Genomic DNA, 144179 nt, shown 5'->3' on the forward strand with positions numbered 1-144179 from the left:
TTTAGGAGAAACATACGCATTAAAAACTATATGACCCCGAATCTCCGATAACGGTGAAATAAAAATAAACACTTGGATTTAATTTTATAATTTGATGTTTCAAGGTTAGCCCTATTAAAGTATGTACATGTGATGATGGTGTTAAGTAATGCAGCATATTTGAAAACTGCTTTGCGTGGTAGGAAGCAACGGTTTCTCTATTCATCATGTTATGTTTCGTTATCTATTTAGTATTTAATTAATCAATATCCAGAAAAGAATAAAGTGAGGAAAGAATTGATTCTGTGTGTTAATGTATTCGAACATGCTTTCGCATAGGTCACATGCGCGAATATAATAAACTGTAAGCCAGCTATCATTTTCTATCTCAAGCTGTTATTAGGAGTATCTATATTTGGACACATGAAGAGAGGAGAAATGTAAAGAACAGAAGATACCATATTTATATATTTTATTAATCGTGTTGACAGACTATCTATTACCATGGTCGGATCATCATGGAGGCTCTTCTCAATACTTCGTATTTATTCCCCCAGCGATACCAGGTAAGGTAGTCGTCACTGATCCCGGCGGAGTTAGCATACTGTCCATTCAGGTTGGACAAATAACAATGAGTATACCACCACGCTGCTTTAAGATGCGTCGCGCAATTTGCTTTAAATGTGTCGTTGTCTTGATCTTTTGTTGTAAATTTCATTCCAGTGTGTTGGCTGAAGCTGTCTCCTAATATAAAACATAGTTATAGATACAATATTGTCTTCTGTAAATATAAAGCATAGTAATAAATACAATATTGTCTTCAGTAAATATAAAGCATAGTAATAAATGCAATGTTGCCTTCAGTAATTCAATATTGTGTTATGGAAAGATCCAGGATGAAAAGGTATTTCTGTAGTAATAACTGTCAAAAAGAAAATAGGCATAAAAAATAAGAAGAAAAAACCCCACAACCCCCCAAAATAAAGAAAAAATAAACAAAAGAAGACAATAAAAAAACTCGTCATTGCTCTCTAGATCTTATTTTGAACAGCCATTTTGAGGTCGTCTTTATACATGAATTTAGAAGCTTTCTGGCTTATAACTGGGAAACGACACTGCATAGTTATATGAAAGATTTTAAAGAATTAAATCGAACTTTATGATGAAGTCAGGTTAAGCAATTAAGAACCCTCACAATTCAGATAGTCTTAAACCCGTTGTATAGATACAAATTTATACGACCAATGAATCTGCAGTCAAGCAACTCATCAATTAGAATTATTTGTACTATCAACAGTTTGGTAAATCTAGTTATACAGATGTAAAATTACAGTATAGATAGATGACTCAAAAGATGAATAACATGAATACAAATACTGAGTATAATCGGTATTTTACTTCTTGGCCTTACAATATAAAAAATCACATCCTAACCTGCCGTGCCCCTGTATCCAGACACAGTCAGTCTGTATTTGCTGCTTTCGTCACCAACAGAGAACTTGGAGTATTTAGCGTACGCCTTCTGTCCGTTAAATTTCTGAAGATCCACACGGAGGACGTGGTTCCCTGATTTGGTCAGCAAATGTAGAACGCCATTTCCTTTTAAGGATAATATGTTGTAATTATAACTGATCAGTTCAGATGACTGTTTTTCTTACATTCCTCAATATAGATATTTGAAGCACTCCCAATGTATTCCTATCAGAAAACACTCCAAAATAAAATGTCCTTTGCCAACAGAACTGAAATGTGACCAACAATGAATTCCTCAACACTTCGCAAAAAGTAAACTGGGGTGTGCCCCTTAGCGGGGTGAACCAAACGGTCAGAAGGAAAATAAAACAATATATCTCATGTTTATGCTGCGAAAAGTGTGGACCCGCTGCCATGAATTTACAACTAATTCAATAAATTCTTTAAAAGAATGAATAATCCGGATAATTACGAGATTCAAACAATATCACAAATAGCAAAGTTTTATAAGCCTAAAAGTTACAAAAGCCATTCTGAGATTCCATTGAGGTTTACCCTAAACACAGACTCCTGGGCATACCAGAGGCGGGATCTGGTATCTGGGAAAATTAAGCATCCCTGTCGACCGGTCTCACCCACCATTAGCCTTATGACACGATCTGGCAAACGGAGCAAACCACATCCAAAATCAGTGGGCCAAGAAATTCCATATTCCACATCTCTTTGTGGGTAGCAATAATAAGAATAATAAAATTGGAAATGGATTTTCTCTGATTTCGAGGTCGTACTTGTAATATGAAAAACTGGGAAACCCAGGCGTTGCTGCTGTAGTAGGCAGGTCTCTCACTAAGTGTAACTGCTCAATGCATATCCATGTAAATCAGTGCATAACATTGACATTTCATTATCAGTACCTTTATCTTCAACCATCCGACGTAAAAAACACTGCACCTTCGGACAAATACCTACCTATCCAATAATTGTGATTGGCATTACCAAATCCAGTTTTGTAGGCTTTCCAGTCCCTGTAAAAGTCTTTCGACCCATCTAGTCTTTTCTGAATAAGCTAAATAGAGAGTGTTAAGTCAAAAATATAATTATTTTAAAACCTTGATATAATGTTACTATCTTCACATCATCATTCCCCAAACCTCAAACACGTAAGAAATGTAATTTCTATCTTTCGTGAAATGGTGAAGATAACGAACAGTGATCAATTTCATAAATCATTAAAATTAAATTAAAATTTGAGGAAACACGGACCCCTCGATATACTAGAGGTAGGATCTGGTATTTTAAAGGAGTAGACATCCCCTATCAACCGGTCAAACCTGCCTTTAGTGCTATATCTTTATCAGGTATTGGTAAACAGAGTAGTCAGTAGTGAAAATCAGTGTGTAAAGAACGGTCTAACAATTGGTTGTAATGACAAACTAGGTCGTTACAATGGAATTTGAAAAAAATATTGACTTTAAACGGGACTGTTTAAACCCCTGTAACTTCAACTTGTGTCTCGGTAGCCTGCCTCGATTTAAAAACTGAACATACGCAGAACAAGCTCTTGTTTATCAATTTATTTGAAATACAAATACATCATATGTAGATGAGAATGGGATAATCTACATAGATATGGCAAGTTGGAGAATCCGAAGTCATCATGTTTGTCATAAACTTTAGTTGTTAATTTGCTGTTAATACCTATTTTTAATAAAATATCTAAGTACAAACAGATGTGAAAGATTCTAAGGTGTCTTTTATTTCGAGTTTAATGGAATATATTGAATCAAAATATGAATGAAAATTATTTTTGTTAATACACAAAACGTTTTCGATATATCTTAATGTCAAGTTGAGGACAACAAGAAATTTCTTTTCATGTAGAAGCTTTTTAATAAATTCGGAATGTAAAATGAGGTCATGTACACAATACAGCTAAGGTGGCCAATGGAAATATGTAACTGAAAAACATCAATAGTTAGAACATATGGAACATTTCGGAACTTAACTGATGTTGAATGACAATATGATGAACTAAACCATATATTCAGGATGATGCTATTTTATATTTAGACTGATCATGTGATTTGATGAAATGCCGTTTTAGCAAACATACTTCCAATATTGAGATGATCAATACATGTCGAAATTGCAAGAGCATATTAATTTTGAAATTCAAACCTGACGTCAGGAATGTTTTGAAACTTCTGTAGTATATTAAAAAAAACGCTGCGAAGTTCTAACGATTTTGGTTTATAATTGTTAAAATCACATTGCATTCCATGTTGAATTTTTTACCGGTCATCTGCATTTTTAATTTGAAATAAATAATAGATTTATAAGATTTATGGACAGGAGATGCTTACTCCTTTTAGGCACCTAATCCCACCTCTGGTGTGTCCAGGGATCCGTGCTTACCCAATTATCTATTTTGTATTGCTTATAGGAGTTATGAGATAGATCACTGTTCGATATCTTCACCTTTCGTCCAGGTCTGCAGCACTTTTCAAATAGCTTGATATTTATTTGGTTCACGTTAGAAAACCCATTATGATGCATTGAGTGTATGATCATGTATGCATTGTTGAAGGTTTGAGTGTACGATCCAAGCCATCTGCCCCTTTATCTATAATTATATTAAAGCATGAATGCCTTCCTACGGGATGAATAGAAAATATTTTAGTGAATTTATAAGATAGGTATTGTTCTCAAATTAATAGTCAAATAGGTATCTGCAAACATTTTCCCATTCAATTGTGAAATATATTTTTCATCAAGAAATATAGTTGATCTGCCACTTACTGCAAACGAAATGCGTCATAATATCACGGTAAAGTCATGGTAAAAAGTGCATCGCGATCATTTTGATCAAGATGTCAGATTACATTAAAGACAAAAAGTTTATTGCTAAGTTTTTGTGTGTTACTATAGTTCCTTGTATTTTAGAAAAAAAATAATTATTTTATTTCATAATATTTTGCAGGATTGCAAGTTTTGTTGTTTTTGAGTGATGTCGCAAAATATATTGTTGTATAGATTATGGTACGCCTCCTTACTGGAACTTTAACTATGTTGCGCAATAAACGAACATCATTCGTGCCCATGGGCAACATCCTGTTGGAAGAATGACATTATAGAGCTTTCACTTTGTTGTATCATTAAAACTACTTTCATTTTCTCATACATTTTAAATCTGTTTGTCAGAAATTATTCGCTATACAATAACGTAAATGTAAGCATCAACACAGATAATATCAATAGCGTATTATCTCTCAAGTCAAGGAAATTAATAAAAATATAACGGATACGTTTGAATTTCTGGAAGTACTCACAGTCCAGCCGCCTCCTTCTGTTGTCATATCACAATACACGTGCTTCTTTGTTTTAAGATCAGGATAAATTACATACACTCCATCTTGTCTCTTTCTCTTTGGGTTCTTCTTCAATATGGTTGCACAGTCTCTCACTTAAAAAGAACAACTCAAATAATACAATAACAGCATTAATCAATTACTTAGAGTACATAGATATGAATATTTCGATATACTGGAATGATTCTATAAGCACAACCTTCTAGTTTATTTTCATCAATGTGTAATTTCTATGATTCTATAATGTAAAACTAATTCGGTACCAATTTTGATGCACCAGATCGGCATTTCGACAAATAATGTATCTTTAGTGATGCTCAACCGAAATGTTTGAAATCCGAAATAATTATGAAGTTTTAGAGCTACATGTATTTTAGGGGAAAACAATGTGCCAAAAAAGTGGAGTCAAATTCGTTTAACGATAAGAGCTATGCGTGAGGGAGATAATCCTTAATTTTGAAATAAATTTCTAAATTTTATAACAGCAATTAAATATACATCCGTATTTTCAAACTAGTAACGAAGAACGTAGATACTGGGCTGTAGAGACCCTCGGGGACTAACATTTCACCAGCAGAGGCCTCGACCCACGGGTTATAATGTAAAACTTATACGGTATCAATTTTTATAACGAAACATTAAACAAGTGAGCGATTCATAATAAATGTTTAGCGTTAAAGAACTTTACTACATATATATACAAATATACGATAAAATTCTCATTAAATATTATATATATTAAATATTTCGTATGTACATGTATTTGAACCTGAGATTTTCACGTGTATTAACAATAATAGGTATTATAAAAATATATGATAGGGATCGACATTGTTTATGTATCTATAGATCATCTTGTTCACAATGATTAAATGATATAATTGACTTTTATGAGATTGATCACTGTTCGTTATCTTCACCTTGCATAATTGACTTTGTGATAATACATCATATCCTTAGTTAACTTACTTGTATATGATTTGAAAGCGCTCCATCAAGACAATATAATTGAGCCCTTTTATTGCGATCTGAATGCTATACTACTTATTAGTGTCTTCTTTGTGGAGTCATCCCACCCAGAACTATCAATGTACTTATAGAATTCAAATATATCGGAGTTTGAGTGATTGTTTCATTTTGATTGATTACTTATTGTTTTACGTCCCTCTGGAAAATATTTCACTTATATGGAGACGTCACCACTGCCGGTGAAGGGCTACCAAATTTAGGCCTATGCTCGGCGCTTATCGCTATTGAGCAGGGTGGGATCTTTATCGTGCCACACCTGATGTTACATGGGATCTCGGTTTTTGTGGTCTCATCCGAAGGACCGCCGTGTTAAGTCGCATCTTACGACAATCAAGGGGATATTGAGGACCTATACTAACCCGGATCCCCACGGGACTGTTACATTTAAAAAGTTCAATGTCTTGGTAATTTTTGTCTTTAAGTATGGCATACATAACCTAAAAACTGTGAACGAACTGTAGATTTTCTTCAGTCATTTCTGGAGCAGTGAACATGAACTATGATATGCCATATTTTCAAAAAACAAACAAGTCATTTATTGATATCAATAAATCTTTCAGGTCTAGATATTGAAAGAAATCTGTATTATATTAAAGGGGTATCAGTTGTGAAATTTATGGTAACGATTCTCCGTAGATAGCTCATTAGCATAGAAATATGTATCAATGACTTATAATTCCAATGTTATTTATTACAATTGTTTTATTTGGACAAAAATAGAGATATATGAGAATTTACCACTCAATAAATCCAAATACACTATGTATACATACACGCCTGAAAAAAAAATCAAAAATCAACAATCTAGTTTTAAGTCTGCATTTCACAATGCTATAGGCGTTCTAACAATCTAGTTTACAAATATAACCTATCATTGGGTCAGATGCTGTCTGGCGTATGTCATACCGATTGTTAGACAGTTCTTGGCACACTGGTTTTGACTAGGGGTTAATACATTTACCAATCGTAACTACTCGGCTATTTCCGTAACCACAAATGAACGGCGTATGCGGATCGACGCCATAAGAGTATGTTGCCATGTGTACACAAATATAACTATGACGTCCCAGTCGTACGTTACAATACGAAACACGAGCTTTCAAATGCATGTAAGATATGATACATATCTATATAATTCTACCACTATAAACTACGAATTTCCACTTAAATGTTTATGTATTATAGTGAATAAGACGTTAAAGATACCTAAACTGGATTTGTGGTGAAATCTAAATAACACATTATACAGGGATTCGGTTTTGGCCTTTTAACGTCATCCACGAGCGCGCTTCCGTCGAATAATTGCATCGATTTGATGCAATTATTGCGCTGATTCACGTCCGAGTCTTCTTACCATTTACGGAAAAGGACGAGCGCGTGATCCAATTGCTACGTTTACCCGATCAAGATAGAGGGCTCATGGTGGGTGCAACCGGTCGACAGGGGATGCTTACTCTTCCTAGGCTCTTAATCCCACCTATATCCAGGTGTCCGTGTTTGCTCAACTTTCTTTGTATTGCGTGTAGGAGTTTTCAGATCCATCACTGTTCGTTATCTTCACCTTTCATAGCGCGGGGAATGTTTTGGACTTGCTGAGACAGGGAACGAATTGGAATTATTGGAATCAAGCATTCTTTTTAAAAGAATTTATCGATGTGTAAACTTGGGGCATTTTATTCAAAAACTTAACATAGAAATGTTTTGCACTTTTATTCAGTTTGGGAGTAAAAGGGCCAGAGTTTACACATCGAAAAAGTTTTCAAAAAGAATGTTTAATCTTATAATAAAAATTCATTATGTACAAAATGAAGAGAAGTATAATGAAAATACATTGTATGTTAGATAACCACTTTTAGTATAAAGAAATATGTAAGGAATAATTATTGTTTGGCAAGAAAATAACTATTCACAACCAAATTAACATATTCATGTGCTTGTTTTGTGGTAAAATGTGTTTAAAATCATTAAACACTGGTACTTCTACTGAAATATATGATTGGACAATTTTCATTGAATAAAATATTTGATGACAAAATGACAACTAAGAGAAGTCACAAAGACTTGGTCACCAAAGACCACGAATATATTTTCAACTAGGAACTTTAGCATGTTTCTTATTTCAACTTCAAAGTACTTGAGCTTGGGATCAGAGTGGTGTTGCACAAAGTAATTGTTTGATGACTGATCACTAGATATGAATATTTGCCCCTTTAAGTAAAGTCACTAAGCAATATTTTCACTTACACATTGGGTATTTGTCTTTAAGGATTCCAGTCACTTTGTAAGTGGAAACAAGATTAACGTTGAAGGAAACAGGATGATCTTTCTGAATGCGGGATTCCGAGAGTTTCCATTTCCAGGATGTGTTTTCCAGCTGTTGTCGCAGCTTGTTTGTAATATTTCAAAAATAGAAATATAATTTATATCATGATTTTATTTTACGAATTAATGTACAAAGATTGATACCTTTTTGGATTTTACTTAACCTTTTAGATAGATGACTGTTTAAAAAATGTTATTTATGCTATAATTTTGATGAAGACATTGTAATTTACAAGAGCTAGGATGAGAAACAACATACTCTGAATTGTCGGATGGCTCTTGTCCGTCATTGATCTATCGGGCAGGATAGCAAATACACACATCAGGATGATAGACTTCATAGTGCTGAAGGTGATTTGTTACTAGAAAACAATTCAATAAATTTATAATACCTTACCAATGCAATCTTTTAATTAGTTTGAAAGCCGACACGTTTCACATGAAATCTGAAACTGTGACATGTGTGTCCCCAAATTCACATGTATATTAAACGTTATTCTGAGGGAAACTCTTTCTTATTGTGGTTTTTGAAAGATGCGGGTAAATTGGATTCAAAGTGATCTAAAACCTGTGATAAGGTACATAATTACTTTCGGTTTTCTACTTTGTCTCCTTTGCTTGTTGTGCTTGCTTTAATATTCAGTTTAGGTGTATCACAGAACATAACTTCAAATTGTTAGTTTGGGGCGATTATTTTGAAACGACAGTGTCCTACTTAGTGCAAAATAATGCATTGCTATTCATATATATTTGAATTTGTAATGGATTCCAGTTTGTACTACTTCTAATGATTTAAAACATGTATTTTCATTTAATTCTCTTTCTTCGCATTCATTTACTTTTTTCCTGATCCATATGTGCAACATAATTTGATGAACTACTTAAAATTAATGTTACAGTTTTAAGATATAGTGTATTGGATCAACGAATTCAATTGTTGTTTATAAATCAATACAAGTGAAACATACGCAGCAGTGAAGAATCTTGTTTAAACCATGATTTTTATTAACGAGTGTTTCAATGTAACTTACAAACATACTTCGAAAGGAAGAATTCTGAAAAAAATATAGTTCAAAAAGTCTTTTGAATTCATAAGATTCCAACTATTTTGTAAAAAAGTTACATTACAAATTTTGAGTATATCAGTATGTGTGACGTTGGTATTCCAAATACATTATATTCACTGTTGACAAGGAATGATAACCAACTTTAATTTTGAATAATACACGTTACTGTCTCATTGAGGTAATATACACCGATACAATCTCAACATTTCTCCCTTTTCCTATTTTGCTGACACACAGGTCAATATCCCTCCTGGTAGTGAAGCACAGAACACGAAATACATTTATAGATGACTTTCTAGTAAAACTGCATTGTCGACTAAATATATTAAAATTGAAAGTTTTCAATTTAGAAATACCGCTGTACATGTATATATTCTTCATTTTTTTTATCCACATAAATTTTCTTTGGTATGATATTCCTCCTTAATTGCAACATAAATCGAACCAATATAAAATATGTTTACTTTATCCACCTTTGTCCACTTCATTCTTATTCGTTTACTATATCTTTATTCCGCTTTTTGCGAAAAATCAATTCAGAAACTATTTAATGATCAATGGTGTTGCATTACACTACGTGAGTGAACCAGAAAGTTACATTAAAATCAACGCTCAGTGAAATGTTTTCAGTACGAAAGATTATGGTGTAGAAATAATTAATTTTGAAGTATTTAATTCAACAGCATGTTGAAATTCCTATTTACCCGGCTATATTGTATATAGGAAATCTGTACGTCTTGAAATCTAGAATGTACCCCGAACTGTTCCAATTGTTTGAAAATCGATAAGTCAAAGCGCATCTTGTTCACTGATATTAACCATTAACCACTGATATTAACCATGAAATCCGTTTAATGATCAATATGAACAGTGAAATCTACTTAATGACTACGTACATATCTTGGTTATAAGATATACGCTGATAACGCCGCAGTGCGTCTCCCTTGTTGTGTTTAGTCAATGAGAAATATCCCATTACCACGTGGGTGTACCCATTCATGCAATGTTGACAGCCTGTGATGTGAAGGCGGGATTTATGTGTTATCTACATATCAAATTCACTTTAATGAAGCGTATCTCGACACTCTTTACTGTTTTCGAAAGCAATAATCTAAATCACATTTTATTTACTAATGCTAGTGAATGGGGGGTATAGTTTGGTTGTGAATTATATATCTCTCGTTCCCATGACTGATATATATAGCGGTATTCTGGGTGTAAGATAAACACTGATTATACTGCGGTGTTCCTCTCCTTTGCTTTATCATTTGTGCAGTGTTGACAGCCTGTATTGTGAAGGCGGGTTTACTGTGATACCAACATGTATTATGTATCCAGAATGTACCATTGATACTCATAAAAGATCACATTTTATTTACTGATGATAGTGTATGGGGGTATAGTTTGGTTGTGAATTATATCTCTCTCGTTCCCATGGCTGAAATATATAGCGGTCTTCTGGGTTTAAGATATGCACTGATAATAATGCGGTTTTCCTCTTTGTTCTGTTTTGTCATTTTTGCAGTAACAGCCTGTATTGTGAAGGCGGGTTTACTGTGATACCAACATATATTATATATCCAGTATGTACTAATGGTGCTCATAAAAGACCTGATGTAAATGAAGACTAGTCTTTTTACTTACACAAGTACACTTTCGGCTAAGTGACAGCCATTAAAATAACGCGACTGATCACTGTTGGTTATTTCTTATTTTCCATGTATCTTTAACATCGCAAAGGATATTATATCTAGTTTAATACTTTATGTGTTCAAATATATCATGTTTGTTACTTAACCTTATCCAGCTAGTATTCATTTACATGTCGATTTGAGTGGGTTTGAAATAATCTACACTTTGTTTGCAGAGATTTTGATACAAATGATTAATCAGCATTTTTCTACTATTTCTATATAACCTAATGTATTGTCAAAATTTACAGCCCTTGAAAAGTATATCAGTTTTGTAGTTTTTGAAGAAAAGTGAAGATAGCGAATAGTGATCAATATGTGAGTTCGTATCAGGAGTGCAAAACTCATAGTTGGACTAAAGCGGACCCCTGGATACTCCTGGGGCTGGATCAAGTTCCTAGGAAGAACAACCATCCCATGTTGACTGGTCACATTGGCCGTGACCCCATGTCTCATTTAGGTTAAGGGAATAATTCGTGGTAACTATTAGTACATATAAAACGCCCTCATACACCAGACATCATTCAGAGTAATGATTGATTTATAGTTTGGAGTTTTACGCCCTTTGGATAATATACCACGCATTTAAAGCCGTTTCAATCTGAGGAGAGGGCATAAATTAACGAGAAGTTGCAAAATAAAGACTTTGAATGGGATTGTTTTAATAACTTTAACATCAACGCATTTCTAAGAAGCCTGTCGCAATCGAAAAACAGAGCATACACACACCAAGCCTATTGAATCAATTGGTGGACATTAACACCACATGTAATTGATAATCGAATATTGCTAGATAAGGATGAGGATTTGACGATGTAGAAGCTGAAATCCTCTTTTTTCATGAAGTTAAGTTGTCGCTTTATCCTTCAATCTATCCTCAATAAAGTGTTCAAATATGAAGCAGATGTGAAATACTGTAAGGGTAGTTTTGTTCGGATTCAAATGAATACAATAGAGGAGATTTAAAACCAATTTAATATTCTAAGTTTACTGATTTTATTGTCATTTTTATCAAACCGAACTCCGATTCGTAACCAAGCGACCGTTACGATAACCCGAACTTTTGTATGAAAATTAAAATTCTTTTTTTAGTAACTCAACTATTTTTCTACACCCCCCCTCCCCTTTAATGTTTTATCTGATATTTTGAGACAATGCATTACAATGTCTGTGCAATTTTGGGAACTGGTAATATCATGGGATTTTTTTTTCATTCTAAAGAGCAAGGTGCATTAAGCAACTTCAAATGTCCAATCATTTTTCAAATTCTAAAACATATTTTAATTTAAGGTCATACCGTTATGTTTCATTAGAAAATCATAGAATCATTGAATTATGCATATTATCATACCCCAGGATGAGAATTTTCTGCAAAGCGTAATGTCATTGGTTTAGACAGTCACGTGCCAGGGATGATAACACTTCGTATCTCCCTCTCAAACATCATGTTTCCCCATCATATTTCATCCCTTTGGCAGCCTCGTGCATTTTCCATAAATTTGACGGCAAGGTAGACGTAGTTTATTATGACGTCACATTAAGTCGGAGTCATTGTGCTTTCATTTAGTTCGTAAGGCACAGCATATGCAGGTCACACATCTGGACACACTAAATCGCCTGATTTTGGTTGATACAAAAACAAGCAAGTAATTCAGCATTCAAGGAAAATTGAAATACAAAAACTCGTTATCTTATCATTGTATTTCGTTGTTTGTACCTTCTAATACGTTTCCATTGCGTTGAACATTACTGTTAGGACGATCTCGGCTAGATATGATGTATAGATGAGCGGACTCAAATTTCAAATCCGATCATATTGCCTTGCTTTGTTTCGGTATAATAAACAATTTATTGCATTAATGTTCAGGAGATATGAAGATTTATTCACCCAAGAAGAATCATATTCCCCCCGAGCTTGTCCTCGGGAAATGTGATTTTTCTTGTGTGAATAAATCTTCATATCTCTCTCACTATCATGTAATAAATGTATAGTGTCCATATATCTCATACTGATTGTTTTCAAGAGTTGTTCCTCTTTGATTATTACTTATTTTCTGAAAATAGCGATTTCCGTCACATATCTAATGGGATTTACAAGTGACCGCATCAAAACATCTGGACAAAAATTAAACAGAGAAATGAGAGTAAAAATGAAATATTTCTTTTAAATGTCTTTCCGTTGGTTTTGTGCGGCCATAGCGAAAATCTAAGAAAAGGTGTTTTTTAAGCCCCAAATAGTACCGCTTTCGGTTTTTCATTTTAGGCGATGTTAACAGCAGAAAATGTAAACAAAACTATCGCAAAGCTGACTGAAAGTTAAGGAATGTAAAGATGCTTACTCCTCCAAGACACCTGATCCCATCTATTGTGTGTCCGGGGATCTGTGTTTGACCAACTATATATTTTGTATCGGGGATAACAATTATGAGATTGATCACTGTTCGTTATCTTCACCTTTTGTGTAAGGTAACAGAAAACATCATCTTAATCAACTGAAAGTATCTTTCGTTTACATGTGAGGTGAATATGTAAATCATATTAGTGATATGTCTTTTAAGTTCTAGATTATCATGTAGTTATTAATATTTAAAGAATGTTTCCTATAACGGACATTTTAGCAACACTCTTAGTATTATTCACGGGATTATTAGACCCTTATGTACATGTATGTACAGTGCTGTACGTACACTCACGTGTGTAAATCTACGAACAGTACTTTTAGTGCAGTACACAATGTGTGTGCACACGTAAGCAAACATAAGGTAAAAAACATGTAGATAAGCAAAGCCATTTTACTAATTTAGCTCAGGTAATTACAGATTTGTTCGTAGATTATCTGTACAGTTGAAGAGATATATCTTTTAGAATGACTTTGCCCTTTTAAAACGTTGTAGATATATTTCGTGCCCATATAGAGGTAGAAAGAAATATAATGCATTCAGACTAAATATACGCAGTTTAGATAGAAAATTAAACTGGCAGAAAAGAGAAAGTAATGACTTTTGTCAAACTCGGCACATAATATGAATTTCCTGAACATCTGAATGAATTGTTGTGAAAAGTGTTTTCTAATATTTTTACACCATACTTTCTATCAATAGCAATGCAGTTTGCAATTTAAGTTTTATTACAATTTTTTTATTGACATATTTTGATTTGTAACGGGAAGGACGTGCTGCGATGAGTGGTGTCTTTTAAATCGTATTTATTTCATATTCTAAAATTATGTTTTTATATCAGAATTGTATAACTTTAGGTTCATTGTTGTGTGTTTTAATTCCATAAAAAATAAGAGTTGGGATAATTAAGATTTGTTGATTTTCTGAAGAATGTCAATTGTAATAATGACTTAATCATATATCTATGGAACATGCACACCAATATCACATTTGTTAAAGCAGGTTTATCAGGTGTAAGCTGTATTTTATACTATAGCGTTAATCATGCCGGGTTAACAATTTATGAAACTACTAGTATATCTAACATTGGAAACTATATACGGTGTAAATATATCGATTAAATACAACATACAATTTATCAAATTGATGAACATGCGATAGGAAGGGAACTATCATGGTAAGGCGTTTATGACCATCTGTTTGTCTGTGTTTTTTATTTTATTTGTTTTCGTGCCCGACTTGTAATGTGAGCTTTATTGCTAAATCATCTAAATTGGTCAGGTGATGCATGTTAGTTTGAATGTGTGTTGCATTTTAAAGTTCGATCACTATCATCAAGATGATATAGGCAAATATGGCAAAACCTATCCAACTCATAGGTGGACAATTTTTCGCCTAGAATTATTAAACTTGGTCAAGTAATGCATCCGAGATAGACGTTGTGTCACATCTTGCATTAATACCACTGTGGAACTTATTTTGCTTATAAAATATATGCACGTATAGTTCATTTTATTTCCCCATATTAACAATGGTTTAGTTTAACAAAGTCAAAGAACAATTATGCATCAAATTATTCTTTTTGCAATTGTAGTATGTGACATCAAAGAGAAACATGCTGCAAGAGAGATTGGAATTGGAGGCATTACATATAGAAAAATCAGCTGATGGAAGACATTGGATGTGGAAAACTGTAAAATAGATTTCTCGAAGCTTTTTGTGGATGCATTCCACAATTTGACAGTAGGCAAACACCAAATGAAACTTGCCAATAGCATCTCAGTGAAGATAGCGACTACAGCATCATATTAAATTCAACGATTCCTGGTGTCCTGCTTGTTCGGATCCAAAGTCGCCACATCTCTTCCAAGCAGTAAACATACTGTGGATCTAGTACTCCAGTGGAAGCGTGATAGGCTGATGTTGTTAGTGTCTGGCAGGTGTAAGAGTTATTGGGGGATATGTACATGTGGCCTCAGTACTATGGTATTTTAGAAATAGAATCAACTACGGGTACATGTTCATGACTAAGCAAACTATTTTCAAGATATTGCGGTGATTCCAGAACTTATAGATGATTCAGAAAGTGAGGACAGTGGCATAGAATATTACTATGTACATGGTTGGTGCTAGGTGATAGGTATTTTTGTTACAGAAGTTTTAATAGTGCTTTGACCACCACAAGTTGTCTAAAGTTTCATGTTCATCACTCAATATCTACATATATATTACTTGTGCAATATATTATTAGATTTTTCTGATATCCATTTTAAAACATGTACTACCAGTCATTTAAGGATCTTAATATCACAATTTTAAAATGTCATGTAATAAGTGTCATATACTACAGTCTGTGGTTCTGAGACAACTGTTTCACCTCTGAAGTGAGTCCTAAGTACTGCGGGTTTGCTGTGAGTGACTGTTTCATATCAGTTACTGTTATTCAATAAAAAGTATGGGTACGGTGTTTACATTGTTCATAAGTGAAATACTGCATTATTATTTTCACGATGTCTACAATTATGTTAAAGTTATAAAAAAAATATATCCAGAAATATGGGGGTAGGGGGGTCTGGTGGTGGTGGTGGGGGGGGGGGGTCAGAATTCCTTAAACTCCCCTAAATTAAGAAGTGAAGCCTGTTAAGTAACATTTTGCTTTTCCAATGATTGTGTGAAACGATAAGTAAAATATGACAATATTATTTTTCTGGTGTAAGATAAAATATTAAAGTTAGAGAAATATTTGCAGTCATATGTGGAGACGAGTGGTGAAAATTTTTGATTTTCCCCTAAACAGAAACGTTAGAGCTGTTTGTCTTGTAAAAGATTGATGGGTGATAAGTGATATATGGCATTAATATTGTTTATAGTGGTTGGAAGAGTGTAAAAGTAAAAAAAATATTATCAAAAATATGTAAGGTTTTGTTAAGATTTTTTATTTTCCCCAATAATACAAAATTCAGATATGTCAGGCAACAATGTATGTTTATCACTTCAACCATTATGAAGTGATATGTAAAATATGGGGGGTGTTTTTCATGGTGTCAGGAATTGTGTAAAAGTTATGGAATATTTCCTAAAATTTATGATATTTTGTTCAAAATCCTTGCTTTCCCCCAAAACTTAAAAAAAAGTATGAACTGTTTTGTAACTGTATTTGTTAATTTAATGATAAGTTACAATGATGTGTAAATAATACCATCATTATTTTTCTTATTCAACATATTATATCAAGGAAACAAAATGTTCCAGAAATATGTTATTTTTAGTGTAAAAACCAGTCGTTTTCCTCCGAAATGAGTAACTGTATTGGTCATATTTTTTCCATTGTAACCTTGTCTAATGAATTCTAATTTTTGAATTGTTTGTTTGGTCATTTCTTGTTTGATATAAAAGTTATTCGTTGTTTCCAGATATATATGATTATTTTCCTGTAAACACCAGTCGTTTTCCCCCAAAATGAGGGATTTTAACATGTTATTGGTCATATTTTTGAAAGAAATCTTGTATGATGAATTTTAAAATATGAAATTGTTTGCTTTGTCATTTCTTGTTGATGTAAAAGTTATTTATTGTTTGCAGAATTCTGTGATATTTTGTATAAAAATCAGTCGTTTTCCCCCTAAAGCAGGAATTTTAACATGTTTATTGGTCATAATGTTTTTGAATTTTATCTTGAAATTCTAAAATATGGAATCGTTTGTTTCGTTATTTTTTGTTTGATATAAAAGCTATTCATTGTTTGCAGAAATTTGTGATTTTTTTCCCATTAATATGCCCCAAAATTCAGTACATGCATGAATATCAATCTAAGGATGGCTGAAATTCCAATTAATCAGAATAACAGTAAAATAGAACGCTTTGATGTTAGGCAACTTTCTGTCCTTAATGTCCCTTGTTCTTTCTATTCAATGGTTAATGGAGTATTTGAAGTGCAAACTTCATTTCTTGTTGTCAGACAATGGAGGTTTTTCAAATCTATTTTAATTCGGACATGGTGGTATATTTCATGTAATAATTAACTTTGAGTTTCCCGAAGTTGAAAAAATTCTGCAGCGCTAAATAAATGAACAGAAAGAACGGGGTTTATTTATTGTACATGCTTCCCCCAAGAAGTTATCCAACGTTATCATATACTTGTAGCACACCCGTTGTGCGACTGTGGTAGCACATGTCGTAAATTGCTGGAGAGGGTCAACAAGAGTACATATCAGATATATATAGGTTCAGGCAACAATATAGACCCATGGATAGGATACGCAAATGGGTAATCATACATTAAGTCATATGTATGTTCACTGTTTGAAAAGTGGGGTTATTATGAAGAAAAAGAATAATATAGGGGGTAGAATTTCATCTAAGTAGTTTATCCCCGAGTGTTCTCATTTATAACAAACAGATAGATCATTATGTGAGCCTTTATCCCTCCCCAAACGATATCGCATTAACCTCCCAGTAGATAATGCTAGTATAAGGTTATGTGGATTGTTGGTATACACAGAGACGACCATCAGAGCTACCAACATGAAACAAGATTTCTTCCATAAAGAAAGAATACTAATGATCTCTGTAACAATAGACATAATTTCATGCGGGATCACCATAGCCGTGAATGGTTTCTTTCAGATTGTTTTCAGGACAGAACTCTGTAAAACATACAATATTAACATGCATTCCAATAACGTCTAGGAATACGATTTAGTGATAGATTTGCACAAGCTTATCTGGAAATTCGTTGAATTAAACCGCGTGTCCATAAAATGCAAAATAATCTACCAAAAACGATAAAATCACTCGGATCGCATTAAGACGCAACGATCTAAATATCAAGATGTCTTGAAAACATAAAACAAAATCAAAGGAAAGTTTTAGAATATTTTAGCGTCTTTTATCTGTCGTGACTGAAACTTGAACGTATGACTTCCCGTTCACTGCGTCTAAATGACCCCCCCCCCCTCCAGAACAGTGTGACCATCAAGAAAATCATGTTTGAAGCAGTTTTATATTTGCAGAATATACATGCTATTTTACACCCACTGGAATATACATGTATGGCAATATGATTCGCACTTCCATAGTTTGCAAAATGTAGGGAAAAGTATTGATAGTTTTTTTTAAACCATGTATTAAGCATTTACCTTTCCTATATATGTACTCATCATAGTATCCATTCTTCTTTTTTGCACTTCATCAAAAGGACACTTTTCCTAGACATATTACAGAAATTTACTGTCGTGTGAAATTCCAAGGAAATCTGAGATGCACCTCATCGTTTGTGATGCATTCTAATAAAAATGTTACTTGAAATGAAAATAACAACACAATTTGACATGACACAAGATATGAATTCAGAAGTCTGAATATAATCAGTAAACATAATGTTTTCAGTTCCTCTTAATAAAGAATTAGTATGTTCCCGGGGGGTTCCAGTGTTGCTCGCTCCCACTCAATCTCTCGGTCAAACCAACTTCCATAACAAATGTCTACGTAAAATTTAAAGCAGGGAATTATCATTTCTTCTGATATTTGTTTTTGTGATAATTCCATAAAAAGCACACAGGTGTTATTAGGTTACAAAACTCCATACTGTTAATGTATGGGGACTACTATCAACTTATCTTCTGACGTAAATCGACGATTGTAACGTCATATCTGTTTACAACTAATAAGTGACAAAATCACTTCGTCTGCTATAGAAAATGAAAACGAGTGTCGGCCTCTAGATTAGAAGTACATATAATTTGAAAACTCTGTGATCAATGAAAGGCAAATATAACGAACAGTGATTAATCTCATAACTTCGAATAGATTATCAACTAAAAGTTCTTTAGATTTTTTAAGAATGCACATTTGCTTAAAACTACTTCTGGCATATGTAGTCTCACGGTAAGTTTGAAGTTTCTACTTCACAGCTGTTACTTTTTTCGTGAGGAGCACAAATAGGGGCTTGATAGAGCACTTACTGGGTCCAACAATGTGTCCTTGTTTGTAAGGGTTTTTATGTAGTTTAGGAATCCGGTATAGCTACAGTAACTCATATTCATTCGACTCATTGACTAGGATATTAAATGTGTCTAAAGCTGAAGCATGTTTTTGAAGGATCTTTTGAAAGGGCAGTTGGAATATAAGTACGATTACCAAAAGTAGAATTAATACCAAGTTCGTTTAAAATACAGTTGTAATTATGAGCCTTACAAACAAAGACAATGTTGTTACAAGCTTTGTCAGCTGGAAGCAAATGGTATTCCTCATATAACCTATTCAATTCTTTTATCACTTCTGGTTTACTAAACACATATTTATAGATGGTACGTACGTTTGTTTTAATATATCTAATGCGGGGTTTTAATATTCCTCTTATACGTTTAACCCATTCTGAAGATGTATCAAGTTCTTATTTTCATATTTAGCTCATCGTCGGGCATAATCTTTGACAGTATTCATAATAGAGATGAAGTTATGTCGCCAATTAAAAGATGGATGTTCTCTGTAACATGAAGATAGGAAGAACACACAAAATACAGGATACTTCGTTTACAAAGTTTATTAATCGTGTTGACAGACTGCATATCTTGCTATGGTCGGATCATCATGGATGTTCTTCTCAATGCTTCGTTTGTTTTCGTCCAGTAAGACCAGTTCATGTGGTTATTACTAACCACGGCGGTGTTGGCATACTGTCCATTGAGGTTGGTACGATAACAACTGTTAAACCAGAACGCTCCTTTATAAAACGTAGCACAGTTTCCGTTATATTTGTCATTATCTTGATCTTTTGTGGTATACTTCATCCCATTGTGGTAACTTAAACCGTCTCCTAATATAAAACAATGTAAAAATGTAATGGTGCGTTCTAGAAACACCCAGTTTAAATAAGCAGTTCTAGTAAAATTTTAATATAGAAGAAACCAATCGTTATGTCATTGCGCTCTTGACCTTGGTTTAAAGTGATCTTTTTGTAATAATCTTTATACATGTATTTAGAAATAGAAGTATCCTAAGGTAGAGTACACAGCAGCGCTATTCCAAAGATTTTAAATCTCAGGTCATGATAAAGTAAAGTTAAACGATTAAAACCTTCACATTTCAAATAGTTTAAAATGCTTTGCATAGATACGACTTCATGGCATTCATATTAAGCTGGTTATGATGACGATATTATTAACGGTACATAATACATGAAGAATATTAATGAATTAATCAACCAATTAATTAACAATCAGCGATTCAATCAACCAATGACTCAAACTTGTTTGTACTATCAATAGTTTGGTCACTTTAAATGTATATACATGTGAAAGGAAGCTATAGATAAACGAATCCAAAGATAAATAATCTGAATAAAAGTAATAGGTAGCATCGGTATTTCATTTTTTAGCCTTAGGGATAAGGACAATGGTATCCTAACCTGCAGTGCCTCTGTATCCAGACACAGTCAATCTGTATTTGCTGTGTTCGTCACCAACAGAAAACTTGGAGTATTTAGCATACGCCTTCTGACCGTTATATCTCTGTAGGTCCACACGAAGAACGTGGTTGCCTGATTTGGTCAGCAAATGTAGAACATCATTTCCTTTAAAGGATAACAGATAAAAAATATAACTGATCAGTTCAGATGACTGCTTTTCTTACATTACTCAATATGGATGTTTCAAGCACTCACAATGTATTCCAATCAGACAACGCTAAAAAATAACACTATATCATCATATTATTTCATTTTCCTTATAAGGATGTACCCTCGTGGCAATTTTACCGCGAGTGAGTCTCCATACTTTTTAAGGTCGCAAATATGAGGATGCGCGTGTTTTATTTCGTATCCACAAAATAGAACATTATTATCTGTTTTGTTTGTATGTAATGTTAATAAACTTACACAAATTAATTAAAAATGACATTGTTTAAAATTTTTTTTTCTCATTTTACGACATTCATGATGACGTTTCGATTGTAAGTAAACTAGAGGTCGAAGACGCACACTGTACGAGGTCGCATTTAGTCTATTCTAAAACAGTCCAGAAACATACATGGGCGATTCGTTAGAAGTAAGTCGGCAGTTATAGATCAGTCTGCATCCGATATTCTCACAAGTGAGTGGCAGACAAAGAAAATTACAGACAAGCAGGCACAACCACGCACATGGTGACACAGTACGTGTACTGTACACAGAGTTCTGACACGAGAGGGGAGAATGGAAGAGTGTTAGCTATGTAGTACCCGAACCAGAGTTACTGATGTAGAGTTGAATTAATTTTGTAAGTTTTTAAATGTACAAGACAGTTATTAATGAAAATAAAATCTACAAACTAATAAATATTATATAGATTTGTACCTAAATTGATCTGCGATCTTCCCTATCCCGACTAGTCGGTCATGAGCGAATCTCGCTCTTAACGTTCAATGTATCATTATTGAAGCATCATTTTGATTAAAAAATGTAATCTATATCATTGTTTAAAAAAAAGCCAACGTATACAGCGAATTTAATTCATTAAAAAAAAATTAAAGGGAAAAGGGGGTTTCTCCCATCTAGAGAACTATGGTGCGCCGTTCGTGTACAAATTAGTTCAAACAAAAGATAATTTTGTTGACTATATACATACATGTATAGATATATTTCTACTGGGCTACTAAATCGACAATTTGTTTCTGATCAGTTCTGGAAAGTTAAATTATTTTATCAAAATTTTATTTTGATTATTCCTTCTAAGTGTAATTGTCAAAAAGTTTTAATAATGTTAAAATTTGTTTGTAGAGTATTGAAAATGCACATTTAAAAATAATCCTCATTAGAATTTCAGCATATATTTCATAATACAGTCATTTATGCACAAATTCATATGTAACATTTTGCATAAATAAGTCTTTTAGAGTGACACTTTGTTGAGCAAGGCATTAAAACATAATCCCTAGCTAGACAAAAATTAGAGTTAGTTGAAGTTGGTGTATTAGCAGTCTGGTGGTAAACCTAATAATATCTTCTGTTCTATTGTTAAGAATTTACAGTATTGATAGAAATTGAGTTCCAATGTTAGCGTTTTATCTACATCCATTTGGTAACAACAGTGAGAGGGATGAGTCGTGCTATCATCATATGAGGAACCATACCAGGAAGTGTATATTTCTTCCTCATGGCCACATGGAAGTTGACTGTTAAAACTGGTTTCTGGATAATAACTCAAGTACTTTGCATTCCATTCAAACCAAATTTGGACATTTGGGTACATACAAAGAAGGAACTACACCCATCAATTTGAAGGTCAGAAGGTCAAATATCAAGGTCACAGTGCATGGAAATTAGAAAATGCTGATGCGGTGGCATATGTTTTACACATTCTTTAGTTATAAATGAATTAGTATTGTATATATATGCTTATATCATTTATGTTTTCTGATTATTTATCATATAATGAAATAAATATATAGAATTTGATTTATAAATATGAAGTGAAAAATACACATTTTACACAAATCGTATATTGTTTTTGTTAATATAATGTATGTCAGTGTAAGAAGAGAGGTGGGGACACGACATGGTTCAAATTTTTGTTCCATTGTACACTACCCCACATATTTTTTTTTATTTAAATCAAGCAAATATATAATTCAAATCTACATTAATAATTCCAGAAAAAGCTTGATACAGATATTCTCCCTAGGTTGAATTTTTCTATGAAATAGGTCTTCAAATGTGTCTGATATTTTATCCAATTCAGTTAATTGATACTTGCTTTTTTGTAGAATTGGTGATATATTTTATGTAAAAGTTATTGAAATACAAACCATGCTTAATGTTCATAAAATAAAAGAAAGTCAAGATTATTCTATCCTTAACATTTGTTTTATAGTGTGTTTCTTGTGAAAATTGGTGATTTTCATGACAAATTAAGTTTCAGCAACTTTGAGGGGTGTAATTCTTTAAAGTCCACACTAACATACTCTTTTTTGTATTTAAAATGTCTTTCGGATAAAGATGTATCAGTTAAAATCGTTTATCAAAAAAAGTTTGATACTTCTGAAAAAATTCAAAGCAGGAGAGAACACCCTTAATGGATATAAATAAAATCAACATGATTCATATAATAATTCTAATAATATCAGAAACGATACTATATGAAAGAGGAGCAACAATAAACCCTTCCACACTTTTGCAAAAACTAAATTTAGTTGTGTCCCTTCGCAGGTTCAAGCAAATCTCAAACGAAATAAAACAATAGATATATATTTAATGCAATCAAATATATGGGCATGCTGCAAGAGAATGTACGGCTGTTTCAAAAGAATGACTTTAATGGTAAGAATTGTACCACCTTAGGGTTATCCCTATAAACATTCGAAGAATTTCTTATATGACAAAGTTACAATCCTAAAAGTTATTGTGATAATACAGTGAGGATTCCCTAAAGGAAGGCCAAAGGAAGCACATTAAACTGTGGATGCAATTAAATGTAATATGAAATTCCATATGTTCGTAGTGCAAAACATGCTAGCAATACCAAGAATGATAGAATGGGGAAAATGGAATATTTCTTATTTAGAAATTATTATTATAATGTGTAGAATTACAAAACTTAAAATTAATGCTGTTATAACAGGAATTTCTTCCATTGAGAAAAACACACCTTGCATATCCGTGCATTGCGCATATAATAACTTTTTACTATATGTACCTGTACATTTATCTTCAGCATTCCGACGTAGAGGAATTCTGAAGCTTCCGGCAGACACTCACCTATCCAATAATTGTGATTGGCGTTACCAAATCCAGTTTTGTAGGCTTTCCAGTCTCTGTAAAAATCGGTAGATCCATCTATTCGTTTGTGAATAACCTAAACAGAGAACGTTAAGTCAAAAGTACATTGTTTTTTTAAAACCTTGTTATATTGTGTACCATATTTTCTTCATCTTTTCCGAGATTTCAAACACCTAAGACATATAATGTCTATTTTTGATAGAATGGCATTGCACACCTTTCTCTATGTTAAAATAATTACAACTACTTTAAATTCCTCATGCATCTTAAATCTGAAAATCAGAAAACCATTGATAATGCAATTAATGACAAAAGCGTTAAACAATTACGCCGATGATATAAATAGAGCATTATCTCGATCCCAACCCCCAAAAAGTTGATATAAGTAATGGATCCAGTTGATTTTTTGGAAGTACCCACCGTCCAGCCGCCTCCTTCTGTTGTCATGTCACAGTACACGTGCTTCTTTATTTTAAGATCCGGATAAATGACATACACTCCGTCCAGATGCTTTTTGTTTGGATTATTCTTCAATATAGTTGCACAGTCTCTCACTTAAAAATCAAATCAATTTAAAAACTAACAGCATCAATCAAACATATTGGAAAACCAACAAATACCGCCATTAATGTACATAACTATTAACATTTCGACATTCTGGAATAATTCTACTGTACTGTAACTTAATGCATCTACATTCCCATGAAATTGGACTAATAATTAAACAAGTAAATACGTCTATATGTACGAGTTACATCACGGAATGTTATTGTATAGGTGTATACTTATATTTATTTGAAGCTGAAATTCCAATCTAATTAAAACCAGATCCTAGAATACGCTCACAATCACTACAATATGATCTTGCATAACCCCATAGAAGGTCAATTCCGCATGACCTTTGGCTTGGAATATTCATGAGAACTATCAGCCAATCAGATTGTGCCATACCGACAATGATGACTATTTAGGCGGTTCCTGGCAATTCGTAAACAAGTTACTGCAATCTTTCTACTATAAAAGTGATTTCAAACATTTCGGTTGAGCATCACTGAAGAGACATTATTTGTCGAAATGCGCATCTGGTGCATTAAAATTGGTACCGTATAAGTTTTACATTATGACCCCTGGGTCGAGGCCTCTGCTGGTGGACTGTTAGTCCCCGAGGGTCTCTACAGCCCAGTAGCTAAGTACTTCGTTACTAGCTTGAAAATACGGATGTATATTTAATTGCTGTTATAAAATTTAGAAATTTATTTCAAAATTAAGGATTATCTCCCTCATGCATAGCTCTTATCCTTGGACGAATTTGGCTCCACTGGTTTGGCACGCTGTTTTTGGCTATATTTAGATCTAAAACTTCATAGTTATTTCAGATTTTAAACATTTCGGTTGAGCATCACTGAAGAGACATTATTTGTCGAAATGCGCATCTGGTGCATCAAAATTGGTACCGTATAAGTTTTACATAACGAGTTTTAAACTTTCGCAATAATGCCTAATCTATTTCACTCATACAAACAACAAAGGGTACGAGACAAAATACACCCAAATTATATTTATTGTGAATTCAGATTTATGTATGAATAGGGATGGGTACGATTTGAAGAGTTTTCAAGACGGTTTACTTAAATAACGCGAGGAATATAACGCCAGTCGACGTAAACGGTGCAATATGACGTTGCATCTAGCTGTGATGTGTTTTCTTTCAAACCAAACAATCGCAGCCATTTTCCTTGAATTTTGAACACCGGCGATTTTATAGGCGACGCGATGATTGGCTAACATAACGTTCACATAAACATGGCCCTAACCAGGTTATGTCAGATCTTAAGCAGAGTATACAGCGCGAATTTAAGAAGTCTGATTTGAATTAGATTGCCTGAAATTATCTCGTCAGTTAACAATAATAGTCACAATAAACATAATTTGTGATAGGAATCGACATTGTATGAAATGCGAAGATAACGAACGGTGATCAATCTCACAACTCCCACAAGGAGTACAAAATATAGAGTTGGGCATACCAAAGGTGGAATCAGGTGCCTAGGAGGAGTAAGCATCCCCTGCCGACCGGTCATACTCGCCATAAGCATATCTCTGAATCCGGTGAACAGATTAATCCGTAGTGAAAATCAGTGTGCCACGAACACCTTAACAATTGGTATGAAACACGTCAAACGATATTTGACCCGATGATAGGTTGTATGGGCAAACGATATCATTATAACGACCTGCGAAATGCTGACTTTAAATGAGACTGTTGAAACTTCTGTACCATCATTTTTGGTCAGTAGCCTGCATCGATTTAAAAGTTGACGATAAAGAAGCTGGAATCATCACGTTTGTTATAAAGTTGAGTTGTTAGTTTGTCGTTAATATCCACTTTCAATAAAGTATCTCAGTACGAAGCAGATGTGGAAGACTCCTTGGTGTATTTTATCTGGATTTCACAGCGATATATCGAATCGACATATTGATGAAAATTATTATTCTTAATACATAAAACGTAGTCGATACACATGTATTTAAAAGTCGAGTTGAAGGCCAAAGTCATATTTTTTTTCTCTCATGTCGAATCTTTTAAATAAACTCTACTTCATAAGAATATAAAACAAGTCAGCTAACAAAAAAAGCATACTTCGTACCCATGTGAATTCCAACATATTGTTAGAATATCTGATCAACAAAGACTACGACGATATTGTCAGTGAGGAACGCAATCATATTTTATTTCATCTTCAGAGTACTTGTGCATGGAACCAGAGTATCAAAATTTCATAATCACAATTATTCAATCATGTAATGATTTTTGTGATAAAACATAATATCGTGAGTGGATGTTTATGATTCGAGAGTGCTCAATAAAGAAGATTTAATTGTTTTGATATAAATGAGGAAAGGTGAGGATAACGAACAGTGATCAATGTCAACTCCTTTGAGGAATACAAAATAGATAATAGGGCAAACATGGACCCCTGAACACCAATGCTTAGTTATGCCCTACATCCCAGCATATACTATCAATTTACTAATTCACTATATGTTTTGCCTTAAAATGGATCAATTATAACATGACAAATATGACCAAATATAGATTCCCCATTCCTTGTATCCAAAACTTATCGTCATAAATAAATAAGTCATCTTTAGATATATCTATGGAGTAGTGAACAAGAAATATCGGAAGAAATTTTCGGTACATTTAGAGAACGTAGTAAAAACATCGCACTTACTCATTGGGTATTTGTCCTTAATGATTCCAGTCACTTTGTAGGTGGAAAGAAGATTTACATTGAAGGAAACAGGGTTATCTTTCTGAATGCGGGATTCCGCTAGTTTCCATGTCCAGGGTGTGTTTTCCAGCTGCTGTTTCAGCTTTTCTGTAATATTTTAATAATACAAATATATTTTATATCATGATTGAATACTACGAATTAATGAAGACTGTGATTCATGAGAGCTAAGATGATCAACAACATACTCTGAATTATCGGATGGGTCTTGTCCGTCGTTGTTCTATCCGGCAGGATAACAAATACACACAGGAGGATGAGAGACTTCATAGTGCTGAAGGTCATTTCCTACGAGAAAACAATTCAAAATACTTATAATACCTCACCAATGCAATATTCTACTTAGTTTGAAATCTGAGACTTGTCATAGGAAATCTGAGACTTTATCGTGTCTGTCCCTGTCAAAACAACATATATATATATTAGACGTTATTCTGAATGGAAGCTAGTTGTTGTGATTTTTGAAAGATGCAAAATGGATACAAATTGATGTAAACCTGTGTCAAAGGTACATAGTTTCACTTCCCTTTATAATTTATATCCTTTGTCTAATGTGCTTGTTTTGCTATTCAGTAAACGCGTATCACAGGACTCGACTTAAAATTGGTTACAATGTAGCGATTATTTCTCAAACGTCTGTGTTCTTCCTAATATAGAACATTATATTACGATTCAGGTTTGTATTACTGCTAATCATTTTTTTTACAAATTAAATACATGTGTTTTCATTTATTCATGTTTTTACGGCTTCATTGACTTTCTTCCTAATCCATATGCGCAAAATAATTTGATGAACCGTTCAAAATTAAATTTACAGTATTAAGATGTAAAACTTATACGGTACCAATTTTGATGAATCGGATGCGCCTTTCGACAAATTATGTCTCTTCAGTGATGCTCAACCGAAATGCTTGAAATCCGAAATAACAATGAAGTTTTAGAGCTATTATAGGCAAACACAGTGTGCCAAAAAGTGGAGTCAAATTCGTTTAAGGATAAGACCTATACGCGAGGGAGATAATCCTTAATTTTGAAATGAATTTCTAAATTCTATAACAGCAATTATATATACATCCGTATTTTCAAGCTAGTAACGAAGTACTTAGCTACTGGGCTGTAGAGACTCTCGGGGACTAACAGTCCACCAGCAGAGGCCTCGACCCAGGGCTCATAATGTAAAACTTATACGGTACCAATTTCGATGAACCAGATGCGCATTCCGACACATTATGTCTCTTCAGTGATGCTCAACAGAAATGATTGAAATCCAAAATAACAATGACGTTTTAGAGCTATTATAGGCAAAAACAGTGTGCCGAAAAGTGGAGTCAAATTCGATTAAGGATGATAGCTATACGTGAGGTAGATAATCCTTAATTTTGAAATAAATTTCTAAATTTTATAACAGGAATTAAATATGCATCCGTATTTGATGTTTTGCATAAACGAATTCAATTGTTGTTTGCAAATCAATACAAGTGAATCTTGTTTAAGCCGTGATTTTCAGTAATGAGTTTTTCAATGTAACTTACAAAAAAACTTTGAAAGTAAGACCTCTACAGAATGTAGTTAAAAATAGTTTCTACTTTTCAAAATTCAGCTATTTTTGACAAAAAATTGCACTATTACAAACTTCAAGTATATCAGTATACGTGACCTTGGTACTCCAAACGCATCATATTTACTGCTGACAGTGGATGGTAACCAACTTTAATTTTGAATAATATACCGTCATGTCTCATATATGTTGAATACACCAATAAAATCTCAACATTTCTCCCCTTTACTATGTTGCTTGTTCACAGGTCAATATGTCTTTCTAGTAGTGAAACACACAATACAAAATACATTGACAGAGCACTGTTACGAAAACTGCATGTTTGACTAAATGAATAAAATTTGAGAGATTTCAATTTCAAAATATAGTTGTATACATCCTTCATTTTTCATCCACATTAAATCTCTCTAGTGTAATATTCCTCCTTAATTGCAACATAACCGGAACTAATATAAGATATGCTTTCTTTCTCCACCTTCGTCTACTTCTTATTCATTTACTATATTTTTATTTATCTGTTTGCTGCGTAAGATCAGTTCAGAAATTATCTAATGATCAATGATATCACTGTGAGTTACGGTCGTGAACGGTGAAGCTATGTTTGAATTAACACCCAGTGAAATGTATTCAGCACTAACGATTATTGTATAAAAGTAATGAGTTTCAAAATATTTTCTTCTACAAGTACGTTGAAAATCCTGTTTATCTAGCATATCGTATATGGGGAATTTGCAATTCTTTAAATATAGAATACACCAGGGAATGTTCCAATTGTTACACAGTCGCTAATTTAGAACACATTATGTTGATAGGAACCACATACAATACTTAATGACCTAGTAAATATCTTGATTATCAGATAAACCCTGATAACACCGAAACACGTCTCCCTTGTTCTGTTTTGTCAATGAGAAATATCCCATTACCAGGTGGTTGTACCCATTCATGCAGTGTTGACAGCTTGTATTGTGAGGGCGGGATTACTGTGATATCTACATATTCTATCAAAACATGTGTTACTCTTTTCGAAATCAATAATTTAAAACGCGTTATATTTACTGATGATTGTGAATGGGAACTATAGTTTGGTCGTAGAAACTCTCTCATGGCTGAAATAGACTAATGGTATTCTTGATATAAGATAAAAACTTATATCGATTATACAGCGGCGTTGCGTTCTGTCATTTGTGCAGTGTTGACAACTTGTACTGTGGCGTCACAATTACTTTGATACCTACATGTGTTATGTATTCAGTATGTACTATTTATAGGTTTACACTTACGTAAACATTAAGTACAGTCTCATTATTATGGTAGACATTAGAAACATGCTACGAATTATGAGATCGATCAGTGATCGTTATCGTCATATTTGCTTCCATCGTAGACATACACGTGTAGCACAGAATGCTGTTATTGTAACATTGAATTGGTTTTTTTTATTTATTTTGAATGTTATACGTTAGTTAACATTCCCTTCAAGTACCTTAATATCATTGTGTTACAAATGTTTCTAGAAGTGCCCCTCAATTCTTAGCCAATCAGAAAGCAGTAACAAGGTGAGTTGAAGCTTTTGACATTTCTTTGAAAATAAGGAGAATTTGTTTAACAACCTCCACAACCCCTTCTCTGCATTTTTCGAAGGTTTATTTCATGATGTGCATGCTAAATTGAGATATACATGTAGTATTAACTTATTGCATGTATCCTTTTGCGCTGCCTTGCCTTTTTCTCGCGCCATCTGTTTTATATTATTAGTGTTTTGGTGTATAATGGTTTGAATCAATTTGTGTAATTTGCATGCTTATTTGTTCATATGCTAACCTAGTCATTAGTAAAAGTTTGTTTGTATTAAGTTCTCCTAGCCAATCAAGTTTTTATATTTGGTCTATTACGCCATTGATTTGAACTTGGTTTACTACGCCATTTTTTGATTATTATAATAAATAACATGTTCACTTAAAATGTTGTGTTATTTCAGTAGATACTACAATGATTTTCCGATGACAAAGATGAGCTAAGGAATGCCAGAGTTTTCGCACATAAATTAGTTTTTCTATTTAAAAATTGCGGAATACTTTATGTGTTCAAATATAGCGCGCTTTTTCTTTAGCCTTATACAGTTAATATTTATTTATATGTTAATTTCAAGATATCTACATTTAAAGGACATATGATGTTTCAATACAACACGATTAATCCGTATGTTTCTAATATTTTTAAATACCAGTAATCTAATATATGGTCAAAAGTGTTTGGGCCTAAATGGAGCCTTTGGAGTGGAGCATAAAATTTTAGAGCGCAAAGATAACTGCATAAATTTATTTGATTGAATTTTTTTGAAATCAAATGAAATATTTTGGGACATAAGATATGGTTGGTGCGCTCAAAACAATCCTTTTATCGACACTCATCAATCCTAGAAACTTTAAATTGCATGATGCCGTGAAGGGCTTCTATCTAAATCCACAAGAACATAATGATATAAAGAATAACTTGCCGACTAACGAAAACATTTCTCTCTGAACTCAAAAAACTCAGTCTTAGTTTGTAATTAAGACAATGATCATCAACACAAATCAGAATGCAACAGTGCTTTGCAAAGAATACCTAAGACTATCGCGGCTGGTTGCTCGTGTATTTCTATTCATATTCGATACCAAAAAAAAAAAAAAATTAAATGAAAAGAAACATGTTTTTCTTACATGGTGGAAATACACATGTTTGACCAGTCGACAGGGGATGTTTACTCCTCCTAGACACCTTATCCCACCTCTGGTGTATCCAAGGGTCCCTGTTTCCCCAACTATCTATTGTGTATTTTTTATAGGAGTTATGATATTGATCACTGTTTGTTATCTTCACCTGTAATAGTTACGATTAGTCGATTTTATATTCAATGTTATAAGAATCTCGGATAGACGAACAACCTTCACCTATGGTTGTTGCTGTTGACATTACAGCCAGGCGAGGTTCCTCCTAGGATTGTAAACAGAGCCGAGTTTAAATATTTTGATTGCCATAACTCAGAATAGTTAAAATTTTCATATGATTACACATGTTGTATTTTCGTGATCACTATATTTAATAGATTAAATCAAGTGAAACCCATATTCAGTTAAGTGATTTTGTCTTTACTGAGTTTCTACAGACATACAGTATAAACAAATACGTCTTTAATATTCGAGATACTTTGTCAAAGTTGACCCCCCCCCCCAAAAAAAAAACCATCCGATTTCTCCATTGAAGTTGTTTGAATAAGGTGATGAAACCTACATTATAATATAACAGCATCTTTCAACTTTACAGATATTATTCTAGATAGACCGTAACAAGGAATTGGTCAGATACCATTTACAATAAAAAGGAAATGTGTGTCGATAAAACGAGATAAAACGTTTCCTCTCGATTCCTTTTCATTTCAGGAGAATAATTCGAAGTGAGAAATATATGCCAGGGTGATTTTTTTTATATTATGGACAATCGAAAAAGAAAAAAAAAAAAGGTATTAAAAAGATACAGCAATGTATGAAAAGTAAATATAACAAACAATGAGTGGTCAATCTCATTACTCTTACAATGCTGAGTAACTCAACATTCACGAAATAATTTGACACATACTCAAATGATTTTGGATTATAAAAACTTAGCTTACCATATACCTGATCATCTACCTTATCAGTGATTTATTTACTTGTAACATATTAGAAAATCTATGAAAAAAGCAATGGAATGAAGACTTTACCAAATTATATCATATTCTATTTGGAAATTTAAATTCGGTACTCTCGAAAATATCCGCTTTCAGAATTGAGTGTATATTGTTTGACGTCACTGTATAGATTTGTTTTTACTGATATGGAAATCTCACCATCACTGGTGAAGGGCTAAAAAAATCAGGTCTATTCTAGGCGCTTTCGACCTTTGAGCATGATGTGTTTTTTTTTTTTTTACATTTCACAACTGCTGTGACACGGGACCTCGGTTTTCTTTTGACGTCTTATCCGAAGGACCGGCTCATTTAGTCACCTCTTGCGACAAATGAGGACTATTCTAACATGGATCCTCACGGGAATCAGCTTTCAAAAATTGGATCCATTTTGTTCTTAGTGTATTATATTTAAAGTAGGGGTCTAGTAGCGTGACGTCATGTCCGGATCGAACTCTGGTATTGGTTCACGTACTATTATTATCAAACGTATTTTTACATTTACCTGGATGTTTTTTAATTTAGAAAATGAATACAATAACACTCAATTACTTATATTTGAGTAGAGTATGGCTCCAATCTTCTTTCCATTTTTTGTCATCTAATTCACACATAAAACCAGAGGTATATATTTGTTTAATTGATATACAGGGGTATTACATGTTAAAATTATCTGTAAATTAAAAAAAATTCATGATATGCGATAATGCACTTGTGGAATTAAATAAAACAATTCTGCACTTGTTATATATTTGTTATCTTGTTATATATTTGTTATCTTCTATTTTGTGAAAATCATCTTCAAAATGGCTATTTTGGCCAAAAAATGTAAATATAAATTGAAATACTGTGAAAATATTATGCTGAGAAAGGGCAGATTTTTTAAATGTATTTAAACAAGCATTCATATATGAACATAATATGTGAGTTTGAATGAAAAATCACAAGTCAAATTTTTAAAATATTCATATTAGTGGTGTTGCAGTGCCGTAATTTTGACTGCCGAGGGCCTGTATTGAGTTCAATTTTGTACCACCATTATTAAAAAACATGAAACTGTGTTAAAATTTCACTTTTAATTATTTAGTTAAACATATTTATTTCATATTTGAGGGAAAAAATTGCAGCATCATACCTCAAACAAAATTTTATGGACATATTCTAGAACTTCTTCAATGAATTCTGATATTGCCATTTGACAAATGGGGGTACACGTAATAAAAATACCATAATTTACTCATTATACTGACAACCCCCCATTTTTTTTGTTTTTATCATACCCTCAAATGAACAATCGAAGTATTTAAACTCAAATTTTTGAGAAATCACAAGTAGGTCCAGGACTAGGGACCTACCTTAATGATTATAAATTTGCCTATAGAAAACCAATTATCCTATCGACGACTCAGGTAAAATATGTTGCCTTACGTTACTTTAGTACTTCATAGAAATAACGTATATAGCGTTAGAAAAATACATTTGACGTTAAACTTACAATTTGCTTAAATCACCTGAAGTGTTTGCTGAATTTTAGCAGATATGTTCTATTTGAAGCTTAAGAAAATCCCTTACGTTACTTTAATACTTCATAGAAATAGCTTATATAGCGTAAGAAAATCACATTTGACGTTAAACGTACAATTTGCTTAGATCACCTGAAGTGTTTGCTGAATTTCAGCAGATATGTTCTATTTGAAGCTTAAGAAAATCCCACAAAATCAAATTTTGTGCTGTGTTGAAATTGTAACATTAAAATTTTCCAATTACAAGAAATACTCGGTCATGAAAGCAAAGTTTCAATATTCTTCGTAAACCATGGAGAATCAACTATGAAAATGAAGAATTTGACATTTGGAGATAAAATGAAAGCGTGATTGTCATTAATGGTAGTGCCGATACATATGAAAATTACGACCTGAAGTGGTCCAAAATTTAGAGAGACCAGATCTTTGAAATGTCAACAGAATTTAACTTCAACTTCATCTCTGCTATGCATTCTGTGGAATATTATGTCAGACAATGTACAAAATATGAATATGAAGAACTTGGCACCTTGTCAGACTGGATAAAAGTGGATAAAAGTACAAGAGGTATATTAACTTTCATTCATATGTCGATTCGATATATCCCTGTGAGCTCGAAATTAAAGACGCCACAGAGTTGTCCACTTCAGCTTCATAATTAGATATTTTATTGAAAGTAGACATTAACGGCAAACTGATAACTCAACTGTATGACAAACGGCCTAAAAAGCGGTATGAAACACGTCAGATAGCATTTGACCCAATGATTGGTTGTATTGACGAACTAGATTATTAAAACGATCATATAATTTGCAAAATACTGACTGTTGAAACCCTTGTACCTCAACTTGTTTGTCAGTAGCTTGCCTCGATTTAAAAACTGACTATACGCAGAACAAGCTCTTTCGTATCGAATCAGTTAAGAGATATAAACACCAAATGGAGGTGATAATGGAATATTGTTACTTAAATATGAGAAGTTGACGATGGAGAAGCTTAAATCATTCCGTTTGTCACACAGTTAATTGTCACTTTGCCGTTAATGTCTACTATCAATAAAATATCTAGGTATGAAGCAGAAATGGGCAACTCTGTTGTGTGTTTTATTTCGATCTCACAGGGATATATCCAATCGACATATGAATGAAACTTATTATTGTTACTAGATAAAACGTCGATATATCTAAATGTCGAACTGAAGGCCAGAACAAGAGATTTGTTTTTCACGTAGAAGTTTTTAAATAAAATCCTGCTTCATATGATTATATAAACAAGTCAGCTAACAAAGGAGGACAATTCGTGCCCATGGGAATTCCAACAGACTGTTGGAAGACCTGATGACCAAAGACCACAAAGATATTTTCAATGCGGAACTCTAGCATATCTTTTATTTCAACTTCAGGGTACTTGTGTGTGGAATCAGAGTGTTGTTTAACAAAGTAAGTTTTTGGATGACTGATCACTAGATATTAATTTTTCTTCTTTCCATATTTCTTGAAGAAGCAACTGTATATGATGTCAAAAAGTATATTATCTAATTTATCGGGAGGAATGGTCGTGTATAGTGTTGAATAGTCATAGGTTTTGATGTTATTGATATAATCTTTTAGAATCCAAATTTGATTAACATCACTTCTGTCAAATGTTGTCGCACAGTGTGAAGTTTCTCCTTCACAGCTGTTAATATTTTCGTGAGGAGCAAAGATAAGGGCTTGGTAGCGCACTTAAATATATTTTAGAACTGCATATTTTCCTGCTTTTGATTTTTTTTTCGGACAATCGAGAATAAGAAAAGAAAATACATGTACAAGACTCTGTGTACACATTCTTTATTTCATTTATTGACAGATATCTATTACCAAGGTCGGATCATCATGGATGCTCTTTTCAATGCCTCATACTTACTTCCCCAGTGATACCAGCTAAAGTACTTCGCATTGTTTACGGCAGAATTAGCATAATGTCCATTCAGGTTCGCATGACCACAGGAACGATACCACCAAGCTCCTATACGTATTGCTGCACAGTCTCCTTTATATACGTCGTTGTCCTGATCCTTTGTTGAAAACTTCATACCGCTGTGGTATGTCAAGCTATTCCCTAATGTAAAGCATAAGAAATGCAGCAATGTTACGTTCTGTATATATCAATAATGAATAGAAATATATCGTAATGATTTTCCAGATTTTGTTTGCTATTGCGCTATACACCTTATTTAGTGTTTAACAAACATCTCGTTTGAAATCGTCTTAATACATCGAATTAAAAGTATCCTGACTGATAACTGAAAAATGGCACTGCAACTGAATATTTTAAAGAACGAAATGAAAGTTCCTGATGACACAAAGTAAAACAATCAAGAACCCTCCTATCTCATATAATTCAAAGCATGGATCCAAATCTATGGCAGTTAATTTTAAGCTGGTTATGTTGACTGGTTCTCAATGGTAGACAATAAATAATAAAATCGATGAACTAATCGGCCAGTCAATCAATTTCATTGATACCATGTAGAGTTTGATCACGTTAGTTATATACAGGTGAAATATATTATGGATAATTGATTCAAAATGTATACAAGTATGGATAACATGGATATGTTACTGATGCATAGCAAAACAATAAAAACGTTATCCTAACCTGCGGTGCCACTGTATCCAGACACAGTCAGTCTGTATTTGCTACTTTCGTCACCAACGGAGAACTTGGAGTATTTAGCGTACGCCTTCTGACCATTAAATTTCTGAAGATCCACACGAAGAACGTGGTTGCCCGATTTGGTCAGCAAATGTAGAACGTCGTTTCCTTTTAAGAGAAATATCTTATCGTAATTGAAAACGTCTGGTGCCTGTGTTGCTTACGTTTTCCTTTATATGAAAGGCGAAGATAGCGAACAGCGATCAATCTCATAACTCCTATAAGCAATACAATATATATACATGTATATATATTTATATTACTTATAGGGGTTATGAAATTGATCACTGTTCGTTATCTTCACCTTTCATAAATCTTAAATCATCAATTATATATTCTTCTCAGATAACACTTCATCATATTTCTTTTAAAAAAGATCAAACGGATACATTTTCTACTATATAAAAAAACCTTGAAAATCAATGAATAATGTGTAGCAAATATTGCCAAGTTTTCCGGTTTTACGCATTACAAATACAACCCGTAAATAAGAATTTTGCATTATGTGAAATGTAAAAGTCGGCATATTTTTGTAGTGCAACAAAACTGGCAGCAATTACTAACAATAATAAAATGTAGAAATTGATCACCTTGTCATCAATCGTCACCTTTTCTTATCTAGAGGTTTTATTTGTAATGCGTAAAACCGGAAAACGCGGAACTATTTGTTGCTGTAGCATTTATGCCTTTATCTAAGTATAAATGCACGTTGATGTCCATGTTAGTCAGCAAATAGAATTAATCATAACTACCAGAAACAATGCCTGCAATCCCAACAAAAAAGTAAAACGAACTTTCCGGAACATGCTCACCTATCCAATAATTTTTATGTACATCACCAAATCCTGCTTTGTAGGTTATCCAGTCCCTGTAAAAGTTTGTCGATCCATCTACTCTTTTGTGAATAACCTAAACAGACAAGGTTTAATTTTACTAATGTTATGGGTCAGAATTACCCTTGATAATACAGCAGCAGAATTTACTAACAAAGACAATCAAACAATTTAGATTTATCTACAATTAATAATTGAAAAACAAATGTAACAATAAAAAAAACTACTAACTTACGGTAGTTGAACAATGAATATTAAAATCTGTGACGAATTGAATATACACACAACATAGTAAATTACAAAATCCTAGTTCCCAGTTATGAAAATAATCCAAAAATGTCTAGAGTGTTTCTAATCAGAGCTTGTTTTAATCAGAGCAAAACTATCTTTAAAATGCACAGTGTATTTATAATAACTATGAATTTTCTTGTATAATCTTAAAAGCCAATGATGCAAACATTACGTTATGTCTCTACTAAAAGCAACATCAGCCTGAGAACAATCTAGGTTACAGGTGTCAAATGAGTGCAAGTGGTACACAGCACTAAATATTCTCTTCACCATTTCTCAGATCTCAAGTCATTTCTACATTTTATGGATTCGCGATTACACCTTTCTTCCTGTTAAATTATTACAAGTTTTTCAAATCTTTCACATAGAGTTTTTCAGAGGATTATTGGTCATACAATAAAGGTTATTATTATTATTATTATACCACCGCAAGTTGTGGGGGATATACTGGAATCGGGTTGTCCGTCTGTCCTCCGTCCGTCCGTCTGTAAACGTAATGGTTTCCAGGCTCTAAAGCGTTATCTTTTCCAGCTACAGTCACCATATCATACATATGAACTACCCATTAGATGAAGATGTTCCCAATCGAATTTGGCGTCAAACGATTAAAGGTCAAGCACACTGGACATCGAAATAGCAATATGGTTTCCCGGCTCTAAAGCTTTATCCTTTCCACCTACAGTCACCATATTATATATATGGACTACCGATGGGACAGAGATATTTCCTTTCGATTTTGGGGAGGAAAAGTCAAGCGCACTCCTAGAGAAGAGACTACAAAACCCAAGGTTTTATCATGCCCTTTCTTTTTTACACTCAGGAAAGAGGTAATTTATACCTATTAACAACACCTTTTGGGAGATTGGGGTAAGTGGGAGTATTCTAAGTGAGTACTGCTCACAGTGCCTCTTATTATTATTATTTTGCAATAGTAATACATCAATAAACTTTTCGCGAGTACCAAGGTAGTACACTACGAGGAACTAAATCAATAGTGAGAGAAACGTTAACAACATACTTAGTGCAAAATTCACACAAGTAATTACTCTCTTTGTGGTATTTAGATCTGTTTAATGTATCATAACCCTTCTCTATTTTGCATCCCCGAATCAAGACAATCAGTATTTAACTTGATCTGTGCAATTTTGTATTGACTGGGTTTGATAATTAGTATCCACAAATAAAATTTACCTGTATTCAAAAGCCAGGTGAAAGTACACGGTGATTAGTGTTCAAGGATAATTATTTTTCTACACTTCGTCCATGTTTCAAGAGTGTTTTTTTCAAATCAATTTAAGTAAAGAACGTACTAATACCAGTACTATTACTAGTGGATATTAGTGAGAATTTGGTTTGGGGTATGATAGGTATAAGACTTCCATACATTTTTTTTTTTTTTTTTTTTTTTTAGATTTCTGATAATGATCCTCAAAGAGAGAACATGTGGGTGACTTGAGCGATAAACAGAAACATAAGATCGGACATGCTAAGACAGCAATATAAAACTGTCTCTTTACCTTTCAAATTTGTTTCATGTGACGAGTTCGATTTCTGGATGTGTCACTTTGTAACCGAAGCCCGAAAACAAGGTGGTGGGTAGATATTTTATACTATTTTAATCATATTAATGAAGAGTTAGTGATGGTGCATAGAAGGTAAGTCGCAGCGAGAGAGAGAGAAAGAGAGATAGAGAGAGCAAGAGAAAGAAAGAAAGAGAGAGAGAGAGGAAATATACTAAATATAATTCAAGTACGGATCAACGTGTCTGATCTCTTGTTTTTAATGGTCTCCCTAGCCACCCAAACGTTTACTATGTTTGTACGTTTCAATAATATTCAATGTTTTGTAATATTTCTGTTCACCAAATAAGTGGAAACACCCTGTTCAGAAAGCACGACGTCCTGTCCTTGATTAATTATTACCAATCATTGATTATTCTTGGTTTAATCATAAATACAATGACATGGTTACCCAACCAAAGCTTGGACTTGGAGTTTACCAAGTTATTTATATAGTCAATAATCTTTTGTTCGAGATGTGAAACATGTACTAACGGTGTTAAGCATTGACGTGGCTCATACATGTATAAATAGGTTGCTATCTCCCAAGCCAAAAATTATGAAATGAGTCCATTTATTTTCTTGGACGTACTCACCGTCCATCCGCCCCCTTCTGTTGTCATGTCACAGTACACGCGTTTCTTTGTTTTAAGATCAGGATAAATTACATATACTCCATCTTGCCTCTTCCTCTTTGGATTCTTCTTCAATATCGTTGCACAGTCTCTCACTTAAATAGAACAACTCAAATAATAGACTAACAGCATAAATCATTTACTTAAAATACATACATATGAACATTTTGAAATACTGGAATAGTTCTATAACTACTGCCTTCTAGTTCATATTCATCAATGTGTATGTCTATGGTTCTATAACTGGAAATTAAACAAGTAAGCGAGTCTTTATATCCATTTAGCGTTACAGAATTTTACTACATATATGTAGATGAACAAATATATGTATTTGAATCTGGAATTTTCACATTCGTTAAAAATGCTTGGCACTATAAAACATCTGATAGGGATCGACATTGATTATGCATCTGGATATTATTTTATTCATAATGATTAAATGATATAATCAACTTCGTTATCATACATCCCATTCTTAGCGAAGGTATGTGATTTGAGAGCGTCCCATAAAGACAATCTAATTGACCCCTGTATTGTGATTTGGATGATATAATAATTATTAGTGTCCTCTTTGTGACACCATCTCAGCCGTTATCAATGTACTTCTACAATTCAAATCTATCTGCGTTTGAGTGATTGTTACAATTAGAAAGTTCAATGTTTTGATATTTTTCGTCTTTAAGTAGATCAAACATAACCTGAAAACTGTGAACAAACTGCATATTTATTTCAGTCATTTCTGGAGTAGTGAACATTAACTATGCTATGTTATGTTTCAAAAAACAAGAAGTCAGTTATTGATATAAATAAATCTATCAACTCTAGATATCAAACGAAATGTTCGTTACATTAATTTCCCTAGATATCTCAATGACATAGAGATATGTATCAATGACTAATAATTTCAATGTTATTTATTAGAATTGTTTTAATTCGCCAAAAATAAATCTAAACGGGAATTGACACATCAATACATCCAAATACGTTATGTATACATACGTGTCTGAAAACAAATAACATTCAACAGTCACGTTTAAAGTCAATATTTCATAAATTCTATGGTCGTTATAACAATTTGGTTTACCAATACAACCTATCATTGGGTGAAATGCTGTATGATGCGTTTCATACCGATTGTTATGCATTATTGGCACACTGGTTTTGACTACAGATGACTCCATTTACCTGATCAATATACAGTGCTCAAATAACTTTTCGGATGGCACATTACTAGATAGGAATATTTGCGTTTCCATTTTTGTTGAAGAAGCAAGTGTCTATGATGTCAAAAATTCTAGTCTTTAATTGATCGTGAGGAATAGTTATGTAAAGTGTTGGAAAGTCATAGGTTTTGATGTTGTTGATTTGAGAACAATTTTGCGATTTCAATTTTACTAAAAGTTCTTTAGAATTTTTTAGAATCCACATTTCATTTACACTACTTCTCGCAAATGTAATCGCACAGTATGTTTAAAGTTTCCCCTTCACAGCTGTTAATATTATCGTGAGGAGCAAAGATAGGGACTTTGTAGAATATTTACTGGATCAAGCACTGTATCTTTGCTTGTAAAGGTCTTTATGAAGTTTACGAATCCAGTATAGATACGGTAACTCATATTCAATCGACCTATTGACTGGGATATTAAGTGTGTCTAAACTGTAGCATGGTTTTGAAGAAGTTCGTGTTTTGAAAGGGCAGTTGAAGTGTAAGTGCGATCACCAAAAGTAGAATTATTGCAAATTAAAGTTCGTTTAAGATACAGTTGTAATAATGAGCTTCACAAACAAAGACAATGTTGTTACCAGCTTTCTCAGCTGGAATCAAAACATATTCCTCATGTAACCTATCTAGTTCTTTTATCACTTCTGTTTTACGAAACACAGAAGCATAAATAGCTCACACTTTTCTTTTGATATGTCTAACAAAGTAAATGTTTTAATGACTGATCATTAGATATGAATACTTGCCCCTTTAAGAAACGTCACTAAGCGATGATTTCACTTACACATTGGGTATTTGTCTTTAATGATTCCTGTCACTTTGTAGGTGGAAACAAGATTAACGTTGAAGGAAACAGGGTGATCTTTCTGAATGCGGGATTCCGCGAGTTTCCATGTCCAGGGTGTGTTTTCCAGCTGTTGTTGCAGCTTTTCTGTATTATTTAAAAAATAAAACATACTTTATATTATGACTTTATTTTACGAATTAATGTATTAAGATTAATACATACTTTTTCGACTTTACTTAAACTTTAAATAGATGATTTGTTAAAACAATTGATTTATACTATCGTTATGCTATCATTTTATACTATCACTTTGATGAAGAAATGGTAATTTACAAGAGCTAGATAAACAACATACTCTGAACTGTTGGATGGCTCTTGTCCATCGTTGATCTATCCGGCAGGATAACAAATACACACAGTAGGATGATAGTCTTCATAGTGCTGAAAGTCATTTGCTACGAGAAAGTAATTCACATATTTATAATACCTCACCAATGCAATCTTGTAATTAGTTTGAAAGCTGACACTTTATGTAGGAAATCTGAGACTTTGTCGTGTGTGTCCCTGTCAAAACAACATATATATTTAACATGGTTCTTTCTTGTTGTGATTTTTGGAAGATGTAGGAAAAATTGATACAAAGTGATGTTAAACCAGTGTTAAAGGTACCTAATTGTTTTAGACTCCCTACTTTGTCTCCTTTGTTTATTGGGCTTGCATTGATATTCATTTAAGGTGTATCGCATAACTTGACTTGAAAAAAATGTTACTATGGAACGATTATTTTTTAAACGCCAATGTCCTGCCTAGTGGAAAAAAATATATCACCTTGCATCAAGATTCAGATATATTTGAATTTGTAATATCTTAGAAATTGTATTACTCCTAATCATATAAAAATAAAGACATGTATTTGTATTTATTATGTTTTTACGCATTCATTGACTTTCTTCCTAATCCATATGCGCATAATAATTTGATGAACCATTCAAAATTAAGTTTAAAGTTTTAGAATTTAATGTACTGCATAAACGAATATAATTGTTGTTTGAAGATCAATAGAAGTGAAATATACGCAGCAGAGAAGGGTCTTGTTTAAGCTGTGATAATAAGTAATGAGTATTTCAATGTAACTTACAAACTTACTTCGAAAGGAAGGATTTTAAAGAATCTAGTTCAACGAGTCTTTTGAATTCATTAGAATTCAGCTATTTTTGACAAAACATTGCGCTATAACAAACTTATATATCAGTATATGTGACGTTGGTATTCCAAACGCATTTTATTCACTGTTGACAAGGAATGATAACCAACTTTAATTTTAAATAATACACGTTACTGTCTCATTGATGTAATATACACCGATAAAATCTCAACATATCTCCCTCTTTCTATTTTGCTGACTCACAGGCCAACATTTCTCCTAGTAATGAAACACACAATACAAAATACATTTATAGATGACGTTCTAGTAATACTGCATTTTCGACTAAATAGATTGAATATGAAAGTTTTGAATTTCAAAATATCGTTGTATATATTCTTCATTCTTCATCCACATAAAATTTCCCTTGTTTTGTTTGGTCAAATATACCATTAACGCGTTGGTGTACCCATTCATGCAAATTGAATGTTAACAGCCTGTACTGTGAAGGCAGGAGTACTGTGATATCTACATATCATATTCACTTTAATGAAGCGTATCTCAACACGCTTTACTGTTTTTGAAATCAATAATTTAAATCACATTTTATTTACTGATGATATTGAAAGAGGGGTATAGTTTGGTTGTGAATTCTATATCTCTCGTTCTCATGGCTGAAATATATGGCGGTATTCTGAGTTTAAGATAAGCACTGATTATATGCGGTGTTCCTCTCCTGTTCTGTTTTGTCATTCGTGCAGTGTTGACAGCCTGTATTGTGAAGGCGGGTTTACTGTGATATAAACATGTATTATGTATCCAGTATGTACTATTGATGATTATAAAAGACTGAAGCAAATGGAGACGAGGATTCTACTTATTTGAGTACATCTTCGGCTTAGGTACAATCATTAAAATTATGCGATTGATCTCGGTCCGTTAGTTTTCATTTTTCATGTATCCTTAAGGTATTTCACGATATCACATCTTAATATTGAAAAACCTACATATTTCTATCAAAAGTTGCATGTATGTATCTCGATGATATGTATATTGACCAAATATCCGAAGAAAAATATGTTTAGCGACCTTTCTCAGAGTACAAACACTTCTAGAAATAGAACACCTCCAGGCATTCTTTTCATTTTTTTCAAAATTCACTTCCGTTTGTGAGATACGTCCGATTTCCCGGTTTTTGAAAGAAACTTTGTCCGGGGGTAAACTTGAAAACCACTAAAGATAATCGAATGAAACTTTCAGGGATGATAGATCTGTTTTCTCTATGGTGCACGCACGTAATATTTTTTGTCGTCGTCACTTTCGGTCGTCACCGGAAGTGATTAAATAAATCATCAATTTCAAACTTTTTCCTTTCAAATTGAAACCCATATCGGTTTACTAGGTCTCGTTCTAATTCTCAAAAAAATGTTGATCCCACCGAAAGTTGAATCTCCAACTTCCAGTTATATCAAAGAAAGACTATTCATTCTCTCATTTTTCAGTGCCATAAATCTCGGTCATGAAACTAGTTAATGAGTTGAATTTTACATATATTATAGTCACTATAAATGTCGAAAGTGATTTCAAATATTTTTATAAAATTCACTTCCGATCGGCAAATACGGCTTATTAGCTGTTTTCGTTGTCTAGCGTTTTTCTCAAAAACGGTAAAAGATAGAGTCATCAAATTTTAGAGTTAATAGATCTCACTTTGTAGGCGTGCAGTAGGGGGTTAAGAATGTCGGCCGTCACTTCCAGTCGTCACCGGAAGTGATTAAATGAATCATCAATTTCAAACTTTTTTCTTTCAAATTGAAACCTATATCGGTTTACTAGGTCTCGTTCTAATTCTCAAAAAATGTTGACCCAACCGGAAGTTGAATCTCCAACTTCCGGTTATATCAAAGAAAGACTATTCATTCTCTCATTTTTCAGTGCCATAAATCTCAGTCATGAAACAAGTTAATGATTGGAATTTTACATATGTTATGGACACTATAAATGTCTAGAGTACATTTAGATATTTTTGTAAAATTCACTTCCGGTCGTGAGATATGGGGTGGACATATTCAAACCTTGTTTTTTCAGTTTCTCAATAATGAATATAGATAGACGCTTGAAACTTTTAGAGTTGATCAACTAACATTAGTCCATTGTACACATACATTTAATTTTTTCTTCTGTCACTTCCGATCTATACCGGAAGTATTTGAAAAAATGTCGATTTTCCCATTTCTTCGAGTGATTTCTCAGAGATGGATGGATATATTTTCTTGAAATTTTCAGGAATAATGTCTTATGAAATGACCTTGCTATAATTATTTTTGTTTTTACAAAATTCACTTCCGGTCGGAAAATATGGTCGATTTTCTGTTTCTCAAAAGGAATTTTGTCCAGCATTTTTCTTGGAAAAGGTAAAATATAGGTTCATCAAATATTCAGGGATGATCAATCTCCGTATGTAGGCGTGCAGTAGGGGGTTGAACATGTCGACCGTCACTTCCTGTCGTCACCGGAAGTAATGGAAAGAATAGCAAATTTCAAACTTTTTCTTTTAAATTGAAACCTATAGTAGTTTATTAACTCTCTTTCAAAGTGTCAAAAGAATATTGACTCTGTCGGTAGTCAAAACGACTACTTCCGGTTTCTTGATAAAATACCTTTTTACTTTTCGTCTCTTTGTCCCCATAAATCTCGCTTATATTTGAAGTCTTTCATATGATTTTCACATGTCTTAATAAAAGTATCAACTTTTAAAGTTTTGATAATTTTGTTTTTCAAAATGGACTTCCGGTCGATAGTTACCTACTACTTTTTCTTTCTTTAGTCTACTTCTTTTTGTTGAGAACTCTTTCAGATAGAGACATGAAATTTTCAGGGAATATAGACAGTAAAGAGTCGCTGTCGTTTATAGGAAAACGCATCTGAATAGTACTTCCGGTCGTCACCGGAAGTTACGAGAAAGGAGTAAAAAATTCGATAATACATTTCTCATTCATTGTTAAGGCACCTTTTCTGATACATTTAAATGGTTTTCGTAGAACTAGAAAGCTCTTTACCGGAAGTGTTCTAACGGAAGACCTACTCATTGCTAGTAATGAGTGTCCAGTTATTATTATTATTATTCTTATTCTTTTTCTCCGGTACTTTTTTCTCCGGAAGTGTTCTCAGAAACTACAAAAGGGATCGATATGAAACTTTCCAGGATGATAGTATAGCGTTAGTAGATGTGCATAGTGATAGTCATTTTGTCTGCACGTGCATGCACGCGCGTTCACGTGCATTGCAATTTTGGTACAAAAAATGGAAAGTCAGAAAATTAAAGGGATCGATATGAAACCTAAATAGGATGGTAGTATATCATTTGTAGATATGAAAAATAATAGTTATTTTGTCTGCACGCGCACGCATGTGCGTGCACGTGCATTACAAAATTTGTACACTAAGTTTGGAATCAGTCTAACTTTTTTGTTGTTCATTGAAATGGCTTGATATTCATATCATAGGTAGATATTGAGACCCTTAACATGGTCAAAATTACCAATTTGCACGCGCATGCACGTGCGCTTCATTTTGATTGGATACTACTAAAACGTTTGTAACTATCTTATTTATGAAGCGAATGAGATGATATTCACAGCATACGTAGACAATTTGTGTATCGGCATATTGGTGTAACAAAAAAATGCCAACGTACACGCGCATGAGCGTGCAACGTTTTTCAACTTTCTTATATTTGGTGGAAACGTTATGAAATTCATACTGTGGGTATATGATACAAATGCCTGTTGAACGACATCAACAAAAATTGGGAATCGTACACGCGTGCGCGTGTATGCACGTGCAACGCTTTCTTTCATTTCTTGGTACTGAAATGACCATATTGAACGTACTACATGTAATTAAACGCTAAGATAAAATGATTTTTTTGCTATAGATTCACAAGGACATCACTTTTTAATTGGGGGAGGTTTGGGGAACATATGTAACGGTCCCCGTTACAATTAGAACTAGTTTTAAGTTGCATTAGACCAAAGACGGAGATAATGAGATACCGAGTTGACCAACATAACACAACAACAGACAGACAATTTACAGCCAGAGAAAATCCAACGGATCATTGGAGATTTTTGATCAGGTACTTACTGTACTTCTGAGACAAACACTAGTGCGATTCACATCCGATATTGCCCATAGATTCGGTATATCCGATAGTACTCTTTATATGTATTTATCCACCTAGATTTCTTTACTCGCAGATAAACTGAAATCTTAGAATTCATTTCCTGCACGCAACAATGCCATTATCTTTAAACCAAGGTATTTAAATGTTCAAGTTATACACACCTGCACAGAACTTTTCATACGGAGGTTCTCTAGTCTTGTGAATTAAATGTTGACATTTTCGAAGTATAAACATCATGAAACTGTGAACTTTCTTCTAGGTATTACACCATGAAGTATTTTTTCCTTTGTATCTGAAGGTTTGCCACGTCAGGTTTCTGACAGATAACTGACCATTGATTAAGGTATTGTATATCTGTTAGATGAAAATGACAGTGCTATGGTGGACAAAGATTTTACAATAAGAGATTTGTTGTAGAGGAAAAAAACGTTATTTGAACATTCTTGCATTTAGAGGTGCTTATTGACAATGTTCAACATATGAAGTTTTCAAAACACCAGAAATTACCTCATTAAGAAGTCATGCAGGGAGAAGTATTGGTTGAGTTGAAAACTTCCATATATAGGATAATTATATGCCAATAACTTTGCAACCATTAGTCACTAAAATTTTCCTGGTGATTGTTAGGTAAGGAATCTTGATGTGCCACTAATCAAAAACTAATTTCCATTGATGTACATCAGTGTATGTTTATAGGAATTGCTGTATTAATTTATCTGAGACTGATGGAAATGATCAATTATCATTCAAAATAATTTTAAACTCACAATTTAGATTGAACTTCTGTCAACATATGTTTTGCATCTTTTTGTAATTTGATAATCAAGAAAACAAAACGTTTATGGTGGAACGTTGTGTAAAACTTGGTTAGTTATAAGATGCGAGATTTGTGAAAGGGAAACTGATTCATATGCTTAATTTAAGTGATATCATAAGTATATGTGCAAGGTGAAGATAACGAACAGAGATCAATCTCATAACTCCTACAAGCAATACAAAATAGATAGTTGGGCAAACACGGATCCCTGGACACACCAGAGGTGGGATCAGGTGCCTAGGAGGAGTAAGCTATGTGATTTAAATAGCCAGAAATATCGTTGTTTGTCATTGTAAATAATACACATGCCAAATCATGCAATAACCAACATGCATAATCAATAATTTATTCAAGGTTTTGAAAGAAATTTACCTGATCAAGGTACAGGGCTCATCGTGGGTGTGACCGGTCGACAGGGGATGTTTACTCCTCCTAGGCACCTCAACCCACCTTTGATGTGTCCAGGGACCAATGTTGGCCCAACTCTCTATTTTGTAGCTTATAAGAATTATAAGATTGATCATTGTTCTTTATCTTCACCTTTCATCTATATGTAAAGTTTAAGTTCACAGGGAGAGTGTTTTTTGTTCTCATGTTATATGTTTGAATAAATTATGCTTTGCAAGAAAACAAATATCGGAGCAAAGGAACAAGGTTTGTGTCAATAGCAATTCCACGTACTGTTGGAAGTCTTCGTCTTCAAAGATTACATCATATATTTTCAATGAGCATTCCATAAATCGTTGCAATATAAGCTTTGCTATACATATTTGGAAAAAATAATCAATTATTTTTGGATTACTGATTACAAGCTTTGCATATTTACGAGTTAAATTTTTGTTGAAAAAATAACTGTCTTCTTTGGTTTAAAAAAGCCTGATCTGTAAGATATCATGAGAAATGGTTGTGAAATTGTTTTATGATTTATTTTCTGATTGTACTGAAGTTGCATGGGTTTTGTGTTATCAAAAATGTTGAATTTCTTTAAAGGCTTGGAAAATCAACATGTTATTTACACCATTATTCCAATTTATTTGTTGGTCTGGATTTTCTCCTTCATACATGTACCTGTTAACATTTTTGTGAGAAGGAAAGGGTGTGGAATAGAAAAACCTATAAAGGATCCTGAAATATATCTTTGCTTGTAAAAAAGACGATTACCTGAATGATCGCGATACCTGTAGATAAAAAGCTGCATTTTATGTCCTCGCTCTTATTCCATGTCTTTACATTTGCCTTTGTGCACAATCACACGTATTTGTATTAACACCCAATGCTATATAAATAGGTTAGGTTAGTCTTTTGTTGCGAAATGCATTCTACTCTTAGATGGATCAAACACGTCCTGCACTGCATCATTATTTATTTTGTCGTCAGTTATTTCCAAACATTCAATTCCCGCTTGTACACTTAAAATCACTTGCTATCAAATCTTTAGGCATTTCAGATTATTTAAACACCTTTTGCTCTATGACCCATTTATTTCTATATAAAAGAGTCGAAATGCTTAATGCTCTATTTAAAGACATTTAATTATTATGGAAAATGTTTAATATGCATATGTTATATTTCTTTCGTACAGAAGCCTTTCAAATTTCAAGCTGCTCGATTACTCATTACAATAACATTAACAAAACACAACATTTCCACATTGATACAGCTTATATTAGGACACTATTTTAACTTTGACTGAAAACAAGTCTTACCTGATTCTGGAAGGGCGATATTGATGCCATCATTTTTTCTTGTGGGTAATTTTTCAATACCTGTCAGTAGCCCTCGGGCATGAGTTAAAAGGGGAAAAAACCCGGGTAGACCCATTCCATCCAAACGTAACTTACCCATTGTGTGAAAACTGGAAGTTAATACTTCTTATGATAGTTCACGATGCTAGCTGTTTTGTTCAATGTACTTCACAGATATGTAATATCCCAGAAAACACCTCACATATATGTACAATTATCCCCGTTGATCTCAATCTGAAAAATGAAATATGCTTCGTGTCAGTGGACACGCGTTCTTACTTTTTACACTTTATCGTTTAAGTATTTTGCAAACATACCCGTTTCTATTTGCATACCCACTTGGTGCAAATGACAACCATAAATACTGAAAAATCTAATATGTATTTTAAAACCAATATGCATACTTTTACAGTATCTCAAATTAGAATTGAAAATATTTCAGTATAATGAATAATAATATATATTATTGTTTCGCAAAAATACTATAATAAAACATTTATACTCCTCAGTGTATACAGTGTATATGTAAATGTTTGTATTTGATATAGAGTATGTAAGTCTCGTCTGGTTTCACTTTGGTTTTGACTACTTCCGGTACAACAACGTCTGGAATATATACAGTTGTCAAAGCGAATCAGCGCTAATATGTAATTTGGTGTATTGTTTGGCGATCGGCAGCACACACGATACTGGGAAAATTTTGCCTGCAGTTTATTTAGGTTCCTAGTCGATGCTACAGTAAGGAAACGGTGGATGAATAGATGTTGGTAGGTAACATTATCATAATTCAACGAATAATCATGTCAGATCAACACACGTGTATATTAACTGACAGAATATACTGGACGTGTTGTATAGATATTTCAGAAGGGGTAGGCCTACAAAAGATTTTAACAGACGAACTGATAAAAATAGAATAATGGAAAAGAAATAGACAACTTCATAAAGGGGGGGGGTTCCAGTTTTTGTTTTTTTAATTATCTATTTCAACATTTAATAACATTTTTCACTACATAATTCCCTTCTGACAGAAAAGAGGAAGGATCACTAATTTATTGTATTAATATAGAAGAAAAATAACCTTGCTAGAAAAGGGGTAAGGGTTGACATCCTTAATACTACTTGCCTGTATATAGGCTCCTGCATGATCAAATTTTGTATTGTGTTTCAAGAGAACTCACATATATCTTTATTGCATAAATATGTAAAAGTGCCACATGGCCTTGATAAGAATGATTGTAAAACTCATATTCTGTGCTGATTTCAGAAACTACAACTGTGTTGTGTAGTAAGCCACTTTAAGTCAATAAAAACAGCAACTTATGGTATATTACTTTTTTTCATAGACACAAAGTTACGAAACCTGCTGCTTCAAACTGCTTCAAACGTACATTTAGAAACCTCAGTTGATGTTGATACTGCTACCAATATAACTTTACCAGACAACAATGAAGTGCATCTGCATGATCACGAGTATACAGCATAAAACCCTCAACATTTACAAAGGTACAGTGCACGATACAAGTATTGTCAATACCAGATACTAGTACATCAAACCAGGAAGTTACAACTGTTATTGTTAGGTTTAGTGTTAGGTGGTTTTTCTTTATTTTCTTCATTCAGTGTTATCTGAATTTATATGCACACCAAATACTATAATGGTATTGTTTTTGTTCTCACAGCTTTCCTTGAAGAATTGGATGTCGTAGACTTGCAGTGAGAAATATATTTGCTTAATTAAAGGAAAGCATCCATGACAATTGGTAAAATCATAATTAAAAGAACCCGGAAAGGTATGTTTTAGCAGTTCCTTAAGAAAAAAATAACAATGCGCAGATTTCACAATATTCAATTACCTAGTTTTTTTTTCAGGGGGGGGGGGGGGGTATAATGTTGATTTATACACCATTTTCCGTGGACATTTTTTATGTGTTCATGAAATTTTGTTTGAAGGGATCATGAGCACTGTTGGGGGTGTCCATTCAACTGAAACACCAAAGTCAGAGGAATTGAAGATTGCAATGGATACTACAGAAGTGACATAATATGACCAAATTGATATGAAAAGCCAGTCGTTCGCTTACAGTAATTACAAGAGTCGCCACAAAGAAGACTTTAATGTGTATTACACCTAATGCAGATCATTTCCAATCTGTATGCTGGATACAAATCTGATTCGGCAATTCTGAACCATTGTGGGATTTTAGAGAAATTGCAAGTTGGTGATATGTTCTTGGCGGACAAAGGATTTTGTATATTTGACAAACTTGCAAATGATGTGACACTTAATATCCCACTCTTTCTTACAAATAAATCCCACTTCTCAAAAGAGGATGCAGAGCTTTGCTGTAAAATTTCCAGATGCAGAATCCATGTTGGATGGAAAAATGAGAGAATGTTTTGTTTAAAAAAAATCCTTAGCCATATTCTATCATAGTATATATATTAATCTGACAAAATATTTCAGCTTTGTGTGGCCCATGTGATTTTGTAGGTTCCCCATTCGAAGGAGATTGCAGATAAACCCTACACACTTATTAGATTAATTGCATATTCTCATTTTGAAGGAAGGTATTTAAATTGGTAAATCTGCATTATTATACAAAAATGTAAAATCCATTGTTTTTAGTAAATGCATGTAATTTAATGATTTTTGTAAAGCTGGACACTGCGTCTATACATATTTTGGTTCATCCAAAATAAGAAACACTATCTGTCTGTAATGTTTATTCAACAGTATACATGTAATTACATAACTTTGATAGATGCACCACTGATATCATAATAAAGTATATGTACATGTGGTTTTGTGTGTTTGATTTAGACTGCAGAAATACTTTATCATGTTATTAATATAATTAAACTCTATCACGCTTAAAATGTTTGTTGACTATAATACATCTTTGTCAATGTGAACTATTTGAGCGTCTCTAGGAATCCACACTAGCAAATCACAGCATTGGATGCCTTTCAGGTGTTGTTATCCTTGAATCTGATGCCAATATTCATACTTTGATTTGAGGTGCAGCGAACCATCCCTTGCGTCATATTCTAAAATGGCAAATGTCATTACATGTATTGATAAAGTATACATGATTTACAAGTACTCTGATTAGTGGTGAAAGTATTATACTGCATGCATACTTATTTTGACATAAATGTACTGCAGTATTCAAAACGTGATGCAAGTAAAGTTTATAAAGAACATTATCAGTTCAATATCACAATGAAGCCTAGGTAGTATTTGTATTTCATTCATAAAATGTTACTTTAAAGTTATAATAAACTTGGATACATCCATAATGTGAATACATTTACGTCGGTTGACTACTATGGTAGAAAAATACAATATGGTTGAGTCATTGCTGTGACAAAACTGAATACAAAATATACAGGTGAAGGTGGACAAAACACCTATATGTACACAAAAAACATACAAGATGGGGTGTCATAGGCCACAAAATAATTAGGTCAACCCAAACCTAAAGGTGGTGGGGAGGGTGGTGGCATGATATTTGAATTCGCCAATGTTTACTATATCTAGCCAATCTAAAGCGCATGCGCTGGAAAAACCCCGACAAAATATAGAACCTGCGCATGAGCACTCTGCATGTTCTAAATAAAGAAGTGGCTATTAAAAGAACCTAGTCTAAAAATAACAAGCCAAACGACCTAAACAATTTATATACATAAATTGATTTTATGTCGGTTGACTACTATGGTAGAATTAGACAAAACACATATTGAGGAATAAGAAAGGTCATTTATTCAATAGATAAATGACAAAGTAAAAAGCCAAATAACGATGGTATATCCCAACTAAAAATTGGGACAGTACATAAAAAATAAGGTAAAATTTGACTAGCAGCAACCCCAATAAACAGTATAATGCAATGTGACTAAATGCATAGATAAGGTTTGACTAGTAGCGGAAAGTATCAAAAATAAACAACATATGCAAACCAGTATGTCCCTGAGTCATTGCTGTGATAAACCTAATCAAAGATCTACAGGTAAAAGGGGACAAACAAACATATGTACAGAAAAAAATACAATATGGTTGAGTCATTGCTGTGACAAAACTGAATACAAAATATACAGGTGAAGGTGAAGAAAACACCTATATGTACACACAAAACATACAAGATGCGGTGTCATAGGCCACCGCAACAAGACAGCATAATGAAAACAAAATAGACCCTAAAAACCTGGCTTGTTGCCAACCCATCACACAGCCACAGTACAAGGTGGGTAAAACATTAAAGACCAAGGATGAGGGCAGGTACATGTAATGAACTAAGACGTGATATACCAGGGGTACAAATTACCTAGAGCCCCTGTCTCTAGGAACAGAAGAATTAGCTAGATCCTCTGTCTCTAGGAACAGAAGGATTAGCTAGATCCTCTGTCTCTAGGAACAGAAGGATTAGCTAGAGCCCCTGTCTCTAGGTAACGGGTGTTTTACAGGCTGGAGCTCCTGCCTGAAGAGTCAGATATATCACTTGAGAACCAAGCACAGTGCATATAAGCCACAGGCTTTTAGCCCAAGGTAATGGAGGGGATACGAATATACTTTTTAAAGGCATCAGAGTTCCAACGGCTCATCTTTTGAATTTGAACTTCAGTGTAACCCGTGGCAGCTGCCGTTGTTGCTGCTCCTATTCTAAAGCTATGAGCCTGGTACCGTACCAGGTCTAACTTACAAAAAAGAAGGGCAGCACGAAGTTGAGTCGTAAAGTAATGCCGTAAAACAGGTGAATCATCCATAAAGGAGAAAAGAGGGGACCCTGGGGAAGAATGTTTTCTGATGAAGATATAGTCGAGCAGGGTTTTATAGGGACAAAGTAAGGAATTGGGACGATTTTGCTGTAAATGGATAGTAGTAGAAAACTTGGAATGTTTGAAATGAGGAAGGGTGATGTCAATAACGCCACGATTGTTAGCGTCAATTCCACTAGCTACGTTTCTGAAAAGGAGATAATGAGATTTTTTATTATGGGTTTTAGTAATTTCCCCTACTCTTAAAAAGGCACAGAAGACTAATACAACCATAGCATGAAGCATAGTTTTTGAAAAAATGGAATCAGTAGTAAAAGGCAAGGCCTGTATCAATTTACCGAGAATAACCGGGGTAATGGGAGGCCTTGGATCACAAGTTGGTTTGGCATTTTTGAAACCTTGGATCATTTTCTTGATTAAAAAATGTTGAGTTAAGTCTTCGCTGGCACTTAGCTTGAAAATAAAGCTGAGGGCGGATAAGGTTGTGAGAGTCGTGGATACAGCTAAATTCATCTGATAGCAATGAGCAATGAAACTAACGAGATGTGTTAAGAGAGGTGGAAAGAGAGGAGTATTGCGACCATAAACTTGCATTACGAAAGATTTATAAGACTGAAAAGCAGACTTATAGGCCGTTATAGTAGTTGGAGATAATGAATTAAACAGCAAAAACTCTGACGTCCTTGTCAGAGAGTTATCAGGGTGGGGTCCACAGCGGTACATTTATGGTCCATATATGGGAACCGTGCTTTGAACTTTTGAACCTGCAATCGAGAGAGTAAATCCTCAGCTATATTACTGATACCCTGGATATGTTGGGCCTTGAAGTAAATGTTATGCTTCAAGGAAATTACCATAAGTCTCCGCATAAGCTACATGAGAAAAGGATCTCGTGAGGATTTTTTGTTGATAACGTGTACTACCCCTATGTTGTCAGAATGTACAACTACTGTGCTGTTACTTAACTGGCTACCCCATAGGTCAAATGCATGACGATAGGTAGAAACTCCCGAACTGATATGTGGTAACTAATCCAATCCTTAGCGAAAGGACCATAAAACCATTTACAACCTAACACACAACCGAAACCTATGTTACTTGCATCTGTAAACAGGTGCAATGACGAAGATGTGTGTTGAACCCCAGAAGGGAACAAACCTTTGCCATTGAAATGTTTCAAGAAAACTGCCCATGCCTGCAAATCTGCGCGTGCTTCTTTATCAAGACGCCTATGATGACCAGGCTTCTGAAGACCCCGGGTAAGGTCAATCATTCGTCTAAGAAACGCCCGGCCCGGTGGAACAACTGCACAAGCACAATTCAATGAACCAATAAGATATTGTAACTGATGGAGAGTAGCAGTTCGTTTATTTTGGAAAATCTGGATTTCAGACTTTAAATGTTCTAACTTGTCAGATGGTAGTCTAACCTCAAACTTAATAGTATCCAACTCGAGGCCCAAAAACAGTTAAAGTTGTTGCTGGGTATACTGTTTTCTCAGACTTAATCGGGAGATTAAGGTCTCTAGCTAAAGAGTAGAAGGCCAAAAGTGAACTGTAGCATATTGAAGAGTTTGGGGGACCAATGAACAGGAAATCATCTAGAACATGCACACAAGTAGGTACCTGAAATTTGTTTTCTAGAATCCACTGCAAAGCTGAACTGAATTTCTCGAAAAGTTGACAAGTATAGCTTAAACCAAAAGGTAATGTCTTATCGTAGAAAAAGGAACCGGATATCCGAAAGCCTAGCAGCTCAAAGTCGCCAGGATGAATAGGTATTTGCTTGTAAGCATTTTCTAGGTCGGTCTTAGCCAAGAGAGCCCCCTCTCCCACCTGTTTAATAAGAAAAATAGCTGTATCAATAGACTGATAACTAACAGTAGTTATTTCTTTGGGTATATGGGAATTAATAGAGTCACCGTCCGGAAAAGACAAATGATGGATCAATCGGAACTCCCCAGGTGCTTTTTTGGGCACTAAACCAAGGGGGACACTTGTATATTGGGAAATGGGGGTGACATGAAAGGTTCTGCTATTCGTTTGGCTTCAAGTTCTTTTTGGATTTTGTCAAACAAAATATGTTCCTTCCCCTTGAGAGAGGATAGGTTATCAGATAATCGAAACTTGCCAATGTAGGGAATTTTAAAACCAAAAGAAAACCCATCAATGAGGAAATTAGAGAGGGCTTGGTCATACCCTGACAGATAATGCTGGAGGTAGTGAACATTAACGGGTGAAACAATACTGAGATCATAGTTTGTTAAAGGGGGCAATGCCTTGTTGGAGGCATTCGTGGGCTTGGCATCTGCCTTACTATTGGTTTTTGGTCTGGAGGGACATTGCCTGCGGTGGTGCTTGGCGGCGCAATATTGGCACACATGGGGGTGTGGGCAGGACGATCCTTTAGGACAGGATCGAGTGTTGTTTTAGGCAAAGCAATATTTGTGTTTTGCCTGGGGGGCACGAAAGGGCTGGGTTTTGGGTTTTAGCTTAAATTTCAAACCCTGCACTATTGCTTCTTGGAATAGTTCAAGATTCTTATGCTGCCAAGGACAGGACTCAGGGTCCTGTTGGCGCCATAATCTAAATCGCTCATCATAAGTAATGGCTGCCTTGTCTCCACTGGAGCGAGAAAGATTTTGGATGAATTGGGCATAGGCCATCAAATTTGGTACTTCTTGTGGGAATTTTTCAGAGTAGATAGCTACAAAAATGTGAAAACATTCCATCCATCTGGTCAAAGAATTAACTGTGGGTTTGTCAGCGGCTTTAATAAAGACTAACTGACCGTCTTTATCCACAGTGTGATAATTGGAATTACTATCAGAGTCTGCCTCAGCAGGTTGGAGAAGTGAGGCAAATTTGACGTATTCCCCACTGTGAATTTTAGTGCGAATTTTTTGGTCAATACCCAAAGTAAGGTGAATTGCTGTCTTAACTGAAGGGGCATTGGGGAGGGTACCTGAGAAAAGGCAATCATTGGTACCCAAGATCCCTTGCTGGATGTCTCCTGTAAGTTCTTGTAGAAGGGACGGAGCTGGTGGAGACTGCGAAAGGTTGGCACTTGGAGACCTGGCAGTCGATGAAGGAGTTTGTTGGAAATAATTTTCCATGCACTTTTTAAAAGTGTCCTCTATAGTCGGCATGACTTGTGCCATGCATGTCTGGAATATGACACTAACATCAGGCAAGGGGGAGCTTGGACCTGGTTGAGCGGTGACTTGTTCAGCTGCAGGAACAATGGTTGGATTGGACGCAGGTTTAGTTCGTCTTTGTTTTGGTCTGGAAGCCATCCTGCTCAAGAAAAGTACAACAGTATAACAAGAAAGCCAGTCTATACCATTTAGGGTACTTAGGCTAGTATGAGCCAGTCAAACCACTAAACGTAGCGCAACCGCTGGTTTGATTTAGTAGAACCAACCCATTGTACGTAGCACGAAGGCTGATATGGTAAGTAATGTAAATGAGTCAAACCACTAAACGTAGCACAAAGGCTGATGTGGTAAGCCTCTATACGTAGCACCAAGGCTGATTTGATTCAATGAACGAAACCACTACATATAGCCCAAAGGCTGATGAGGTAAGAAAAGTAAATAAGGTAAGCCACATACATAGCACAAAGGCTGGTGTGATGTACTAAGTCTGGCCACTATATGTGGCACAAGGTAAGTGAAGTCAAACCACTAACATAGCCCAAGACTGGATTGGAATGACTATTTAAAGCAGTATGTCATATATAGCACCACGGCTAATGTGGTTTAAAGGGGACTTACACCCCATTGTAAAAATAATAATTTATGTCTTACCTACTCCAGGCAAAATATAAAAGTAAATATCCCTGGAAATGCAACAGTGTAAAACGCCGGAACACCTACGTCAAACAGCTAGAAATAAAAATGCAGTAAACAGATCATCCGGCTGGGAAAAAGAAAAAATACATCACAAAAATATACAAATGAAAATATAGACAGGAAATAATAGTGCCCTGAAGCCCCTGTCTTCAAAGGGTACAAGTATTGGTATCAAGAAAAGCTAAAAGAATTCCCCTGATCTGTCTCAAAAACTTACATTGTCCCAGGGAGTTCAAATGAACCCCATCACAGAAAATGATATGTTCACTATTTGTAAAACCTCTCAGTTTCCAAAACCGGATATTGGCTATAGTCGCGTGATGTTTTAATAATGAATTGGCTTCGTTCACACGAGCGTTATATAAATGGGGAGGTATGTTTCTGGTTCTGTGGCGTTGAATAAAGCTCAACACAACAACAGTTGAAAGGTGAAAACGTCTACTGAGTTGTGTGAGAAAACAAATTAATCGCAACACAACACAGTCCACATCCTCAGTTGAGTCTAGGTCGTTGCCGCCCAAATTCACGATCACACGACGTGGTCTCCAGTTTCTCACAACGGAGTAGATAGATTGGATGTGATGCTCGTTCCCGATAGATCCGCCACTAATACCTTAGAATTGTAGCGCACCCAAACCTGCTATATTAATGGAATCGAAGTTTGTGGCATTTAAATACTGCTGAAACCGGCGAATATGTGAATCTCCGATGAGAAGCGACATTAGCAATAGTTAGCACACAGTACAAAGGGTTGTAGTCATCAAAACAGAAGCACGCTCACAAATTTCCATGCATGGCGTCTAGCTCCTCCGAGGTGACGCTTATTAAAATATAAAAAATACAGGTACCACAGCGATCAAATTACCTGATCATGAAGGTTCAACGGGAATAAAGAATAGATTCGTGCAGAAGAGTTGATGTCAAAAGTAATATTCCAAGGGAAAATAGCAGGAAAACAACCATGAGATCTGAATTCGCCAGTATTTACTAAATCTAGCCAATCTAAAGCACATGCGCTGGAAAACCCCCGAAAAAATATAGAACCTGCGCATGAGCAATCTGCATGTTCTAAATAAAGAAGTGGCTATTAAAAGAACCTAGTCTAAAAATAACAAGCCAAACGACCTAAACAATTTATATACATAAATTGATTATATGTACAGGTAATGAACATATATTAGGTACACATGCATGTAATTGTTTAATCTAAGGGGGGGGGGGGTCTCAACACTTGCACAGGCCTCTTTAATTGTCAATGTTCGAGCTAAAAATAGGCACTTAGCCTCAATTAAGAATTTCAGGGTTTGCTGACAATGGCCTGTTGCCCTGAGGAATGATGATGCAGTTAATTCCTCCATTGTTGTTGTAACCTTTGACTACGCCGACTTTGGATGTTTTATCCAACTACTGGTGTATTTGACATCAGTTTATTTGCCTTCTTATATCTGAAAATGTCCAATATATCTACATGTAATTTTTTTATCTTCACAGTTCGAACCCATTCATTACCTACTTTGGGTATATTATAATCATAACAAATATACATCCAAACATGTATTGACATTGTTTTTATCTTTAAATTATGTACCTGCCTTTGAAAACTTCCTGTCATATGAAGATCGACACTTTTAATGACCCAGTATGGACATACTAGCATCAGACATCCACATCGAGGATGGCTGCACAACACCTTTATCCTTAGATTCAAGGCATATCTTTAAAATATTTAAATATTAAACAATCTTAACCCTTCTGTGATGTAACTGATAGACATACCCACAGCTAATGCGCTTTGTGTATTGAATATACAACTATACACTGCAGGTACGTACATGTAGTATTGTTGTTACCCCCCCCCCCCCCTCGCCAGTACGTTCGTATACATACAAAGCAAGTTTTATGCATAATCCGTTATTATTTTCAAGTATGCATATATCTTCAATTGGAATGATTTAAGAATATAAAAACGTATCGTACATCTCTCTAGCTCATATATTACGCTTTTTAATACTAACCTGCACTTTATCTGCAAGACGTACCCTCATCGACGCTTGTACACTGGCGGTTATTACACGTAATTCGTCAAACACGAAGCGAAGAATCCTCGATGACTCCACTAATGCTTTAATTCCCATGTTTATCTCGTTAAAACCTCCACATGATCGATTGATAACGCTATATATATATGTATACAACACTTTAGACAGTGCAATCTGAGAAGTTGATGTACCCGGAAGTTAATAATCTCGCTAAATCTCGGCAATCACATGACGAGACTTACAGACCATATTGGTCTGCTACACACACACACACACACACACACACACACACACATTCACACAAACACAGACATACAAGCACATACACATAACCCCCACACACAGATACACAAACCGCCGCGGTGGTCGAGAGGTTAGTGAGTTCGCCCCGCATGCGGAAGGCCGGGGTTCGAATCCCAGTCGCGACAGACCTAAGTCGTTAAAAAACAGGTAGTGACAGTTCCATAGTCAAACGCTTGGTATCAGGTGTGAATGTCACGGGTCCTCGGAGATGACCTTAAAAACGGATGACCCGTGTCACAGTATGTGTGGCACGCTAAAGAACCCTCACTGTTCATTGGCCATAAGAGCCGAGCATAGGCCTAAAGTTGAAGCCCTTCACCGGTATTGGTGACGTCTCCATATGAGTGAAAAATTCTCGAACGAGACGTTAAGTAAGATACAATCGATCAAAGACACATAGACATACCCACAGACAGAGATACACACAAACACACACACGCACTCACACACAGGTGCACACGCACACACAGACATGCACAAACTCACACATGGATACAGTTAGTTGACGTAAATTTAAAAGAGGATCATAAAAGATATACATTGTATTTGACTAAGGCATTAAAATATGAAAACTATTTAATGAAAGTTTTCATTTTTTCTCCTCCATATGAGTGAAAAATTCTCGAGGAGAACATTAAACAATATACAACTAACCATCAAACCATTGTACTCATATCACAAAGCCGATGTTTATTTCGGGATGACATGTCTCTTCTACAGGATGACAAAAGGGATAGGTCGTCCCGAAAAGTTGACCATTTGACATTGATCGAAAAAAATGCATGCTGAGGATTCTAAATTTGACATATTGGCTGAATTTTTTTGACTGATTCACATGCGAGATCATGTTTTATGTCTGATCAATTTTGAAAGCAAGGCAGGCTACTGACAAACACATTGATTTTACAAAAATTAGAACATTCTTTTTTATAATCAGATTTCAAAACTGTTATGATTGTTATGATGATGAAAGATTAAGATAACGAACAGTGATCAATCTCATAACTCATATAAACAATCTAAATGAAGTGATTTACATATAAAAGTTACTACTTGGTCGAATGTCTTACTTGATATAAATTAAAAGCATAAGAGGAATATTAAACTACCGCATTAGACATATAAAAACCAAAAATACGTACCATCTACCTTTCTGTGTTTAGTAAATCAGAAGTGATAATTAATTAGATAGGTTAGATGAGGAATCTGTTTTGGTCTCAGCTGACAAAGCTTGTAACATCATTTTCTTTGTTTGTAAGGATCATTATTACAACTGTATTCTAAACGAACTTCCCAGTTACTCCACTTTTGTTAATCGTACTTATACTCCAACTACCATTTCAAAATAGGAAATTCTTCAAAACCATGCTTCAGTTTTAAGCACATTTTGGTATCCCAGTCGGTGGGTCGAATGAATATAAGTTACCGTACCTATACTGAATTCCTAAACTACAAAATGCCCTTACATACAAAGATACATCGCTGGGTCCAGTAAGTGCTCTACGAAGTCCCTATCTTTGCTCCTCACGAAAATATTAACAGTTGTGAAGGTGAAACTTCAAACTTACTGTGCGATTACATGTGTCAGAAGTAGTGTAAATCAGATGTGCATTAAAACATTCTAAAGAACTTTTAATAAACTTGAAATAGCAATACTTTTCTCAGATCAACAACGTCAAAACCTATGAATTTTTAACACTTTACTCGATAATTCCTCACGATAAATTTAAGATTAGACTTTTTGACATCATAGACAGTAGCTTCTTCAACAAAAATGGAAAGTGGAAATATTCATATCTAGTGATCAGTCATTCAAAAAAAATACTTTGTTACACACCACTCTGATTCCACGCACAAGTATTCTGAAGTTGAAATAGAAAATATGCTACAGTTCCTCAATGACAATATATTTGTGATCTTTGGTGATCATGTCTTCGAACAGTCTGTTAGAACTCCCATGGGCATGAATTGTACTACTTTCAGAAACTTCTACGTGAGAAGAAGATATCTCTTTTAGATATATCGACGACGTTTTATGTATTAACAATAATAACATTCATTCATATGTCGATTCGATATATCCCTTTGAACTTGAAATAAAATACACCAAATAATCGTCCATTTCCGCTTCATATTTAGATATTTTATGAATGGCAAGCTAACAACTCAACTTTCATACAAACGGGATGATTTCATATGAGAAGTTGACGATGGAGAAGCTGAAATCATCCCGTTTGTCAAACAGTTGAGTTGTTAGTTTGCCGTTAATGTCTACTTTCAATAAAATATCTAAGTATGAAGCAGAAGTGGACGACTCTGTGGTGTCCTTTATTTCGAGCTCACAGGGATACATCAAATTGACATATGAATGAAAGGTAGTATTGTTAATAGACAAAACATCATCGATATATCTAAATGTCGAATTGAAGGCCACAGCGAGAGATTTTTTCTTCCCACGTAGATGTTTTTTAATAAATTCTGCTTCATATGAATATAGAAACAGGTCAGCTAACACAGGAGCACAATTCGTGGTCATGGGAATTCCAACAGACTGTTGGAAGACCTGATCACCAAAGACCACTTAGCTATTGGGCTAGAAGAAGAATAGAAGATACTATATTTCCATAGTTTATTAATTGTGTTGATACTCTGTGTCTTTTACCATGGTCGGATCATCATGGAAGCTCTTTTCAATGCTTCGTTTCTATTCCCCTAGCGATACCAGTTAAGGTACTTGCTACTGACCACGGCGGAGTTAGCATACTTTGCATTCAGGTTGGAATGATAACAATTGTTATACCACCACGCTCCATTATATTGCGTCGCTCAATTTGCTTTATGTTTGTCGTTGTCTTGATCTTTTGTTGTATACTTCATTCCATTTTGGTAGCTGAAGCTGTCCCCTAAAATAAAGTATAGTGATGTATACAATGATGCCTTCAGTAAATATAAAACATGGGAATAAATACAATACTGCCTTCAGTAAATATAAAGCACATAATATATACAATGTTGCCTTCAGGAAATATAAAGGATAGTAACAACTGTAATGTTGTCTTCAGTAAATATAAATCATAGTAATAAATATAATGTTGTGTTATGGAAATATCCAGAATGAATAGCCATCTCTGTAATTTTAACTGTGAATAAGAAAAAGGAATGCAATTAATAAAAAAAAAAACAGCAACAAAAAACCTCATGACCCCCAAATTAAAAAAAAAAACCAAAACCCCCATCCCTTCGGCATCACTATCTTTAACTTATTTTGAACAGCGAGTTTGAATCGTCTTTATAGATGGATTTAGAAGTATCCTGACTTATGACACTGCTGTGTTATATGAAAGATTAAAAGAATTAAATCTAACTTCATGATGAAGTCATGTTAAACAAATAAGAACCGTCATATTTTAGATAATCCAAAACACTTTGCATAGATACACATTTATGGCATTCAAACTTTGCTGATTGCTGTAACGGGATTCTCGATGGTCCATAAAATACTAAAAGATTAATAAAATAACCAGTCATCCAATCAACCATTCGATCATTTGGAATTATTTGTGTTATCAACACTTTGGTAAATTTAGGTATAGGAGTTATGTATACATGTAAAGTGACAGATGACTCAAAAGATGAATAATATAGATATACACGATAAGTACCATCGCTATTTTACTTCTTAGCTTTACAAATCAGTAAAATGATATACCCTAACCTGCCGTGCCGCTGTATCCTGATACAATCAGTCTGTATTTGCTGCTTTCGTCACCAACAGAGAACTTGGAATATTTAGCGTACGCCTTCTGATTGTTAAATTTCTGAAGGTCCACGCGGAGGACATGGTTCCCTGACATGGTTCCCTGACTTGGTCAGCAAATGTAGAACGTCATTTCCTTTTAAGGATAATATGTTGTAATTATAACTGATCAGTTCAGATGACTGTTTTTCATACATTCCTCAATATAAATGTTTCAAGCACTCACAATGTATTCCTATCAGAAAACACTCCAAAATAACATTTCATTTTTATATTACTTTCATTTTCTTTTGCCAACATTTTTTTATAATATTCAAAACAGAACTTTATGAAATATGACCAACAAAAACACCTCCACACTATGCAAAAAGGAAACTTATTTGTGTCCCTTAACGGGGTGAACCAAAAGGTCAAAAACAAATTAAAACAAAACATCTCCTCTTTATGCTGCGAAATGTGTGGGTATGGTGCCATGAATTTACAACTGTTTCAAAAAATTCTTTAAAAGGATGAATAATCCGGATTTCATAAATAACAAAGTTTTATAGGCCTACAAGTTACAATAGCGATTTCGAGACTCCATTGATTCACCGTAAAAACGGACTCCTGGGAATCCTGAAGTGGGATCAATTGCCTAGGAGGATTAAGCATCCCTTGTCGATCGGTCACACTATTAGATCACCTTAGATCACGATCAGGCAAACGGAGCAACTTGCAGCCAAAGTCATTGCGTCAAACTATTCCATCTTCAATATTTCTTTGTAAGCAGCAATAATAAGAATGATAGAATGGGAGAATTGATCAGCATGGACTTTTTCTTATTTAGAGGTTGTACTTGTTATGTGAAAAAAACTTGAAAATCCAGGATTCTTTGCTGCTGGAGTGGGTAGATTTCTGACTAAGTGTAACGGCACAATGCATATCCAAGTATATCAGCGAATAGCATTATCATTTCATTACCAGTACCTTTGTCTTCAACACTCCAATGTAAAGAACACTACATCTTCCGACAAATACTCACCTATCCAATAATTGTGATTGGCATTACCAAATCCAGTTTTGTAAGCTCTCCAGTCCCTGTAAAAGTTTGTCGACCCGTCTAGTCTTTTGTGAATAACCTAAACAGAGAGCGTTAAGTTAAAATACATTAGATGATAAAACTTTGTTATTATATTACCAAATTCACACAATTTCCCAAATCTTAAACACCTAAGAAATGTTATTTCTATCTTTTATGACATGGTGAATATGATAACAAGTGCATCACGATCAATTTCATCAAGGCGACATATTACATTAACGACAAAAAAAAGTTCATTGTTAAGTTGTCAGTGTAGTACTATACATGGTTCCTTTTTAGAAACATTAATTATATTATTTCATGGTATTTTGCAGGATTGTTGTTGTTTTTGTGTGATGTCATAATATATATTCCTGTATAGATTAGGGCACGCCTCCTTACTTGAACCTTAACTGTGCTGCGTAATAAAGGAACATAATTCGTGCCCATGGGCAGCAGCCTGTTGGAAGAATGGCATTGTAGAGATTTCACTTTGTTAAATCATTAAAACTACATACATTTTAAATTTGTTTGTCACAAATTATTGGTTATACAATAACGTAAATGTAAACATCAGCACAAATGATATCAATAGCGCATTATCTCTCAAGCCAAGGAACTTAATAAAAAGTAATGGATACGCTTGATTGTTTGGAAGTACCCACCGTCCAGCCGCCTCCCTCTGTTGTCATGTCACAGTACACGTGCTTCTTTGTTTTAAGCTCCGGATAAATTACATACACTCCATCTTGCCTCTTTCTCTTTGGATTCTTCTTAAATATGGTTGCACAGCCTCTCACTTAAAAAGAACAACTCAAATGATAAACTAACAGCATTAATCATTTACTTAGAGTATAAAAATATGACCATTTCGATATACCGGGATAATTCTATAAACATAGCCTTCTAGTTTATCTTCATCAATGGGTAATTTCTATGGTTCTATAACTAAAAATTAAAATTATGGATTTGAACCTGAAATTTTCACTTGTGTTAACAATAATAGGTACTATAAAAATCTCTGATAGGGATCAACATTGATTCTGAATCTATATACTATTTTATTCACAATTATTAAATGATATAGTTGACTTTGTGATAATACATCATATTCTTAGTGAACATATGGGATTTGAGAGTGCTCCATTAAGACAATCTAGTTCACCCCTTTTATTGTGATTTGAATGATATAGTAATTATTAGTGACCTGTTTGTGGCGCCATCCCAGCCAGAACTATCAATGTACTTATACTATTCAAACCTATTAGAATTTGAGTTATTGTTTCATTTTGATTGATTGATTACACATTGTTTTATGTCCCTCTCGAGATGTTTTCAATCATATGTAGACGTCAACACTGCCGATGAAGGGTTGGAAAATAAGCATATCGTCATTGAGCAGGTTTTTTATCATGCCGCACCTGCTGTTACACGGGATCTCGGTTTCAGAAGGATCGCCCTATTGGGTCGCCTCTTATGACAATCAAGGTGGTATTGAGGACCTATACTAACCTGGATCCCCACGGGAATGTTACATTTAGAAAGTTCAATATTTTGCTATTTTTCGTCTTTAAGTAGATCAAACATAACCTGAAAACTGTGAACAAACTGTATATTTATTTCAGTCATTTCTGGAGGAGTGAACATGAACTATGTTATGCCTTATTTCCAAAACACAAACAAGTCAGTTATTGATATCAATAAATCTACCAGGTCTAGATATTGAAAGAAATTTTTATTATATTAAAGGGGTATCAGTTGTGAAAGTGATGGTAACAATTCTCCCTAGATATCTCATTAGCATAGAAATGTGTTATTTATTATTTATTACAATTGTTTTAATTGGACAAAAATAAAGCTAAATGAGAATTTACAACTTAATAAATCCAAATACTGAATGTATACATACGCGTCTGAATGCAAAGAAACATTCAACAGTTATATTTGAAGTCAGTATTTCATAATTATATGGTCGTTATAACAATGTAGTTTACAAATATCACCTAGCATTGGGTCAAATGCTGTCTGGCGTATGTCATACCGATTGTTAGACATTCCTTGGCACAGTGGTTTTGACTAAGGGTTACTACGTTTACCAATCGTAACTACTCGGCTATTTCTGTAACCACAAATGAACGGTGTATGTGGATCGATGTATGTTGCCATGTGTACACAAATTTAACTATGACGTAATAGTCGTAAGTTATAATACGAAACATGAGCTTTCAAATGCATCTAAGATAACATATATATCTAAGGTATTTTACCACTACGAATTTCCACTTACATGTTTATGTATTATAGTGAAGAAGACGGTAATGATACCAAGATTGGAATTGTGGTGAAATTTAAATAACACATGATACAGGAATTCGGTTTTGGTCTTTTAACCTCATCCACGGGCGCGCTTCCGTCGAAGAAATGCATCGATTTGATGGAATTCTTGCGCTGATCCACGTCCGATTCTTCTTACCATTTACGGAAAAGGACGAGTGCGTGATCCGATTGTTACCTTTACCTGATGAAGATATAGGGTTCATGGCTGGTGTGACCGGTCGACAGGGGATGCTTACTCTTCCTAGGCTCCTGATCCCACCTCTGGTATATATCCAGGGGTCCGTGTTTGTTCACCTCTCTTTTTTATTGTTTATAGGACTTTTCAGATTAATCACTGTTCGTTGTCTTCACCTTTCATAGTGCGGGGAAAATATTCAAAGTCTTGGAATTGCGGAAACAGGGAACGATTTGGAATTATAGGAATCAAGCATTCTTTTTAAAGAATCTATCGATGTGTAAACTCCGGGCATTTTATTCAAAACTTAACATGGAAGTGTTCTCCACTTTTATTCAGTTTGCGAGTAAAATGGCCAGAGTTTGCCCATCGACAAAGTTTTCAAAATGAATGTTTAGTCTTATAATAAACATTCATTATGTATAAAATGAAGAGAAACATAATGAAACTATTTTAGATAACCACTTTTAGTATAAAGAAATATATAAGGAATAATTATTGTGTGGCAAGAAAATAACTATTCACAACCAAATTCACATATTCATTTGCTTGTTTTGTGGTAAAAGGTGTTTAAAATCATTAGATACTGGTACTTCTACTGAAATATGATTGCGCCCATGACAAAAGGTCCTTATGGCTTATTTAAGAGAACAAAGAAATAACGTCACAAAGATTTGACGTTACGTAGGCCTAGAGCGCCATACGTAAAGATGCATATGTACACGCACATGATTCAAAACCACGTGTTAGATTTAATCATATTTATAAGATATGCACGCTTTAAACCAAACCAAAAAGACAATTTGGAAACAATAGGTTTGAATGAAATATTGATAGAATTTATGATATTTAATTTTAAGAATCTGAATGTTCTGCGACGGTTTCTTTCGGCAGCGGACCGGCAAAAATAAAACATGTAGGTAACAGCAGATATTGCAGCGCAATTCCATGAAGGTTCATCTAAGATTGTGTTTATTTCTTTGAACAATTAATCCTGAATGAGTCTGAGGTAAAAAACAATTCATAATTTTCAATACAAAAGTTGAATCCACTTTCTAAAAATTTATGATCCGCCTCGGCTGCGGCAATGTGTACACTGTCAAGTCGATGTTGAACAAACAATTTGTGGTACATCCCCAATTTATTAGGTTATACCCTATCATAATTCATTATTTGTTATACATAATTTACAGAGTAGTAAAAAGTCATGAAAAACTTGAATATTTTTGGGTTTAGAAGATTCTGTATGAAAAATTTGCGCGTCTGGTAATTCTATTTATAAATACAAGAGAGATAACTCTTTGACAATAACTTAGTTACTGAGGTACCCCAAAGGAAAATGAAAGGTGAAGATAACAATCATCGAACAGTGATAAATCTCATAAATCCCGTAAGCAATTAAATAGATAGGCCTAGATGGGCAAACACGGACCCCCGGACACTGAATTGATGTGTTAATTTAACCAAATATGAAAAGTTCACTTGCTAGTCACATGTCTATTAAACAATTATTAGCAGATGCAAATATATCACATTAGCCAGTGGCGGATTTAATGGGGGCGCAGCCGGCGCGCGCCCCCACTAAAATTTTCAAATTTAAGGTAAATAGTTTAGAAAAATGTAAACGATAAAAGAAGCAATAATATCTTCCACTTTCGGAGAAATAAATGACCAAATCTTTTGATTTATTAAATTACTTTTATTGGGAGAACTTCATTTTTTCTTTAAAAAAAAAACCCTAAAATTTGCGTCATTTTATTAATTTCGCCCGATCAAATAATGACAAAAAAATAATGAAAAGGACTACATATATGAGACATATTTCACGCCTCATAAAAACTGTAAAATCCAGGAGCTTCCGGGGGCTCGCCCCCTGAGTTCCCATCAAGGTCTTCGCCCTGGACCCATTAGGGGCCTCAAGACGGTCCCACACCCCCTGTCTAAAAAAAGTGAGCCCCCTTTAACCGCGATTCCTGGATCCGCCCCTGTTAGCAGATTTGAAGTCAGATTGTGCAATCTTTGTAACATATATTTAGGATTTATATCTCTTTCCGGTCTTATAAATTCATTTGAAGCCGACATTAAGGGTTTTCGGAAGACGAATAAGTTATTAACACATTTACAGTCATTGGTCTTTTGACGGTTTCTGACACATTTTAGGCCTATAATTTTCCAAGGGGGGGGGGGGCAGCTGGCGGGAATGTTCGGGAAAAAAGAAATTTAAAGAACGCAGAGGAATTTCGAATAATTATTGACAAGCAAGCAAAATTAAAAAAAAAATCAAATCATATTTTTTTTTTTTAAAAAACCCACCCAAATGCATGGGTATAAGAATTGAAACCTAAATAGTGTTATCATTCCCTAACTTCGAATGCAAAATATTTGGGATAAGTAAAAACAAAGAAAAGATTAACTTATCAAAAAATAGGACACCTTCCCCTCCCTACCTCCACCCTGGTTCTACGTGGCTAGTTTTTAGAGTATAATTCAGGAAGCATTGATTAAGATATCGAAAACAAATACTCACTGAAAATAGAGAAATTGATTTTTTGAAGAAAAAAAGACAACTACAAAAAAGAAAAATAATGATAAAACACAACCAAAAAAAAAAAAAAAATAGAAAGAAAATAAAATAAAAAAATGATTTTGATACTCGTTTAATATTTACCCCCTTTGAAGACTGTTGATAATACATTGACTATCAACGATATCGATAATAAAACATACTTTGGCAATATTTTTCTCATTTGTAAGACTGTTTTCGTGTGCTACTTGTTTGGTAGACTGTGCATGTCGGTCAAGTTTCATTAGGTGGGGTTTTGTTCTTTGTTTTTTTTTTTTGGGGGGGGTGTCCTAGTTGTTTTCTGCACCAAAGTGGTTTGTTAAAGAATGTTTAATTACCCGTGTGTGTCAGAGTGTTTAATTACTCATGTGCGTCAGAGTGTTTAATTACCCGTGTGTGTCAAGGTGTTTAATTACCCGTGTGTGTCATAGTGTTTAATTGCCCGTGTGTCAGAGTGTTTAATTGCCCGTGTGTGTCAGAGTGTTTAATTACTCATGTGCGTCAGAGTGTTTAATTACCCGTGTGTGTCAAGGTGTTTAATTACCCGTGTGTGTCATAGTGTTTAATTGCCCGTGTGTCAGAGTGTTTAATTGCCCGTGTGTGTCAGAGTGTTTAATTACATGTACCAGTATGCTTCAGGGTGTTTAATTATCTGTGGGTGTTTAATTATCTGACGTGTGTGTCAGAGTGTTTGATTACATGTACCAGTATGCGTCAGGATGCTTAATTATCTGTGGGTGTTTAATTATCTGACGTGTGTGTCAGAGTGTTTAATTACATGTACCAGTATGCGTCAGGATGTTTAATTATCTGTGTGTGTCAGAGTGTTTGATTACATGTACCAGTATGCGTCAGGATGTTTAATTATCTGTGTGTGTCAGAGTATTTAATTGCCCATGTGTCACTCGGGGTGTTTAATTGACCGTGTGTGTCAGAGGGTTTGTTTTTTAGAGTGTTTAATTGACCGTGTGTAAATAAAAGTGCTCACTAGAGAGTGCATCGGTGAGGTGTTCACTTCATAAGCTAAAATCCAAGAAGCTAGAGTGAATAAAGCGATATGTTTTACAAATGTTTTAAGTACCATTTAGTGAATTTCTTACAAAAATATCAGGATATTTAAAAGTGTTCAGTTGTAGGTGAGAAGTTATAATGTGTTCATTTGGTACATTTTACATGTTAATGTATGTTGTGTCTGCGTGTGTGTGTGTGTGTGTGTGTGAGAGAGAGAGAGAGAGAGAGAGAGAGATGTGCATGTTTTTTTCCACTTGACCCCTAAGGGTAGATGTCGTAAGTTTTCTCTCTGTTGCATGGCTTTCTGCATGCTGCACGATTTCCGTGGGTTTGGGCAAATGCGATTACTTTTAACTTTACTTTCGCAGTAAACGAGTGACGTAATTTACCCATCTTAAATGCAGTCATGTTTGAATTCCCCGTTTCACTACCATTTAATTTTTTCTTTACAGACAGAGCATTAATTGTTTACGGCACCAATTAAACTTTTGGCTTTGATTATCATCATTTTGATAATTACCGAGTGGGGTTGATACATGTATACTGCACCTTTGTACATCATTTTTCGCAGCTTCGGTAGTTTGTCAATTACAACACATTGAATGCCCATTCAATATTTTGAATTTATGTATATAACGTCGGCTATATGATTTGAAGTTTAAACGAAGAAAATATATAGTTTGTTAAATTTTTAATAGAAATGCTACAAAATCTCGTGCTTTACTGAAATCTACATTTCTCCCAGAAGATACTCAGTGAAGATTACCGCTATAAGGCATGATTGTCATTTCTTAAAATGTAGCTCCGCTGTATTGAGGACTTACATTATTTCCACATAGAATTCTAGTGAAATTAATCGCAAATAATAAAATCAAGATTGGTAAGAATTTTTGCCGCGTATTATACACACGAGCTGCGATTCTTCCTCAATTCTCAGACTCAAAAAGGGGGTGCGTATCAAATAGCAATGCGTATTTTATTCGGCAAAATACGGTATATTTCATGTTTTTGGTTTTTTTTTAAAAACTAAAACAGTGAAAAGCTAATTTTCCTTAAAGTCGTGAGTATCATATGAAAGTGGTGAAATTTATTTCCATTTAAACCCATTAAAAGTGCATATATATTTGAGCTTCTTTTTTTCACACAATACACACACAAACAATTAAGGAAATGAAATTAAGACTTAAAACACCTTGTTTATTTCAGATTAAATGTTGTTCTATGGAATGACGCCAAGAACGTCATGACGTTACGCTGATGCTATAGAATATATAAGTGCTTCAAACGCAGAAAAATACGTCTTAGAAGTGAAAGAGGGCTATAAAATTACATATTTTGAATCATCTACCTATTATCTATCAGAATCTGCTAAAAAGTGAAAATGGGTAAAAATTGCCATAAGGGCCCTTTTGTCATGGGCGCAATCATATATGATTGAACAATTTTCATTGAATAAAAAGTTTGATGAAAACATGACCACTAATGCCCCTTTAAGAGAAATCCCTAAGCGATATTTTCACTTACACATTGGGTACTTGTCTTTAATGATTCCAGTCACTTTGTAGGTGGAAACTAGATTAACGTTGAAGGAAACAGGGTGATCTTTCTGAATGCGGGATTCCGAGAGTTTCCATTTCCAGGGTGTGTTTTCCAGCTGTTGTCGCAGCTTGTCTGTAATATTTCAATGATAAAAATATAATTTATATCATGATTTTATTTTACGAATTAATGTATAAAGGTGATACTTTTTGGATTATACTTAACCTTTAGATAGATGATTTTTTTTTACAACATGTTATTTATATTATAATTTTGATGACGAAGAAGTAAATTACAAGAGCTAGGATGAGAAACAACGTACTCTGAATTGTCGGATGGCTCTTGTCCATCAATGATCTACCCAGCAGGTTTACAAATACACACAGCAGGATGATAGCCTTCATAGTACTGAAGGTGATTTGCTACGAAAAAGTAATTCAACATATTTATAATACCTCAACAATGTAATCTTTTAATTAGTTTGAAAACAGACACTTTTCACATGAAATATGAAACTGTGCCATGTGTGTCACCATATTCACATGTATATTAAGCGTTTTTCTGAGGGGAAACGCTTTCTTGTTGTGATTTTTTGAACGATGCAGGTAAATTTGATTCAAAGTCATCTAAAACCTGTGCTAAGGTACATACTTATTTTAGGCTTTCTACTTTGTCTCCTTGTCTTTTTGTGTTTGCTTTAATATTCAGTTAAGGTGTATCACAGAACTTAACTTAAAATTGTTACTTTGGGTTGATTATTTTTAAACGTCAGTGTCCTACTTAGTGTAAAACAATATAGAAAAAAAAATGAATAAATTTTATTATTATATATTACGATTCACATATATTTGAATTTGTAATGGCTTCAAGTTTGTACTGTCCCTTATGATTAAAAAAATTAATACATATATTTTCATTTATTTATCTTTCTACGCATTCATTTACTTTTTCCTGATCCATATGCGCAAAAAAAAAATCATGACCTTTTCAAAACTAATGTTACAGTTTTAAAATTAAAAAAATTGCATCAATGAATTCAATGGTTGTTTACAAATCAATACAAGTGAAATATACGCAGCAGTGAAGAATCCTGTTTAAACCGTGATTTTCAGTAATGAGTATTTCAATGTAACTTACAAACATGCTTCGAAAGGAAGAATTCTAAAGAATCTAGTTGAACACGTCTTTTGAATTCAAACAATTCAAATTATTTTGACAAAATGTTCCATTGCAAACTTTGAGTATATCAGTATATGTGACCTTGGTATTCCAAACTCATCATATTCACTGTTGACAAGGAATGATAACCAACTTTAATTAATAATTAAATAATACACGTTACTGTCTCATTGATGTAATATACACAGATAAAATCTCAACATTTCGCCCGTTTCCTATTTTGCTGACACAGGTCAATATTCCTCCTAGTAATGAAACACAAACACGAAATACATTCATAGATGACTTTTTAGTAAAACTGCATTGTCGACTGAATAGATTAAAATTGAAAGTTTTCAAGTTCGAAATATCGTTGTAAATGTATATATTCTTGATTTTTTATCCACATAACTTTTCTCTAGTATGCAAAGTGAAGATAACGAACAGTGATCAATCTCACAACTCCCACAAGCAATACAAAATAGATAGTTGGGCAAACACAGACCCCTGCACACCACCAGAGGTGGGATCAGGTGTCTAGGAGGAGTAAGCATCCCCTGTTGATCGGTCACACCCGCCGTGAGCCCCATAATATTCCTCCTTAATTGCAACATAGATCGAACTAATATAAAATATGTTTACTTTCTCCACCATCGTACACTTTATTTCTATTCATTTACTATATCTTTATTCCTCTTTTTGCGAAACATCAATTCAGAAATTATTTAATGATCAATGATGTTGCAGTAGACTACATGCGTGAAGAAGGAAGTTACATTTAAATCAACACCCAGTGAAACGTATTGAGCACGAAAGATTATGGTGTAGAACTAATGAATTTTGAAGTATTTAATTCAACAGCATGTTGAAATTCATATTTGCCCAGCAATATCGTATATGACAAATTTGCATGTCTTGAAATATAGATTGTACCACGAACTGTTCCGATTGTTTGAAAATCGATAATTCATAGTGCATCTCGTTCACTGACGAAAGTTAATATACAATGAAATCTACTTAATGAGTACGTAAATATCTTGGTTATAAAATATACACTGATAACGCCGCAGCACGTCTCCCTTGTTCTGTTTTGTCAATGAGAAATATCCCATTACCACGTGGGTGTACCCATTCATGCAATGTTGACAGCCTGTACTGTGAAGGCGGGATTACTGTGTTATCTACATATCATATTCACTTTAGTGAAGCGTATATCAACACTCTTTACTGTTTTCGAAAGCAATAATTTAAATCACATTTTATTTACTATATTTAGATCTAAAACTTCATAGTTATTTCGGATTTCAAACATTTCGGTTGAGCATCACCGAAGAGACATTATTTGTCGAAATGCGCATCTGGTGTATCAAAATTGGTACCGTATAAGTTTTACATTATGACCCCTGGGTCGAGGCCTCTGCTGGTGGACTGTTAGTCCCCGAGGGTCTCTACAACCCAGTAGCGAAGTACTTCGTTACTAGCTTGAATATACGGATGTATATTTAATTGTTGTTATAAAAGAACTAAGTTCGTTTGGTATCGTATTTGGCCCCCCGAATTATTCAAAAATGAAGTACATGTTGAATCAAACTTCTACATTGCAAAATACTGATGGAGATACACTTGTCTCAAAAATAAAACGAAACTTTGAAAATGTGTCACATTTCTACTACATTGACCTAGCCAAAATACGTACGGAACACCAATTTCCGGAAAATTTCATAAAATGTAACCACTTTTAAAGATATCTGAATAGGTCCGCATAATATCACCACTTTAAAATTTTCACACATAAAACATTTATGTGTAAGCATTTCACATACAAAAAATTACGATGGTGATAATGTGCGAACCATACTTATTTCTTATTTTACGTTCATATTTTTAGCGTTTTTACAGCATGGAAATACACGTCATGTTTATGGATGTTGTTATATATGTGTTGTTACATAAGTTTACCTATATTTTGATTACAAAAGAAAATACTCGTCTAACACCGCATTAAATGATAAAATTCCTAACATCAATCTAAAGGGGTAATGTCACGATATGATATGTACATGTCTTCCCTTGTGTTGTGTATTATATTAATCATGCCATCTTTCTTCCGTCCCTGTAACTAAGCGACATGTACACTGGTTTGGAATACTTTGATATCAATTAATTTTAATCAATGGAAATTGCATTATATGAAACATTTTGCCGAATACAAAATGCTACTATTTCTTATTAATCTATATAGCTAAATGCATGGAAGAGCACGAGGCCGATTTATACATGTATTTCGGTATATAGACGTCACTTCTCAAAAGTGACAGACGTCACTTAATTCTCAAAAGTGACGTCACAATGGGTTGATAGATCATTTAGTCAACTTACATACTACGTTACCTCAGCCGGTAGTGTAATGGAAACGACCAATATTAAGATATTAAGTAAACAAAGATAAAAAAAATTTTATTTAAAGTAGATATTTTCAATATAATTCTTATCTACCTTTTATTTAAAGGATATCAATAGCATTGAACATTACAGTGCATATGCCGTCGTGCGATACGACTATATATAGGCCTAAGCCTATATCTGCAGCATTTGTATTGTTATAATTTTCCAATTACTCCAGTATTCGTAACGTGTTACCCTTTCGTGAATGTAATTATATTAGTTATTTTATTATAGACATGTAGGCTTGTTTTTTCAAGGGGGAGCCGGAGAAGTTGACTTCACTTTGTCTAAAAATAATACTTGTAAAATTGAAACAAAAAGCCAACATGGTCTTCAAAATCCTAATTTGTGGGGGTGGGTGGGGTGGGGGTGGATTTGGGCTGACATACATCATATGTATTTTCATTAAATATAATATTGATTAAACTTTACGTTTTCCCTAACTTTTAGTTCTTCATTCTGGGGGGTAAGTGGGGTTGCTCCCTTCTATACATGAATTCAATTCATAATTTCTATTAGTACTACTTCGAAACTGCATTCTTACCATTCACTATTACTTTTTAAAAAGTGGCCTGGGGAAGTCACCAAATATATCTTTACTACAAAAATATATATTGTTAAGAAAGCAACCCCCCCCCCCTATTCTATATGCCTGTCATACATCGCTTTGTGTTATACACGGATAAATATTATAAAGTTATTTTCTGTCATATACGTACATTCGTGGCAAATTAATTTTGTATAAACGCACGATTACTAATGAAATATTTTTCAAACAGCACATTCAAGTAGGCAGCATAAATGTTTACGTTTTGTGAAACGGTTGATTCATCAGGACATGGATTTCAACATCGTCGGAAACCCACGGTGGAGAGAGGAACGAAGCATAATCAACCGTGGGTTTCCGACGATGGGATTTCAAGGTTTTATTTCATTCCCACAAGCATTCACTACTACCATAAAGGGGAGGGAGGGTGCAGGGTAAATCTAAATTTATGTTAGAATTATGGAAACACTACATTGTCAAAATAAAGTGGGGGCAAGTTCTGTTGCTAATTTCCCGTAATATTTTTTTGTGGAATCTAATGTGGCAATATACTGGGCACTGGGATATATGTTCTATGTCATGGTCCTTTTGAAAGATACATAATACCACTGGTTATTTTCATCATCAAAACGTGGCACAGTTGTTCAAGTAGTACGTAGAGCACGATTTTCACGCACATGTAGACCTTTACAGTCCGCCCATCCATCCACCGTTGACATGACATTTATATTGGCATGTGCAAAAGACATCGCATATCTAAATCATGCGCGGATCTAAAGTGGGTCACCGGAACACCATCCCTGGAATATGAAGTTATTACATCCGTGCGCTAAGTAATGAGGACAGAACCAGATCACAATATTAATATCATGAAATCATCTGTACAAAACTGGAACATTGTTTAATATCCTTCCATTTTTAATTTACATAATTACTGGTGATTAATTTTCTTTATAGTCATTTTTTATTATATATATACTGCTGTAAAATGGCTGAAATAATGTCAATACGATGTAAAACATTAAAACAATTTATACTCTACATGTAGGATTCAAAGCATAGATTATAATTTAAACCTTTCACTTAAGTTAATAACAACAAACTGCTGGATAATACAAACCTTTGACTGACGGTATTATATATGGTAGTGAATTGTCATAAAAGGATTTACTTTTGTACAATTTAAACTGTCACTACTTCATTCATCATCAGAAACTGACCGAACAGGACTAAATCAGGCATGTAGCAAGAAGGGGGGGGGGGCTGCCTTAAGGTACGATCCTCTCCCATGCGGACTTCGGACGCGGTATGAGACGATAATACTGATTTATAATTCAAACTGTTTCAATTGCGTAAATACCAATGCATTGAAAGATGTGTTGTATATAAAGAAGTATTTATGATATATTTTTTTTAAATAGATACACGTGCATATGCTAAAATCTTGAATCTTAAAACCCTGCAAGATTATTTTTAGTTATATTTTTTTCATTGTGATAGTGTTGAATACGTGTGCTGTACATTTTCAATCCCAATGTCATTTGTGGGTTTTTTTTAATTCCAAAACATTTTAATATTTCTTCTCACATTATTTTGAATGAATTTCATGTTCTTTTCACTGTATCCAATGTGGCATCGTTTAGTGTCTTCGCTGAGCTGAATACACCTTTAGTGTTCTTGGGGGGGGGGATTGAACATGGTGTGTATATACACATAAGTATAGTTTCATGTACCCAATCACCATACATACAACTGATATTCATTTAATTCATATTTAAACAATGCAATTTAATCCAAATGTAAAGACACAAACATGTGCTGAATGATAAAATTAATTGAATATGGGTTACTCTACCATTACTAAATACCGTTACACAAATCGTCATTCAAATCGTAGCACCCGTCACATTGAATCATTTACAATTCATGAAAACATTCGTAGTGATTCAATTAAACTTTTCAAATAATAATCACAGTACACTGATACGGCACGCTATGTAATAACGAGACGGTCCCGGAATCGGCCTAAAAAGGTACAGTCACCGCAATCGGTTGCAAAGCGTTGCACGAATGACGACGATATGTACCAAAAATTATTGTTACACTGTGCATACCTTCGCCATTTATGCCACTGTATGTAACATACCCTCTCGTTATTGCATACCGTGCAGTACCAGTGCACTTTTATTTTTGCCAAAATAATAAGACATCTAGCCTTCTTGTTCATGACGTCGCATAACGTAACGTCAAAATGGCACAACGTTATCGTAAACTATACTGTATTAACGTATGTATTATATGAAAATAAAGCTTCTTACGGACGTATGATAGTCATTTTATAAAAACATATACCTTATTAAAGAACTTTGAGGGATATCTTTTAATTTGAACACGGGGCCAAATTTGGCCCCAAACGTACCGTGTCCTTTAGAAATTCATTTCAAAATTAAGGATTATCTCCTTCATGCATAGCTCTTATCCTTGGACGAATTTGGTTTCACTTGTTTGGCACGCTATTGTTGGCTATATTTAGATCTAAAACTTCATAGTTATTTCGGATTTCAAACATTTCGGTTGAGGATCACTGAAGAGACATTATTTGTCGAAATGCGCATCTGGTGCATCTGAATTGGTACCGTATAAGTTTTACATTATGACCCCTGGGTCGAGGCCTCTGCTGGTGGACTGTTAGTCCCCGAGGGTTTCTACAACCCACTAGCTAAGTACTTCGTTACTAGCTTGAAAATACGGATATATATTTAATTGTTGTTATAAAATTTAGAAATTCATTTCAAAATTAAGGATTATCTCCCTCACGCATATCTCTTATCCTTGGACGAATTTGGCTCCACTTGTTTGGTACGTTATTTTTGGCTATATTTAGATCTAAAACTTCATAGTTATTTTGGATTTCAAACATTTCGGTTGAGCATCACTGAAGAGACATTATTTGTCGAAATGCGCATCTGGTGAATCAAAATTGGTACCGTATAAGTTTTACATTACTGATGATAGTGAATGGGGATATAATTTGGTTGTGAATTCAATATCTCTCGTTGTCATGGCTGAACTATAAAGCGGTATTCTGGGTTTAAGATAAGCACTGATTATACCGCGTTGTTCCTCTCCTTTGCTTTATCATTTGTGCAGTCTTGACAGCCTGTATTTTGAAGGCGAGTTTACTGTAATACGAACATGTATTATGTATCCAGAATGTAGCATTGGTGCTCATAGAAGATCTAAAGTAAATGAAGAGTATAGTATCTTACTTACACAAGTACACTTTCGGCTTATTGACAGCCATTAAAACCATGCTGCGAATTATGCGATTGATCACTCTTTGCTATTTTTTATTTTCCATGCACAGGATACTATATCTAGTTCAATACTTTATGTGTTCAGATATATCATGTTTGTTACTTAACCTTATCCTGTTAACATTCATTCACATGTCGATTTGAGTGGGTTTCAAATGATCTACACTTTGTTTGCAGGGTTTGATAAACACGAAGAATCAGGATGTTCCTACTATTTCTAGATAACCTAATATATTGTTAAAATTTACACCTCTTAAAAAGTATGGAAGGTGAAAATAACGAACAGTGATTTATCTCATAACTCTTATAAGCAATACAAAATAGAGAGTTGGGCAAACACGGATCCCTGGACACACCAGGGGTAGAATCAGGTGCCTAGGAGGAGTAAGCAGTTTTGTAGTTTTTGAAGGAAAGTGAAGATAGCTAATACTGATCAATCTAATATGTTAGTTCGTATCAAGAGAGCGAAACTCAAAGTCGGATTAAAACGGACTTCTGGACACTTCTGATGCTGGATCAGGTTCCTACAAAGAACATCCATCCTATTTTGACTGGTTACATTGGCCGTGATCCCATATCTCATAAGGTTAACGGAATAATTCGCAGTCAAAATTAGTACATAGAAAACAGTCTGACACACCAGCCATAATTCTGGGTAATGATTGATTGATAATTTGGAGTTTTAAGCCCTTTGGGGTAATGAAAGGAGAAAGGTGAAGATAACTAACAGTGATATTAATATTGCAGCCATTTTAATGCCGTTTCAGTCCGAGGAGAGGACATAAATGAGCGAGAATTTGGAAAATGAGGACTTTAAACGAGACCATTTTAACCCCTGTAACATCAAGTCATGTGTAAGAGGCCTGTCTTAATTCAAAAACATTTGATGGACATAAAAATCACACGTAATTGATAATCGAGTATTGCTACATAAAGATGAGAATTTGACAACGTAGAAGCTGAAATCTTGTTTCAAGAAGTTTAGTTGTCGTTTTGTCCTTCAATATATACTCAATAAAATATCCAAATATAAAGCAGATGTGGAATACTCTAAAACTATTTTTGTTCGGATTCTCATGAATATTAAACATTTAAAGCTAATTCAATATTTTAGGTTTACTGATTTGATTGCCATTTTTTAAACCGAACTACGATTAGTAAATAAGTGCCCTTACGATAACCAAATCTTTTGAATGAAAATTATAATTCTTGTTTAAAACTCATGAATGCTATCTACAATCCCCGCGTATAATGTATCATATGATATTTTAAGTAAATTCATTACATTTTTGTGGAATTTTGAAAACTGGTAATATTATGGGGATTTTTTAAACACTGATTTTCTATTAATTGATTTATTAGGTATTTGAGGTGCAAAAAGCCATTTCTTATTGTCAAACATTAAAGTTTTTCAAATTTCAGATACAGTGATATATCTATTTCATATAATGACTAACTTTGAGTTTCCCGCAGTTGAAAACAATTCTGTTTATACTTATATATTATATATGTTTTCCTCCATGAAGTTATCAAACGTTATCAGATACTTGTAGCACATCTGTTAGACAACCCCTTGCGACGACGGTAACACAGGGTTAACCAGAGTACATACTAAAGATAGATCATTGGAAAGCAAATCGATAACAGTCGAACAGGGGTTGATGTCACTTGAGTAAAATACGGCAGATACAATAATTGAGAAAAGTGGTCATATGACATTATTATTGGAGAATCCCTCAAGAATATAGCACAATATCTGCAGGGAGGGATTAAGGAATGATAATTCAATTGCAGGAAACATTAATAATATTTCAAAGATTATTTTGACAGTTTCTGATCACCCATCGCGACATGCGGTATTTTGGCTTTCGATAAATGATCATGAACACAATGTGGTAGAAAATTAAAAACAAAGAACACTGTGTGAAATTTATATTTATTACTACAACGAACTTACTCCTTTATTTCAATTCATTATTTTTCAATGTTAGAAAAAGCAACTCATACATACTAACAATTGAAATAATTCAGTGGTAAAGCGAAACGAAATCAGAAACTTGTCCTGAATTTGCATATTATGCCAATATTTGCTGGATATATCAATTTGTATTCTCAGTTTCGCGTTGCCTATCCTTTTCTTAAATACCTGATTAATCTCCTCATTCTTAGCGACAGTAAAGTGTGACTTCCAATCGACCATCACTCATAATAAGAAAACAAAACTAAAAGATATAGCAATGAACAAAACAGATACCTGTAACATGAAAGGTGAAGATAACGAACCGTGATCAATCTCATAACTCCTATAAACAATGCAAAATATACGATTGGGCAAACACGGACCCCTGGACACACCAGAGGTGGTATAAGGTGCCAAGAAGGAGTAAGCATCCCCTGTCGACCGGCAGACTGTTACGTTGTATGTTCTGTCGTTGATTGTTTGATAAAGCGAGTAAAATGTTATCAAATTAATCGCTCGTCGTTGTCTTCACTTTTTCATGAAATTTGAAAAAGCCACAGCTAGTCTATACTTGGATTTTTCAACACTTGAACATAGACTCAACTCTATGATTATAGATTTTGTGAATCACATGCTCTTTACACCACCACGGGTAATTAATGATATTCATTCCAAATCATCCCGTCGGTTCTTTAAGCTTATATTTACAAACAAGGGAATAGATACTGTCAACATAAGCAGCATTCTTCGTCGTAAAAGAGTTCAGTCGTGTATTCCAACTTTTTTCAAGTTCAAGTCAACACCCAGTGTTTCCTATAAGTATACTTCTACAACTGCATCCAAACTTTTTAATTATACACAAATTTTGGAGTGCCTAGATATAGACCATATTATACTTAATCCACCTACGTGTTCTTCATCTTCTTTCAATTAAAATCCAGCTAGGCATGCCATTACTGGTGATGTTGATATAGTTGAAAATGAGGACCTCAAATCACTTACCCTAAAAGATCTTAAATATAGAGAACCTCGGTCTTTCAATTTGCGACAGAACTGCATCTCTAATATGAATTTTGTCGAAGATTATGTCAGAAGATGGGCTAAATATGACAAACAAGAACTTGATACATTGTCAGAATGGATTTAAAGTATAAGAGGAATACTAATATTCTGCATTAGACATATTAAAACAAAAATACGTACCATCTATTATTCTGCGTTTAGTAAACGAGAAATGATAAAATAATTAGATAGGTTACATGAGGAATATGCTCTGGTTTCAGCTGACAAACTTGTGACGACATTGTCTTTGTTTATAAGGCTTATTATTACAACTGTATTTTAAACGAACCTGGCATTCATTCAAATTTTAGTAATCGTACTTATACTCCAACTGCCCTTTCAAAGGATGATATTCTTCAAAACCATGTTCCAGTTTTAGACACATTTAATACTCCAGTCAATAGGTCGAATGAATGTGAGTTTACTGGATTCCTAAACTAGGTCAAGCAGACCTGACCCAGATGAGACATTCACACAATTTAATGTAAGGTATGACTTATGCCTCACCATGTTGATTAAAATGTTGAAAATTTAAAAAAAAACATTGGATGTAATTTTTGATCGATGTTTCGATATCAACTTATTTATGACTATAATTAGGAATTCGCTATCTGTTGTGCAACAAAATGTCCAAAAAACGACTTTATTGCTCCAAATAAGTCACATTGGATTGACAGAGTCACATGAAATAGCGTTTCAACATCTGAAGAAAGCATTAACGTCCTCGCCGATTTTAAAAATTCCAGACATGTCTCAAGTTTTCATTCTTCAACTGACGCTTCAGACAGAGGCAATGGGGTGATCCTTGTACAGCAGGAAACGTACAAAAACAATCAATTGCGTATGTTTAAAAAATTATTCAACCATTGAAATTACAACTGTCTCAAAAACAACATAAGTTAGCGGTGTGATATGTTCTTTACCAAGATTGTATCATATTGATTTAATTATAATATAGTTGTTAAAAACATATACCAGAAGTGTTTTACAGTACCTGGGCATCAGTAAGTCATCATTTCATTTTTTTCACTATACATAATATTATAAAATATGATATTATTAACATGGAATAATTCTTGCTGAAGGGATGGACAACAATAGGTGTGTTTTATTTATCGTTTCATGGATTAATAACTTTTATGTGGATTTGTATGAAAATAACAATTCCTGTTTGAAATCTTCTATGTAACGAAATTTGAAATGTGCACTCCTGAGCATAGATATCGTGAGAAGAATTTGTGAAGTTTATTTTGATCACTTATGAATATAACATATAATAGAATATGCAACGCTCTCTTTGCAAACGGTAAATCCCATATAATTTATATTACATTAAAAAGAAATGATTTTAATTACTGTAGACGTACTTTTTTCTGCGTGGTATTAATTTACGCTATGAGCGTGGTAACACATTTTCCGCGGAAATTTGTCACAGCGTACTTTGTAATCATACAAAGCGTACTTTGTAATCATACAAAGAATCCGTGTAATTTTTTACCCGCGGATTAAACTGATATTGTGATTATGCGTAATTATGAACCCGTGGAAAAAAGTACGTTTACAGTATATGAAAGATGAAGATAACAAACAGCGATCATTCTTACAATTCATTACGAACTCACTGATAAATACATAGCTTGAGGAACTAAGACAATCTACATTTATGCTATGAAAGGTGTAGATAACAAACAGAGATCAATCTTGTAACTCCTACAAGCAATACAAAATAGATAGTTGAGCAAACGCTGACCCCTGAACACACCAGAGGTGGGATCAGGTGCCTAGGAATAGTATGCATCCCCTCTCGACCGGTGACACCCGCCATGAACCCTATATCCTGATCAGGCAAACGGAGTTACCCGCAGTCAAAATCAGTGCGCCAAGAACGGCCTAACAATCGGTGTGAAACACGTCAGACTGCATTTGACCCAATGATATGTTGTAATGACCAACTAGATCGTTAAAAAGACCATGGAATTTGCGAAATGCTGACCTCAATAGAGACTGTTGAAACCCCTGTACCATCAACTTGTTTGTGCGTAGCTTGCCTCGATTTAAAAACTGACTATACGCAGAACAAGCTCTTGCATATCGAATAATTTGAGAGATATAAACACCATATGCAGGTGGTAATGGAATGTTGCTACATAAATATAGGAAGTTGACGATGGAGAAGCCGAAATCATCCCGTTTGTCATATAGTTGAGTTGTCAATTTGCCGTTAATGTCTACTTTCAATAAAATATCTCAGTATGAAGCAGAAGTGGACGACTCTGTGGTTTCTTTTATTTCGAGCTCACAGAGATAAATCGAATTGAGATATGAATGAAAGTTAGTATTGTTAATAGACAAACCGTCGTCGATATATCTAATTGTGGAATTAAAGGTAACTACCCCTCGAAAGGTGAGGATAACAAACGGTAATCAGAAATAAAATATATAATGTTGTACCGACTGCTTGCAAAGAGTGGATTTCACAATGTATTTAATTTCATGTCTCTCCAAATAAAAATCGACTTTATGGCGCACGGCGGGTAAGACCGGTCGACAGGGGATGCTTACTCCTCCTAGACACCTGATCCCACCTCTGGTGTGTCCAGGGGTCCATATATGCCCAATTATCTACTTTGTATTGTTTATAGGAGTTATGTTATCTTCACCTATCATTGCAACGTCATAATTAGAAAGGAACAAAGAAAACGACAATTTTCCTGGAATATTTCTTCACTTGTTTCTACATTTTTAATTTGTTTTATATTAGTAAACCTCGAAATAAAAGACACCACAGAGTCGTCAACTTCTTCATACTTAGATATTCTATTGACCGTAAAGATTTACGCCAAACTAACAACTCAACTTTATGACAAACACGATGATTTCAGCTTCTCCATCGTCAACTTCCCCATATGTATGTATCAACATTCCATTATCACCTGCATATGGTGTTTATGTCTCTCACCTTATTCGATACGCAAGAGCTTGTTCTGCGTATGGTCAGTTTTTAAATCGAGACAAGCTACTGACAAACAAGTTGATGGTACAGGGTTGTCAATAGTCTCGATTGAGGTCAGCATTTTGCAAATTCTATGGTCATTATAACGATCAAGTTCGTCAATACAAACTATCATTGGTTCAAATATGTCTGACATGTTTCATACCAATTGTTAGGCCGTTCTTAGTACACTGATGTTGACTACGGATAACTCCGTTTACCAGATCAGTATATAGGGCTCACGGCAGGTGTGACCGGTCGATAGAGGATACGTATTCCTCATAGGCACCTGATCGCACCTCTGGTGTGCCCAGTGGTCCGTGTTTACCCAACTATCTATTAGGAGTTATGAGATTGATCACTGTTCGTTATATTCACCTTTCAGCAATTGGATACATCATCAAAAATAATTTTTCCTAACCGAGATACTAATGTCGGTCACTTTCAGCTTCATGTTTACCTCAAAAAATCTTCAATCAATAAACACCGCAATTTCGTTTGGTATCACAAATGTAAAGTAAAATAGTAAACTCGATATCTAGTTTGAATACTAAATTACGAGTTACCAATTTACATATGAACGGCATGAAAAGGCTACATCTACATGCAAAACACCATTCGGTGCCGAGAAGAAATTGCTTAAAAATCATCTACTCTGTCAACTAATTAGCAGTGGTAACATATAAAGACTGTGTCATAGTAAAGATTGTGAGGCACTGTGTTTACATTATTTATTTTTCTTTTTGACAGTTCACATTTGCTACCATGGTCGAATCATCATGGATGCTCTTTTCAATGATTCCTGATTATTTCCCCAATGATACCAATACATGTATTTGGCATTGACCACTGGAGAATTCGCATACATCCCATTCAGGTTTGAATGATTACATTGCTTATACCACCACGCTCCATGTCGTATGATTGCACATGTTTTGCCATATGTGTCGTTGTCCTGATCCTTTGTTGAATACTTCATTCCGTTGTGGTAGCTCAAACTGTCACCTAATATGAAATATATTAATAAATACAGCAATTAAATGTTCTGAAAATATTCAGAATGAATCCTTTCAGTAGTAACAATTTACCAGTAAAATTATATTCCCACTTCATTGCGCTCTATACTTTAATCTGTGAACAGCAATCCAAATTGAGATTCATAGTATGTAAGGATTTCGAAGTAACCTTGGTTTTCACAAGGAAATAACACTGAAGCGTAATTAGATTAATTTCAATGAATTGAATAGAAGTTTCTGAGAACGTAAAGTTAAGCGATATTTAAGAACCTTCAGATTTCAAATAGTGCAAATGGTTTTACGTGGATTCATATTAATAGAATATAAAATTAAGCAAGTTCCCCTGGGTCCATAAGATTTCGTGAAAACGGTGGTGATGAAGACATGGTTTGGGAAAAAAGCATTTTTACCAAAGGTAGGTAAGAAATAAATCACGCCAAATCTTTATCATCACTGTTCATAAAGATAAACGTTGGTGAGAATGATGTTAATGATAGAATTACATTCTCATGAACTTGTGATAAAAATAACAGTATAACAATTACAGGAGATTAATTGAAATTACAACTTACTTAGGTTTCTGTCATTTTTTTTTTTTTTTTGCAATTGCTGATCTTTTATTCACGGCTACTTGATTTTGCGATTCACCCGTGGTAAACTGGTTCTACACGAATAACTATTGCGACGATGAGGTTCTCGCAGATCTCGCGAATTTTTCTTCATCACTGGAAAATGCTCTTTAGATTTTGAATAAGCAATCTTATAATTTGAAACATAAATGAAAAAATATATGAACAGGATCGTTCAAAAATTGTCATCGACGTCGTTCTCCGTATCTAAAATTTAAATTTATACAATTTTCAGACCAAGATACGGGACCGGAAAATCTCATCATTTGCCCTCTAACTCTTCGATATTAGCATATTTTGAGAATTTTAGATTAACCCATCGACTATATGTGCTTGTGACTGGCACAATTGTTCATGGCTTTTAGACACAGTATTAGACGTTTATATAGATATGTATAATCACGAAAGAACGACAAATATTGTCTGATATATGTTTGCCCCTAACTCGGTGACAGTGAACTTGACTTCTAGGTTTTGAATCTCAAAGTCATTGATATTCCTTGGATGTTTCATTAATGTGTGACATAAAATAAGCTACAGAGGGTATCTCTTGGTGCTTCTCTACTTCGCAGGTGACATAGAAATGAATTTAAACACCTAGAAACAATGTTTGTGACAAAAATGGTCGCCCAGTTTCGGATTCTAAAACAAAATTAACCTTATTGTACGAATATATTCGTCAGGTAGGAGTCATATATAATTTCATTGATATTGAATCTTTTGCAATCCCTTCTATGAAAGAGCTTATTTTAATTAGGATGACTCTACAAACGTTACTATTTGTAATTGGTTGTCAATTCATTTCAATAAAAATCACAAATCTTAAGGAGAAGGGGAAATAAATGGCGATCATTCAAAACCCCAAAGAGGATATCTAGGGTTCACGGCGGGTCTGTGTTTGCCCAACTCTCTGTTTTGTTTTGTTTATAGGAGTTTTGAGATTGATCACTGTTCGTTATCTTCGCTTTTCAGCGAATCTTTCTAGAACGTTAAAGCTAACCTTAAATTGAGAACCCCACGGTGGCATTGTTAAAACCTAATACCAACCACGATGTTTTGTGATCATTTATTTCAAAAACGTTTATAGTATAAATATCTCATGCTTTGAGCGATGTATATTTTGCAATCCAGAAGATACACCCCCCAAACCGACCATATTTCATTTCAATCTTAACATGTCCCATTTGTCTTACTCGATACCCCACTTGACCTACTGTATACTAAATCGATTTTCTTCTTACGACTGTTCTAAGTGTATTCAAGGTAAACACGGACTCTGATATTGTTAATATAGTACTACACATCCTTCTGACTTTCTGAGCATTTATAACGCTCTTTTTCCAGAAACTATATTGTCACCTGTTTGACCGTAGTTTAGATAATGTTCTATCAATAATCAATATCAACCATCCAACTTCATAAGTAATAGATTAATGGTTAAAGGAGACCATAGGGACAATTTTCATAGCTGTAGGTGCAAATAGAACTGAACACGCGATGGGAATGCAAATAAAACCAACTAAACGCTATGCATCACCATAGAAATTTTACAAATGTTTAACTCATAGTAAACATATTCCCCCGATACCTTCATTTGATAAATATTGGTCGTTCCTGACGTGAGATGTGTACCCATAAATTGCAATAAAACCACTTCACATTCCTTATAAAGATCACAATATACGGATACTTTTTTCTATAGCTCGAAATCAACCGAATCTCCGTTATCACTGATTTAACGATAAATTGTTGACCCGAGTGCGTCTATTATGACGTAATTTTCAACGCTATATATGTTATAAAAATTTAAATTGATTAATTGGCTTAGCAAGTAATAAATTAAAGTTCTTTATATCGAAAGTATTTTGTCATTTTAGGTATATACACGTGAAAGTACGCTATGGATGGATGATGAGAAATGAATTCAAATATGTATAGGAAGGAGTATTTACTAATGCATAGCAGCACAATAAAAACTTTATCCTAACCTGCCGTGCCCTTGTATCCTGACACAGTTAGTTTGTACTTGCTGCTTTCGTCACCAACAGAGAACTTGGAGTATTTAGCATACGCCTTCTGACCGTTAAATTTCTGAAGGTCCACACGAAGGACGTGGTTCCCTGACTTTGTCAGTAAGTGTAGGGCGTCGTTTCCTTTTAACGATAATACGTTATAGTTATAATTGATCAGTTCAGATTACTGTGTTTATTACATTTACCATCATATAAATGTTTAAATCATTAATAATGTATTCCTTTCAGACATTACACAAAGATGCATTTCATCATTATATTGCTTTTAATTGATTTCAAACTGTCAATATTTTGTTATAATATCAAACACAGTATTCGGAAAACTTAAAAAGCAACTAATAATTTGATATGTAACATTCCACATATTTTAAAGTGCAGCAAATATGGCAACAATTTCTAACAATAAGGGATTGGAGAAAATGATCAGAATTATTCCTTTTTATTCAACTTATCAATCTTTTCCTTTTCCTGCATGAAACCAAGACCTTGACGCAACTTCAACATAATTTAACCGCACTTTGCTTGTCGATGTTAATCAGTGCATCGAATTATTCTTAAATATCAGAAAGAATACCTTCAAGTCCCGACATAAAGAATAATGAACTTTCCGGAACATGCTCACCTATCCAATAATTTTTATGTACATCACCAAATCCAGTTTTGTAGGTTTTCCAGTCCCTGTAAAAGTTTGTCGATCCATCTACTCTTTTGTGAATAACCTAAGCAGACAACGTTTAGTATTGCTAAATATTCTCTTCACCATTTCTCATATCACAAACTTGTACGAAATATCATTTCTATCTTTCATGGAATCGTGTGTCCACCATTCTCACTGTTCAATCATTACAACTTTTTTAAATCTCTCATGTACACCTTTTCGGAAGATTACTGGATTTACAATAGTAATGCATTGATAAACTTTTCTCGGGTACCAACGAAGTACACTACGAAAAACTAAATCAAGTTGCATTGGTTTGGTTTGATCATTAGTATCCACAAATATACTTTACTTGTACTCAGTACCAGGTGAAAATACATGGTTGTTAGTTTTCAGGCACAATTGTTTTTTCTGCACTTCATCCATGTTTCAAGAGTGTATTTTCAAATAAATTTAATTAAAGAAATTACTAATAACAGTACTAATATTAGTGGATATTAGTGAGCATTTGTTTTAGAGTATGATAGGTAAGACTTCCATACTTTTTTTCAGAGTTCTAAAAATGATCCTCAAAGAGAGAACATGCAGGTGACGCGAGCTACAATCAGAAACAGAAGATCGGACATGCTGATAAAGCAATATCAAACTGTCTCTATACCTTTCAAATTTGTTTCAAATTACGAGTTTGATTTTTAGGATGTGTCACTTTGTAACCGAAGCCCGAAAACAATCAGGTTAATACATATTTTATACTATTTCGAAGTCCAATAATTTTCTCCCTTCATTGAATTCACACCTGAATTGCACAATCACCCCCATTATGCTATTTTTACGGTCTGTTGGACGTTTCTGTAAGGTCTAGGACGGACTTCATGGAACCATTGCCGATAATCACACCTTATTAGCCCCAATATGTTGATCTGGTAGCTTTATTTAATTGCAGACTGGGTATTTGGAGGTGATAATGAAATTTACACTTATATGTTACGATGACATCATGATTAAACAAGCAGCTTGGGGACGATTACTGAAATTTTGTCGTAATCCACGCTTACACATGCCATTACAGATCAAAGTAAACACTGAACACATCAAACATCAAGAAATTAAGCAATTAAAGACCTTTTTTGATTATGAATATCAGCACCAAAATTCAAAATCTTCTGAATCAGTACAATTCATGTCTCATAAATAATCTTGCGGAGGACCCGGTATCCGATCCCGGGGGGTGGATTATCTGGCAGTGATGTAAAAAGTCCATACAATCGAAACCTATCCCCCATTATAACTGTGAACAGAATTCAAGTATGGATCAGCGTGTCTAATCTGTTGGTCTCCGAGGGCATCCATACATTTACTATGTTTTTGACTGTCATTAAATTTCAATGTTTTATATCAATTCTGTTCACTAAATTGGAAACACCATGTTCAGAGAGCATGACGCCCTGTCCTTGATTATTACCAATCGTTGATAATTCTTGGTTTAATCATAAATACGAAGACATGGTTATCCAAGCAAAACTTGGACTTTGAGTTTACCAAGTGATCTTTTTAGTCAATGATCTTTTGTTCGAGGTGTACAGCATGTACTAACGGTGTAAAACATTAACATCGCTCATATATGTATAAATATGGTGATATATCCGCAGCCCAAATTTATGAAATAAGTCCATTTATTTTCTTGGACGTACTCACCGTCCATCCACCCCCTTCTGTTGTCATGTCACAGAACACGCGTTTCTTTGTTTTAAGGTCCGGATAAATCGTATACACTCCGTCGTGCCACTTTTTATCTGGATATTTCTTCATTATGGTTGCACAGTCTTTCACTTAAAAGTAACACAACGAATTATTAGCAAAATATAAAAAAAACCACTTAAGATACATAAATATGAACATTTCGATATACTGAAATAATTCTATAAGTCCTGCGACCGTATTTATCTAAATCCATTATGGATATTATTACGACACTATGACTGACAAATTAGATATGTAAGCACTTCTATATATAAATATACATTTACGGTAGGGATCGACATTGGATTTGTGTCTAACGTTTGTCATCGCAATTATTCAATCATATGATAAACTGTGTGATAGACCTAACGTATGTGATTCTAAGCGTTCCGTAAAGGAAATCTAACTGACCCCTTTTATTGTGGTTTGAATGCTCTAATGTTTATTAAGTATGGTTCCACGTAAAAATCAGGCAAAATCGCATTTTCGTGATAAGTCCATGTTCACGAAATGAACCCAAACTTAGCATACTAACTCACCGTAATATGTTTGGCAAATATACAAAGTAGTTTTGATTTATTTCGCCTTGTTCCAAAATTATGGACAGATAATTATGAACATGGAGAATTCACGCTTAGTGCAAATCTATACAAAACACTACTTGTAATCCCTTTGAAATCTAAAAACAGCAAAGCAGGTATGAAAATATATCATTATATAACATTAAACAAATAAAAAAGGCATGCTCTGAAATAAATATTTTTTTTGAAAGTTTCAATATAACATTTTAAAACCTCTCTGAATGTTTCGATTTTAATGCAATATCGGTTATCGTTCTTGAATTTAACCTCGATGATCGCTAGGGGCGCTGCGTTGTCAACACGCTAAATGCGCGGAATATGGCGGATCCAAAACTGAATGCCGTGTAGGACAATATTCCGACAGAGTGTGATTTACTCTCAAGCCTTATCTAAAGGAAACGAATATATTTATCTTCGGAGAGAGTCAGAAATACATTGATGCATATGGCGTCACTGAAGATAGACCGTATGTGGAGCAGCCGACAACGAAGACCGAGCAACGTAATCAACATATCTTATATGACATGTCACCAAGTCGGCGCATTATGGTAATTTCAAATGGTGTGATTTACATATTTAATAAGTCAAAATTCGCAATATTTATTATTCATGGTATTACTAGCATAAAAATCATAACGAATGTTGTATTATACAATGTAGCATTGTATGAGACAACTGTGTACAGATGACACCTACTCCCTACGCTTTGATATGTTTTAGGCCTAGGCTAATCGACGGCATGTTTCATTTGTAATGGTCTGCAATAATAGCAGACATCTACGTATCCTCTACACAAACGCTTCCTCTCTCAGATAGAAATGTAGATTATGCCTAACTGAGGATCAGTAGGAGTAGGTATCATCTCAAAAGAGTGTGGTTTTATATACTACATGTAGATTTCTGTCGAATTTGCATATAAAAATGTAAGACATGATATGACTTTGTGAGATGCAATGTTTAGTATATAATGTAATCCTCAATTATACAAGTCTTAGATAGCGTAGTGGTTAGGTATCCAATTTAGCAGGTCGGAGGTACCGGGTTCAATTCTCAGTGTTGATGGAATATTTTTCTTCAATTTATTTTATATACACATTATTTTTTTTCCTTCAAGGTATTCTATATAAACACACACAATTTTTTAAATATTATTTCATATGCACAAAATCATTTGTTGTAGTGGTCACCATCCAGCTCATGACAAATCATAATTCGTATTTTAAAAATATATGCATACTATTAGACATATCAAAGAAAATATTTAGGGTCTGTAGATTTTTAAAAATTCCATTTTATTGTCAAACAATTCATAATGTTAATTATAAATCTTTTTCAATCAATAACACTAAGTTGAGTCTTCTTGACATTTTTATGAGATATCTATTATATTACTATTTAAAGTCTGCCTCAATTTGATATGGTCATGGGGACTGGTCAATGCATGGGTTCTTGAATGTATATTTCTAATAATAATATATAAATATAACAAAGATCAAGTCATTTAGTTAATGTATATTTCTTTAAAGTTTTCATACCAGCATCATGGAGTGTCATTACCATCACTACATGCATTGGAAACCTCTGTGGTAAATACATGTAGCACATATGTACCAATGAATCTACAGTGTAAATGTTTTATAAACCTTAAACTTGGTAGAGCAGTATTATATAAATAATCCTGATATACAAGCACTATATGACCCCTTCTGATAATGAGGTCAAAGTCAACCCTCCCCCCATTATAGGAAAATATTGGTTACTCAGAAACCAGACTCAAAACCTGATACAGCTGTTGCCCTGACTAGTATCTGAACCTACTTGTCACTGATTTAGAGTATTTGGAACACCTTCTCAATGCCATATACAAGTTTCTTTAAGCATTTCTTGTTTTCAAAAGTTTTATATGCTGTTTTAGTATTTTTATTCTTTCTAACTACATGTATAATTTAAATATCAATGTGTACTATGATTACTAGGCTCTGAGGTGTGTACTTTAATTGAAATTTTAATGATATAGAATGTTCAAACATTCTCAAAAACTAAAGAAATATATATTATATATTGAGGAGAGAAAAATAAGTAAATTCTTGTGTCCTGAAAATCAGTGTCTATCTTATTGTATTGTAGGTCTCTGCAAAACCCAAGGACATACTTAAAAGTGGTGACAGGAGGAAAATCAATCAAACCAAGTGAAAGTAAAAGACAATATTACAAAAGGAAAGCAAAGGAGTCCATCAATTCAATGTTGAACATCAAGACAGTCTAAAAAATTGAATCCAAACAAAATATCAAAACTTTATGAAGAAATAAACGACAAAGTGTCAAATAAACATGAAAGCATTCTTATATATGGTGTTTATTCAAATTATTTCAACTGAAATTCCTAATGTACCTAAATTCGAAAGGGAAACAACTTATGAAAAAATTAAACACCAATGGGTTGAACTGTGTAATGAAGTTGTGTTGACATGCAAAAATACATGTATAATGTGATGCATCATAGAATAGCTCAAATGGTCTATTTTAATATGCAATTTTTGGGGTCTTCACCCACCCCCTTCTGGATGGAGAAGGCACAGACATGAGTCACAACCCCTCCATTCCACCCTTATATTTTTTTCTGGATCTGCCTCTGCTTTGTAAATATGTTCATAACAAATATATTTCTGTGCTCATTTGTTCCTTTATCATGTTTATGCCTTGTTTGGGGTTACACTTTTAAAAAAGTATGATTTTGAAATAAACTTTTTAAGCTTCAAAGAACTCTTCCGTGTACATTTATCAGTATACAGTTTATAAAGGATCTAAACTTAAAAGTTGCAACTGTTAAAAAATCTTATAGATAATGGAATGTATTGATGAAATAATTAAGAATTCATTTTCAATTCACTTTACAGACACTAATATCTACATGTATTATGTAAAACACAGTTGTTTTGTCATCTGAAAGCAACCTGTAATCATACTTGGTAAAAGATAGTGCCATAGACATGATAAATGAGTCAACTTACATTTTTTTAAATTACATTATTGAATTTTAAAACAATCCCACCTCTACATTACATGTATTTTCACAAAATTATATAAAATCAATATAAACTGTCCAAATTTTACAATATTAATGACACAAATGTCTGCAGTTTCTGTTCTCATTTTCATTTTTTCCTGAACAACCATATATATTATACGACTGTATAAACGTACATTTCACTAAAAGTTTTTGTTCCACTCTTACGAAGGATTCATAAGGAAATCAAGTGCTAAAAAGTTTATTTTAAAATTTGAGCCATATCATGTTTCTAGAATTGTTAGCCAAAGGTTTTTAATGTCCAGATGCTTTGTAATAAATGTTTTAAATTTCATATTACATAGAGCAAAAAATGAATTCAAAATGATTTTTCAAATAAAAGATATTTTCAGTGAATCATTTAGGGTAAAACACAAAAGTTGATAAATTATATCTTTGTTTTATCATAAAGGATTATCTTGAACATGTTGAATGTATTTTCAGTTTTGTTTTTCTGAAGATATACGTTTTAAGAGAGCACGGACATTCATTCTCTTTATACTCGGGAATATAATGCCAATTTCTTGTCATTCGAGCAACCAACAACGTTCGTCGTTGACCAGCCTCAAAAGAGTTGTTGATAGGCGCATTTCAAAATGAAAAACAATTGCCAACCAAGCATTTTTTCTTTAATCTGTTAATTACCCACCCACTCCAAACTATCCAGCCAAAAATACTTGCAAGTTAAACTCGCCATTCCGTGCAAAATACCCTATAAAGGCCGGTCTAATAAGTTGTTTACAATAACCTGAGGAAATCTGAAAGAAATTGGTTAATAATAAACGGACTTTCGATCCCGACCCAAAATGCTATGCATCGTTTCTCGCATTTACATCTATAGACATATCATTATGGTATGTAGACACTTAAAGAAGATCATTTTAGATATTAATAAATATGATAATTACTAGAACATGACAGAAAAGTGTACTTGTTGAGTAGTTTGTAAGTAGAAGAAAACTTAAAAACATGAAAATATATTATTTTCCCGCCATTTTTCACAATCTTCATATATTTTTTTCCAAGTAGAGTAAAAACTTTCAAAAAAAATATTGATTAAAAATTATTCAATAGCATGTACTTTATCCGTCTAATTATAAAACTTTTTTGAAAGTGTTTGCTGTTTCGAGAAAAATGGTCTTAAAGTTGGAATGTTTTTCCGTTAGAAAATCCTTTCGTTAATTACAGCAACGGTTACCATGGTAACACATAACAAATACTCACTGTGACAACAGAAATTCGTAAACAGTAGCCTTCTTCTTCATTTTATATAAGCCATTTGAAAATGTATGATATTTTCATGTAACAAAACCTTTAAGAATATATAGCATTTTTATGAGTCAATTTTGGTCAAAACATGGGTATTCTATTTTTAGTAACATAGCTCTGTGAAAGTGCGTCATATGAAAAAAATATTATCACCGAATTATTTCCTATAAACAATGTTACTATATATATAAGTATCGGCTCGATCCCTGACGGTCGACTTATCACCCTCTGCCTGATTTTTACATGGAACCATACTTAATGTCATATTGGCGGTACCATCCCAGTGAAAGATGAAGATGACAAACAGTGATCGATCTCATAACAGTATAAACTATCAATTTACTAATTCAATTCAAACCCATCTGAGTTTGAGTAATTATTGAAATGAACGATATTTTCTTCATATATATTTCCTCTTTAAGTGGATTGAACAAAATCTGAAATTTATGAACGAAATATAAATTTCCAATTTCTTATTTCCAAACGTTATGGAAATCAACAGATAAGTCATCTCTAGATATATATATATATATATATATATATATATATATATATATACGATATGGGGCTCACGGCGGGTGTGACCGGTCAACAGGGGATGCTTACTCCTCCTAGGCACCTGATCCCACCTCTGATGTGTCCAGGGGTCCGTGTTTGGCCAACTATCTATTTTGTATTGCTTGTAGGAGTTATGAGATTGATCACTGTTCGTTATCTTCACCTTGCATCGAAATAAAGTTTAGCTATATGAAGTAAAGTTACTAAAAGATTTTTACACTTACTCTTTGGATATTTATCCTTAATGATTCCAGTCACTTTGTATGTGGAGACAAGATTAACATTGAAGGAAACAGGGTGATCTTTCTGAATGCGAGATTCCGCGAGTTTCCATGTCCAGGGTGTGTTTTCCAACTTTTGTTGCAGCTTTTCTGTAATATTTCAAAAATAGAAATATACTTCATACCATGTTCGAATTCTACGAATTAATGTGTAAAGATCAATGAAAAGGTTTCATGACTTTACTTATACTTTAGAAAGATGATTTTAAGAACGTTTAATTTATAATATTAATTTGATGTAAATATTATAATTCATAAGAGCTAGGATGATAAACAACATACTTTGAATTGTTGGATGGCTCTTGTCCGTCGTTGATCTATCCGGCAGGATAACAAATACACACAGCAGGATGATAGTCTTCATAGTGCTGATGGTCATTTGTTACGAGAAAACAATTCAACATATTTATAATACCTCTCCAATGCAATATTCTAATTAGTTTGAAAACTGACTCTTTTCATAGGAAACCTGATACTTTGTCGTGTGTGTCCCTGTCAAAACGAAATATATATAAAACGTTCTTCTGAGTGGACGCACTTTTTCTGACGATTTTGGATGATGTATACATAATGGATAGAAACTGATCAAAAACCCGTGCTAAAGGTTAAGCAATTTATAATTCCTATATTATCGTCTTTGTTTGCTTTGCTATTCAGATCAGGCATATTGCAAAATCTGACTGAAGAAAGATATAACTACGGAGTGACTATTTCGTTCCAAGGTCAGTGTCCTTCCTTGTGTTAAACAATACAATACGATTCATATAATACATTTGAATTATACGTGTAGCTTAAAACTTTATCTAAAAGAACTGTATTTATTCATTTAATTATACTTTCGCTCACTATTTACAATGTTTTCAAGTGACGAAATTAGATAATTTTGATGCATTGATGAAAAGGAAGGGTATGAAAAATAAGACCGTGTTCGAAAGGTAAAATACAAGGCATGTAATTGGGCCGTTGTTCAATAACTTTATGATATAGTTTGACAATACAACCTATCATTGGGTTAAATGCTGTCTGACGTGTTTCATACCGATTGTTATATCGTTCTTGGCACCCTGATTTTGATTAGGGATTGTTGAAAAGTCACACGTTTTAATGTTGTTGATTTGAGAAAAGTTTTGCGATTTCAAGTTTACTAAAAATTCTTTAGAATTATTCTTTAGAATTTGTTAGAATCCCCATTTGACGTACACCACTTCTGGCAGATGTAGTTGCACAGTAAGTTTCAAGTTTCTACTTCACAGCTGTCCTTAAAGAGCAAAGATAGGGGGTTTGATAAAGCACTTACTGCATCCAGCAATATACCTTTGTTTGTAAGGGTGTTTGTGTAATTTACGAATCCAGTATAAGTACGGTAACTCATAGTCATTCAACGCATTGATCAGTATATGAGATGTATCTAAAACTGAATTATGATTTCGAAGAATTTCATTTTCTGAAAGGGCAGTTGGAATAATATAAGTACGATTACCAACACTGGAATTAATGCCAAGTTCGTTTAAAATACAGTAGTGATAATGGACCTTAAAAACAAAGACAATGTTGGTACAAGCTTTGTGAGCTGGAACCAAAATGTATTGCTCATGTAACCTATTTGATTCTGGTTTACTAAACACAGAAGGATAGATGGTATGTGCTTTTGTGTTAATATCTCTAATGCGGAATTTTGATATTCCTCACACTTTTAATATTTTCTGACAATTTATCAAGTTCTCCTTTTTCATATTTAGCCCATTGTCTGGCATTTACCTGTATGCTTCAGTTCTTACGTTTATGAAAGAATAAACTTTTACAGATCACCATTAGTCAATTGAACTTCACCAGGGCCGCTACATGAACAGCATATTAAACGGACAAAATATACACAGTAAGCAGGTAACCCACAACTACTATTACGACATAGTTCTTAAAGTGTTTTAACGGATTCTCCATATGGCTGATGCATCTAATTCTCCTTCAAATTCATTGTATGTCCTCTAACTGGTCCTTCCACAATTTTTCTTCCATTTCTAATAACTTCAGCATTTTTTTTTTCGCCCTTGTTGATGTAAAACTTATACGCTACCAATTTTGATGCACCAGATGCGCATTTCTTTGGCATATTTTTTCTATAATTATTTTCAGTTGCTTCTGAATATTAAGAAAAAAAACATTGCCTCAACTTTTGTGTAATCTTTATCCCGATATTGCCTAGTCATAAAACGAAATGCTATCCTATCTGCTAGCCTATTTTCCTTAGAAATCCGGAATAGTTTTTCGAAAAAAATCCTTAGAACTAAAATATATTCAGGTTTGGCTAAAATGAATGGATTTATAGTTAAGGTAGTGATTGCAACGGGGTTTATTCGTGAAGTATCTAAATAGAGACTATTTTCGTTTCCGATTCCGGAATACATCACGGGCTTGAGCATCAGTAATGCCAGACGATGGAAACAGAGACTTGTCAGATATAACAAGACGCAAGGTAAAGTGAAAATGTGTTTAAAAAATGCAAGTAAAATAAAAATAAAAATGAAAACCCCTTACGTTTTAATCCTTTTTAAATAATAGTCATAGTTTAAGTATCCGTGATACATGTACTCCCACTCCCCTGTTAATTTTCAGTCTTATTAACGCAAATTTAATTCACAAACCACTATGCCTAAAAACTATAATATATGATGTCATAAATTTCATAACATGTATATAGCATTATATCACATAAATCTAATTAAAATACTGAATATATAATACCTAAGGGAAACTGTTAGACAAAGGAAACACAGGTTACGTAAACGCGTCATTTTGAGCAAATAATATTGATCATTCCTATCATATTTTTCTTAAGTACTCTTAACATAGATTTAAGACACTTTATTTTGCTACAGATATTTCTTTCGTCAAGTTTGAGATCGTCAGCTAAGAGGAAATCGAGGGAGTTTACTAAATATAACGTGGACGATAAGAGAAATCATAAAGTGTGTTTTTTTAAACGGCACTTGCTGTTAATATATTTTTCTCAATTAGTTCAGTTGATTCTTCTGATATGAAAATAAGAAAGTTTTGTTATTGATAATCGGTTGGTTTGGAAGGAAAAAAACCGTCGAAGGTAATACGACGTCACAATGCACAATTTACATCGGCTGGATTATATTCCCCTCGTTGTCAACATACATTTTACAGAGCATGGATATGCAAGTAATTTCAAACAGGAAGTAATAAATACATCTCCAAAGCAACAGTATTATCATTCTATGTGGAATCAATTCAATAATAGACAAAACGTTTTATAGTTTTAATAAATGTATGAGTTAAAATAAATACATTTAATATCATATTTATCGTATTATCACCTGCATTATTTATATAAGGAGAGGAAGATGTAACTACATGTATATAATGCTCATAGCGCCATAGTGAACCTTAAAATCAACATATCAAAATGGATACTTTCAGGAAAAATTCCTACTAGCATATATTAAAACATCTATAAAAATGAAAGGGAATTCATTGGTCACTTATTTACCAAGGGGTGAAAATATGTCTGCTTTGGTGAATGATTGTCCTCTAAAAATAGCGAAAATGCTCATAAGCAGCTGTGCTTCTACTTCATATGAAAGTAAATGGACATCTTAATACATATTATATATCAATTAAGGCTTCAACCTTATTTTGATATAAAATGTGTATCACTCACTTTTTGTATCAATTTTAAACGCCCTTTAAAAAACATGTACCTTTTATTACAGAAAGTCGACAAGCAGGGTTACTATGAAAACCGTAGCGTCACATTCCCCGTGAAAATCATACATGATACTTTCATAAGGAGTTACAGATATTGTCAACTACAAAATATGTAAAAAAAAAATAAGTATATATATATATATATATATATATATATATATAGATTCATTAATTTTCAATGACTCATGCAATCACTACCGTAAGTCTATTATTATTAGTTACCATCAAAAATCGATTTCTGTGATGAAGCAGCAATATCGTTTAATCTATTTACTTAGAAAAGCGCAACTTAAGAAAACATTTTGCGCGCTGAAACGGAAGTCGAATCCACGTCAGGATGCGATACGTCATCGGAAAATGACTCTGACCCTGGTGAATTCGCGAATGGAGAGACTCCGAACTGATTCCCGGTACACGTATAATAGATACGAACTTGAACGGACTGCACCAAGGACTGGATCTTGAAATTGCGGTAATGATGTTTAGATACATTAGTACTACCAATTGTTGTTTAACGTACTTCATTGTGTTTATATCATAATTTCATTATATTTGACACTATACACTATGGAAAAGATAAATATATCAGTAAATTTTAGAGGTATAAATATTGATGTTAACAGGAATAAATTATATTCATGGCTATTATAAACCAAAATAGATATTGTAGTTTTACAAGAAACACACTAAATCGTTCCATAACTACAGCGACTCAGTATTTAGTAAAGGTGTCTCAATTTTATTTAGAGAAAATCTTGATGTTGAAGTTTTGAATGTTAAACGGTCTTTAGGTGGTAGAAAAATTCTCTTAAATGTTGATATAAAGGGTCGTATATTTTCTATTCTTCTTATATATGCTCCCAATATGATATGTAAAAGATGTGATTTATTCAAGAATTTAAAATGTTTTATTTCAAACAATTGTTTAAACGACAACATAATTCTCTGTGGATATTTCAACTGTCAATTAAATGATAAACATGACAAAATTATAGATTCACTTTAGAAATATATTAAATAGTTTTGATTTAATTGGAAAAGAAATTATTCCGATATGTGTGGTCCAACATGATGTGATGCTGACAATAATCAAAAAAGTTGGATAGATTATGTTTTCATTAAGGGTAACTTTTGTCCCAAAATTAGCGGAATCATAATAAGAAAAATTCCAGGCACTCACTCCAAAGGATCTTGAATGGCTGATCATAGATTTTTAAAATTTCACTTTATAATTTCGAACGAAATTAAACGTTCCACACTTACAAGATGAAAAATATAACAAGAGGCCCAGGGGCCTTATAGGTCACCTGAGTATCATGTAACAACCTTCCAATGTTTGAATTAGGTTTGTGTTTAAATATAAGAATTTTACTTTTGGATGGAAGAAACATTGAATAGCTATGTGGTCATGAAGTACATGTGTCATTTTTATGTTCAATCAATAATCCTTTTTAAAAAACCTAGGTCTGAGACATCATAAAGAAAAGGGTTATTTACTCCTTAGATAAAACCAATATACATAATAATTTAATGTCTGTCAAGCAAAGGGTTCTTAAAGTATTGAGTAGTTGTATATATTCCTATTATTCAGTTTACCCTTGTCTTTGTGATTTTATTAGCTACAATGGTCATCTCCGACGAAAGGAACCAGTGCATCAAGTCTGACCTCTGTCGAGCAAAGGGTACTCCAGATATTTTTAAGGGTGTAGATCTTTGCATTTTTAGTTCGATTTTTAACCTTTGATCTGATGACCGCAAAATCAACAGGGCCATTTACTCTACAAGGGAACCAGTGTATCAAGTTTGATGTCTTTCAAGGAAATGGTTCTCAGGATATTGAATGGACAAGATTTGCCAATTTTTTTTTCCAGCACATGCCCTTTGGGCAGGCATGTATACTAATTAGATTAGCTCAAACAAATACTTACATGCCCAGTGATTTATTAATCAATTTTATTAGTTGCCTTTTCCCACCAAAGGAAATCTATTTTTCCACATCTTTAGCTACAATACATCTTCTGTTCTCAATTTCATTACTAATCGTAAATGACAGAAAATTAAAGTTCAAAACTACATTGCGTATGTCCTTAATCGAACTTTTCAGTGTATTTTAATTGTTACCAGTGTTATTTAATTGGCTATTTCATAATGTTACATCTGATGAATAAATTGATCGTTTGAATCAAAAGGAAAGGTACATCGCTAAAGGTTTAAGCCTCTAAATTCACATGCCGTTTGGGCTTGTACTTCAATTTCCACATGCCCGCCTCTACCTTTGTGAGGCCGAGAGCATCGGATATCAGGATAAGTCAAATACTACTGATTAGAGTACTTTAACTCTTGACCACAAAATTGGAGCCAACTCCTTTTCATGAGGTAACAGTGCAATAAGTATGATGTGTAATAAACAGCATTCTCTAGATATATTTAGATATTGAGTAGAAATTTGGTCTACTGACCAACCTACCAACTTAACAACAGGTGCAACTCAATATGACCCCCTCCTCAAGTAATATGCATAAAAAGGGAAATTATTTATTTCAAAACTTTATTTATTACAAACACAATGTTGCAAGATTCAAAAGTTCTATCAAGCTGCTCGACTGTTATGATAGGCAACTAATGCATGAAGTGTATAGTAGGCAACTATATTCCCGGATTGATTTAAAGTAAAAACCTTCCGCAATTAACTTAAAATATATATGTTTATATGTATGCTCATCAGAATCATGCTATTAGTTTGTCTACTTAATACCCAGGGGCAGAGAAGATGATTTTCAAAGAAATAAAATGCATTTTCACTATATAAGATCAATAGGGTCCCGCCCAAACACCAGAACCCCTAACCCTGGGGCCATGAATTTCAGAATTTCAGGAGAGTCATCTATGCTCATCATAACTATGCTATTAGTTTGGCTACCTAATACCCAGTGACATAGAAGAAGATTTTCAAAGAAATATTGCATTTTCACTATATAATCAATCAGCACCACCTTTGCACCAGAACCCCTCTCAATTTATATTTACATTTTTATGGGCCAAAATAGCCATTTTGAAGATGATTTTCACATAACAGAAGATAACACATATATAACAAGATAACAAATATATAACAAGTGCAGAATTGTTTTATTTAATTCCACAAGTGCATGATTGCATACCATGATTTTGTTTTTAATTTACAGATGATTTTAACATGTAATGTCCCTGTATATCAATTAAACAAATATGTACCTCTGGTTTTATGTGTGAATTAGATGACAAAAAATGGAGAGAAAAAATTGGAGCCATAGTCTACTTAAATATAAGTGATAGAGTGTTATTGTATTCATTTTACTAAATTAAAAAACATCCAGGTAAATGTAAAAACAGTATAAATCCACCCAATAATAATAACATGTGAACCAATACCGGAGTTAGATCCGGACATGACATCACGCTACTAGACCCCTACTTTAACAATGAAACGATGAAATATACTCAAAGATTATCAGTAATATCATTGGTTTTTAAAAAGGGAACATAGAATCAACTAAAGAATTATAGACCGATAAGTTTGACAAATACTAACTATAAAATAATTGCCATTATTTTTGCTAAAAGACTGCAAAACTTGTTATCAGGTATAATTAATGAAAACCAAACTGCTTATATAAAAGGACGTTATATTGGGGAGAATGCAAGACTCCTAATAGACATATTTGAATATTGTGAAACTGAAAATTTGGAAAGAATATAACTATTATTAGATTTTGAAAAAGATTCGATTCTGTAGAATGGAATTTTCTTTTTAAAGTGTTGAATAAATTCAATATAAGGAATGATTTTACCAAATGGACTAATATTCTATATACAGAACAAATATTTAAAATGAAAAATAATGTATGGCTTTCTAAAATATGCTCGATGACAAGGGGGGTTAGACAAGGGTGTCCCTATCAACCCTCCTTTTTCTTTTAGTAGCAGAAATCTTAGCGATTAGAATAAAAAACAACAGCATTAACGGTTTTGTGATAAATAATTCTGAAATAAAGAGTATACAGCACGCAGACGATTTAACAGTTGCGGTAAATAATGTAATTTCTATGAAAAATGCCCTAGATGAAATAAATAGATTCTGTGAAAGTGCTGGTTTTAAAATTAATACCAACAAAATTGAATGTATTTTGCTTGGAAGTTTGAAAAATCAGTTTGAAAAACTTTTTGGTATTAGAGTAAAGCGGTCAAATGTCTAGGCATTTTAGGTCACGATAAAGAAGAATGTTACAATAAAAATTGGATGAGAATATATAATGAAATGGAAAAACTGTTTGAATCCTGGAAAAGAAGAAAATTAACACATTTTGGTAAAGCATGCATAATAAATACACTTACCATTTCAAAATTAACATGTGTATCGTTAATTATATGTCTCCCTGATAAAGACTTTATGAAAAAAGTACAACGATTAATCTTTAACTTCATTTGATAGATGTAGAATGCAAATTAAAAGGATAAAAAAGAAAATCAAACGAAACACTCTGATTGGTCTTTTAATAGTTTATATAGTATTCCTTGAATAATTTCTATTTTATTCTACTGTTGCTATATCTACATTAACGTTGTATATGATATTTCTATGACTTCAAAAAATATTTGTGACAACTATTTGAGATATGCTATTATACATATAGGGATATTATGTATTTTCATATCAATTATATATATGCCTTATATGAAATAATAATCATAATAAAATACATTCAAATCCAATGGGCCCCTGGCATCATTGGTGAGAATTATGCAGGAGTATCCGAGGATATTCTATCCCAAATAATATGTATACTTTTTAATAAATGATGAAATTTAAAAAAAAAACAACAAACAAACTTAAGAAAACATTTTAACCACTTTAAGTTTTTTCGATTTCTTTATTACACAGGAGATCCACGTGCTCCATTTGACAAGCAGCTGACGATTGCCGCTTGTGAACTTATCCATGACCTTGCGGTGGAATATGTGTTGAAAACAATTTGAAAAACCCATGTAATTCTGTAGCGTGTGTTAAGACTTTTATATTGTAAATTTTCTATAAAAAACACAAAAAATCTTTGTCTATGTTATTCAATTAACAGGTAAAAGTTAATTGTTTTATGCCCAGGAGGAGTACCGATTGTTAAGCCGTTCTTCTTAAGCCGATCTAGTTCGTCAGTACAACCTCACATTGGGTCAAATGCTGTCTGACGTGTTTCATACCGATTGTTGAGCCGTTTTTGGCACACTGATTTTGATTGCGGATAACTCCGTTAACCTGGTCAGGATATAGGGCTCACGGCGGGTGTGACCGGTCAACAGGGGATGATTACTCATCATAGGCACCTGATCCCACCTCTGGTGTGTCCAGGAGTCCGTGTTTGCCCAACTATCTATTTTGTATTGCTTATAGGAGTTATGAAATTGATCACTGTTCGTTATCTTCACCTTGCATTCAACTGATCAGATCATGTTCTATGAACTGTGTATTTTAGTCTCATGGAATTAAAATTCCGTGAATACCAGAAATTAAACAAACCAACGTCATTCAATGCAGAGTTCTCAACTGATTCGATACGTAAGAGCTTTTATGTGTATTATCAAGTTTTGAATCGGGGCAGGCTACCGTCAAATAAGTTCATGTTTCAGGGGTTTCAAGTTTCGTTTAAAGTCAGCATATTGCAAATTCTATGGTCGTTATAATTATCTACTTTTTCCTGATAACCCATCATTGGGTAAAATGCTGTTTAACGTGTTTCATACCAATTGTTGGGCTGTTTATTCCGTTTACCTGATCAGGATGTGGGGCTCACAGTGGGTGTGACCAGTCGACAGGGGATTCTTACTTCTACTAAGCTCTGGTATGTTAGGGGATACGTGTTTGGCCAACGCTTTATTTTGTATTCCTTGTATACTTTCATACATGTGGAAATAACACACTATCATTTGTTAATGTAAACAAACAGGACGTATACAAAATGATCGAGAGTCTTGTAACTATCATTGTCATCAATAAATTTACAAAAGCTGGGATCTTAGTACTTTATATAGTATGGCATAAGATATAATCCTCATTCACCTTATATCATTTCCTAAGATTCAAAAGCAACTTACAAAATTTTAAAAGTAATCTTTCTATGATATCAAAATTAATAAATTCGCAATTTCACAATCCGTACAATATATTCTTTTCACTAGTTTATCAAATAGGCCAAATTGCCATTTTACAGTCAAATTAAATTAACGACGTTACGAAAAACATACATTATTTTAGTCCCCTTCTCTAACTTGTATTTTTTGCTATGTAAATTCAAAATATTGTTTTACATATCCTTATTTTTGTTAATCCATATCAAGTTTCTCTGGTGTAACCTTCCTCATTAATTGCATATTAGACGGAACTGAAGTTTACTTTATCCACGTTCGTCTACCTCATTCTTATTCATTTACTATATTTTTATTGATTGATTTGCGAAAGATCAATTCAGAAATAGTTTAGTGATAAATGACATTACCATGTATTACAACCGGGAATGCTAATCTGTTTAAACATTGATAAATAAAAGCGTAACAAAACGTACATGTGTAAACAATTTCTATGTTCCCATAATTTTGCCAGGCATTAGCATAATATGTATATGTTCTGAGAGCAGGGAATATCTGCTGTTCAAAAATATTAAAATATTGCATTCAACGGGAAAATTTTAAAAAAGCATATCGAGGGGGAAAATAACCTTGCAAAAATGAGTTGCGTCATATTTAGACAAAGACATCTTTCGCTTTAAATGCTTTTTAAAAATGTAATGACTTCATTTATTTAAGGTGGTTTGATCCTCATGTGACTTATCAATATTTGGGCCTCCGTGGCCGAGTAGTTTGAGCATTGCGCTCAAAATCACACGGCCTCTCACCTCTGTCGGTGCGGGTTCGAATCCCGCTCGCGCCGGTAAGTGAGAAAGTTTCCCAGTTTACTTTCGGAAGGTCGGTGGTCTCTTCCTAGGTACATTGTACCTGGATTCTCTCTTCCCCCAATAAAAACTGGGCGCCACCATATAACTGAAAAAATTTTGAGTGTGGCAGAAAACATCAAAACTTATCAATATTAATGGTTGAAAATGGAAAAACTGTATTGATTTCAATTCAATATAGATATATTTAATTAATAACCAAAGAAAATGTGTATATTGCCACATTTTTGAAGATGTCAGCATGCAAAAACAAAAGCATATGTTAACATAAGAAAATCACACATTTTCGTTATACAGAATAATTAAAATTTAAAAAAAAATATTGTAAAAAATCTTGTTAAATATAAAATATTTCAGAAGTCTCAATAAAGTATCGCGAGACCATCGACAACATAAAAGTGCACCTGAATATCTTAAAGTATCGCAAGAAGTTAGAGAACACAAAGTGTCGCGGATACCTTAAAGCAATACAAGCTACATATGTATAACTGACGGCAAATAAATTGAAAAATAAAAGAAGTAGCATTTAAATTATATGTGATTGAATACATATAACTTAATAAAATCGGAGTGAATCTGACGCATTAAACCCATCAAATCAACAGAAAATGTCGATTCCTGAACCATTGTCATCCTGGCAGTAATTTCTAAGCTACATATGAAAAAGAAATGAGATGTTTCAAAATATTGAATTCCCTTTTCATTGAGTTCTTTATGAAGTACATTATGCGAGAGTTTTTCTTTGTTTTTGACAGATAATTTTTGTAAAAAAAAAACAAAAAACATTTTCATGAAAGTGTTAAGAATACTGTTGTATATAACCAGTTTGTATGACTTTTTATAATGCTGTTTAAGGGAGATGTATATCTTGAATTTGCCATCTTATTTATCCTCAATACCCCTTTGCTTGTCGTAAGAGGCGACTAAATGGGGCGGTCCTTCGAATGAGACCGCAAGAACCGAGGTCCCATGTCACAGCAGGTGTGGCACGATAAAGAACCCTCCCTGCTCAATGGCCATAAGCGCCGAGCATAGGTCCAAATTTTGCAGCCCTTCACCGGCAATGGTGTCATCTCCATATGAGTGAAAGATTCTAGAGAGGGACGTTAAACATTATTCAATCAATCATATCTCCAAAAGTGCACCGATCTGTTTTTTATTTGATAAATGATAAGTTGTAACTTTAAAAAATGAAATTAAATAGACATTTTTTAAATGCTTTTATCAGATGATAATGCAAGTGTGGAGTTACCTTTATTCAAAATCCTAGCTGTCCAGCCATGTCTTACAAGGTGAATTTGACATTCTTTAAATTTAGAATGCACCACGAACTGCGCCAGAGTTTCAAATATTAATAATTCAGAACACATGACGTCTACTGGTGAAAGTTAATAGTAACCATGAACACTACTTAATGACCGAGTAAATACATGTACCTCGGTTATATACGATAAACACTGATAACACCGCATCACTTCTTCCTTGTTCTGATTTGTCAATGAGATATATCACATCACCACGTGGGTATACCCGTTCATGCAATGTTGACAGCCTGTACTGTGAAGGCGGGGTTACTGTAATGTCTACATATTATATTCACTTTAACAAGCGTATCACGTGTGTTATTGTCTTCGAAATCAATACTTTTTAACACTCTTTATGTGCTGATGATAGTCAATGGAAGTTGTATAATTTGGTCGGGAATTCACACTTTCTCATGCGTGGATATAATATAGACTAATTAGAATGCGGTGCTCTTCTCCTGTTTTTGTTTTGTCACTAAAATTACATGCATCACATTATAACATTCGTGCACTGCTGCTGAGAAGTCGGATTTACTGTAATACCAATATATGTTAAGGCATCAATATGTGCTAAGACAAATTCAAGCTGTACACTAACGTGAAAAGTTGCGCATGCTTTTATATCACGACCCTCTTCGTGTTTGCTGTGCACTTCATCACGACATTGATATTGAAGACGACTCCTTAGTCTAAAATAATGCAGTGGAAAATAATGTGCAAAATCGAATTAATATTTTAAACACATTTGTTTCACACTGCGCGGGGTTTGAAATGTAGCTGTATATTCGTCACATATCATAACTTGACGATGGAGTTATTGTTCATTGCAAAACATAATCCCTGAGAAAAGAAAAAAAAAACTTACGTGATATTTCATTAAAATATTTCTTTAAAAAACATCCTTTTTCATATTTTGTTTATATGTTTATTTGTTTATATGCTTAGGTAATAATAATTTGTCTCGATATCATGGATACCCCGGTAGTCTCATAGAATGTGCAACTGACAGATGTTACACTACAAATGTACTATCCAAGAAAATCGATAATACGTGTATTGTACACTCGTTTGACGCCTATAGTATGGTAAATGTACGTGTGCTATCAGCGTTAAAACAAATTATTATGAAATTACAATGTTTATACGTATTTCCTACTCCGACGACCCCTCAGTCTAGTCGCCTAGTGAAAGATAATTCCATACATCTTCAACAATTATTACGCAGATGTGTTTCTTATCCCCATATCCGTTTAAAGAGTGTTCAATTCATTATTCAAAAAAGACATTCTACTTTCACCACTTGCATCATTTTAGTTATCCGTTGACTACACTAGTTTTATTCATTTAATTACGAAACATCAATGCAGAAACGTTTGTAAATCATTAAAATAAACATGCATTGTGTGGCTTCGTCCAGTGTTATAACTACACAATCAATGTACCGTAAAATGTATTCAGTATCGAACAATATTGTGTAAAATAAACACATCGGAAATGAGGAATTTTGAGGAGCTGAGTTCAATAAATGTGTTTGAGGCCACGGTTATCCAGTAATTTCATATCGCCCATTTTCAAAATGAAATTTCACACACATTCAACAAAACGAAACCCTGCAAACAACAGAGTTGGGAGCATGTGCTTAGGATGACCAATCAAGCCCTATAACAAGTTCACAGAGCTTATGGTGGGTGTGACCGGTCAACGGTGCATGCTCCTCATCTCACTTTTGGTGTGTCAAGGGTTCATGTTTGTCCATATTCTTGATTTTTATTCTTTGAAGGAGTCATAGGACCTATCACCATTCGATATTTTCACAAATAGGATCAGGTACCAGGAATGAGTAAACGAACAATGGTCAATTTGCTAACTCCTATAAGCAATACAAAATAGATAGTTGGGAAAACACGGACCCCTGAACACACCAGGGGTGGGATCAGGTACCTAGGAGGAGTAAGCATCCCCTGTCGACCGATCACAGACCCGGAAAACTCTATGGTGTTTGAGTTCACACAGATACAAGTCATAAACATTTATAACTCATTCAAATTGTTGTAGGTTTATTAATTTGGTGGGGTTTTTTTAAACAGAACACCGATTTTTAAAACGAGTGCCCATGATAATCAAAATTTGATTAAAAATTATGAAAATCTTGTCCAAGAACTAAAATATCTTATCTAAAAACACCACTTTTTAATGTTTTGTCTTATATTTTGAGAAAATGAATTGCAATTTTTGTATAATTTTTGAAACCGGCAAAACTGCTAGAATTTTCCTACTCTGCATTCAATCAATTTTGACCTATTCGAAGTGCAAAAAGTCGAAGGGTTTATTGTACAGTATGACACCTTTAACAAATGTATATTAGTATAGATATGGTGATGTACATGTTGTATTTATTTCATGAATGATTTGTACGTTAATAATAATAGACTGAAGTGGTTGATGGAAATAAATCAAAAGTAGATTACAAGTGCTGATAGGTCGAGTCTACCACTTTGTAGCCCAATGAAAGGTGAAGACAACGAAGAGTGATCAATCTCATAATTTAATACCAAGGACCACGATCTCTAGGTTTGCTCTATTTCTATACTTCCATTATTTTGTATTGCCTATATGAGTTATGGGATTGATCACTCTTCGCTATCTTCAACTTTCATCCTTATAACGACCATAAAGTTTAAGAGATACTGACTTTAAACGAGACTGGACAAATCCCTGTAACAGAAACTTTCACATTGTGTAGAGTTTAAAAACATACATCCACATTAATTGCCAACACTAAATGGCCAAGTTTCAACTTTTTTAATCTTAATATTTATAAAAATAAAGATGGTTTACTGTTATTGATAGCATATATTAAGATAAATGGAGGAAAAACATTAAAAACATACAATAAGAAGAATTGTCACTAAATACATCAGTATATCTAGTGCGGCTGTTGTAAAGTAATTCTTGTTATAAAATGATATACAATAATGGAACATATGTAGCTCTCCTAAAATGTTATATATATGCACAGATAACGACAAATTGTACTAGATTTCGGTTGAGCATCACTTAAGAGATATTTTTTGTCGAACTGCAAATCTGGTGCATCAAAATTGATACCGTATAAATTTAACATGATGACCCCTGGATCGAGGCCTCTGCTGGTGAACTGTCAGTCCCCGACGGTTTCTACAGCTCTTTAGCTAAGTACTTCATTACTAGCTTGAAAATACGGATGTATTTTTAATTGCTGTGATAAAATTTAGAAATTCATTTCAAAATTAAGGATTATCTCCCTCATGCATAGCTCTTATCCTTAGACGAATTTGACTCCAGTTTGTTTGGCACCCTGTTTTTTTCCTTAAATAGCTCTTACAAGTTCCGTGTTATTTCGGATTTCAAGCATATTGGTTGAGCATCACTGAAGAGACATTATTTGTCGAAATGCGCATCTGGTGCATCAAAATAGGTACCGTACAAGTTTTACATTCAAAAGGCATTCATGGTTTAGATATTGAACGTTGTATCACAGACTCACAAGATCCCAGTGGAAAAATATCTCCAAAACGTGAAATCAATTATCTGAAGAAAAAAAAACAAGGTTTAAATATTGAACTAGATTTCCCCCACGGTTTGAAGAAGTTATCAACGTTATCTTACAGGTGTTCCGCATTTTCTGTACTATGGCAGTAATAAAGGATGTAAATAGCTGGAGAGGGTCAACCAGAGTAAATATTAAAGATGTATCATTGGAAAAGAAATCGATAACGCCCCAACCGGGGTTAATGTGCCTGGGGTAAAGTATAAAGATTCATAAAAAGGTGGTAATATTACATTATTATTAGAAATTATTTAAGAATATAACACAAGAGGATTACGGAATGGAAACTCGATTAAAAGATTGATATTTTAGCGATCATTTTGACAGTTTGTGATCACCCCAGCACAACATGCGGTATTCTTGTTGTCAGTGAGTGATCATGGATAAATTGTGGTCAAAATTATAGATAAAGATTATTCTGTAAAATCTAAAAGGATAACTGCAAGAAACATGTTGCTTTACTTCAATTCATTGTATTTGAAAGTTTAAAATCAATTCATGCATACTAAAAGTCAAAATGAATCAGGGATAAGATGATTCTGAAATGAACAACCAGTTCTGAAGCTGCAAACTGTCTCAATGTTTCCCGGATGTATTCATACGTATTCTTAGTTTCGAGTCACCCATCCTTTCGTTAAACACATGATTGGTCTTCTCATTTTGAGCGATAGTGAAGCGTGACTTCCAATCGTCCACCATCCCTGATAACAAAACAAACCTTACAAATACACCATTGAACACAAGAAACAGCTGTAGTATTTAAAAAGTATGATGTTCCTCAATTGGTAGTGATATATGATAAAACCAGAAATCACAATGTCTTCTATTAAGTTACACATCATACGTCAAAGGTACTGGCGACAATATTGATTCATGGACTAGATAGAGAAAAGGGAGCATTGAGGGATTTTGCACATTAAGTCATGCACGTTAAGTCATATATGACAGGGCATGATTACTCCCCCTAGGTACCTGATCCCACCTCGGGTATGTCCAGTTGACCGTGTTTGTCCAACTCTGTATTTTGTATTGCTTGTGAGAGTTATTAGATTGACAACTGTTCGTTATCTTCACCTTTCATGTATGTTTACTATTTGAAAAGTGATCTGCTGGGGTTATTGCGAAAGAAAGGAATAAGATAGGGGACAAAATGTCATCCAAACAGTGTATCCGTGCATGTTTTCCATTTGCAACTAACAGATGAACCATTAAATGAGCATATAACCCCCAAGAACGATATCGCATTATCTTACCAGTAGACAATGCCAATGTAAGGTTCTTTGGGTTGATCGTATATACAGAGACGACCATCAGAGCTACCAGCACGAAACAAGAATTCTTCCATAAAAAGAGGAATAGTGACCATCTCTGTAAACTGTGTCATGTGCTATCAATTAAACCTATTCTGTAGCACTGGAACAAAACACGGAGTTTGCTGATGGGTCCTACAGTCAGAGCTGAGGACTGCTAACAATAGACGTAATTTAATGCGGGAACACCATGACTGTGGATGATTTCCCCCAGAATTTATTTCAGTAAATAACTCCATAAAATACATTCATAACGTACATCGCAAAACGTCTAGCAATAAGATTTTGTGAGAGGTATTTACATGCTTAACTGAAAATTCATGCAATCTAACCGAGTATTCATAAAATGCAAAATAGTCTACCACAATCGATAAAATGATTCGGATCGCATTAAAGTGTAACAATCTAAATATCTACACCTCTTGAAAGCATAACAAATTTAATAATGTTTTAGAATATTTTAGTGTATTTCATCTATTGTGACTGAAGATTGACCGTATGACTCCCCGTCCATTGAGTTTAGATAAATCACTCCTTATGAAACAAGAAAAAACAACAAAAACGTGTCATCATCAAGAAGATCATGTTTGAAGCAGTTTTATATTTGCGGAATATAGGTGCAATTTATACCTACTGGAATATATGGTACTATGATTTGCTCTTCCATAGGCTGCCAAATGTAAGGACAAGTATCGATAGTTGTTTTTAAACATTTAAAAAAGTAAACAGTTACCTTTCCTATAAATGTACTCATCATCAGTTCCCATTTTTCTTTTCTGCACTTCATCAAAAGAACATTTTTCATAGACATCTTGCAGAAATTTACTGCTGTGTGGAATTCCAAGGAAGTCAGAGAGGCTCCTCATCGTTTGTAATCCATTCTAATAAAAGAAAAATCACATCAAATTGAAATAACAACAGAGTTTGACATGGCACACGATAACAATTCAGAAGCATGTGTATAATCAGTATACATACAATTTTCAGTTCCTCGTAATAAAGAATCAGTATGTTTTCGGGGTTTACCAGTGCTGCTTTCTCCCACTCAAGCTCTCTGTCGAACCAACTTCCATAACAAATTTCTACGTAAAATTTAAAGCAGGGAATTATCAATTCTCTTGACATTTCTTTTTGTAATAATTCTATAAAAATCACACAGGTTTTAATAGGTTATAAAACTTACTGTAAATTCATGAGAACTACTATAAACTTATCTTCTGACGTAAATCGAAGATTGTAACGTCACATCTGTTTACAATTAATAAGTGACGTAAACACTTCGTCTGCTATAGAAAATGAAAACGATCTGCTTTACATGTCAATAATCTCTGAGGAGCATAAACCACGATTGTCATTCAGTCAACTGTAACTATAATGCAATCAAAATACATGTGTATCGTATAAATTGTATTTTAGCGAGACACAAACTTAACGATTTTCCCATTTAATCGTCTCCAATTTTAGCCACCTCAACACTCTCGCAAATAATGCCAAAATTAAATCCCCACTTGAAATGCTGTTTATATGGTATTACTTCTACAGCATCATCAGACTTTGTATAGAAAATGTGATAAAGCTCCTTACACTGTCAGAAAACGTTTGTTGCTATTGATTTTGAAAAGGAAAAATGATGAATAGCAGATAGTGTTTGAACATATCCATAACATTATCAATTATGTATATTCGTAGATTGCAATGAAATCTAAGAGAAAGGTGATGAATCATCACATTACGACTCCGATAAAAGGTGAAAACTTGATTTTTTTTTATATTAGAATTACATTTTATTTAACATATATATACATATAATGTTGAATGTCTACAAGGAAGGAGAAGATAACGAACAGCAATCAATCTCATAATTGCGATAAGTAATACAAAATAGAGAGTTGGGCAAACACGGACCCCTGGATATACCAGAGGTAGGATCAGGTGTCCAGCCAAAGTGGACAATAAAGGAAAATAAACGTACCTCCATGTAGGAAATCATCCAGAAATTCAGACCATTCAGGACACACATAATCCTTGACGGTTGGGTCTATGTTGAAATGATAAAAGGCGGACACTGCAATGTCTTTTGGGTTCCGTATGATATGGATCATCTTTCCGCGGTTTGTAATGTGTTCTTTTGGCAGACATTGATATGGAAGATGAGATGTCATAACTCTTGGGGAAGGCATAACCTGCAGGTCCATCAGATCCGGCATGAACTCCAGAAACGTGTAATTCAATCTATGGTCAAAATCCAGCATGGAGTTCAGAAGACGAGGTACAATTTCATTCATCCAGTGGTTGCCTTGATGAAGAAGTGCACATATTCTTATTACCATTGTCAATATTCATAGGAATTGCAAAGATAACGAACAGTTATCAATCTTGTGACTCCTATAGAGAGTTGGTAAAACGCGGACCCCTGAATATACCAGAGTGGGATCAAATTCGTAGGATGAATAAGCATTCCCTGTTGACCGGTCACACCCACCGTGAACCCTATATCTTGATCATATATATCATATATCTTGATCATATTAATCTCCTATCTTGATATAGCAATATTCCATTATCATCTGCATGTGTGTTTTCTGTATCTCAATTATTTCTATAGGCAAAAGCATGTTCTACATATTATCAATTTTTAAAATTAAGGCGGCATACTGACAAATATTTTGATGTTACGATTGTTGTAATAATCTCGTTTGAAGTCAGCACTTCACAAAATATATGGTCATTTTAATGATCGACATTACAAATACAACTTCTTATTAGGTCGAATGTTATCTGTTCCATTTGTGAGGTTGTTCTTTACATGCTGACTTTAGCAACTTGTACCTGATAATTGTACAGTACTCAAGGAGGATATGACCGTTCAACAGGAGATGCATAAGCTTCTGACACTTTATTGCACCTTTGGTGTCTCCAGGGATATGCGTTTGCCCTGTTGTGAATTTTGGAGGCCTTATAGGAAATCATATTTATTAAATAACTATCTCATTTGAATACATGTACGTAGGGAAGAAAGACTTTTCAATTTCAAACTTTTTAAGGTTTTGATGACCGAAAAACTTAATACCAGTGTTTATATTACTCCAAGGACTGTATTCGTATATAGAAACATATATGTGTTTTATAAAAGGTGGCGTTATTTTCTCAGATCTATGTAGTCCTCTTTTGTCTTCGGTTGTTTTCCGGAATCAGTCGGACATTTATCGATTGGGCAGGGTTTAGAGATATTTGTCAAACAAAGAAAAAATATGACAGGCTAATTTTTCCACAGTTTAGTACATTAATTCCAGATATTTGGAAATCATTAAAATCATCGCAATCTTCATTGAAACTTAAATACAAAATTTAATTAGATAATGTTTGTATTGGTGCATACTGAATGGAGTTATGGTGTTATGGTTATAAAATACAATTTTGGAATTATTAAGAAGACGGTTGTTGTTGGTATTTGTTTAACAATTATCCGTCGTGAAAGACGAGGTCCATAAAAAGAGGTTTTGTGGAACAATTTGATGGCACTACCTCTCTATTTTGTCGTGCTAGTAATTAACGCCGTCGAGTACATACATTGGTGAAGATATCCATAGTACGATGTCTAGATTGATCATCTGTGTCTAAACCACAAAATCTATTTTGAATAAACATTTTCACAATTCTACATTTGACGGAATAGATGAAAAAGTGACGAAAACGAACAGTGACCAATCTCATATATGTGACACCTGTGGAATACCGGATACAGTCCCTGAAATGTTCGATTTTTCCACTTGAACAGTGATTGGACGCTAAACACACGATTAACGAATGTACAGCGAACGATGAGTGAATGGTATGTGAACGGCGAACGTAACTTGGTGAAAGGTTGGTGAACGGTGAACAGAACGCAAACGTATACATGATGAAACACAATGCATGTGAAGTACATTGCCTGATTAACACTGTCGAAAAACGATGTTGTACATGTATGGGACAATACGAAATTCCCGAGATAGCCGCTCTTATCTGATGTAGGTACATTCAGTGCTATATTGAATGCTTGGATGGGTACAAGATGTATAGTATATTATAGATTGGGTATATGAATAAGGATGAGAATTATGATAGCGTGAAGTTTGTTCATACCCAGCCGGTGGTATACATTAAAGTGACCATATCAAGGATAATTTGTTTGAATCGGGCCATTAAATTCAACCGAAAAAATCATTTATAATCTCCTTGACACGCTTGATTCGTTTAAGAAAGAAAGATGGTGATGTTAGATTTCTGTTTAAATTATTTCATTCTCAAATACTCAAGCACTTATCATATTTGTGTTTCCATGAAATACAGGTAGTTGCATGACAGCTGATAATCATCTCTCAGTTAAAAGATACAAACATTTGCAGCCACTGCGAGTGTCCGAAAAAAAATTGCGCCTTGTCGTAAATGGGTTTAAAACTAAAGGAACAAAAATATTGGGCAACTCCGAAACTGCATTTGATAACACCATATCTCTATTCAATATGCATTAATATATAATTCTGAGAAAATTATTTCACTTTCAATGAGATACTAAGTTGAAGAATACAGACCGGTATTTTGTTTTGTAAGAAAAAAATAATTAAATCTTATTTGTAAATGTTCTACATTCTTGTCGTAAAAATTGTACTATCCATAAGATATAATGAGAAAGAGAGAGAAAAAATCTATTATAATGACAGGTTCAATTTATTCATGTTTGATAAAATCATGAGTTACCTGATTTTGGATAGGAACTAATGAGAACATCGTCTTTTCTCATGGGTAAATTCTCAATATCCAATAATCGCTTTCGGGCATCAGCTAAAAGGGGCGAAAATCCCGGTAAAACCAGTCCATCTACGCGTAATTTTTCCTTCGTCGCCATGGTATACAAGCTGGAAGTTAAAGTTCCTTATGCTACCTGATAATAATTGTGCCGTATGGTATTGCACACGTAAGTGCTCCATTAACCAGGGGAGGATTTAATGGATGTTTTGATATACAATCAATATCTAAACGTATATCCCTGATTCGTTAAGTTTATATTTTCTAATCTATTCTTTTTTAAGTACGCGTTTTTAAAACAAAAATACGCACTTGCATATACGCACACGAACAAACCAAAACGAATGTGCGCACACGTACAAAAATACGCACAGATATCCACACGTACAAAGAAATATACGTACATACATGTATACAAACAAACAAAAATACGCATCTATACGCACACGTACTAACAAAAATATGCACATATATGCACACGTACAAACAATCCTAGCATACTGTGGAATATGTATTTTTCTTTTTTAGACAATAATAAAGGTATATCAGAACTGCGAGAGTGGATGCTTTCATTTTTTCATTTTTTTTCTAAATCCGCAACAATTACTATATCAGCAATTTAAAGAATTACATGCAACAACAGCTACTGTCCACACACTTACTAGAGAACAGTCCGTACTCCACATGAATAATATAGATTACTATATACCTCAGAATGTTTTTGCTATATTAATGTTACGTGAATAAATTTCCTATTTCTTCTGGATAACGCTAGCCGTGAAATAGTTTCTGAACTATCTCACCCTAGGGAAATAGTCTCAAAACTATTTACCGGATGCTATATTTCTCCGCGTTTTCTTTTCTGTGACGTCAAAGTCTGATAACTCTATTTAGATTACCACTCGGATCACCTCGGTCGATTCCATCTAGGCTAATGCATGCCGAATGTCAGTTTACTTCACTTTGGTATGTCTGACACAAGTAACGTCTACTTCGGTATAATAAAACTTATATTTACTGAATATTCGGACAATAGCTGCGCCTCGGGAAATATATGCTGTCTTGGGGGACAATAAACGTGCTATTGTCCTCATAGCCAGTAGATAGGTGTATACTATTCATCATGGGTGATGGGAGGAACTATTTGCTCTGAAACCGGGTTTTCCCAACTATTATCCGTTAACAATTCTGAGTTTGCATCTAAAAGTTCAAACTAACAATTAATCCTCCTTCTACTTATCTCAATTGATTTCTACTTTTATAAAAAACAAAACAAAAAACAAAAAAAACGCATGAGTACAATGATCAGAACTAGCATATGAAGCAGTCTGTCATACTACGTAAATTATAGAACACATTACAAGTTGATGGTACAGGGATTTAAACAGTCTCGATTGAAGTTAGCATTTTGCAAATTATGTGGTCGTTATAACGATCTACTTCGTTAATACAACTTATCATTTGGTCAAATGCTGTCTGACGTGTTTCATACCAATTGTTAGGCCGTTCCTGGCAGACTGATTTTTGACTACTCATAACTCCGTTTACCTAATCAGGATATAATGCTCACGTGTGACTGGTCGACAGGGAATGCTTACTGCTCCTAGGTACCTGATCCACCACTGGTGTGTCCGGGGTCCGTGTTTGCTCAACTATATATTTTATATTGCTTATGAAAGGTGAAGATAATGAACAGTGATTAATCTCATAACTTTCACTGATAACGATGTGATTTGTAAACGAGTGGAGGGTCAAAGAAATCGATTTAGTATGAATTCCTTGGTACATAGTTATTTCATGATAATTTAATTCTCATTGTATCCTTGTCTCTGATTGGTCAATTTCCAATTGAGGAACGCAAGTTATTTCTGTATAACCTGGTTTGGTATGGGGACACACCTCCTTGACAACCAGGTGCCGGAACTATTTTTCTCTCTCTAAATTTACATCGCAGCACTCTTTTCAGCCTTCTATGGAATAGAAAGTCAACGTGTACAATAAGATACTTCGGTTTGACACACATGTTGTTTTCTCGTTGTCAATATTAACATCTACTTGTACGAAAATCACTGTTGTAAAACATCTTTCTCTGTATGTATGGTCGAAAAATGGATTAAAACAAAGATATTATATTCGAATTAAGTATTTTCCAAGTAAGCATTACCCTGTTCATTTTGAAATACATTTCTCACTTGGGAAAAGGGTGCGGGGGGGATTGTTTCATTGTTTGATCAGTTTTTCAACAAAGCAAACAAAAATCCATACGTCACATTTTATCACATGACGTCAGACACATTCACATGTGGATCGCGATTTCTCACGTCCTTACACATTTTCTTGTGTCGAATTTACTATTAGCGACAACGTTGCATACAAGGGTAAGTTTCCATGTACATAGTAGAAGTTTTCACAGAGTTAAAGCCGCAGATTATTGCATTTTTGATATTTGAAGATTTATTTTGGGTAGGCCTAAACAATGTAATTTCCCATATTTTCTCAATCTGTCGGAGATGAGCGACTTTAAAGTCGATCTCTATCTCTAAAGGGCCGCGAAATACGCATTGCATGCATAGTCTACACATATTTTCTCTCATGACAAACTTCACTTTCGATACAATATTTTGATAAATGGCTAGGCTCCGTAGCACTAATATTAAAGATGGCGACCTTCACAGCTAAACGCTTCGTGTCGTTGTTGCTAAGTGAATCATTGCGCGGTTCAGTTGACTTGTATTTTTTCGAGTTTATGTACATTTTGATAAACAAAGGTTAGCATATGTGTCTCTTGTATTAAATCATAAGGAATTATTTTAATTCTGGGACAAGTTATACGAGTATAACGCGAAGCGGATTATAATAAAACGTAAACTGACTCAAACCACATTGTGCTATCGCGTTTTCCGGAAAACTCAATTCCGTTCATACGGGATTAGCACTTTATGTCCGGGACTTCGTCAAAGCAGTGGGGCTGCTACATTTACTGAATATTTGTTCTTTTTCAATCTTTTGAGGTGCCACACCGATGTAAGTTTTCATTAGAACACTGATCTAAATGCATTTATATATGTTTTTGCATAATTTAGTAATACCAAGCACATGTTCGATAATTCTTGAAACATAGTTGAGAAAATTCGGGTTAGGTGTTAAACGATTGTTTACTTTGAAAATATAGCAAATATCCATTGTTAAATTTACCTAGGAATCTTTATACTGTTTAGATTTGTCATATCATATTGTTGCCAAAGTCAGTTAGGCAAAATTATCAAATTTAGGAGTAATAAGTCTTTTTTTCTAAATCGGGAATTTTCTGTGTCGGAATTTATTTATGATTAATATTTAATTTCAGTCTTTTACTTCTTGTGAAGCCATAACCATAATAAAATATTGAATTACTACTTGGCTTCGAGATTATTTTCCCACCCTGCAGTACACCAGTCTGGGACTGAAGCTGCATACACGTTATACTCGTATAACTTGCCCCAGAATTAAAGTAATTCCTTAAATAATTTGGGATTTGTCTTCATTACTTAATTACTTGTAACATCTTATTTCTTCTCAGGGATCATGATCGTTTGTATCTTACAAATTCCAGGAGTGGGGGGATCCCGAACAAACTCCCCGCCGCCTCTAGATCCGTACACGGCAATACGAATGAACCAGTCTCGAATTGAGAGTAAAATATCCTCCAAGGAAAATAAGCACTCTGTTTAAAAATATACAATGAAAACATTACCGGTATTGTTTTAATTATTCATCAAACCAATGATATTTGTGTAATAGTTATAAAGACCATTTTCCACTTTTCAGTTTGATTTTATTCATTTATGATGATACATTAAACACACAAATTAAAAACCTTGGGACATATCTTCAGGAACATCCGATTCTATATCTGCAGGAACATTTTTGATATGGAAATCAATGTTAGCTGACATAGTACATAGTAATAAGTGAGATTTAAAAGTCACATTGAGATAGTGATGGAATGTTAGTGTTATCAGTAGAATGCTGACAGCATACAACATGACGCAGGAATGACACACATGACTTATTTTATTTCATCATGATAGTATTACTGGCGTATCAGATTTGTAAAAGGCTCTTCAAATGAAGCAAAGATAATATTATTCGCTTTTTAAAGCTAAAAGCGACGATCTCACGATGCTGAAAACATCTGTTGTAATGACAAACACTGTACATAGAATTAAATCATTGGCTTATTCCAAATAGCATGTGTTACACTGTAGATATAAAAATTCATCTTTACTGTCGACAGATACTAACACTTGGATCCCTTTTAAGATCTTTAGCGATAACGGCTAAAGCGATGCAACAGATCGAGTTTAGGATAAGAATGATAGAAAATAGAATAAAATGATGGACAATCAAGTCAAACACAAAATTATTAAATAATCAAGTCTCATACAAAACGAAGATGAATTCAGTCACTACAAAATGATTCGGAATAATGATGCGAAATCGAGTCCAACGATAAATGCAAAATCAAATCCGTTATAAAATAATGAATGATGTCAAATATAAATTATGAATTTAAGTCCAATATAAATGATGAAATATAAATGATGAATTAAGTACAACATAAATGGTGGAATTTAAATGCTGAATTAATTCCAAAATGAATGTAGAATACAATCTAATATAGATAATGAATTAAGTCTAATATGAATGATTCACTAATTCCAATATAAATCTTAAATTAGTTTCATCATAACTAATGGATTAAATCCCAAGTGATATTGTGAAGATAAAGAACAATGATCAGTCTCACTCACAACTCCCATAAGGAATACAAAATACAGAGTTCGGGAAACATGGGACCCCAGGACACACCAGAGGTGGGATCAGGTGTCCAGAAAGAGCATCTTCTTTTCATTGGTAACACCAATCGTGAGCCCTATATCTTAAAGAACGGTTTTCCAATTGGAATAAAATTATCTAGTGTCAGATTGTATTGGTAAACTAAATAATTATAATATAATAGATTTGCGAAATGCTAATGTTAAACGAAACTGTTGAAATATGAAAGGGGAAGATAACAAACAGTCACCATTCTCATAACTCCCACAAGCAATACAAAATAGAGAGTCGCGTAAACCCGGGCACCTGCTTATTAGTAGCCTGTCATAGCATCATACGCAGAACAAACTCTTGCATATCGAATCGGTGAGAGACATGAAGACTAATGTCGATTCAATCTACACCAGTGATCTCAAATAAAAGACACATCAGATTCTCCCACATCTGTTTTATACCTAGATATTCTATTGGAAACAGATATTAACAGCAAACTAACGACTCAAATTTACGACAAACTGGATGATCTCATCTTCTCTATCGTTAACTTCCCATATTTATCTAGCATTATTCCAATAGCACCTGTGTATGGTGGTTATGTATCTCAAGTGATTTAATACGTAAGAGCTTGTTCAGCATATAATCAGTTTTTAAATCGAGGCAGACTACCGACACAGAAGTTAATGATGCAGGGGTTTCAACAGTGTATTTTAAAGTCAGCATTTCGCAAATTATGTTATGGTTAAAACGATTTAGTTTGACATTAAAACCTGTCTGACCTGTTTTCTACCAATTGCTAGGGCATTCTTGGTACTCCTTTTTTTTTATAACGGATTACGTCGTTTATGTGATCAAGGTATAAGGCTCATGGCGGATGTGACCGGTCGACAGGGGACACTTACTACTCCAATGCACCTGATCCCACCTGTGATATATCCAGTGGCTCGTGTTTGCCCAAATCTCTATTATTTATTCCTTATAGAATTTATTACATTGATCTCTATTCGTTATCTTCATTTTTCAATGTATAACCACAGAGGCTTGATGATAAGATTTGTTTTTCTTCTATTGTGAATGCATTTATGTAAATGTTGCAAATACATGTATATCGAAAAGCTTTTAGATAAAAGGATATCATTGCTGTTGAAATCTCTTGTTCATGGAATAAGCACTCATTCCGGAGAAAAACCTGTAATACACCGTCAACGGCACTAGAAAAATCCTAACAAACTTCCAGTTGGCATAATCTCCGAAGCGAGATCTTGATATGAAGTTTCTATTGTAGGAATCTAGTAACCAGTATACGAGATTGGTGGTGACGAGAAACAGCGGGGCGATAGAGGAAAACCCTGTCCGACGTTCTCCTGTAGTGTATCGAGTGGAACGGATCAAAAACAACGTCTGAAGGAATACTACCACCATCTGGAATAAGTGACTTACAATGCTAGACGTTTGATGGGTATTATTTGAGAGGCTCGCTAAGAAACCAATCGCTAAATATGCCATTATTCCGGCTGAACTGATGATTAAAATGTACTCTTTCATAACCAAAGGTTTCGTGGTGTACTTCAAGTCATTTTTCATTCTGTGACTGCTCACAGACACTACCACACAAGTACATATACCGCTGAGAATTTCACTGCCATCTAAAACGGTTATCAAGTGTTTGGTTTTCCAATCGTACACAAAATCGAGCAAAACTGTCGAAATAAAAACGGGGAAATTAACAGATAATCCTAATATTAGAGCCAAAATATGTGTACCACCCATATCCCTGGAAATAGTATTGGGCAGACCTTCATAGTTATCACCAGTTAAAACAGTATATGTTTGAGCGTGTCTCACTGTTTGATATTCCAATGCATTTTGCCAGAGATATATTGTAAGTGTTGAAGAAAGAATGAAAAATTCCATCTCCGGTGGTAACAAAATAACCGACATTTCTTTCACCAGCCCTCTATAAGTATCTGATGTATGAAAACATGATTTGTTTCCATGTCCCGTTGTATCTCCATGTATAAAAAGAGAATGTATAGATGAACTGTACCATATTGTGAAGTTTGCTGCCAGGATAATAATGACAGCAAAATCCAGATAAGATGTCAACCGCAGATGAGCTCTTTTATTATACGTAAGGAACACCAGTTGCAACGTTGTGAACAGTAGGTTGACAGTGTTTGCAAAGATTAGGAATATAAAACGAGCATCGTCTTCGACTGGTTTTGTGATGCATTCTATATACACGACGATGTTTAGACTCATCTGAATCATGTTGGCAAGTCCAAATATCCACAGAAACACCACTATAAGATTTATAGAAGGTTCCTCTCCTGTATTTTCCAGTCGTGTCTTGAGAGCCCGACGGCAACTCGAAATTATTAAGATTAACACAGACAACGCACCCAAAGTGGCAAATATGGTCAGAAGAACCCATTTAACGAGAAAATACTTTTCATTCAAACCTTTCTCTGCTGAGAAAACTCCAAATATAACAACAGATCCTGCAAGTGCATGCGATAAGGTAATAATTGATGTCACGTGTCCAAAGTGTGGAGTAGAGCGCTGTGTTCTCATCGGATATATCGGTTGTAGAATAAGTATAAACGCAGATTTGATTCTGTTTAACATATTGTACGTTGCATACGTTTACAAAATGTCGATACGTTGTTAATTCTCAGGTGATACGCCCTGTATATCTTCCTTGAAGTTAAGTAAGCTTTCGACTTCCCCTCCTGTCGAAAATGTTTAAATGGATTATGTCCTGTGTTGTTTGGATCTGAGCTAATATCATTCGATGTCTCACATTTCCGCGTTTGATATCAAGACGGCGTGATCAACACCCCTTCAAAATTAATTGTCCAGGTAGTGTTTGGATTGGTAGTGATAATACAACTTTACCTAAATACAGCTTTTAATCTAAATTTCACGATATATCTAATTATTGAAATATTACAAAAAGTTCACTGAAAAAAATCCCAGGAATGAACTTTTATGTTGTAACAGTTTTAGGAATGTACAACCTTTTTTATTATACAGAAATGTTTACAACCGGTACAAATTCCAAAACATCCTTATATGCGTGAACTATAATAGAAATATCCTTAGTTTGAATAGACATGAGGAAATATAAACATTTCGTCTGTATGCTTCCCCGTTATTTTTCATTTCCGTTATCATACTGAGCGGAAATTGTTTATAAAACTACAACAGGGTGGTTCTTTGTTTGCTTTAGGTTCCGTCGAGAACTATTCACTCACATGCGAAGTAGACAGTTGTTAGGGAAGTACCAGAAATCTAGATTTATATTAGTGATTATGGCCGTAGTAGTGAGAGTTCTTTAACATCCCAACGCCATCAAAACACGGGACCTCCGTTTTTAAGGTCATATAGGAAATACCTGTGATTCTCACTAGTAAATGTCGGAAGTCTGGCGAACGAGCAATAATGTCGTGAGTTTGATGCGGCCATGACACGAGTGGAGCTCGAACTTATGACTTCCTGGTTACGAAGAGAACAGTCTAAATGACACTATGCTAACGCGACTGGTCAAACTACAAATGCCTTTTATAATTAGATAACGAAAGTACCTTAACAAAAATGAAAATCAATAACACCAACACATGCTTTAAACAGTAATCTGAATGCGAATAATGATAGCAACATGCCCCAAGTGTATCAAAAGTACTGTTTTTGGTAGGAAATGAGTATAAAACTGCTCTGCATAAAACCATTTCAATTTTAACTTGCGTTGCTATCTACTCCCTGACATAGCTCTTTGCCAGTTCGTTTCTTGTACATCCAACTACAAATAGTTATGGAGTGTCTCTTATTTGTGTAATTGTTTTATTTCAAGTAATCCTTTTCAAACATTTTTAAATCAAAATAGTTTTAGAAAAACACGCACATCGTTTGTGAGAAAACATAATTATGAATAATGTGTGGTATGTTAGCTGTAGTTATAAACAGCTGGAGAACGAACAATAGGTTTCGAAGTAAACCCTGTCTTTCATTCATGTATTATGTATCATCATTAAGATTTGTATGATATCTTCACTTTAAAACATTACAATACCCATAGAAGTCTGACAATATTATCGACAATTTCAAATAGCAAATCAGTAGTCTATGTTTTTATATTCGCTCACGTATAAAACTTGGGAAATAAAGACTTCACACTACGCAATGGAAGAAGGACTTCATATTGCATTTTACTTACCCTTGATGTTGCAATAGACCGGTCTACAGGGGATGTTTTCTCCTCCAAGGTACCTGATCCCATCTCTGGTATGTCCAGGGGTCCGTGTTCGCCTCCTTATAGGAGTTATGAGATTGATCACTGTTCGTTATCTTAACCTTACATATGGACTCTTTTATGATGGAGGTACACTCTGTATTCTATTCAACTCTTTGGTGGGTACAAGATGTATACATACATGTATATTGTAAAACTATAGGAAGAGTAAGCATCCCATTTCACATCCACCATAAGACCCATATCTGATCAGCTAAATTGGGGTAATTCGTAGTGAAAATCAATGTGAAGATTGATACAATTTAGAAATTAATTTCAAAATTAAGGATGATGTTTCCGTCATGCATAGCTCTGATCCTTGGACGAATGTGGCACCAGTTTTTTGTTTTTTTTCACTATAGTTTTCCCTTTAGTTCTTACAAGTTTTTTGTCATTTGGAATTTCCGAAATTTAGGCTTCAGCATCACTGAAGAGATTATTTTTTTCGAAATGCGCATCTGGTGTATCAAAATTGGTACCGTATAAGTTTTTCATTATGACCCATGGGTCGAGGCCTCTGTTGGTGGACTGTTAGTCCCCGAGGGTCTCTACAGCCTTGTAGCTAAGTACTTCGTTATTAGCTTGAAAATACGGATGTATATTTAATTGGTGGAATAAAATTTAGAAATTCATTTCAAAATCAATGATGATATCTCCCTCATGCATAGCTCTGATCCTTGAACGAATTTGGCTCCTGGTTTGTTTGTTTTTTGACACTCTAGTTTTCCTTTTAACTCTTACAAGTTTTTTGTCATTTGGAATCTCCAAATTTCGGGCATCAGCAGCACTGAAGAGACATTATTTGTCGAAATGGGCATCTGGTGCATCAAAATTGGTACCCAATAAGTTTTATACTATGACCCCTGGTTCGAGGCCTCTGCTGATGGAAGCAGTCCCCGAGGGTCTCTACAACCCAGTAGCTAAGTACATCGTTACTAGCTTGAAAATACAGATGTATATTTAATTGCTGGTATAAAATCTAGAAATTCATTTCAAAATTAATGATGATATCTCCCTCATGCATAGCTCTGATCCTTGGACGAATTCAGCTTCAGTTTTTTGTTGTTGTTTTTTTTTTTGGTTTTTTTTTTTTTTGGTTTTTTTTTTTTTTTTTTTTTTTGGTTTTTTGGCACTCTAGTTTTCCTTTTAGCTCTTACAAGTTTTTTGCCATTGGAATTTCCAACATCTCGGCTTGAACTTCACTGAAGACACATTATTTGTCGAAATGCGCATCTGGTGCATCAAAAGAAGTACCGTATCAGTTTTGCATACAATTGATCCACAAATGGATGCACGGTCCCTAAATACTCGTATATATGACTTGTAAATTTTCTATTATATTATTACTCCTGATATGAGTCTATATAGGTTTTTGGTATTGTTTTACACTTAATTGAGAAAATGTGAGAATAAATTGCATTTCATACGGTAAAGCATATACATTTTACTTATGAAAACATTGATATAGTTTTCATTTTTATCCTTTTTGAAAAATAAATTACAGCAAGTGTCTTTAACACATCTACATAACTATGAATACAAAGTGTTGTCATTCGCTATAATTGCACCATACATGTAGATTGTTTTAGATTCCTTTTGTAGTTGCTAAAGAAGATGACAGCTGTATTTATAACAATATAGACCTTAGTATTCATTTACATACATTATTCATTAGACAGAATTGATCACACTGACCGCGCAACTGAGTTTAATGCTGAAATATTTTTCAGGGAGGAGGATATCTCTACAGTAGTGGGAATTGGCATACAATGTTTTATGAAAATGAACACTTTGAGTGATTCTATCATAATGACTGATATGTTGTGCTGTATGTAAAATATTTCCAGCAGAGCATGTGTCATTCTAAGCATTGGGTGGATTATTTACGACAACGTTGTATACATATTTTAAGGTAAAGTTATAATACATACATCAGTCAGATCTATCAAGTCTCGAATTTAATGAAATGTTTACCTCCCTTTGACTAACCAGTGCCTGTCATTTCTGTAGGTTTATATCATGAGAAGTTGTTCCATATGAGAACTGTCAAAAATATAAAAGGAATACTATGAACATGTAAGGTAGTGCTGTTTATTCCTATTTTTATTGGGGGGGACCACAAGAAATTAATTATGTCGTCGTATTTTGGTATGATCTAAAAATGGAGGCTACCGAGATCCTAGAATGTGCGATTCTGCATCATGAAAAGTGAAGACAACGAACTGTGATCTCATATATAATTCCTATAAAGAATGCAAACATAGGAGTAGTGCAAACGCGGACCCTGAACACACCATTGGTTGGACCAGGTGAAGTACCACCACGTGATAAACACGTGTTAAAAATCCTGAAACATTTGATATATTTAGGTGTGAACCAATGAGTCTGATATGTCCAAACGTCAAAGTAATTGTTCATGTTTGTTTTCATAGGTATTCAAGAGTACTTTGAAACAATTGCTTTTTTTATTTCGCTAATATGGAGTACAAACGACCGGGAATTGTACAGTGAACGGTATATATGTCCCTAATTTTGCGTCACTGAAAATAGAAAACAACAAAATATGTTTGGTTGGAGTTTTCCGCCTCTATGAAAATCGTTCACTCATATAAATAGGCATAAATCTTTAAATAATGTACTTCAGATCAAAACATATGTTAGGCGTTTAAGTTAATTATCGTCTCATTGCTTACCGTGACGCGGTACTTTGATTTTGAAGTTCGTCTGAGAGACCCATAAAGTCCATTTCTAATATACAGTACTTCGTGAAGGATGATCGCTGCTTTGAAGCACAGACATTTGATGACGAGGGCAATCGTCGCTCTCTTGTTGCCGAGAAACCAGAATTTCTCTATGAGGAACATATCTGTATCCATATAGTTGGACGTGTATGCAAATGCATGGCTACAGTTACAGTGACGATATATTGTTGGACCGTTGATGCATAGTTACAGTTACAGTGACGATATTTTCTTCGACCTTTGATGTATGGTTACAGTTACAGTGACGCTATTTTGTTGGACCTTTTGGAAGATAGTGATTTTTAACTATGGATTACTCACTCCTCTTACCTGATCAGGATAAAGGACTCGTGGCGGGGAGTCAACAGAGAATAAACACTCCTCCTAGGTAACTGATCCCACATCTGTCGTGTCCAGGCGTCCGAGTTTGCCATACTCCGGATTTTCATTATTTAAGGGATTTATGAGAGTGATCACTGTTCGTTATCTTCACTTTTCATGGTAAATGCGTATGCTTAACGTATGTGTCTCACGTGTATATTGAGTAGCAACTCTTTGAAGATATATGCTATCAATACGCTTTAATTCTTTTATATTTCACATCGGTGTGACCACGGACGTTTCACGTTTTTCAAATTTTTAAATACACCTGACAAATTCTGCACTGTATATTACACTGTTTTTTGGAGTAACATACATTTTGGAAGCATCTTCTAAATAAAATCAACCAAGAATCGATTTACACGTATTGCATTGCAATATTACATGGATTAACGACCTAAAGTTGTTTTCATGTCTTAAGTTCGAGAAGGAAAGCAGTATTCCTAATAAAACCGCTCCAATAAATACCAAACCTTTCTAAAACAGAGATGGAAAAATACAAGAAATATAATAAAAACAGGAAAGAATGTCATAAGTAAACAACTTTCATAAAGATTTCTAAAAGAGTGCCAATTAAACCAGTGTACTTTGGGACAAGGAAACAAAAAGAAGAAGAAAACGTTTGCTATAAAATAAAAGGAAATCCGGATAAATTGTGCAAAAGTTTAATATGGACTAGATGACACAGTTATTGAAAATGTTATACTATGTTTCTTTTTTATATCTGGGTCCTTCACACATACGGACGGAAACAAACACACATCCATCAGAATGATAAATGCTCAAAGGTGAAGAGCTCTTCTAAACATCCTCTTCAGCATTACACTAACACGAATTCATTCCTCGCCTGAGTAAGTTGTTAATCCTGTGGCCGCCTCTTGAGAACGATAGCCTGTTATCTGGGTAAGGAATTTGAGAAAAGCATGCATGTTTTGATTATGTTAAATGGGATTTTATCACACCAAACCTATTGATTATTCTATATATATTACAAAATAACGCTTGTAGATATTTACTGTATAAAATGTCAGTGAATACGGTCAATAAATTTTCAAATTTCGAAACAATGTATCTGCACTGGAACACTGCGTATATGTCTTTCTTTGTTGGAGGAAGAATTCCGATTCACAGGCACTGAGCAAAAGAATCTATGTTGTTTTACCAATTTCTATAATATCGTGTCGTGTCTTAAAATTCTGCCATGGTGTCTAAATTGTACGAATCAGGAACACCTAAGAACTATTTTAAAGATTTTGTGAAATGAAGCAGAAGTTAAGATACCCTTGCTAAAATACCCTGTTGATTGATATGACATTAACGGCAAACTGACAACTCAACTGTATGACAAACGGGATGATTTCAGCTTCTCCATCCTCAACTTCCCATATTTATGTAGCAATATTCCATTATAACCTGCATATGGTGTTTATATATCTCAGCTGATTCGATATGCAAGAGCTTGTTCTGCGTATAGTCAGGTTTTAAATCGAGGTAAGCTACTGACAAACAAGTTGATGTTACAGGGGTTTCAACAGTCTCGATTGAAGTCAGCATTTCGCAAATTCTATTGTCGCTATAACGATCTAGTTCGTCAATACAACCTCGCTTTAGGTCAAATGCTTTCTGACGTGTTTCATACCGATTGTTAAGCCGTTCTTGGCACACTGCTTTTGACTACGTACGGATAAATTCGTTTAGCTGATTGGGATATAGGGCTCATGTCGGATGTAACCGGTCAACAGGGGATGATTACTCTTCCAAGGCACCTGATCCCATCTCTGGTGTGTCCAGGGGTCCGTGTTTGCCCAACTATCTATTTTGTATTGCTTATAGGAGTTATGAGATTGATCACTGTTCGTTATCTTCACCGTGCATGAGAAGTCCAAGTTTGTACACAAGACATTGGCCATTTATAATTTCGAAAATATTCATCCAGTATTTATTAAGAGTCGACATTGATCACGTGATCCAGGTACATTTAAGAAGCATATCAAATATTCAAGTCCCTGTGTTTAAAGTCCTAGTTAACTGATGAGCTTTGATCTTACAGCGTTTTGTGATCCATGACAATTCAAGAGATAATTACATAATTATCGTCCAATAAGAAAGTGGTAAAATTTTGTTAGCAATTAATTATTTCACCACTGTTGCACGCCCAAGATATGCTGAAATTTTGTTTTAACACAGTATAAAACTTGTACTCGTAGTTGCGACTTTGAATACTGCACATAGTTGCGGTTATCAGTACTAGTAAACCAACAGAAGCGATCGAATGATGCAATATCCGCCAATAGTGTATCTTGGGATATGTTGTGGTGTAGTTATTCCACGCACAGGATACACACAAATTTCGCAGTTGTATACAATTGGGGTATTTTGTTTAGAATCCTTTCAGATTTCGAAGTTATTCGTTAATTCTCATATATATAATATGATACTTTGAACATTTGATTAAGAATCAACAATCACCCAACAGTAGTTTGTCAAATTCCAAAGAAAATTAATTCTTTTCTAATAAAAGCCCATGATATAGAATCCGAGGTTTTTTCAAAATATTGGCTTTTTTATGTTTTCAACACCATCAACATTGATATCATTATCATCATTGCTATTTCGAATCTTGCAATCGGAAGTTTGATATTGGAAAAATATAATTGATGATTTTAAAATAGATTCTTTAAGGTCATTTAAGGAACATCCTAATGTAAACGTTTGCATGTCCCTTATTATTTTCATATTTCTGAAAGTTTGCTTCCGGATAGTAGTTTAGCAATGTAAATTGTGTGTTTAGATGTATCTAATATTTAACTTTAGTGTTTGTAATTTTTAATAATAATTTCTTTGAAATTTGAATGCAAAAATTCTGTTTCTCGAAGTTTGTTGAATTGCGCAAAAACATTTTAATTAAGATCGTTTATATGTTCAATCATTTCAGTGCTATTTTTGATTTCAGATTTAATTGCTTTAATAGTTGGACTTGGACTTTAGACATTAAACAAAAGTTTGAATGCAAAAATGCTGAAAAGTTAATTGAAACTATACGAAGAGTTAGTCATCACTGCATCCATGACGATGCCATACAAAAGTTACAGACGATTTTGATAATAGTACTACTAATAGTAGTTGGGTTTTTTTTTAAGAAATCTTACTAACAGAAACCCATAGTGTCACTATTTTCATTGTATAAGGAAATCAAAAGAAAAACCGTTGGAGACATCACTCATGGAAGACACGTGTTTCTTACATGTAGTATCAAGTTGGTGTAAAGCGACAACTTATTGAACAAAGTGATAACGCTTGTAAATGTAAAAATAAAAAGTCTAGATTAGTCGAGATTGGATAACATCCACAAAGCACTTCAATATCTTGTAAGTTAAAAAACGCACCTTAAGCAGAACTGGAAAATAACTGCAGAACTATAACCAGGTAATAATTTTGAATAAAGTCAGTCGTATTTACCAACTCTGAATACTGACAAAGGAAGCGGTTTAATGTTTGATGTAAAACGGCAAATCTTTGACAAAACGGTTCCATTTTAAAACTTGTATAAATGATAATGGGGCGCGATATAAAATAAAATACTATACGCATATAAAGAAATGGGATATCATAATAATATTCCTACTATAAATAGTGTTGATTCGCGTACAAACATGGTACTCAAATGTAAAAGAAATTCATGTAACTCATTGGCCCTGAACTCAATTAGGGTTAACGAGTTTTTCCTGCTGTGTTTAATGCTTAGTTCCGCAAATTTACATCCTCCTAGTTATTTGGGTTATTTCCTTTCTCTGTTTTCAAACGGAACAGCTCAGAATACATTATCAGATGTTGAACTCCGGAAGCATATTCATTTTGACATCCCTTATAAATGTCTACTTTATGTTGGTTGTCATGCGAAGATATAAAAGCAATGGAACAATGAAATTAACACCGATATTATTCAAAAGCTTTCATGGAAGCGTATTGTGATTTCTATCTATCGCTGAATGGAAACATGTTGTAATTTGTACCTATGACTGATTATACAGAAGTTAATAACACACCTTAATTCGCTTTATAATCACCGTTATAAATAATTCTATATTCATTTCGTATATATTTCGTTTGTTTTTCAACTTGTTTCTTAAATACAAAATTATATGCCAGATTACTTGAACAAGTGAAGATAACAAACAGTGATCAATCTCCTATAAGCAACACAAAATTGAAAGTTGGGAAAACACGGACCCCTGGATATATCAGAGGTGGAATCAGGTGCCTAGAAGGAGTAAGCATACCCTGTTGACCGGTCACATCCGCCGTGAGCTCTATATCTTGATCATATATCATAAATTCTTCAAAGAAATCAAAATTAAGAGAAGGGCAAAAACGAATCCCTCGATATACCAGAGTTGGAGTCAGGTGCCTAATAATTAAGCATCCCCTGTTTACCGGTCATACCTGTCGTGAGCCTGATATCTTGGTCAGGTAAACGGAGTGATCCGTAGTCAAAATAAGTATCGAAATACTGAGTTTAAGCAAGACTGTTGAAACCCCTGTAACAATAATTTATTTGTCGGTAGCTTGTCTTTATTTTACAACTGATCATACGCACAGCACGCTTATACATCATTGTAATTATATCAATTAATATCAAAGATATATTACTGACTATACATTGGCAATCATAAAATATACTGGACGAAAAAGTTAGTGATACGTGTTTCATGGTAGTGCATATAATTATGTAAAAGATAATAGTTTCATTTTGTTGCAATATGGAAGTTGTGTGTGCCCGAATGATAAAGCAGCGATTGCATGCATAAGTATGAGATGGAAAATGTGCAATTAAAAAGTCTATTTAGGATATAATTGTGTTAATAGCTTGTTTAGTTCCCCAGTGAATTGAAGACAATCAGTGGTGGCTGTCCATTCCTGTTCTCAGTTTTTCCCTTGGTGTATCTATCTATCTCGACATATCAGTGTTTCAACGCAACGGTTTGGGAGTGCTTTAAGACTTAATCTAGACATTGAGAAGATATTGAGAAAACAGCATTTGGATACAGACTGAGGCAGGCCAATACTAAGACAACCAGTCTGCATGACATTCTATTTTGAATCTAAAACACTGCACACCACGAGATCATTAGAAGACTCAAGAACAAGACATATAAATACTGTAGATTCCTTATTTTACACGAGTACTTATTATCGCGAAATGACTCATGACCATCAAATAGCGAAAAAATAAATTCGTGAGTGCTCTGTTGATCAAGTGTTTTTGCATGTATTTTAGCAATATAAAAATAAAAGCGATAAATATTTTTTTCGCGAGTGATGTTTCTCGCGAAATTACGTGATAATAAATTGCTCGGGTATATTTAGGAATATACAGTAATGTTTATTTTAAAGTTCAACGTATTGCGTCTGATGTATAATTTAGGGAACTTCCTAAGATAAATAAAGCTTTAAACATTGTAATATAGAAAGGTAGACGAATATTCCTTAACATGCTCATCGAGTGGCTGGAACTTCATTTATCAGTTTAGATTTAAAGTAACTAATTGTATCGTATACGGTAGGTAAAAGGCTAGATTTTATGTGGCACTAACTCCCCTATTTCGATTTTCAATCCCCGCTTCCGCGTAAAATACAGAAAATGACTGTTGCTTTGCCAAATGCTCAGGAAGGGAAGTTAACGTCACGCGGCTTTCAAATATGACCTTTAGAACAAAAAGTCAGTTGGCGTTCTCTCGATAATGTTTGGCTGGTTGGTTGGTTTTACGTCCTTATGAGAATTTTTCACTCATATGGAGACGTCACCAGTTGCAGGTGAATTACCACAAATTTAGACCTATGCTTAGCGATTGTGGCTTTTAACAATGAGGTTTCTTTAACGTGCCAACACCTGTCGTGATATGGAACCTCCGTTTTTAAGGTTATATCGGAAAGACACGTGATTCTTACTTCTAAATGCCAACGTTTGGCAAAGGAGCAATCACTCGCTATGTTTATGTCTAAGGTTTGACGCGTCCATGCCACGACCGAGTCTAGAACTCACTACCTTCCAATTAAGCGAACGCTCTACCACTGAGCTACCACGACCGGCGTTATGATAATGAACTTCATTTGCCTGTAAGAGGGGCCTAGATAGGATATGCCTGTTGCCCAATCCTGATGAGTTTCTCAATAATATATGTTTAAATTAAATTGACTCCATTTGCTATGGCCTTGAGCGTCATGCATTGATAAAAATTTATGACACGTCACGTACAGTTGTTGACGTCTCTATATGAATAGAAGAAACGTTTACGTAATCTATGTGACAATATATGATTCAAAACTCTCACAAACAAATGTAAAATTCAATAGTATTTTTTATGTTTTCCTGTTCTGTAGTTTCAGAATGAAGATATTTCTGGGTAGTATTGCTTTCATGGTGCTGATGTTTAAAGTTTTTTACCGTTTTGGATTCTCAAACCAAGCCACAGAAAAACAATTCGTATTGCCTTCAAATCAAAAACAGTATGAAATAGAGGATGATGACAGGTATGATTTTGACAAACTCTATCGTAGGCTCTACAACCGGAGAGGATAGTAAAGAATCTGGAAAAAATGTATTCTCCGGCAAAATAGGACCAAGTGGTATACGATATAATAGAAAAGGAAGGGGGATTTTTCGTTGATATTGGTGTTCACGACGGACAATTCTTATCCAATTCGTTGTGACTTGAACAAAAACACGAATGAAGCTAATCAGCATTTATGTCGAAATAGAGATTCATTAATAAGACGTGCTTGGAGGATGTGTGCATGTGTTTTTGATATTTAAACATCAGTGTATTTCATTACATGTGGTGGGGTTGGAGGTATTGAAGAAATATTGACGGACATCACGTCAAACGAGCAGAACAAAATTAAGGTCCCTTGTTTTAGTTTTGGAGACTGCATTAGGGGAATTCAAAACCACCCATATCGATTTCTTTTCACTGGATGTAGGAGGTGCAGAAATATTACCCAACATCGGAAACTTTTAAATCCGCTTACCTTTTTTTCATTCGGGAAATTAAAACCATATAGATTTGTTTTTGATTATTTTCAGTTTTATTTTTCTTTGTTTATTTATTTATTTTGTTTTATTTTCAGTTTTAAATATTTAAATAGCATACATGTATGTATACAACATACCTTCATATACTATTATTCATATTGTATCTGTATAATACTGCTGTCTGTATATATGTTTTCAGGACCACAATGTAAACTAGTTTTAAACTAATTGTGCTATCCTGTTTAAATAAAGGACATTATTATTATTATTACTGAAATATAAGCAGTTTATTGTAGACGTTTGGTCATTCGAATATAGAATATAGAGTTTGGGATGGACAGAAAGTGGTCGTGGGAAAATCTCTGGAAAATTTGAATGCATTAAGAAAGTATTTCCATACACTTGGTGGTTATAGCGAACATTTCCAACCATCACACGACGGAAACTTTAAGAATGGATGTTGTGTTTGTTTGTAACGAGATTTGGTGCAAGTCACATGACAAGTTGCCAAATGCCAAATGGCAGAGCCTGTGAAATTTAATGTATTTTTACAGTATTTTGAAATATGCTGAAAATTTGCCAAGGCCAAAATATTGTCATCGTGGAATAATAAGCATAATCAAAACAGATTCAATATTTTACTTTCGTCAGAGTTACGGACAACGGTGTGCATACAATCGACCTATATTTTTTGATTTTATGCTTTCCTGGGTGGAATTTGTTGAGCAATAACAAGGAATGTATGGAAAGTCCACTAACGTTTCCTGGTATAATATCTGGATACACACTATATAGTTATTTTATCCAAATGTTTAAAAATCTGTTTTAGTTTTTCAAGCCATTCTGTTTCCAATTCAGGGAGACATACTTTATGTAAAACGTAAAATTCCTTTTGGTTTGACTTAATGATGATCGAAGGCATAGTTTCCGAAAACTGCAATTTGTTTCATACATATGTCTAATCTGATATTGCATTGTGTTCAACAATTGTTTTAGATATGCTTGTCTGCGAAAATCAAGTCAGATATTTACTATTAGAATCGTATCTCCCAATATATATATTACATGAGAAAGTACAATATTGTCCATTTTATCTTCGCTTAAAACTATATTTCTAACCTATGCTTTTTAAAAATACATTTAAAGTAAAATTATGTTATGTTATGCAATATTGTAGTGTGAACTATGAAAAAGTCAAGTTTTCTGAAGAAAAACCCCCCACAATTTTGTCACTAGTTCTGCTTTGGCAGACCCCTCTCTTAATAATTGATATTTTTTATTTTTTTATTTGATGTTTTCCGCCACACTCAACAATTTTTCAGTTATATGGTGGCGCCCAGTTTTGTTTTGTTTTGTTTTTTTGTTTTTTTGTTGGTGGAAGAGAGAACCCAGATACAATGCACCTGGGAAGAGACCACCGACCTACCGAAAGTAAACTGGGAAACTTTCTCACTTACCGGCGCAATAATAACTGATAGAAGTATACGTAATATATACACCTATGCTAGTACAAATGTAATGTAATGATAAAATAAACTTTTATATTTGTTATCACAGTAACCTTTCCTGAAAATTAAAAGCAGTTTCTTTCTCTTGACTATTTTTACCGCAAGATCCTTTTCTGACGTAAGTCATGACGAAGTTCTCCACGTATGGGAACTCTCTACATGTAAATCAGTGATTCTGTGCGTAGGCAATATTTTATGCTAGTCTTTTCACATATGTGTATGCAATAGGGGGTCGTCTTGTTAAACCCCCCTATCGGATGTTTTTATTTTGTGCATATATGTTCTCTTTCTCAATGTTGATTTTATAGATGTATGTAACAGGGGGTCGTTTGCAGCATACGATCTTAATTTTTACTTTGTTTTAATGACCCCTTGTACTGTATATACTTTTCGTCACTTACTAAATAAATGACATTTTCTTTTCTCAAACTTGTTCTGATTTGCCTGCTTTGAGCAAAAAAACGAGTCAGTCCATGTGGCTAGTGCTTTTGAGCTAGGGATCATAAAGATCTGTCTGTGCACACTGATTTTAAAGATGGATAACTCCGTTTATCTGATCAAGATATATGACTCACAATCAATCGACAGGGGGTACTTAACTATCCTAGACACTTGATCCCACCTCTGATGTATCCAGGAGTCCGTGTTTTGCCAACTCTCTATTTTGTTTTGTTCATAGGTTTTATTAGATTGGTCAATGTTCGTCACCTTCACCTTTCATGCACTAAGAGATTGTTATGCTTTAACCATAGCTGAAAACTTGAATTCTGCAATGTATGAGATTTGTCGACCAATGTACCTATACAACGTTTTCTTGTTGAACATTCAGTTATTCAAAAAATTAATCGGGACACAGTCCGAAGAAAATCGACTTTTAGAAAATGAAATGAAATACTTTTAATTTTGGGGCAATTAGGTAATGTGTATATCGTTGTTTGACTAAAAAATATATTATTATAGCAAAGTCGTATAGCGTGTTAACCATAAATTACAAGATTACTTAGGTTTTCTTTTGAAAAAATGTGAATACGGAACCCTTGATACCACAGAGTTGGGATCATGTGCTTAGTAGAGTAAGAATCCCCTATTGACTAGTCACACTTGCCGTGAGCCTTAATCTTAATCAGGTAAATGGAGTAACCCGTAGTCAAAATACATATGTGAAGAACTGTAAAACAATTGACATGAAACAAACAACATTCAACCTAATGGGAAATTATATGTGCAAATAAGTTCATTATAACGACCATAGAATTTGTGAAATGGTGAATCTATACGAGACATATTAAATCCGTGTAACATCAACTTATTTGTCAGTTGCCCGCCTGAGTTTAAAACTTAATCATAGGCAGAACAAGATCTTCCACACCATATCCGTTTACAGACATAAAGACTATATGAAAGGTGAAGATAACGACTGCTAATAGTGTAATATTGCTACATGAATATGAAAGTTTCCATATAACAAAAAAGGAAAATTCAAAGTGTGACTCATTTTTCAATCACAACCGAGAATTTCAATCTAATGAAAGGTTGCATTTACAAACTAGATCATTATAACGACCATAGAATGTAAGGTGAAGATAACGAACAATGATCAATCTCATAACTCCTATAAGCAATACAAATTAGAGAGTTGGGGAAACACGGACCCATTGATAGACCGGAGTTGGGATCAGATGCCTAAGAGGAGTAAACATCCCCTGTCGACCGGCCACACCCGCCGTGAGCCCAATATTTTGATCAGGTAAACGGAGTTATCCGTAACCAAAATCAGTGTACCAAGAACGACCTAACAATCGGTATGAAACACGTCAGACAGCATTTCACCCAATGATAGGTTGTATTGGAAAGCTAGATCGTTACAACGATCATGTAATTTATGAAGTGCTGGCTTTTAATGAGAGCGATAATAACTCTGTAACATAAACTTATTTGTCAGTAGCCTGTCGCGATTTAAACATTGATCATACGCAGGGTATGTTATCGCGTACTGAACCAGCTGAGGGACATAAATACCACATGCAGGTGATAATGGAATAAATGAACATGGAAGTTGGCGATGGAGAATGTGATCTCGTCCCGACAGAATTTTATTTGTACATCAATCGAAGTAATATTCTCTATTCTATAGAAATTATAAATTTTAAAAATATTGAAAGAAGATATTTCTTGTATTGTATTGAAATAGTAATGCACGGAGACAGAAGCGTTGAAAACATGGAAGACATTTAGTTAGTCTCAATTTGACACATTATTTTGCATTGGACTGCAAATTAAGGAAGGAATTTCTTCAATCATTATTTAAAAAATCACGTTCACTGATTGCATTGCGGTATATCTTTATAAATCAATCTAAGGCAAATAAAGACAATGCCCATTTATATCCATTTGAAAATCAGAAACTTTACAAAGTTCTACTTCAAATTCACAAAAACTATTCTTCCATCGTTAAAAATGGAAGTTTAATGAATTGTAAACGACAGGCTAAAAAAATAAATTCTGTAAATAAACGAAAGTAAACTTTGACAGAGATGCTATGAGGTACATCTGTATATTTTAATGTAAGAATCATCAAGAGGGATGAAATTTATTCTATGTTCAATATTTTTTTATTTCCTCCTTAGAATGTTATGGGCGGTGGAAAGGGTTTAAGATACGTTAATACAAAACGAACAACTATATTTCAAAAACATGCTGAAATGTATTACAGACTATGATTGTATTTCCTTTTTTTCACTCTTTCCACCGCCCATATAAAAATGTCAATTATTTTCCCATCGTTACATTATAAACTGGTCATTTATATTCCATGTATGTAAGGTGAAGATAATGGACAGTAATCAATCTCATAACTGCTATAAGCACTACAAAATAGAGAGTTGGGCAAACACG

The 144179-nt window shown here is 34.1% G+C and overlaps 5 protein-coding genes and 3 long non-coding RNA genes across 16 annotated transcripts; 3 read left to right on the top strand and 5 right to left on the bottom strand.

The window, feature by feature from the left end:
• Nucleotides 1–439: 439 nt before the first annotated feature.
• On the bottom strand, nucleotides 440–2094 carry LOC125676586 (ryncolin-1-like). The gene is made up of 3 exons (XM_056160844.1): nucleotides 2008–2094; nucleotides 1414–1624; nucleotides 440–723 (listed from the first exon to the last, which is right to left on the bottom strand). The coding sequence occupies exons 1-3, from the start codon at nucleotides 2092–2094 to the stop codon at nucleotides 479–481; spliced, it is 543 nt and encodes a 180-aa protein (XP_056016819.1). The 3' UTR covers nucleotides 440–478.
• Nucleotides 2095–19857: 17763 nt separating this feature from the next.
• LOC125676588 (microfibril-associated glycoprotein 4-like) lies at nucleotides 19858–27660 on the bottom strand. The gene is made up of 6 exons (XM_056160375.1): nucleotides 27566–27660; nucleotides 27318–27464; nucleotides 24502–24635; nucleotides 24061–24157; nucleotides 20737–20901; nucleotides 19858–20145 (listed from the first exon to the last, which is right to left on the bottom strand). Exons 1-6 carry the CDS (start codon nucleotides 27645–27647, stop codon nucleotides 19904–19906), a joined length of 867 nt encoding a protein of 288 aa, XP_056016350.1. The 5' UTR covers nucleotides 27648–27660; the 3' UTR covers nucleotides 19858–19903.
• An 8320-nt stretch (nucleotides 27661–35980) lies between these two features.
• Nucleotides 35981–99187, bottom strand: LOC125676591 (uncharacterized). The gene is made up of 21 exons (XM_056160845.1): nucleotides 99095–99187; nucleotides 98750–98902; nucleotides 93012–93145; nucleotides 91281–91377; nucleotides 90614–90778; nucleotides 87742–87985; nucleotides 73822–73907; nucleotides 73485–73631; nucleotides 66540–66673; nucleotides 65836–65932; nucleotides 64773–64904; nucleotides 64515–64557; nucleotides 57368–58158; nucleotides 56847–57265; nucleotides 56488–56697; nucleotides 42547–42646; nucleotides 42189–42335; nucleotides 40144–40277; nucleotides 37677–37773; nucleotides 36808–36972; nucleotides 35981–36267 (listed from the first exon to the last, which is right to left on the bottom strand). Exons 1-21 carry the CDS (start codon nucleotides 99174–99176, stop codon nucleotides 36023–36025), a joined length of 3822 nt encoding a protein of 1273 aa, XP_056016820.1. The 5' UTR covers nucleotides 99177–99187; the 3' UTR covers nucleotides 35981–36022.
• On the bottom strand, nucleotides 50019–59751 carry LOC125673205 (uncharacterized). Of its 8 annotated transcripts, XR_008801862.1 has the most exons (5): nucleotides 59581–59735; nucleotides 58671–58748; nucleotides 57851–58158; nucleotides 56488–56697; nucleotides 52794–53134 (listed from the first exon to the last, which is right to left on the bottom strand). XR_008801862.1 is itself a non-coding variant. In XM_056160372.1 (4 exons), exons 3-4 carry the CDS (start codon nucleotides 58155–58157, stop codon nucleotides 53064–53066), a joined length of 378 nt encoding a protein of 125 aa, XP_056016347.1. In that variant the 5' UTR covers nucleotide 58158; nucleotides 58671–58748; nucleotides 59581–59751; the 3' UTR covers nucleotides 52794–53063. The 8 variants fall into 8 exon arrangements, 5 of the variants coding, with proteins under 5 accessions (XP_056016347.1, XP_056016345.1, XP_056016348.1 ...); XM_056160372.1 differs by lacking the exon at nucleotides 56488–56697 and having other exon boundaries at nucleotides 59581–59751; XM_056160370.1 differs by lacking the exon at nucleotides 56488–56697 and having other exon boundaries at nucleotides 57827–58158.
• On the top strand, nucleotides 50673–52890 carry LOC125662598 (uncharacterized). Its single transcript, XR_008801867.1, has 4 exons — nucleotides 50673–50850; nucleotides 51430–51589; nucleotides 51766–51876; nucleotides 52037–52890. It is a non-coding gene; the product is annotated as an uncharacterized LOC125662598 (long non-coding RNA).
• Nucleotides 99188–99372: 185 nt separating the features above from the next.
• On the top strand, nucleotides 99373–107619 carry LOC130053320 (uncharacterized). The gene is made up of 4 exons (XR_008801868.1): nucleotides 99373–99534; nucleotides 100617–100696; nucleotides 104164–104226; nucleotides 107466–107619. It is a non-coding gene; the product is annotated as an uncharacterized LOC130053320 (long non-coding RNA).
• A 7330-nt stretch (nucleotides 107620–114949) lies between these two features.
• LOC125673108 (sulfotransferase 2A8-like) lies at nucleotides 114950–120615 on the bottom strand. The gene is made up of 5 exons (XM_048909434.2): nucleotides 120468–120615; nucleotides 117700–118023; nucleotides 116706–116809; nucleotides 116461–116608; nucleotides 114950–115118 (listed from the first exon to the last, which is right to left on the bottom strand). Exons 1-5 carry the CDS (start codon nucleotides 120613–120615, stop codon nucleotides 114994–114996), a joined length of 849 nt encoding a protein of 282 aa, XP_048765391.2. The 3' UTR covers nucleotides 114950–114993.
• Nucleotides 120616–129714: 9099 nt separating this feature from the next.
• LOC125675712 (uncharacterized) lies at nucleotides 129715–141713 on the top strand. Of its 2 annotated transcripts, XR_007370618.2 has the most exons (3): nucleotides 129715–131533; nucleotides 131632–133646; nucleotides 139125–141713. It is a non-coding gene; the product is annotated as an uncharacterized LOC125675712 (long non-coding RNA). The 2 variants fall into 2 exon arrangements; XR_007370617.2 differs by having other exon boundaries at nucleotides 129715–133646.
• The last annotated feature ends 2466 nt before the right edge of the window (nucleotides 141714–144179 follow it).

The sequence above is a fragment of the Ostrea edulis genome, chromosome 3 (assembly GCF_947568905.1).
Source record: "Ostrea edulis chromosome 3, xbOstEdul1.1, whole genome shotgun sequence".
In the NCBI taxonomy this organism is placed as follows: Eukaryota; Metazoa; Mollusca; class Bivalvia; order Ostreida; family Ostreidae; genus Ostrea; species Ostrea edulis.

Coding starts and splice junctions, on each gene's coding strand:
- LOC125676586 (XM_056160844.1), bottom strand. CDS start 2,094: ATGGTGGGTGAGACCGGTCGACAGGGATGCTTAATTTTCCCAGATACC. Junction 1,625..2,007: donor CCCAGGAGTCTGTGTTTAGG/GTAAACCTCAAT, acceptor TAAGAAAAACAG/TCATCTGAACTGATCAGTTA. Junction 724..1,413: donor TGGATACAGGGGCACGGCAG/GTTAGGATGTGA, acceptor GTTTTATATTAG/GAGACAGCTTCAGCCAACAC.
- LOC125676588 (XM_056160375.1), bottom strand. CDS start 27,647: ATGAAGTCTCTCATCCTCCTGTGTGTATTTGTTATCCTGCCGGATAGA. Junction 24,158..24,501: donor CAGAAGGAGGCGGCTGGACG/GTGGGTACTTCC, acceptor TTCTCTGTTTAG/GTTATTCACAAACGAATAGA. Junction 20,902..24,060: donor CAATCACAATTATTGGATAG/GTGAGTGTCTGC, acceptor TATCCTTTAAAG/GAAATGATGTTCTACATTTG.
- LOC125673205 (XM_056160369.1), bottom strand. CDS start 55,585: ATGTACCGCTGTGGACCCCACCCTGATAACTCTCTGACAAGGACGTCA.
- LOC125676591 (XM_056160845.1), bottom strand. CDS start 99,176: ATGAAGACTATCATCCTGCTGTGTGTATTTGTTATCCTGCCGGATAGA. Junction 73,908..87,741: donor ATGATGATTCGACCATGGTA/GCAAATGTGAAC, acceptor AATCACCTTCAG/TACTATGAAGGCTATCATCC. Junction 66,674..73,484: donor TAAAGACAAGTACCCAATGT/GTAAGTGAAAAT, acceptor GTTCTTTTTAAG/TGAGAGGCTGTGCAACCATA.
- LOC125673108 (XM_048909434.2), bottom strand. CDS start 120,615: ATGGCGACGAAGGAAAAATTACGCGTAGATGGACTGGTTTTACCGGGA. Junction 118,024..120,467: donor TAGTTCCTATCCAAAATCAG/GTAACTCATGAT, acceptor TTCTTCATCAAG/GCAACCACTGGATGAATGAA. Junction 115,119..116,460: donor TGAGTACATTTATAGGAAAG/GTAACTGTTTAC, acceptor TTTTGTTATCAG/GGATGGTGGACGATTGGAAG.